This window comes from Hemiscyllium ocellatum, chromosome 3 (assembly GCF_020745735.1).
Source record: "Hemiscyllium ocellatum isolate sHemOce1 chromosome 3, sHemOce1.pat.X.cur, whole genome shotgun sequence".
Classification (NCBI taxonomy): Eukaryota; Metazoa; Chordata; class Chondrichthyes; order Orectolobiformes; family Hemiscylliidae; genus Hemiscyllium; species Hemiscyllium ocellatum.
This window is the reverse complement of record NC_083403.1, coordinates 89,380,259-89,524,437: the sequence shown is the minus strand read 5'-3', so window position 1 is coordinate 89,524,437 and position 144,179 is coordinate 89,380,259. Positions and strand designations below refer to the sequence as shown.

Genomic DNA, 144,179 nt, shown 5'->3' with positions numbered 1-144,179 from the left:
GAGGGGCGTTGGCAATGCAATTGTGGAATAATATTTTTGAAGCATCCTGTTCAAAGTTAAGATGCGACGAGAACGAGAATGGGATTGGAGACAACAGCTTGTAGGTAGAGGCCTGAGTCTAAGGTTAAATAGAGAGCACAAACATGGCTTAAACATATTGTGAGCAGGATTTGAATAGAGGGAATGAGGATTGAGACAGATGCAAACAGAAGTTAGAGTATGGGGAATTTAATAAATAAAAAGAACAGAGAGGTTAGAGAGAGAGAGTAGATTAGAGGTAGGAAAGGAGGGTCAGAGTTTGTAGACAGAGACCAGAGACTGGACAGGAAAAAAAAGGCTGAGGCTAACCAGAAAAACAGTTGAAGTTGATGAGGGAAAGAAAGCTTAGGTTAACAAGATAAAAAAGTTGAAGTTGACATGAGATTGTGGCTGAGGATGAAGAGAGGAAAAACCAAAATTTGAAAAGAACAAGAGCAATCCGTTGTAAAAACAGCATGTCTCTACTTTGCTGTATTTTTGATTGTGCACTGAAATGGGAAACGTTAGTTTTAAAACCAAGGACTGGGGACTGATTGCTACACATTTTAAAAACAAGTAACTATTGTTTTTGTTTACCTGTGGGACATGGGTGTTGCTGGCTGGCCAGCATTTATTGCCTGTGCCTAATTGGTCTTCAGAAGGTAGTGGTGAGCTGCCTTCTTGAATCTCTGCAGTCCATGTGCTGGGGGAAGAGCTATAATGTTCTTTAGGATGGAATTCCAGATTTTGACCCATCAACAGTGAGGGAACTGTGAGATATTTCCAAGTCAGGATGGTGAACAGCTTGGATGGGAACCTGCAGGTATCTGAAGCCCTTGTTCTTTGAGGTGAATGTGGTTGTGGACTTGGAAGGGGGTGTCTAAGGATCTTTGGTGAATTTCTGCAGAGAACTTGCAGATACTACGCATTGCTGCCATTCAGCATCTCATAGAATCATAGAATCTGTGGTTGATATTGTAGGTGCCTTTGATGTGCTGCCAATCAATCAGGCTGCTTTTTCCTGGATGATGTCAAGCTTTTTGAATATTTTTGGAACTGCACTCATCCAGTGACGTGGGGAGTACTCCAGAGGAGAAAGTGAGGACTGCAGATGCTGGAGATCAGAGCTGAAAATGTGTTGCTGGAAAAGCGCAGCAGGTCAGGCAGCATCCAAGGAGCAGGAGAATTGACGTTTCTGGCATGAGCTGATTTTTTTTTTAAAATTCATTTGTGAGATGATGTCACTGACTAGACCAGCATTTATTGCCCATCCCTCACTACCTTCTTTTTCAACTCTGGTCTCTTGGCTCAGAGCATGGACACTACCACCACACCACAAAGGCTCTCTAACAGATGCCCTTTATTTTCAACCTATTTTTCTAATCAACCTGTTTAGACATACCTGTGGAGCAGATGGGACTTGAACCCAGGCGTTCCTGTCCAAGGGTAGAAACACTATCACTGTGCCACAAGAGCCCTCCAAAACTATTTAATTTCTTTTAATTAAACCTATTTTTCCAAACAATCTATTCAGAGATGTTATTACAATCTCTAGAGCAGGTTGGATTTCAACCCCAGTGTCTTGGCTCAGAAATGGGGAGACAACCACTACACCACAAAATCCATCTAACAGATGCCTTATTTATTATTAAATCCAGAGCCCAAATGGAGTTTAGTCTGCTTTTCATTAATTTTTGAATAAACTGTTCAGAGATGTTATACATCCAAATGTGGTTGAAGGGGGAAATAAAGCACTGCATCCCCCACATGCCCACTTATCTCAAGTCATCAAGAGCATTGACACCCGGGCTCGAATGTAACTGTCGAGGGGTGGGGGTGGAGGGGGTGCGGAGGTAGTTGGCAGAGACAACCCCCAGCCACAGCCTGCTGCCTTGACCAGTTTACAGCCAACATGGCTAGGCCCAGGAACAGACCCATGAGGAGGTCCTCCGATCTGCCCACACTCCTCCACAGTGGGTGCCTAAAAATCAGGGGTGTGGCGCTGAAGTGCAACCAACGACACAACGAAAGATTTCTCAAGTAACTGAAAAGTACAGAATGTCATGTTGCAGCTGCATAGGACATTGGTTAGGCCACTCTTTGAGTACTGCATTCAACTCTGGTCTCCCTGCTACAGGAAATATTCAACTGAAAAGGATTCAGAAGGGATTTACAAGGACGTTGCTGGTCTTGGAGGATTTGAGCTATAGGGAGAGGCTGGGGCTATTTTCCCTGGAGCATTGACAGTAAGCGGTGACCTTTTAGAAGTTTAGGCAGAGGAATGTAGTTTAGACAGGAGCCAGGGATGTAATGAATGGTAACCAATTCCTGAAGAAGGGCTTATGCCTTTATGCCCAAAACGTCAATTCTCCTGTTCCTTGGATGCTGCCTGACCTGCTGTGCTTTTCCAGCAACACATTTTCAGTTCTGATCTCCAGCATCTGCAGTCCTCACTTTCTCCTAACCAATATCTGCATAGTCCACAGATTCCACAGCACCACAATATGCACCTCGTAACCTTATAGTTTCCTTTGATGAAGTTACTGTAATATGTAAGTGTTGACCCTTCCCTTCAAAACAATATTTTTTAAAAAATGTTTGATGCATCTCTGGCTGATTGATTTGACAGGTGTTCCATCCACCGAGGGAAAAATTTAGAAGTATCAAATTATGCTGGTCTTGGAGGATTTGAGCTATAGGGAGAGGCTATTTTCCCTGGAGCATTGTGGTAAAGGGTCACATTATAGAAGTTTAAGCAGAGGAATGTACTGGAACTGGGGATGTAATGAATGGTAGTTTAAAAACCACAGCAATTCATATGGGGCATGGATAGGGTGAGTACTTTTTTCCCAAGGTAGGGGAGTTCAAAATTAAAGTACGAGGGAAAAGATTTAACAGGACCCATCAGGCAACTTTTTTTTCACAGAGAATGCAACATGTTTGGACTGAGCTGCCAGAGAAAGAGGAGGTGGAGGCTGATGTAATTAAACATTTGAAAGGCATCTGGATGGTACATGAATAGGTTTAGAGGGATATGAGCCAAATACCGGAAAAAGAGACTCGTTTTAGTTAGGATATCTGTTTCGGAGTGAAGGGTCTGTTTTCATGCTGTACAACTATGACTTTAAATGTGTAACTTTTTAAGGCTAGAATGGATGATTCTTCTACCTACCTTCCATTATGGTTTAAGTTACCTGAGGGTCTGCAAATGAGAAACAACGATTTGGTGATAGTATGGAGCCACGATAATTTGGAGAAAGAGTTTATTCTAATTATATTTATTTTTAGATTAAAATTCGCGACCTATGCAGCTAGAAATTTTGTGGTGAGTAATGTTCCTGTCTCTTAACCACCACCTCTAATTGGTATGTGACAAATTAGATGTGACCAACTTGATGGTCAAAGGAATTTGCATTTATAATGCAGTTGAACAGATTAATTATCAACCTGCAAATCCATCCAAAACACACAGATGGCAGGCAGTAAAAGCAGAAGAGATTCCTGATCAGCCATGTTACAGAAAAAGGTTAAGAGCCTCTACCACCAGTACCCCTTACTTCAGACAGCAGCATGCATGCAAATGTGCATGTTGCAACAAAGACTCCGAGTGTCTGGGTGAACTGTAATACACTGTCACAAATGCACCTAATTTGATCACGTGTGTTTACTTGTTCAACCTATCCAGCAACTTCAAGAAACTGAAAGTACTGTGTCTAATAAGTTACAAACAAACACATTGAAGTGTGATGTAATTTGGTGGGCTATAATTATGAATGAAGAATACACAAAAATTGTTTATGAATATTGAAGTTTGTGATAGTGCATGTTATCACGTGCAAATTTTAATAATGTACAGGCAGCCACTTTTTGGTGTTGCATACAGGAAACTCTGGTCACTTGTTATGTTGAGATCAGCAAGTGTTATGGATTAAGGAGAAAAAAATCTAGTCCTCACCTGGGAGAAGTGGAAGGGGAGATGTATGTAGGATGGGAGGAGGGAGAGAAGGATGATTGGAAAATGTAAATTAGAATCGTCAGAGTGAGAACTTCAGCTCTTCAGATGGGGGAAAGAACAAAAGGGAAGTGAGCAAGGAAAGAGACAATGAGGTGAACAGGGACAGGACTCTGAGTTGAACTTTGTCCAGCGAGAAGAGGAAGAAAGTTAATATGGCATTCTTGCTGTTCAATAATTGCCATTATTCAATAATTGCCATGATATTCAAGAGGATAGTCTAGCAAGAGGAACTTTCAGAAATAAGGAGAATCAATGTCATGGGGTTTTGAAAACTAAGAAGAGAATTTTAAAATGAAGGTATTGCTTAACTAGGTATAAGTAGGTGAATTTATTACAGAGTGAATGTAATTGCTCCACAGAAAACAAGCATAAATGAATGAATAGCCTTCTGTGTTGTAAATTATTCTGACTTTAGTTCTTGCTATGGATCAAATTTGCTTGTTCTATATAGTGAAGAAGTGTTTTAATTGCACTCAGTTATTTCATAAAACGAATAGTGTGAAGTGATGGACAATCATTTTGCACAGTCAGGAAGGAGAGATCCTATCCAGAGTGAGTTGCAGTGAGCGTACAGTTCCGAGAATTTGGAGGCAGCGTGAGCATTTGGTGCAGAGACACAGAGGTGCTTTTCTCTTGCTTTTTTTTTGTCTCGTAGTTTGTAAGGATTTTTTTGTTAAACAGGATAAATTGAAGCCTATGTTCAGTGGCCCAGCAAAAAACAGGAAAATCATAGGTAAACCCTAAGTTCATTGGTTAGTGATAACTGTTAATTTGACTCTTTATTACAGGTATCTTTCAGATTGAAGGTAAATATTGAAAATATGTACAGGCTGCAAACTAAAATACCAGTACAAAATTATTAAAAGTCAGATTAAGAGCTATGTAATTAAAATAGAAATATTTGGCCAGCCGATGTGTTGTACCTGCATGATGTGGGAGTACTTTGTGGTTCATTCTGCTCAAACGTGTAGCAAGTGTTGGTTGCTTGAGGAATTCCAACTCCGAGCTCTTCCCTGGAATCTGAGCTTCGAACACAGCAACACATAAGGAAAAGGGAGAGTTATCTAGATGCTGTGTTTCAGGAAACAGTCGCACCCCTTAGATTGACTACTTTGAATTTGGTTAGTGGTCAGGAACGGGAGGTGTGACTGTAAGAGGCTGGTAGAGGGACCCAGGAGGTAGTGCTGAAAGACCCTCAGCTCTTGAACTTATCTAACAGATTTGAGATTCTTGCACCTGTATGAATGAGAGTGGAGGCTGTAGGAAAGATGAGCAAATTGATCGTAGCACCATGGTACAGTGGGGAAAGAGAAATTGAGAGATGGAGATAGTACTGCCATTGTTCTCTGTGACCAGGTTTGAGAGTGCTGAGGCTGAGTTGTTTGTCTAGTGCCAGGTCCAGGGTATCTCATTTGGTCTGCAGAGAAACTTGGAGTGCAAGGAGAAAGATCCAATGAGATAGGTAGAAAGAGGAAAGATGCTGTACTGGGGGAATATGAGCAGCTAGAGTCTAAATTGAAAGGGTGGAACCAAAAGGTAATTATCTCCAGATTGCTACCTGAGTCACAAGCAAGTTGGTGCAAGGTTAATAATATTAAAGAGTGAAATGGGAGAAATGGGTATTGAATTCATGGTGCATTGGCTCCAGACTAGGAAGCGTGGGAGTTGTTCCAATGGGACAGGCTGAACCTGAATTATGCTGGGAGTCCTGGCAAAATGCATAACTCGGTATGTGGATAGGGCTTTAAACTAAACAGTAGCTGGGAGGCTGGTTTCAGTTAAATGGAAAATTATGGGAAAAGTTTGGAGGTGAGGGCTCAGAGTTTATAAAAGTTTCCTGAACAAATAATAGGACATAGAGTATGGAAGATGTCAGGAATCTAACATCACACACAGTAGGTGAGGGGATAGCCATGAGTAGGGGGAGACAGTCAATACAGAGCTGAGGGTGTTGTGCTTAAATGCACATAATATACAAAATAAGATTAATGAGCATGAACAGGAGGAAATTGGCAGGTATGATTCTGTGGACATTACAGAGACGTGGCTGCAAGGGCATCAGTGTTGCGAACTAAATGTTTAAGAATGCACCTCTTACCAAAAGGACTGGCAGATAGGCAGTGGGGCAGGGTTGCCTTGTTAGGAAAGAATGAAATTGAACTGATAGCAAGAAGCGAAATGGGATTGGAAGGTGTGGTTTCTGTGTGGGTAGACTTGAGGAACTGCAAAGGAAGAAAATGCCATGATGAGTGTTATCTACAAGACTCTTAGTAATAATTCAGGGGTGGGGAAGGAGATATAAAAGATATATATGAAGACATATAATCTCTATTCCAATAATCAAATGCAAATGGAATGGGAAAATCAGGTTGGTAGTGAATCTCAAGAAAATAAATTTGTGGAATATCAAAATAGTTTTTGGAAAATCGTGTGCTGAAGAGTAGAGCCCGTGAGGGGTCAATTCTCAATGTGTTTATGGGTAATGCAGCAGTCTTGATTAGGAAGCTTAAGGTGAAGGAAACCCAAAGGGCAGTGACCATATTATGATAGATATCAACCTTCAGTTTGAGAGGGCGAATTGAATCAGATGTAACAGTATTACAATTGAGTAAAAGTAAATACAAAGACATGAGGGAGGAGCTGCTCAGAGTTGATTTGCAGGGGGCAACAGGGAAGGTGATGGTGCATCAATAGCCAGAGTCTCTGGTGTAATTCGGGGGATATAACAGAAATTCACCCTAAGAAAGATGAAGCGTGCTCAGGGGAAGACAAGATAACCATGACTGACTGGGGAAGTCAGGGACAGCATAAAAACAAAAGGAAAAGCAGACAATATGGCAACAATTAGTGGGAAGCATTAAAAAAAACAGCAGAGGGTAACTAAAAAAGCAATAAAGAGTGAGAAGATGAAATATGAGAGTAAGCTAACCAGTAATGTAAGATTGCAAGAGTTTTTAGATATCTATAAGGTAAGACATAGGCAAGAAATAAATTAATTGATATTACGAAGATACATAAATTACCTCTGAGAATTTTATTTAGAGAAGAAACCAGAAGGACATGGGCAACTTGGGACATATGTGAATACCACCATGCACAAATAGCTCCCAAAACCACCAGACCTTGGAGATAATTGTACTGTTATATACATGCAGTCCTTGTCTTTCTGAGTTGTGAGAATTTGGATTGTGGGATGTTGAAAAAGTTGTTGTGGTGCTTCCTATAGTTTGCACGCACTTTGTAAAACTTTCCTCATCCTGTCAGATATCACATTTTTTTCTTCATCAAAGTGTTGCTTTATCAAATGATATCAAATTGCCATTTGTTACAGCAGAGCAAGATCTATTCCTCTTTCAAGCATGGTTAAGTTTCTTGAAGTAATGACAAAGAAGATTGAAGGCATATTGTCTATATGGACTTCGGTAGGCTCATTCAGAAATTTAGGAGGTATGGGATATGGGGAAATTTGACTGGATACAGAATTAGCTAGCTGAAAGAAGATCACGAATGGTAGTGGATGGAAAATATTCTGGCTAGGATTTGGTGACCAGTGGTGTCCCACAGGGATCTGTTATTGGGCCTCTGCTCCATGTAGTTTTTACAAATGACTTGGATAAGGAAGTGGAAGGGTGGGTTAATGAGTTTGCTGATGACACAAAGGTCGGTGGTGTTGTAGATAGTATTGGGGACTGTTGCAGGCTACAAGACATAACAGGATGTAGACCTGGGCTGAGTAGTGGCAGATGAAGTTCAACCTGGATAAATGTGAATGATTCATTTTGTAAGATCGAATTTGAATGCTGGCTATTCGGTTAAAGACAGGATTCTTGGCAGTGTGAAGGAACAATGGCATCTTGGTTTCCACATATATAGATCCCTCAAAGTTGTCACCCAAGTTGATAGATTTGTTAGGAAGGTGTATGGTGTTTTGGCTATTATTAACAGGGGGATTAAGTTTAAGAGCTACAATGTTTTGCTGCAGCTCTATAAAGCCCTAGTTACATTGCATTTGGAATATTGTGTCCAGTTCTGGTCACCTCATTATAGGAAGGATGTAAATGCTTTAGAGAGGATGCAGAGGAGATTTACCAGGATGCTGTCTGGATTGGAGAGTTTGTCTTATGAAGAGAAGTTGAGTGAGCTAAGGCTTTTCACACTGGAGAGAAGAAGGGAGAGAAGTGACTTGATAGAGGTGTACAAGGTAATGAGAGGCATAGATAGAGTAGATAGACAGAGGTTTTTCCCCAGGGCAGAAGTGGCTGTCATGAGGGGTCGTCATTTTAAGGTGATTGGAGGAAGGTTTAGGAGAGATGTCAGAGGTAGGTTCTTTATGCAGAGAGTGGTAGGTGCAAGGAATGTATGGTCAATGGTGGTAATAGAGTCAGAGACATTAGGGACATTTGAGCAACTGCTGGACAAGCACAGGGACAGCAGTAAATTGAGGGGTATGTAGGTTAGGTTGATTAGATTAAGATAAATGCTCGGCACAACATTGTGGGCCGAAGGGCCTGTACTCTGCTGTAATGTTCTGTTCTAATTCTGGTCACCCTTCTCTAGGGGGGATGCTGTTAAACTTCAGAGTACAGAAAAGATTTACAAGGTTGTTCCTGGAACTAGAGGGTTTGTTTTATAGAGAGAGGCTGAAAGGCTGTGGCTTTTTTCCCCTGAGGTTTTCTAGGCGAAGGTGAAAAGAGTGAATAGCCAAGATCTTTCCCCTTGGATAGGGTAGTCCTAAACTAGAAAGGTTTATGTGAGAGGGGAAAGACTTAAAAAGGACCTGAGGGTTAGCTTTTTCATGTACAAGATGGTGCATGCATGGAATGCCGGAGGAAGTGGTGGAAATTGGTAAAATTATGGCATTTAAAAAGCATACGGGTATATGAATAAGAAGGTTTTACTCTGATATGGACCAAATGCTGGCAAATGGTACTAGGTCAGATTGGGATGTCTGCTTGGCACAGAAGAGTTGGATGGAAGGTTCTGTTTCTATGCTGGAGGAGAAAGTGAGGTCTGCAGATGCTGGAGATCAGAGCTGAAAATGTGTTGCTGGAAAAGCGCAGCAGGTCAATGAAGGGCTTATGCCCGAAACGTTGAATTTCCCGTTCCTTGGATGCTGCCTGACCTACTGCGCTTTTCCAGCAACACATTTTCAGCTCTGTTTCTATGCTATATGTCTCAATTACTCTAAGGCACTAGTGGGCATTGCACCAGTAGAAAATGAAGCTGTTGTAGAAGTAGTAATGGGAAACAATGAAATTGCAAAGGAACTGAATAGGTTCTTTGCATCAGTTTTTACTGTAGAGGACATATCAGAACATCAAAAGAGTCAAGGGTTAGTAGTGAGTGTAGTAGCCATCACTAGGGAGAATATGCTGGGGATTGAAAGGCCTGAAGGTGTACTACACCTAAGAGTTTAGAAGGAGACAGCTGAGGAGATTGTAGAGGCATTGATGGTGATCTTTCTGGAATCATGAGTCAGGAAATATTCTAGATGACTGGAAAACAGGTAACATAGCACCCCTGTTCAAAAAGAAGGGGAGCAAAAGACTGGAAACGATAGGTCGGTTGGGCCTGACCTCCGTGATTGATAAGATTTTAGAGTCCATTTCTAATGATGGGATTGCAGAGCACTTGGATGTGCATGGTAAAGTAGGGCTGAGTCAGCATGGCTTTGTTAAGGGGAGGTCTTGCCTAACAAATTTGTTAGAATTGTTTGTTAGAGCGTTATAAATCAGTGCAATCAAGTTAAACAAAGGAGAGCCAATGGATATGATTTCTTTGGATTTCCATGTGGCCTTTGAGAAAGTGAAACACAGGAGGCTGCTAAATAAGAGGAGTCCATGATTTTAGGGGTAAGATGCTGGCATGGAATAGAGGATTGGCTGACTGACAGAAGGCAGAGAGGAGGGATCGGAATGGGACTATTTGGCGCCGATCATTTGGTCCCGCCGATTTGGCTCTAAAGTGTTTTGGCGCTCATTACTTTGGCGCTGAGCTGTTTTGGCGCCAATTCAGAATTTGAAAAAAGCCTTTTAGACCCCGTAAGAAATTTGTTTTTATTGCATTGTAAGAAATAAATCTAATTCATTTTTATTCATTATTTTTAACCTATTCATTATAAAATGAATTTCTACATTTTGCTACATTTATCAAGCACCTATAGATAACCATAATGTGAAAAGTTTGGTTTGTCTCTCTTGCTTAGAATGTTTTCAGCCATTTCTGGTATGGGCTCTACAAGAAAATACAAAGAAAATTGTATTACAGCTTTCCAATGTGAAGATAGAAGGTCTTAAGTTTCATCAAGATAGTAGATGACTATTAACAATTGTTAAATGAGAAGATGATTACAAAACAAGATTTGAATCTATGGTGGGTCATTACAGCTTTGACTGTCAACTCTTGCTAGTTGAGAAAATTGCATCGGGTCATTAGTCATCCTCTGTTCTTTAACCAAACAAGACTTTTTTAAAATTTTGAATTGGCGCTAAAACAGCTCAGCGCCAAAGTAATGAGCGTCAAAACAGTTTAGAGCGAAAATGGCAGGGCCAAATGATTGGCGGAAAAAGGGCAGTGCCAAAATGTACCCGACCTATAGGGATAATGTGGTCTTTCTCGGGAATGGCAACCATTGACTAGTGGAGTTCTGCAAGTGTCAGTGTTGGGACTATAACTATTCACGTTATGCATTAACCGTCTGACCAAATAATCTGAGGGAATCACTGAAAATGAATAGCTAAAGATACCACATCTCTTGCTACAACCATGGAGAGGTTCAGCTGATTGGGCTGGAAACCACAAAGAGAACTGAGGACAACTTTGTTTGCATCATTTGGCTACTTGTCAAGCTTTCCCAACCAGAGTTCAACTAGAGTCTGCTTCAGAGAAAAAAAACGATGTTGCATTGAAACACCAAGAAGTGTAACTCTAATTCACATTTGTGCATTCAGTATGAATTGTTGATCATAATATTATACATTATAAAAAGGTGAGTTATTTATAAATAACGCTCTTTAAATCAGTGCAATCAAGTTTCTGGCTTGTTAATTTTTCATAGATGTTCTTCAGAGGACAAATGTGTCATCTCTGCTTGCATTATATAGTTTAATATCCTGTTTCAGTTGGAGCTGACAGACTATCACTGTTCTATGTAACGTCTCAACCAATTTACAAGCACAGCTACTGACGTCAGCCCATTCTACTGGATGTTATATAAACCCTTTGGGATTCTCTGGAGTTAAAGTACCAGCAATCAGCTGCTGCCAATGATCCATTCTCTCCAACTAAAGAAGCCTTTACTCTTCCCTATCTTCAGGTAAGTGAGAAAGCATCTACTCTTCTTGTGTTCTTTATGTCTCAACAACTGCAAGCAAACTTGTATCAGAGTTTCACAAGTTTTGAGATTATTATTCAACATGTCTTTTAAGAAGGAGGGGCAATATGGTGGCTCAATGGTTAGCACAGCTGCCTCACAGCACCAGGGTCCCAGGTTCGATTCCAATCTCAGACGACTGTCTATATGGAATTTGCACATTCTCCCCATGTCTACGTGGGTTTCTTCCCACAGTCCAGTGATGTGCAGGTTAGGTGAATTGGCCATGCTAAATTACCCCATAGTGTTAGGCGCATTAATCGGAGGAAAATGGGTCTGGGTGGGTTGCTCTTCGGAGGATCGGTGTGGATTGGTTGGGCCGAAGGGCCTGTTTCCACACTCTAGGAACCTAATCAAATCTAAAAAATGGTATTTTAAACTTAGCTGATAATCGCTTTGAATTTCTGTTATTTTACATTTAAAAGTGCATTTACTCTTATCAAACCAGAGTTTAATTTAATGATGGCTATGCTGAAATTAGTCAGCAACCAGCAACAGGTGTCTGAACAACTCCCTGGGCATGTTACACAATCCTGCCATTAGTACTTCTTATTCCATTAACTGAATATCAACCTAACACCCTGTAACATTCTTTTCATGAAAAGTCCAAAGCAATTTCTGATCTTCAGCAACCCAAACATTTTGCCTTTTAGGGTAAACTCACAAGATGTTTCTTGATTTTGACAACTTGTCCAGTTTCTTCATTGAGGGGCAGCAATCCCGAATAAATTTGAAATATTAACAGAAATAAGGCAAAATTGCCAACCTCATTTTCAGATTCCTGTTCTCAATGACAGATACCAACTCATTGGGCACAGCAAACGTGCATCACTTCACATTTGAAGGTTCGTCCAGACTGACCCAGTAGACACCTTGGTTTCAAATCTGATTTTAATGGACTTTATTGATAGATCAGCAAAGGTTTGCTAGTCCAGTACATCATTGTTCAAAGTGATATGCATTAGTAGTTATTCCACAAGTTGGGGACAAAGGAAGCCAAATTAAATCCAGACTGCTGTGAGAGAGAACTTCAGTTCTCCTGGCGATCTCATTCCACAATACTGTATGACAATGGAGCTTTTTTGTAAAATATTTTCATCTAAATGGGCAGTAAACTTTGTAACCATATTGTATGGCAATGATGAAGTATCTGAGTGTGTTGCCTATTCCAGAGAGAGAAAGTGGTGGATGCAGGTACCGTTAGAATATTTAAAAGACATTTGAATAGAAAAAGTTTAGATGGATGTGGACCAAACACAGACAGGTGGAACTAATTTAGTTTGGGAACATGGTCGGCATGGACTGGTTGAACTGAACGGTCTGCTTTCATGCTGTATGACTCTATGACTGGGTTGGATATTGTTTGTAATTTTCTATGAATTGGTGAGTTCCCACAGATTTGTAGAAAATTATGCTCCCAAATGTGTCCATTAAATCTGTACCAGCTCTTTCAAAGATGAAGCCAGTTAATTCCACTCTTACTCTCTCCACATTGCTGCATTCTTTTCTCCTCCTAATTCCTCTTTGATGGCTATTATTGAATCTATCTATTCACGTTGTCTGGCAGTGCACTGCGTTCCAAATCCTATCCACTGGTTCTTGGAGTGTGTTTCCTCATGATGCTTCTGGTTCTTTTCCTGATCAACTTCAATCTGTGCCTGCTGGATTTCAACACTTAAAGATGTAGTTTCTCCTCAATTTAGATTAGATTACTTACAGTGTGGAAACAGGCCCTTCGGCCCAACAAGTCCACACCAACTCACCGAAGCGCAACCCACCCAGACACTGGGAGAATGTGCAAACTCCACACAGTCAGTCGCCTGAGGCGGGAATTGAACCTGGGTTTCTGGCGCTGGTTGAGGCAGCAGTGCTAACCACTGTGCCACCATGCCCCAGTTACCTGAACCCTTCATCATGGATCCAGATAATTGGTTAATAGCAGCAACTCAACTTACTTTGAAGATGGTTTCTTTTTTTCTCTCATTGTCCCAAATTTAAAGTAAACTTGTATTTTCTAATCAAGTAGCTTTAAGGGCATATTTTACAATGATGAAGCAAAACTGCAAAGAGCATGATATATAATTATGTGAGTAGTACATTTCTAAAAGATTGAATTTAGTTTCTGGACTGACTAAATCTCTTTGTTATAGAAATAGAAAGTGGGTCATTAACGCCAGTGCTTCACCAGACGCTCACTGGTGATGAAACATCTGAAAACGGACTTTCCAGCTCAGTGAACAAACTTACATCCAGAGAAGTTAGTGTTTGGATCGAAGGTTGTAAATATCCGAATATATTTTCAGCTTGTATTTCTTTATCACTCACTATCAAAAATGAAAGGGTTACAATTGTCTGGTTTAAAGTCACTAACTCATTATAGTACCCTGTTCCCCCATTTTAAAGAAAATGAAAATACCAATTGGTAGAATATATTTTACACCATGTACTATTTATCCTTTTTGGTATTGACTAAATAAGTAGCAGTATGCACATACTCAGCAATTCACTCTCTTTTTTTGAGCCTCTGGTATCTGAGAACAGAAACGAAAGAGATCAGAATACTTTTATTATGATAACAAAACTGATGTCTTAGGAAATGAGACAGTTTGCTAAAGGTTCATATAAATAACTCTATTTTATTACAAACACATGTTGTTAGCAAATGGTAAGTGACTGGACACTAATTCACATTAATCATAGTGATATATTGCAATATTAAAGCTAGACTATCCATTTACATTGCTGCAATGTGCTTTTCATGTTAAATTCGATTAAGATGGACAGCTGAGCTGTCATAAACCTCCATCAATTTCTACAATCAGCAAGACATCAAAATAGTAATGTGTATAGAGAGGTGGTCATACTGCAGACTTAAACTCTGCAGGCAGGAAGGGAATAGGTGACCACCAGGCAGAGCACGAAGGCTAAGTAGGCAGTGCAGGAATCTCCTGTGACTATTCCCTTGCAAAACAGATATACTGTTTTGGATTCTGTTGAGGGGATTTACCTCTCATGGCACCATGATTGGCTCTGCTGCAGAGGGAGGGAGAAATAGGCATAGAAATAGCCATAGTTATAGAGGATTCAATTGTAAAGGGAATAGATAGGCATTTCTGTGACCACAAATGAGAATCCAGGATAACGTGTTGCCTCCCTGGTACTACGATCCTGCATGCAATTTCAGGGCATTCTGGTGGGTGAGGGCGAACAATCTGTGGTCGTGGTACACGTTGGTACTAACAACATAGGGGAAAAAAAAAGTTGAGTGCCTAAAAGCAGAATATAAAGAACCAGGAAGAAAGTGGAAAGAGGACCTCAAAAGTAGTTATCTCAGGATTATTACCAGTGCTGTGAGCTAGTCAAAATAGGGACAGCAGGATATATTGAATGAACATATGGCTGAAAAGATGGTGTGAGGAGGAGGGTTTCAGATTTGTGGGGTACTGGGACTTGTTCTGGGAGAGGTAGGAGCTGTACAAACTGGATGGGTTACACCTGGGAAGGAATGATGTCCTTCAGGGGGCTACTTGGTACAGTGGTTGGGGAGGGTCTAAACTAGTATGGCAGGAGGATGGAGACCAGAAGAGTAGGCCAGTGGATGCAGAAATTGCGGGATAGGTAGAAAACAAGGCAAACATGACTAAGAACAAGGGAACTCAGGCAGGGAAACACTGCTGAAAACAGCGGGAGAGGTGGTCTGAAATCCAAGTTGTGTAATAGGCAAGGTGGATGAACTTAGAGCTTTGGTACGGAGACTTGGCTGAAAGAGGGACAGGACTGGCAGCTAAATGTCCCAGGATTTAGACAATAGACAATAGGTGCAGGAGTAGGCCATTCGACCCTATGAGCCAGTATCACCATTCATTATGATCGTGGATGATCATCCACAATCAGTATCTTGTTCCTGCCTTATCCCCATAAGGAGAAAGTGAGGACTGCAGATGCTGGAGACCAGAGTTGAAAAATGTGATGCTGGAAAAACACAGCAGGCCAGGCAGCATCTGAGGAGCAGGAGAATCGACGTTTTGGGCATAAGCCCTTCTTCAGGATTATCCCCATACCCCTTGATTCCACTATCTCGAAGAGATCTATCCATTTCTTTCTTGAAAGTATCCAGAGACTTGGCCTCCACTGCCTTCTTGAGGAAGAGCATGCCATACCTCCACCACACTCTGGGTGAAGAGGTTTCTCCTCAACTCTGTTCTAAGTGATGTAAAAAGAGTGTTGCATTACTAATAAAGGAGTATCTCTCAGCTATACTGAGGAAGGAATAATCAGATGACTCGTGCAGGGAGGCAATATTGGTAGAACCTAGGAATAGGAAAGGTGAAATTACAATGCTGGCAGTACACCACAGGAGCCTCAACAGCCAATGGAAGATAGTGGAGAGAATGTGTAAATAGATTTTGGAAAGATGTAAAAACAGCAGGGTTGTTGTTGTGGGTGATTTTAACATCCCCTATGTTGACTGGGATTCACTTCAGTCTACGGCTTGAATGGGGCAGAATTTGTAAGGACCATTCAGGAGGATTTCTTGACACAATATGTAAACAGTCCAACCAGCGAAGTGGTTATACTGGACCTGGTTTTGGGAAATGAGCCTGGCCAGGTGAGTGAAGTTTCAGTGGGAGAGCATTTCAGGAGTAGTGACCATAATAATGTGAGATTTAAGATACTCATGGATAGGGATAACTGCAGTCCTCGGACGAAGGTATTAAACTGGGGAAGACAAACTACAACAATATTAGGCAGGAACTGGAGACTTTTGATTGGAGGTGGTTGTTTGAGAGTAAATCCACATTGGACACGGTGTATTTCAAATGGCAATTGATACTTGTTCAGGAGCGGCATGTTCCTGCAAGAATGAAGGATAAATATGGCAAGTTTCTTGAACCTTGGATGATCTTGGATGATCACCTTAGTCAAAAAGGAAAAGAAAACATAGGAGAATGATCCCAGGGAAGGGAGTGTTGAATTTCTAAGCCAAGTTTCTATTGAAAAGGAAGAAGTCTTATGCATTTTAAGAAATATTAAGATAGCTAAGTCTTCAGGTCCTGATGAGGTCTTTCCCAGAATATTGAGGGAGGCAAGAGAACAAATTGCTGGAGCATTGAGAGACATCTTTGTATCCTATTTGGCTACAGGTGAGGTCTCAGAGGACTGGAGAATATCCAATGTTGTCCCATTGTTTAAGAAGGGTAGCAGGGATAATCCAGGAAATTACAGGTCTATGACCCTGGCATCAGTGGTTGGGAAAGTATTGGAAAAAATTCTCAGGGACAAGATATATACAAATAAATGGACTTATTAGCAATCAACAGTATGGTTTTGTGTGTCACTAACTTGATCATGTTTTCAGGAGGTGATGAAGATGATTGAGGAAAAAGCAGTTTATTTGACAAGATCCCTCATTGCAAACTGGTACAAAAGGTGAAGTAGCATGGTATCAGAAGTGAGCTGGCAAAATGGATACAGAAGTGGCATAGTCATAGGAGACGAGGTAGGATGCTTTTTGGAATGAACAATTGAGAGTAATGGGACTGGAACCTTTGCTGTTCGTGGTCTACATAAATGATTGGTAGTTGGTCTAATTAGTAAGTTTGCAGACAATACAAAGATTGGTGGAGTTGTGCATAGTGAGAAGGATTGTCAGAGGATATAGATCAGTTGGAGGCATAGGAAGAAAAATGGCAGTTGGAGCTTAATCCAGACAAGTGTGAGGTAATGCATTTTGGAAGGTCAAATACAGTAGAAATTATACAGTGAATGGCAGAACTCTTAGTATTCATTTGCAGAGAAATGCAGGTCCACAGGTCACTGAAGGCAGCAGCGCAGATAGACAAGGTAGTGCTTGCCTTCATTAAAATGGCATTGACTATAAGGATACATAAGTTATGCTGCAGCTTTATAGAATTTTGGTTAGACCACTTGGAATATTGTACACAGTTCTGGTCACCACACAACCAGAAGGATGTGGATGGTTTGGGTTAGTACAGAAAAGGTTTACCAAGGTGTTGCCTGGTATGGGTGATTTTAGCTACGAAGAAAAATTAGATAGACTGGGTTTATTTTCACTGGAACACAGGAGGTTGAGGGACGACCTGATAGAAGTTTGTGAATGCCATGGGTAGAGTAGAAAATAGGAGGCTTTTTCCCAGGGTGGAGGGGTCAGTTACTAGGGGACATGGGTTCAGACTGTAAGGGAGTGAAGTTTAAAAGAGTTATGAGTGGCAAGGTTTTCACACAACAGGTGGTGGTAAGTGCCTGAAGTGAGCTGTCAGAGAAGGTAGCAAAAGCAGACACAATAGCAGCATTCAAGAAATGCCTGGACAAATACATGAATAGGAAGGAATAGAGGTATATGAATCTATAAGTGAGGACAGTTCTAATATGGAAGGGCAAAATGTTTCGGCGCAGGCTTGGAGGACCAAAAGGCCTGCTCCCGTCCTGTATTGTTCTTTGTTCTTATGGTGATAGATGTCCAAATATTCTTTTTCCCAGTCCCAACTGTTCACCTTTTATCTATCTGTACATCAATTAATCAATCAACTACCATCATCTATTGTCTTTCTAATCTTTTTTTTACTTCTTGGCACGGTGGCTCAGTGGTTAGCACTGTTGCCTCACAATGCCAGGGACCCAGGTTTGATTCCAGCCTTGGACGACTGTCTATGTGGAGTTTGCACATTCTCCCCGTGTCTGCATGGGTTTCCTTCGGGTGCTCCGGTTTCATCCCATTGTCAGGTCAGGTGAGTTGGCCATTCTAAATTGTCCATAGTGTTAGGTGTATTAATTAGGGGTAAATATGGGGAATGGGTCTGGGTGGGTTACTCTTCGGAGGGTCACTGTGGATTGTTGGACTGAATGACCTGTTTTCACATTGTAGGGAATCTAGTCTAATCTAAAAAAAATTTAATACTAAAATCTAAACATGTTTTTTTGACAACAGCTGAATAACCTTCACAAATTTAATAATGAACAAGAATTGAAATGTCAATTCATAGAATCACAGAATGTTTACAGCACAGAAGGTCATTCAGCCCATTGTGTGCATCTAGCATCTCAGGAACATAGTCCCACTCCCCATCCTCTCATTGTAGCTATGCAATTTCTTTTCTCTGCAGTGTTTATGCAATCTGGATTAAGACCACAAGGTCATAAGATATAGGAGCAAACTTAGCCCTTTCAGCCCATTAATTCAACTCTCCTATCTGCTATAATGTTTCAGATTTGATTTTGATTTGATTTAAGCTTTTTGTCATGTACAGAAGGACAGGAGTACAGTGAAAATTGTACAATATCACCACACAGCGCCATCTTAGGTACAAAGGTACTTAGGTACAAAGTAGTAACATAGAGCAACAAAGTTAACAGTGAAACATGACAGTCCTTCCTATTATTAAGTAGAAAAATAAAGAAATAAAGGTAAAACTTCAACAGTCTTTCTTAAATGCACTCCCTAAAAGGACTCAGTCTCCACCGTTTTGGCCCACTCTACTCAACTCCATTCTCCTGCCTTCTCCCCATAACCTTTCTAACCAAGAACCTGCCTAGCTCTGTTTTAAATACACTCAATGGATTGGCCTCCAAAGCCTTTGATGCAATGAGTTCCGCAGATTAACTACCCTCTGGCTGAAGAAATTCCTCCTCAACTCAGTTCTAAAGAGTCATACCTTCACTCTGAAGCTGTGCACCCAGGCCCTACTCTATCCTACAAATGGAAACATCTCCACATTCATTGTATCCAGGCCTCTCAGTACTTTAGGTTTTAATGAGATGCCCAATCACCTTTCCAAACTCCATCAAGCACAGAGATAGAGCCATCAAACCAGTTCTTATTCAAGCCCTTCATCCTCAAGATCATTCTTGTAAACCTTCTCTGGCTCGTTTCTAATGCCAACAATCCCTTCCTTAGATAGAGAACTCAACATTGCTCACAATTGCAGCCTGATCAAAGGCTTATTTGGCTCTGCAGTACATCTCTGCTCTTGTATTCTAACCCTCTCAAAATGAATGCTAACATTACATTTGTGTTCCTAATTGAACATTCATGTTAAATTTGGAAATCCAACTAGGTCATGTCCAATGACTCGCCTTTATCTAACTTGCTCGTTACCTCCTCAAAGAATTCTGATAGACTTGTCTGGCATTATCTCTGAAGCCATGCTGACTCAGACCTATTTTACCATGCACATCCAAGTACACCGCAATCTCATCATTAATAATAGATTCTAAAATCATACCAAAGGTCACAATCAGGCAAACCAGCCTATAATTTCCCATTTCTGTCTCCCAACTTCTTAAACAGAGATATTACATTAGCCACTTTTCAAATCTCCAGAACTCTCCCTGACTTCAGTGATACCTAGAATATATGCCAATGACTGTAAAATTTCAGCAACTATCTCCTTCAGAACTCTAGGGTATATGCTGTCTGGTCTGCATGATTTATCCACCTTCAGATCTTTCAATTTCTCCAGTACCTTCTCATCAGTGATGGCCACTGCACTCACTTCTGCCTCTAACTCTCTTGAAATTCTGGTATGCAACTGGTGACCTCCACCATGAAGATTGAATCAAAGTACTTATTCAGTTCCTCCATCGATTTTTCATTCCCAATTACGATAGATCCAACCTCATTTTCCAGTAGTCCTATGTTCACTCTTGCTTCTCCCTTATCTTTTAGTTATAGAAAATAGAACATTACAGTGCAGTACAGGCCCTTCTGCCATTGATATTGCACTGACCTGTGAAATCAATCTGAAGTTCATCTACCCTACACTATTCCATTTTCATCAATATGACTATCCAATTACCATTTAAAAGCCCTTAAAGTTGGCAAGTCTACTACTGTTGCAGGCAGTGCGTTCCATGCCCCAACTGCTCCTCTGAGTAAAGAAACTACCTCTGACATCTGTCCTATATCTATCACCCCTCAATTTAAAGCTATGCCCCCTCATGTTAGCCATCACCATTCAAGGAAAAAGGATTTCACTGTTCACGCTATCTGACCCTCTGATTATCTTGTATATCTCAATTAAGTCACCTCTCAACCTTCTTCTCTCCAACGAAAACAGCCTCAGTTCCCTCAGCCTTTCCTCATACAACCTTCCCACCATATCAGGCAACATCCTAGTAAATCTCTTCTGAACCCCCTCCAAAGTTTCCACATCCTTCCTATAATGAACTGTACGCAATACGACAAGTGTAGCCGCAGCAGAGTTTTGTACAGCTGCAGCATGACCTCATGATTCCAAAACACAATTCCTCTACTAATAAAAGCTAACACACCGTATGCCTTTTTAGCAACCCTTGGGTGGCAACTTTCAGGGATCTATGCACATGAACATCAAAATCTCTCTGTTCATCTACACTACCAAGAATCTTACCATGAGCCAGTACTCTGCATTGCTGTTGCTTCCTCCAAAGTAAATCACCCCACACTTTGCTGCATTAAATTCCATGTGCCACCTCTCAGCCCAGCTCTGCAGCTTTTCTCTATCCTTCTGTGATTTACAACATCCTTCTGTACTATCCATAACTCTACCGACCTTAGTGTCATCCACAAATTTAATAACTCATTCTTCTACGCCCTCATCCAGGTCGTTTAAAAAATGGCAAACAACAGTGGACCCAAAACAGATCCTGACAGTACCCCACAAGTAACAGAATTCCAGGATGAATATTTCCCGTCAACCAACACACACTGTCTTCTTTCAGCTATCCAATGTCTGATCCAAACCACTAAATCTCCCTCAATCCCATGCTTCCCTATTTTGTGCAATAGCCTTCTGTGGGGATCCTTATCAAATGCCTTACTGAAATCCCTATATGCCACATCAACCACTTCACCCTCATCCACCTGTTTAGTCACCTTGTCAAAAAACTCAACAAGGTTTGTAAGGCATGACCTAACCTTCACAAACCATGTTGACTATAATTTATCTAAAATAAAATTTACATTTTTTATATTACTAACTAGATGATACTCATATATTAGGTTCATTTATTGATTTTCTTTTTTCCCCCTGCTGATTTTTAAAGACTTCCAAATCCTTTGACTTCCCACTAATCTTAATCACTTTGTATGTTTTTTTTTGCTTTTATGCTTTTCCTGACTTCCCTTGTCAATCATGGTTGCCATGTCCTCCAGTTAGCATGTTTCTTTTTTCCTTGGTATGAATTTCTGCTGTATGTCCTCAAATTACCCCAGAACCTCCTTCCAATCTCCTTCACCATCTTTTCTATCAGGCCCCCATTCCAATCAACTCTGGCCAACTCGGCCCTCGTGCCTTTGTAGCTACCTTTACTCAATTGTAATGCCATTACATCACACAGGCTCTCCCTGTCAAACTGCAGAGTGAATTCTATCACGTTATGGTCCCTGACACCTTGGGGTTCCTTCACCTTAAACTCCCTAATCAAGTCTGTCTCGTTACACACCACCAAATCCAGAATTGCCTGTTTCCTAGTGGACTCTACTGCAAGCCACTCCAAAAAAAAAATCTCTCGGACATTCCACGAGCTCCTTTCTTGGAGACCCAGTACCAACCTGATTTTTCCAGTTCACCTCGGAAGTTCCTCATAATTATTATAATAGTGTTTTTCTTGCATAGAACATAGAAACAGTGCAGAACAGGAATGGATGCTTCAGGCCACTGTCACTGTGTCAATCATGATGCTGTTCTAAACTAATCCCATCTGCCTGCACATGATTCCTATTCCACTATTCCCTGCCTATTCATGTGTCAAATAAATGGTTCTTGAACATGACTTTTCTATCTCATGACTTATTTTCTGCCCCACATCCTGACTACTGCAAGGAAACTTGTACATAACTCCCATCAGGGTCTTTTTCACTTTAGGGTTCCTCAACTCTACCTACACTGATTCTATACCTTCTGATCCTGTGTAGCTGGTTGGTATCAATTTAATTTCAATTCTTACTAACTGGGCAACCCTGCCTCCTCTGCCCAACTGCTTGTCCTTTCTATAAGGTATATATCCTTGGTTGTTTAGTTCTCAATCCTGATCACCTTGTAGCCATGTCTCTGTGATGCCCACAACAGGCTAGATCCACCAATTTTGATTTGTGGTACAAGCTCATTACTTTGATTTGTGTGCTGCGCGCACCTTGTCTTTGATTCTCATAATTGTTCTGTATTTGCTCTGCCTGAAGTTAGATTCCTTTCCCTTTCCATACTCATGTTCTATCATAGCTACTCACTGAATAACAAAGGTTTACCTTACATCAGATTTAGTTCTTTTCTTTAATTCGTTTTTAATTGCTTCTTAACAAATCCATCAGTAGAAACAGTTCCTTCCTATTTTCTCTGTATAGATCTCTCAGGACACTATTATCAAGTATTATCTAAACATTCTCTTCTCTAAGGAGAATAACTCCACAGTCTTTAATCTATCTGCATAACTAACTTTATGTTTTATTTTAAATCACAGACAGTTGAAGCCTGGGATAATGAATTATATTTAGATAGAGATGTGTGCATCTGTACAAGAGCATTCCATTCATTTCATATGTTGAAAATCTCACAATTATTCCACTTCAGTAAAGTTGGTACATAATTTAATTTACAATGATAATAAGGCTGCAGATAAATCATTTTACATGTCAGTTTTAACTTCATACATCTACACTTCTGAAGTCCAAACTAAAACAATTCAAGATAAGAATATCTACTAGTACCTTTTCAATACAAGATGGTGCTCCAAATTTACCTGGGTGATGCAGAACCATACAGAATGGGAGGTTGAATCCCTGGTCAATATTAAGTTTAAGTATCTCTTCTGAGTATCGATACTATTGTAAGTTGGCATTTTTTAGTGAAAACTAAATGGTTCTATATTTGAAATTAGAGGATGGTGTGATATTTAACATCTTCATAGATCTGAGTACAATAGACAGACCTGAGGTACATTTAGAAAAAAAATGCTTTAAATAGATGGATGGATACATTTTGGAAGACTTTGTAATTTGAGTTGAGCACCATGAGGCTTTGTAATAAGACAATTTTAGATGCTGGTAAACAATGAGAGAACTGAATGTACGCAAGCCAACTGATTCTGACATTGAATATATTACAAAAATTATTTCATTATTGATGGAAAGCAATAGATGTTTGAGAAAGTATTGTGTTATATTGATAACTGAACGTCTTTCCTCAAACTGGCTCTTCAATGCAGCTTGTTCTGTTTTATGCAACCATTTTTAAATGTGTATCAAAAACAGAAATTGCTGACAGCAAGTCTGGCAGAATCTGTGGAGAGAAATCAAAGTTCATGTTTTGGGTGATCCATCAGAACTAGGTCAGTGAAAGGATCGCTGGAACAGAGGCTTGAATAGCAATTTTTGTTCTGTTTCTGATTTCCAACATCCACTGTTCTTTCAGTTTTTATTTTTAAATGTGTTATACTTAAATGGGACAAGCTTCAAGCTGGTACTAACATTTAAATTAAAAGTGAATATAAGGAAATGAAGATGTTATCATTAATATTAACTTGAATCCAGGTTTATGGGGAAAACGCATCATAGTGATTGTCAATTTCATTTCTTAATTGTATAAGTTTCATTTGAGCTAGCAAAGTTCCAAGGCAACAATGATGTACTCAGCGGATTGTTTCTACTTGTAAGTAGACCTCCATAGTTGTCATTAAGTTGTCCATTACATGTATTGTGTTTTTGATGCCTGCATCAACTGGTTTTCAAGCAGCATCAGAGCTTGTAAGAATCTAAAAATGTAATTCTCTTAAGCTATGTTTCATATAAATATTTGATTTAAAATATATAAATTCTTTACATAAATATCAATTACAAATGTGGAAACATATATTTTCATTCAAAATCTAAGAAAAATATATGAAGCAACCACAAAAGTATTATGGAAATATACAACAATATCATGATGTACATCAGCAACACAATTTTGTTCGTTAATCACTGATGCTATAGGATGAGTTTTACAGGGAGGCATATTCTTCTCTACTTCATACACCCACATTCTTTGCCCACCCTACTCCCCACTTTCCCTGCCAGCCCCTGTCAAAAAGTCAGTCAACACCTCATCAACTTTGAAATGGATAGCTCTGCAGTGAGAATAGGCTAGGTGCAGCTTTACTGAAAAGTGAAAATAATATTTCCATTCCTCAAGCACAAGAAGTATTGCCCTCAAGACTTGGAAAAAATCTGATTAGCTGGCTGCTAATTAATTCCAACAATGCCAGAATCATAATCTTTTTCTGATGCCTGGATATACCTAGAAGACCCAGTTTTGTTTTCCGTTTTCTGTCACGCAGCCAATCTCTTATTCGTGCAAAAAGCTAAAAGAAACTGCGGATGCTTGTAAAGCAGAAACGAGGATAAACGATAGGTGGGTAGAGCCCACAGAGAGAGAAAAACAGTTAGTCAGACAATGGAGTAGATAACGATCTGGCTAGGAAGGTGATTAGCTGTTAATGGAGACTGGTAGTGGCTAACAATGGATCGTGTGTGATTACTGTGATCACAAGACCTGGTGTGTGGGAGTGGGGGCTAGGACATAGGGAGAGTTCAAGCCCTAAAGTAGTTGAAATCAATATTATGTCCAGAAGGCTGTAGGGTCCCCAAGTGGAAAATCAGGTATTGTTCTTTCACTGGTGTGTTGAAGTGGCAGGTGATTAGAAGTTCAGGGTCATTTTTTTGTGGGCAGAATTTGGCTGTTCTATGAGGCTGTCACTCAGGCTACACTTCATTTCCCCAGTGTAGAGGAGACCACATTGTGAGTAACGAATGTAGTAGACTAGCTGTATGAAGTACTGCTTTACATGGAAGTTATGTTTGAGTTCTGTGATACTGAGGAGGAAGGCGGTAAACGGGCGAGTGTTACACCTTCAGCAATTGTAAGGTAAGGTGCCATGGGGCTGTTGGGAGTGAAGGAAGACTGGACCAGGAGGGAATGGTCCCTGTGGAAGGCTCATAAGGGATGGGAGGGGAATATGTGTTCGGTGGTGGCATCTCACTGGAGGTGGTGGAAATAATGTTGAATGATTTTCTGGATGTGGATGCTGGTGGGATGACAGATAAGGACAAGGGGAGCCCTATCATTATTGTGGGAGAGAAGAGAGGAGGTGAGGGCCAAAACGCAGGAGAACAGTTGGACTCAGTTGAGGGCACTGTCGATGATGGGGCTGGGGAAACTTCAGTTGAGGAAAATAGACATTTCGGAGGCTTCCTTGTCAAAGTTGGCATCATCGGAACATATGCAATAGAGACAGAGGAACTGGGAGAATGGAATAGAGTCTTTACGGGAAGCAGGGTGCAAGGATGTATAGTCAAAGTAACTGCAGGAGTCATTTGGTTTATAGTGGATATTAGTGGCCAGTCTATCCCCAGCATTTGAAGCAGAGATGTCTAGAAAGGAAAGGGTGACATCAGAGATGGACTATGTAAAAGTGAGGGCTGGGTGGAAAATGGAAGTGAAATCAATAAACTTTCCAATTCCAGATAATGGAGGGAAGCAGCACCCATGATATCATCAATATATTGGAGAAAGAGTTGTCAGTGGGGTCCACAAACCCCAGAAGGAGCCAGGCATAAGTGGGGACCATGCGGGTACCCATGACCACCCCACTGTCCTGAAGAAAATGAGAGGAGTTAAAAGAGAAGTCGTTGAGGGTGAGAGGAGGATGGTGGCGACGGTTCAGGCCTTTGTTCCGGAAGAAACGGAGAGCCCTGAGACCATCCTGTAGGGGATAGGCATGTAGAGGAATTGCACATCCATGGTAAAGAGGAGGCAGCTGGACCCTGCAAACTGGAAATTCTAAAACTGGCATAAAACGTCAGAGGAATCATGGATGCAAGTGGGTAGGGACTGAACCAGGGGAGAGGAGACGATGTCAGGGCTGGAAAAGGTGAATTCTATGGGCAGTAGCAGGCAGAAACAATAAGTCTGCCCAGGCAGTCCTGCTAATGAATTTTTGAAAGGAGATAAACGAGCTGTGCAGAGTTGGAATGCTATCAGTTTGGAGGTAGTTGGAGGGGAAGTCACCAGGTGAAGTGATGTTAGTGACCGTAGTTGATACAATGGCCTGCTATTCCGTGGTTGGGTCATGGTCCGGGAGGATAGGAAGAGGTATTTGAGAGATGGCACTCAGCCTCTGCAATGTAAAGTTCAGCACACCACACTAGACCACCACTACCCTTATCAGCAGGCTTAATAACAAAGTCGGGGTTGGTCTAAATGTACGAAGTGCAGTCAGTTGTGGGGTAGATAGATAAGTTAGATTGGGTTAGGCCAGCCCAAACATTGAGGTGACTAATATCACATCAACAGTACCCAATGAACAGGTTGAGTATAAGTAGAAGGCCAGAGGAAGAGGTCCAGGTGGCAGGGGGTGGGGGTGGGGGTGAGGGGAAAGAGTGTTTGGAGGTGGGTATGGGGATCTGTGGGATGTGGAGAGAAGTCTTGTCCAAAAATAGGCACAGAGACAAAGACAACAGAAGTAGAGTTCGATGTCATGCGGTGCACAAAATTCATTAAGGTGGGGTTGCAGAGGGATAAAACTGAGACCTTTGCTGAGCGCAGAGTGTTCAGCATCGGAAAGCGGAAGGTTACGAGGCCTGGTGAATACACGACAAGAGTGGGGTTGGGAGAGAGGACAGAGTCAGAGAGAAGGGGAGGACACAGAGGACCAAAGGTTTCTCTGAGTTGTTGCATCTTGTGTGCCCTGATACCTAAAAGGAAAAGGAAAAGTTTCTTGTTAGCATTTTGGATGAGCCAGAGGATGACTTGGAGAGAGGTGGACAGTATGCATATGTCGCTACATGGCACTGAGTGTGGATGTGACAAGGGCAGCTGTGTGGAACGTTGAACATAACAGAGATACCAATGATCCTGAGTGGATACAAAACGTGAAAAATGAAACTTGAGTTGGAATCCACATAGAGTCATAGAGATGTACAGCATAGAAACACACCCTTTGGTCCAACCCGTCCATGCCGACCAGATATCCCAACCCAATCTAGTCCCACCTGCCAGCACCCGGCCCATATCCCTCCAAATCCTTCCTATTCATATACGCATCCAATTGCTTCTTAAATGTTGCAATTGTACCAGCCTCCACTACTTCCTTTGGCACCTCATTCCATACCCGTACCACCCTCTGTGTGAAAAAGTTGCCTCTTAGGTCTCTTTTATGTCTTTCCCCTCTCACCCGAAACCTATGCACTCTAGTTCTGGACTCCCTGACCCCAGGGAAAAGACATTGCCTATTTACCCTATCGTGCCCCTCAATTTTGTAAACCTCTATAAGATCACCCCTCAGTCTCCGACGCTCCAGGGAAAACAGCCCCAGCCTGTTCAGCCTCTCCCTATAGCTCAAATCCTCAAGCCCTGGCAACATCGTTGTAAATCTTTTCTGAACCATTTCAAGTTTCATAACACCTTTCTGGTAGGAAGGAGACCAGAATTGCACGCAATATTTCAACAGTGGCCTGTACAGTCGCAACATGACCTCCCAAGTCCTGTACTCAATACTCTGACCAATAAAGGAAATCATACCCAACGCCTTCTTCACTATCCTATCTACCTGCGACTCCACTTTCAAGGAGCTATGAACCTGCACTCCAAGGTCTCTTTGTTCCGAAACACTCCCTAGGACCTTACCATTAAGTGTATAAGTCCTGCTAAGATTTGCTTTCCCAAAATGCAGCACCTTGCATTAATCTGAATTAAATTCTATCTGCCACTTCTCAGCCCATTGGCCATTTGGTCATGGTTGATCCTGTTGTAATCTGAGGTAACCCTCTCCGCAGTCCACTACACCTCCAATTTTGGTGTCATCTGCAAACTTACTAACTGTACCTCTTATGCTCGCACCCAAATCATTTATATAAATGACAAAAAGTAGAAGATGCAGCACCGATCCTTGTGGCACTCCACTGGTCACAGGCCTCCAGTCTGAAAAACAACCCTCCACCACCACCATCACCCTCTGTCTTCTACCTTTGAGCCAATTCTGTATCCAAATAGCTAGTTCTCCCTGTAATCCATGAGATCTAACCTTGCTAAATGCCTCACCAAAGTCCATATAGATCACATCTACCACTCTGCCCTCATCAATCCTCTTTGCTACTTCTTCAAAAAAAACTCAATCAAGTTTGTGAGACATGATTGTCCACGCACAAAACCATGCGGACTATCCCTAATCAGTCCTTACCTTTCCAAATACATGTACATCCTCTCCCTCAGGATTCCCTCTAACAACTTGCCCCCCACTGAGGTCAGGCTCACTGGTCTATAGTTCCCTGGCTTGTCCTTACCACCCTTCTTAAACAGTGGCACCACATTTGCCAACCTCCAGTCTTCCATCACCTCACCTGTGGCTATCGATGATACAAATATCTGAGCAAGAGGCCCAACAATCACTTCTCTAGTTTCCCACAGAATTCTCGGGTACACCTGATCAGGTCCTGGGGAATTATCCACCTTTACCAGTTTCAAGACATCCAGCACTTCCTCCTCTGTAATCTGGACATTTTGCAAGATGTCACCATCTATTTCCCTACAGTCTGTATCTTCCATATCCTTTTCCACAGTAAATGCAAAATACTCATTTAGTATCTCCCCCATTTTCTGTGGCTCCACACAAAGGCCACCTTGCTGATCTTTGAGGGGCCCTATTTTCTCCCTAGTTACCCTTTTGTCCTTAACATATTTGTAAAAACCATTTTGATTCTCCTTAATTCTATTTGCCAAAGCTATCTCATGTCCCCTTTCTGCTCTCCTGATTTCCCTCTTAAGTGTACTCCTACTTACTTTATACTCTTCTAAGGAATCACACGATCTATCTTGTCTATACCTTACATATGCTTCCTTCTTTTTCTTAACCAAACTCTCAATTTCTTTAGTCATCCAGCATTCCCTATACCGACCAGCCTTTCCTTTCACCCCGACAGGAATATACTTTCTCTGGATTCTCATTATCTCATTTCTGAAGGCTTCCCATTTTCCAGCCATCCCTTTATCTCCGAACATCTGCCTCCAATCAGCTTTCGAACGTTCTTGCCTAATACCGTCAAAATTGGCCTTCCTCCAATTTCGAACTTCAACTTTTAGATCTGGTCTATCCTTTTCTATCACTATTTTAAATCTAATAGAATTATGATCGCTGGCCCCAAAGTGCTCCCCCCATTGACACCTCAATCACCTGCCCAGCTTTATTTCCCAAGAGTAGGTCAAATTTTGCACCTTCTCTAGTAAGTACATCCACATATTGAATCAGAAAATTGTCTTGTACGCACTTAACAAATCCCTCTCCATCTAAACCTTTAACACTGTGGCAGTCCCAGTCTATGTTTGGAAAGTTAAAATTCCATACCATAACCACCCTATTATTCCTGGAGATAGCTGAGATCTCCTTACAAGTTTGTTTCTCAATTTCCCTTTCACTATTAGGGGGTCTATAATACAACCCCAATAAGGTGATCATCCCTTTCTTTTTTCTCAGTTCCACACAAATAACTTCCCTGGATGTATTTCTGGGAATATCTTCCCTCAGCACAGCTGTAATGCTATCCCTTATCAAAAATGCAACTCCCCTCCTCTCTTGCCTCCCTTTCTATCCTTCCTGTAGCATTTGTATCCTGGAATATTAAGCTGCCAGTCCTGCCCATCCCTGAGTCATGTTTCTGTAACTGCTATGATATCCCAGTCCCATGTTCCTAACAATGTCCTGAGTTCATCTGCCTTCCTTGTTAGGCCCCTTGCGTTGAAATAAATGCAGTTTAATTTATTAGTCCTACCTTGTCCCTGCTTGCCCTGACTATTTGACTTGCTTCTGTTCTCAACTGTACCAGTCTCAGATTTGGGGTGGGTCTGAGCCAGAGGCTGTCATTGATAAATGTTATGTGGCTGTGGAAACAGGTTTTAGCAAATACCTGGTCAAAAACCAAGAGTGACAGTAAAATTAACGTCAGAAGACAAGAAGAAAGATTGGAATGGAAATCCTGTCAGACAGAGGACCAGAACCTCTTCAAGGTGGGCATGTCAAGAAGAGAAGTGGCAGTGAGTTAAATACTAAATAAAAACTGAAAGAACTAAAGATGCTGTAAAACAAAAACTAAAACAAAATTGCTGGAGGGGGAAATCCTGAGGGACAGGATGTACATGTACTTGGAAAGGAAAGAACTGATTAGAGATGGTCAACATGGCTTTGTGCATGGAAAATCATGTCTCACAAACTTGATTGAGTTTTTTGAAAAACTAACAAAGAGGATTGATGAGGGCAGAGCAGTGGATGTGACCAATATGGATTCGGTAAGGTGTTCAACAAGGTTCCCCATGGGAGACTGGTTAGCAAGGTTAGATCTCATTGAATACAGGGAGAACTAACCATTTGGATACGGAACTGGCTGAAAGGTAGAAGATAGAGAGTGGAGGGTTGTTTTTTCAACTGGAGGCCTGTGACCAGTGGAGTGACCATGAGGATCAGTGCTGGGTCCACTACTTTTCATCATTTATATAAATGACTTGGATGTGACCATAAGAGGTACAGTTACTAAGTTTGAAGATGACACCAAAATTGGAGGTGCAGTGGACAACTAAGAAGATTACCTCAGATTACAATGGGATCTTGATGAGATGGGCCAATGGTCTGAGGAGTGGCAGCTGGAGTTTAATTTAGATAAATGTGAGGTGCCGTATTTTGGGAAACCAGATCTTAGCAGGACTTATACACTTAATGGTAAGGTCCTAAGGAGTGTTACTGCACAGAGTGCATGTTCATAGCTCCTTGAAAGTGAAGTTGCAGGTAGATAGGATCATGAAGAAGGCATTTGGTATGCTTTCCTTTCTTGAGTACAGGAATTAGGAGGTCATGTTGCAGCTGGACAGGACATTGGTTAGGCCAGTTTTTGAATATTGCGTGCAATTCTGATCCCCTTCCTATCAGAAACCTTGTGAAACTTGAAAGGGTTCAGAAAGAATTTACAAGAATGTTGCCAGTGTTGGAGGATTTGAGCTATGGGGAGAGGCTAAATAGGCTGGGGCTGTTTTCCCCACAGCATCAGGGACTGAGGTTTATAAACCTTAGAGGTTATAAAATCATGAGGGGCATGGATAGGATAAATAGACAAAATCTTTTCCCTGGAGTGGGGGGAGTCCAAAACTAGAGGGCCTAGATGGGAAAGGTATAAAAGGACCTTAAGGGGCAACATTTTCATGCAGAGGGTGGTATGTGTATGGAATGAGCTGCCAGAGGAAATAATGGAGGCTGATAAATGGCAACATTTAAAAAGCACGTGGATGGGTATATGAATAGGAAGAGTTTGGAGGGAAATGGGCCAAGTGCTGGCAGGTGGGACTAGTTTGGGTTGGACCGAAGGATCCATTTCCATGCTGTACATCTCTATGATTCTATAACTAAGTTTGGCAGCATCTGAGAAGAGAAATCAGAGTTACTGTTTTGGGTCCGGTGACATTTCGTCAGATCTGGTTGTAGCTCAGAAAATGTGTGTTTTTATGCAGAATATTGGTTGTGGAGAGGGGGTAACGAGTAACAATGGGTGGGGATAAGCCCAAAGAGAGAAAAAAGCAGTTGGACAGACAAAGGAGTAGATAATAATCTGGTTAGGAGAGTGAATAGCTGCTAATGGAGACTGTGATTAGCTAACAATGGATTGTGTGTAATAGCAAACTATATGATTACAAGTCGAGATGTGTGGTGCTGAAAAAGCACAGAGGGTCAGGCAGAGGAGGAGAACTTTTTCAAGGTAGGCATCCTTGGAAGAGGCTTCGCAGTGTGGTGCTTTTCCAGCACTACACTCCCGATTCTGATCTCCAGAATCTGCAGTCCTCACTTTCTCCTAGTTGATTACAAGGCCTGGTGAAGGACAGTTAAGACATTAAAGTAATTGAACTCGATATTAAGTCCAGAAGGCTGCAGGTCCCCAAGTGGAAAATGAGATATTGTTCTCCTAGCTTACACTGACCTTCGTTGGAGCACTGCAGCAAGCCTGAGACAAAGCTATTGGCCAGGGAGCAAGTTGGTGTATTGAAGTGGCAGGTGACTGAAAGTGCAGGCAGAATATAGGTGTTCTGTGAAGCGGTCACCCAGTCTACATTTCATTTCTCCAATGTAGAGGAGATAGCATTGTGAGCAATGAATGCAGTAGACTAGATTTTGTGAAGTACATGCTCATGTTTTACTACCTACAGCACATACTTCTGCTTTGTACAATAACCACGGGCGGCTCGGTGGCACACAGACCCGGGTTCAATTCCCGCCTCAGGCGACACTCTGTGTGGAGTTTGCACATTCTCCCCATGTCTGCGTGGGTTTTCTCCGGATGCTCCAGTTTCCTCCCACAATCCAAAATGTGCAGGTTAGGTGAATTGGTGAGGCTAAATTGCCCGTAGTGTTAGATGAAAGGGTAAATGTAAGGGAATGGGTCTGGGTGATTTGCGCTTTGGCGGGTCAGTGTGGACTTGTAAGTAATCTAAACTTTGTATATGCAACCTTGTCAAATACCTTCTGGAAATCAGATGCAGTATATCAACAAGCTTCCTCTTATTCATGGTTCATGTTGCTTCAAAGAAACCTATTTTCTGCCTTCCTCCCTTTTTGAATAGAAAAGTCTGAATGTCATGGTGGCTTAGTGGTTAGCAGCGATGCTTTGCAGTACCAGGGACCTGGATTTAATTCCCCATCCCGTATGAGTCTGTAGAATTTTGTACATTCTCCTTGTGTCTGCATAGATTTCTGCTGGGTGGTCCCACAGTCAAAAGATGTGTAGGTCAGGTGGATTGTCCATGCTAAATTGCTCCTTAGTGTCCAAAGTTGTGCAGGCTAGGTGGGTTAGCCATGTCTGCCACTGCAACTCCAACAATTTATCTTCTAGCCAAGTATCCCAGTTCCTTTCAGCTGGCTCAACTTTCATGCCAATATGGTTGTTCTTATTAGTGTTCAAAATGCTAGTCTTAGACCTACTCTTCTCCCTTTCAAACTGGGAGTTAAATTCAATAATATCGTTGCCTTTGTTGTCTAGAGGTGGTTTTACCAGTTTATTAATTGTTAATTAAATCTGTCTCATTGTACAATACCAAGTCTAATGTAATCTGCTGTCTGCTTGGATCCACAGCATACTCTTCCAAGAAACTATCTCGAAGGCAGTCTATGAACTTTTCATTGACAATCTGAATTTACTCGCTATATGTTAATTAAGTATGTTGATTAAATATTTTGATTAAAATCACCAGTGATCATTGCTGTTCCTTTATCACAAGCGCCCAATATGCCTCCTTGTATACTTCATCCTGCATTGTGGTTAGAGGGCTGGAAGCACATTCCTACTGGTGATTCCTTTCCTTACTATTCTTCATCTCCACCCAAACCGTCTGCAACCTGATCTCCTAAACCAAAGTCAACTCTAACTATTGCATCTTTGATTAAGAATGCTCCTACCTTTATCTAGCTTCCTATTTAATTGAATATCATATACCCCTCAATATCCATGAGCAATCCTTGTCATCCTGCAACCACATCTCTGTAATGGTTACAGGTGTGAGCTATTAAATTCATTACTTCGTATGATTGCTGGTTGCAGTCAGACAGAGTCTTTAGTTTTGTCTTTTTATTATCCTTGTAGCATCACAAGAGTAAAAAGTAAAACTAAAACTGAACCCTTGTGCAGGTTCATAGCTCCTTGAAAGTGGAGTTGCGGGTAGATAGGATAGTGAAGAAGGCATTTGGTATGCTTTCATTTATTGGTCAGAGTACTGAGTACAGGAGTTGGGAGGTCATGTTGCGGCTGTACAGGACATTGGTTAGGCCACTGTTGGAATATTGCGTGCAATTCTGGTCTCCTTCCTATAGGAAAAATGTTGTGAAACTTGAAAGGGTTCAGACTTACAAGGATGTTGCCAGGGTTGGAGGATTTGAGCTATAGGGAGAGGCTGAACAGGCTGGAGCCTTGGAAGCTGTGGGGTGACATTATAGAAAATATAAAATTATGAGAGGCATGGATAAGATAAATAGACAAAGTCTTTTCCCTGGGGTGAGCAAGTCCAGAACTAGAGGGGAAAGGTGTAGGGTGAGAGGGGAAAGATATAAAAGAGACATAAGGGGCAATTTTTTCACACAAAGGGTGGTACGTGTATGGAATGAACTGCCAGAGGAAGTGATGGAGACGAGTACAATTACAACATTTAAAAGGCATTTGGATGGGTATATGAAAAGGAAGGGTTTGGAGGGATATGGGCCGGGTGCTGGCAGGTGGGACTAGATTGGGTTGGGATACCTAGTTGGCATGGACGGGTTGGACTGAAGGGTCTGTTTCCGTGCTGTACATCTCTATGACTCAGTGACTATTTGCAAAATGCAAAGTTTATTGCAAATAGACACAGTGAGAGTTCCTGCTTCGTTAAGCTAGACCTGTTAAACTTGTTTATTTTGTAAAGGAAAGGAGATGCTTTCTTGAGACCCAAATCTCAAGTAAACGGAAGGACTGCAAGTTTTACTGACAGGAAACACTGCCGCTGCTTCTTGTGAATATTGAAGAAAGAGAAATGCAAAAGCACTGTTGGGTAGACAAACAGACAGAAAACAAGAGCTCTGTCATCTGAAGCCCAGAACAAGTCACAATCTGAAGATCAAGTAAGAATTGATAAATACTATCACTGATAAGAATAGAGTGGCATCACTTAATTATTTTTGAGTTCAGGCAATGCCATTTTTAGTAAATCAAATAAATAATGAACATCAGCTGGATTTTGCAATCAGTGGTGAAGTATTAAAATACTGGGAAAGAGAAAATCTCATTACGAAAGAGATAGTAAACAAACATTTTGTGTAGAAAAATATAGATGATATAGTCTTGCGTCAACTTTGAACAAATATCTGAAGTACATTTTTCAAGATAAAACTCATGAGCTTTTAAAAATCTATACATTTATCAAGAAGATTTGTTAAAGGCAGGTTTTCTATGTACAGGAATAATAGTAGATAGGCTTTCAAAAGGTGATTTATAAAAAGCTTATTATTCAAGTAAAATTCAGGACGTGAAAAGGAAATGTATACAAAGAGCAAGGATAGAAAGTTGGTGAAAAAATATGGTTAGGATTAATAGGAATTGTTCAGAATAGAAGGGATTAGGAATGGAGTTCTTTGGACGTCATTAAATTCTAATTAATCACTAATTGATATGCTTTAGCCATAATATTGACCTATCGTTTTGTAGAATTCAGTACTCGGGGCATAGCATTCTTTAGCAAAGCAAAAAAGTACATTTTCTAAAAACAATAAAGATAAAGTCAGCAGGTGAGATGAAGAGATTAAGGAGGAGAGTCCTTCATGGTAACTTCAATCCATTGGACGTTAGATGTCACTGATTGTAAACCAGCCACCCAGCCAACTAAGCAAACAGATCACCCATTAGGTAGGAAGCTTTTGGTGCTCCATTTTCGGAAAGTCCTTAGGTTATAAATGACACAGGCGCACCCATAATGATAACAACAACAATCTGAAATTTCATGTCAGCAGCAAAGTAAGGGTGCTTATGGCGAGCCACAAAGTAAGTCTTTCAGAAATCTAGCAATCTCTCTGGTGAAAATTCCACCAACATGAATGGAGAGTGGAACAACAACTTGCTGCATTCTTCTTAACTGGGCATTTCCAGCATGGAGGAGCAGTGATGTCATCAGGCTGCCAAACAACCAATCTCAATTGAGGAATTTTCACAAAAACCCTCAAACACCCAAGCAGTAAACAAAAAGCAGTAAAATAAAAACATTTTTTTAACATAGAAGAGGATCTATATTTTCTTGTCTACACTTAGAATTTCTGGAGCTAAACAGTTCTGAGGCTGACATTCCTGTCTTCTGAAAGAAATGTTTTACAAAATGACTGAACTATTCACAAATATATGACAGGCCTATATGACAACTGTGTAAAATGCAAAATTATAAACAGAAGTGAAGAAGCAGTTAATTACCATACCTGTGGTGGACTTTTGAAGCAGCAGGTGAACTATCAAATTCCTATAAATATTTAAAAAGTTTAAGAACCCAGCTGTAGAATGGAATAATAGTGTAAGATTGCTCAGAACTAAAAATGCAAGTTGCATTACTGCATCATATAGCACACCCTATAATAACATTGAATATGGGAATATAATTTGATTGAGAGTGGGTGGCCCATTGATAAAAGCAGCACCCGATAGAGTAAACCTCAGTATTGTATGTATTGGCAACCTTGTCGATTATTTAAAACCATAAACTTTCTGATCCAAAGGAAGCAATGCAACCAGCTGAGTCAAACTGATGCATGGAACAGCATGTTATTAAGTTCATGCTAACCAAATACAATGATGATGACTGAACGATTTGTAAAAAGCAGCTTTAATGGGCTTGTCTTCGATACACATTGCTCTTACATTAGACTTTTCTTTGTTTAAATGTAAGGCAGTCATCCTATTATTAGCATAGATTTATTCAACAGTAGCATATCACAAGAAGTTTGGTTTGTATCATTTTAATCGGACAGGCCATAACCTGAACAATATATTTACGTGAAAATAATTCAGTTTGTTAATGCGTGATCAAATAGAATACCCATAAGAAATGGATATTCCCTTTGTGTGGTAATGATGAAATACAGATAATGGGAGTTAGTTGTCCCAACCTAGCTGATCCATCCAGAATAAAGAAAATAATCACTATTTGTGCTTGCATCTTGATGTTGACCACAAATAATGGCTTAATTTTCATATCATCTTCAAATTCCTCCATGCCCTCATAATTACAAAAACCTACAGTAAAAAAAAGTTAGGGCAACATGGTGGCTCAGTGGTAAGCACTGCTGCTCTCAGCACCAGGGTCCCAGGTGTGGAGTTTGCACGTTCTCCCCTTGTCTGCGTCAGTTTCCTCCCACAGTTCAAAGATGTGTGGGTCAGGTGAATTTGGCCGTGTTAAATTGCCCAGTGTTAGGTGCATTAGTCGGAAGGAAATGGGTCAGGATCAGTTACTCTTCGGAGGGTCAGTGTGGGCTGGTTGGGCTGAAGGGCCTGTTTCCATACTCTAGGGAATCTAATCTTAACTAAATTTTTCATCATCTTCCCTAATAATTTCTTCTTTGGCTGCAGTTGAATTGGAATTAAGGCTTAATCATGTAAGTCCAATAAAATGCAGTTGCTGCCAATGGACTGGGCTCAGAGATGTTGGTATGGGGTATCCAAGATTGAGATCTGGAAAAGCGAACTGTAAACTGGTGTTGACATACACCTTTTCTTTCAAGTCAAGACTTCTACATATAGTTTTTAATTTGTGAATGGGAGAATAGGAGATTACATAGGAGGTGAGATTAATTAATAATAATGAGTGATAACGAGTAATATTCCATGTGAATAGGCATCTCACAACTCACAAGCGAGAAACTCATTTCAATGTCCAGGAATCTGATTTCAATAGCCAGGACCTTGTTGGAAAATATAACATTTTGGTTTTGATGTTGAGAATGGCCTTCCATAGAATCCATACAGTATGATTTGGCCCAAAAAGTTCATCCTGACCCTCTGAAGAACATCGCACCCAGACCCATCCCTCTACCCTTTTCCCTGTAAGCCTACATTTCCCATGGCTAATGTACCTAACCTACGCATCCATGAACACAATAGGCAATTTAGCATAGCCAATCCACCGAACTTGCACATCTTTGGATGATGTGAGGAAATCGGAGCAATGGGCAAAACCCATGCAGAGACAGGGAGAGCGTGCAAACTCCACACAGACAGTTACTCTAGGGTGGAACTGAACCCAGGTCCCTGGTGCTGTGAGGTAACAGTGCAAACCACTGAGCCACCATGCCACATTGCTTGATATCTCACCCAAATTTCCCAAATTTCTCACCCACGTCATTCAGGGGCTGGGGTGATTCCACGCAAAGTATGCCCATGTTAATATAGTGTATGACTTGAGAGACAAACCTGAAGCACAACACATGCTTGAGGAGCAACATCTCATTTTAGGCAATTTACAGACTCCAAGACTACATCTGTATTTGTGGAATTCAATATTATGATATTACAATCTCTGCCCCTGCACCCTCTCCCTCCCCACCATGACCCTGTATTATTTTGGTCTTGTTTACTCTTCTCTCAGAAGAGAATAACCATTTTGTCCCTTTTCATGCCTTCATTTGTGCCAATTTTACATCTTTAGTTCTCTTTCACCTCAATTAAAAACCATATTGTCTTTTGCACTGAAACTCCATAGAATCATAGAATCCCTAGTGTGGAAGCAGGCCATTTGGCCCAACTAGTCCACACCGACCCTCTGAAAGAGTATTCCACCAAGATCCATCCCCTAACCCTATTGCCATCTGTTCCCCTCTGTCTTCCTCTGCCTCTGTCAAAAAATGTACAAAATACTATTTTACAAACCCTTTCAGTTCTGAGGAAGAGTCGGAGTGGCCTCCAAACACTAACTCTATTTCTTTCTCTATAGATGCTGCCACCCTGCCCCATAATTTTCTGTTTGTTTCAGATTTCCAGTATTCACAATATTTTGCTTTTATACAAACCTGGAATTGGTGATGTTCCATCAATTTTATAGAGTTGACTGGTTATGCTTGTCAGCTCCCTGGCCTAAAGTGTATATATTTTTGAATGTACTGGTGATTATTTTCATGACATGGCTTTATAACCAACAGATTGTTTACAATTTACAATGTGATCTTAAATTGGAATTACAGGTTGGTGATACATTCTATGCATAGCATTATTGCATTACCTTGTCCTGCCTTTCCTTAGCAACAATTTAATTGTTCTTTAAACAAAATGTTCATGAATCTTTTTTCTGGTATAAGCCCACTTATTGCTATGTGAATGGCTTCAAGTACCTCTGGTTTGACAATTCAGTACCATAACCACTAGACCTCTCTAATCCATCCTAGTTTTTCTTTTAAATAGCTTTGACTAGTTTCTTGACCCTCCATGGGTTTACATGTTTTCCCACTTCATTGTGTCAAAATATGAAAAGGTACAAAACCTTTTACTATAATTATGCTGGGTTTTTTTTACTGCTGTAATTTGTTGCATCAATTGCAAACTCTTCTAATACTCAAAATTGTTTTTTAGTTCAACTGTTAATCATTTTCATCCTATTAATACTAAACATTTTGGCATCCTTTTTATCTTTATCAATGTTGTACAGTGCATTTATATAAACTCAATTTGTTTGTGTTTTTCAAATTTCCAGCTGTCATCTAATTTCTTGTAGATTCTTGGTATTTTCCCCAACTTGACTTGCTTTTTAAATACTCTTCAAGTTTAACTGTGAAGTTAAGTAGTTTGCATTGCCAAAATTAAATGTAGGATTCTGAAAGTTTGTACACAGTTTTATACTTTCTTAGATGAATAAGCTTAATGAGGAGCTATTCTTCTCAGTGACATTGTTGGATAAGAATAGGCCCAGCTCTGCCACTGATCCATATGATGGCTTTGCAGTCACTCACCAATGATATTCTTTCAATCAGCAATGTCTGGAATCTATACAAAGACACCTATGTCCCATACATAAGTGGCTAACATAAAGTTATAATGATCATATGAGAAAAACTACAATGCATAAATTGATAACATATCTGTTAACATAGTTTGTAGTCTGTCATGCTTTATTGTGTGGGAAAGCTTGCCCACTCAAAGAGCAGTTTAGGATATTTAAACTTTGAAATAAAGAGAATCAGGATCTCTGTAATTTGACAAAATTTGACCTTTATGAATCAACATTCCAACTTTCATTACTAACTTGCTACTGGATTTAGTGAGGTGTGTGGGATTACAAGACATATGTTATCTCTTAATAGAGCTGCAAAAGATAAAGAAATAGTTCCCGAGAGGTGTTTGGAAGGTTCATTTATCCTAACAATGCTTGTAGTACTTTGCAAAAATTCCCTATGTGTGTTATTGGATCAAACAAACAACCCTAAAGAATGACAGCCGTTGCCCAGGTAGATAGATTTGATTGACCCATGACTACAGTGAGTCAAGGTCTTTCTTATCACTCCACCATCGCTATCTCACGATTATGTAACTGTAGTATTAAATAATGCAGCCCACTGCTCTCAAACTTTTATCATACTTGCAGTGATGATTAATGCAAATATTACAGCCTGTCCTTCTTACAGATGTTAGCATCTGCAGAATATATGTAAATTTTTCCAACATTGCACAATTTGGTTCCTTCATAACCTTCTGACAAGTTTGTCCAATACAGGTAGTTCTTCTGTGACACAATGCTTGCATTCTTGTGCAAAGCCACATTATAGAAAAATGGCACTTTAGACATAGCGTTTAAGTGTTGGTGATGTAATTGTGTGACAGCCAATACACATTTTAAAAATTTGCCCTTTAGAAACAGCGTCCCCAAATCGTCGATTGTATTACATAGAGTTTTCTTTGTGACTTTCCCTTGATGTTGCTATTAAAACCTCTGGATATTTCCCCGAATATTCTGTGAATTTACTTCAGGATATTGTTTGTGTGTTTTGACTTAACGTTTTAGTGCAAAATGTGCACAAGGAGACTTTTACAAGACAAATTCAATACTTTACATTGATTTATAAAATAGTTATGTATTTAAATATACAATTGCCTTTTACAGGTTTTTGCAATAGCATTCAATTCATTTGAAAGAATTTCTACTGAGATAATATATTTTATCCGAGTCACCTCTTTTTTTTCCGCTCTTTTATGGTGATGGCCATTTTATGTATTATTGAAGGATGGAAAGACAGTGAATCAAAAATAAGCGACATGAAGAATAGTCTAAAACCATGTTACTCGATATCTGAAAGAAAATTATGATTTGTGTTAGGTGAATCCCCTTCATCGAACCTGGCACTAATGAAGGGTCCTATTCAAAACCTATTGTTTCTTTAAAGTGTATTTAAAGTCCTGCCATGCCTCAGTAAAATATGCACAAATCTGTACAACTCCCGTGAGTGTTAAAAAATCTGTCATGTCAGCATGTACTTAAGACAATGGGTATACATTGAAAATCAATGCTATCTAAAGTGGATTGCAAAAAATGAATGCAGTGAACGTGATCTTTTTAAATTCCATACTCTTAAATCAACAGTTAAATCAACATAGTCAAAATTACATTTATTGGCAAACCGATGAGTATAGTTTGCAAATTTTATTTCGCCAAAGGACAAAAAGTTGATTCTAAAACATCTCACTTAATTTATAGGCAGTGAATTTTCTCCTTCTTACAAATTTGCCAAGACGTAATTGTAATCACAAACAGAAAATGCTGATAGGATAAAAATTCCTTACAAACATACATACAAATCAGTAACTGAAGTATTGCATTCCTGCCTCTTCTGCCTTCTTCACTGTTCAGTAAAATCATTGCTGATCTGATTAATGCACTTCTAGGCTTAACTAGAATCTATCTACTCTCTTCCTGAAGAAATTGTGGAATCAGAGCTCCAAAGAGTCGCAATCCTCTGATTAGATTAGATTCCCTACAGTGTGGAAACAGGCCCTTTGGCGAAAACCAGTCCACACCAACCCTCCGAAGAGTAACCCACCCAGACCCATTTCCCCTCTGGCTAATGCACCTAACACTGTGGGCAATTTACCATGGCCAATTCATCTGACTTGCACATCTTTGGACTGTGGTAGGAAACCGGAGCACCCGGAGGAAACCCACGCAGACACAGGAAGAATGTGCAAACTCCACACGGACAGTCGCCCGAGGCTGGAATCGAACCTGGATGCTGTAAGGCAGCAGTGCTAACCACTGAGCCACCGTGCCCACCATGTGGGGTGAATTTTGTATTTACTCTGTGATTAAATAATTTCTCCACGCATACACTCTTACCGACACACACATACATTCATCCTCTCACACACTTAAGACACTCTACACTCACATACACACACATATACACTCTCTCACACTCACAACCCCCCACCTAGACAGACTGACAGACACACACATACACACACAAGACCCACATGCACCCCATGTTTGTGGAGTGAATTTGTACTTGCAGAGTTACATTGTACTTTGCTCAAAAACTGCATGAATTCATGTAAGACTCTGTTATCTCACTTTTTAGATTAGAATCAGTCTAAACATTATGGCACAGACAGAGAACACAGGGGGCTAACACCTTCAATATAATATCTGGCTAACACCAATTGTTATAGTTAACCTACTAATGTAACTTTTTTTTAAAAAAAAGGTTTTGTGATTTACACATGAAAGAAGTGAAACTATCATGGTACTCGAACAGATGAAAGACTCAACAAACAATCAATGTATAATTTCAGTTACATCACACTGTAAACTTTTGTTATAAATTGTGTCCTCCAGCGGCGCTCTGAAAGCTAGTACTTCCAATTAAACCGGTTGGACTATAACCTGGTGTTGTGATTTTTAACTTTGTATACCCAGTCCAACACCGGCATCTCCAAATCATAATTTCTCCTTATTCATCTTAAAGGATTACCCCTGCTTTTCAAATGGTGCCCCAGTTCTCCCAGAAGTGAAAACATCCTCTTCATATCCGCCCAATCAAGACCCTCAAGAACTTATATGTTTCATTCAAGTGGTCTCATTCTTCTAAACTCCAGCAGACACAAGCCTAACTTTTCCAATTTTTTCCTCATAGAACAATCCAACCATTCTAGGTATTAGTTGTCTTTGAACTGTTTAGTGCAGTCAGAATGCATGGATTAGCTCTCTAGTACAAAACATACCTTATGGCATAGTAGTAGTGTGTATTAGAATAAAAGATCATTCCTCATTTCAGCTTGGCTCGTGAAGTCCATAATAAATTATATAACCAGTCAAAAGTAACAAAGTACTAATAAGGTATGAGTTAGCAGCAGGAAACAACCCAAGCAAGTCGATCATTTCTTTCCATTAGCCGTAAACTAACCAGGAAGCATCCGAAATCAACAACGTTTTCATATATTTATAATATTACTATTAGCTATCGTTGTACTTCTTAGTCTAAGGTATTACTCTATTTTTTATTCCACATGCTTTACAGTGGAATATTAAAATAAGTTACAAGTTGCAATAAAATGCAATTAAATGTGTGATATTCTTGACCATTAAAACAAGATGTTGCTATACTCAAGATTTTTTTGTCGCATCAGGTTGTGTTTAATTTAAATTCTTATGCCTTTATTTGCAGATCACCATTCAACATGACACCAACTCCCCTGATTTTCCTTTCAGCTTGTTTACTACTTGGCACTCGCACCCTTCCAGCTGTTTGTCGTGCTGTAGATCTGAGTGTCTTTGACAAAATTTATGATCCTAATATCAACACAGCTACTAATGAAGAGAATGACCAATCCCTTTCCTACATCCTGAAGGAAAAGTTACTCCAATCTTTTGGGAAAAATCCCAAGTACGTGCTGATGTACTCCCACCTACCTCCAGGTTACCTGCAGATGTTGAAAGATATCTTTGCTAAAGAAGCCAGTCGTTTCCTTCGTGAACATTCCTTAAATGCAAAAAGCCTCATGTCCACCCAAGAAACTGACCAAGATATGGTAGCAGCCTTCGCAGGACGCTCCAAGAGGCCCGTTGACCCACCCAATTCCTTAGATCTCACATTTCATATCTTGAGGGAAATGATTGAAATTGCCAAGAATGAAAATCAATGGATGCAGGCAGATAACAATCGTAAAATTATGGAGACAGTTGGGAAGTGATGAATTTAGAATCTGTAATAAGCTCATTCCGTCATCAAATTAAGAGTTTATGCTTTGATATTCATCACATGGATTCCCTCAAAGTCATTAAAAAATGCACTAACCAAATCTGTCTTATGAAACTCCTGTAAATCTGAAAGTAATGTTCAATTCAAACTTACCAAATAAATAGAATATTCATGAAATAATTGCTCATCATGAAATAATTTTGTCATTTATATTTTGTAATAAAAATGATTTTAAAATATTATTTTGATTCAACACTTTGTTTCGTCTGAAAAAGCTGTATAATGGTTGTAAAGGCACTGAGGTCATTGAGCTGCATTTCTGGATTCTGTTACATGATTATGTTTAAACATTAAACTGAAAACTAGATGTTTTACAAATAGCTGATAGTTTGATTACTATCTGAATTTAGGATTGGAACAGAATTAATAAAGTACAAATTAGAAATTGTCTTGTGGATAATACCTTCTAAGTTCACTTTGTACACACAAATATGGAAAATAGATTCTTTTAGATTTGGGGAGGTTAAATTGATATTAATTCATTCATTGGCCTTTTTTCTAACATATATTCTAGTTCTAACATGAACAATATTAAATATGCTTTACTTATGCAAAGAAGAATCCTCCAAAAATTATTCTTAATATTCATTCGATAAATACAGTGTGTATTTTATGATGGCTACTACCAGATATATTTCAAAAGGCCTGCATCAAAATACATTGAGATGCAAAGACTTTATTTAATCTATTTTCTAATCAACCTGTTTAGCGATGTTATTACACACCTCTAGAAGAGGTGGAACTTGAACTTAGGCCTTCTGTTCCAAGAGTACAAGAGGGCCCCATGATGTTGAATCTGTCACAAATGTGCTTTTCATCCTTTCACATCCATCTGTATCATTTCCAATTTTATTAAATGTGCTGCCAACTTATGTATTGTAACACTATCGATATTTTAACAGAATCTCTACAGTGTGGAAGCAGGCCATTCAGCCCATTGAGTCTAGATTGTCTCTCCAAAGGGCATCTCACTCAGATTCTTTCCTCCCCCCTCCTCCCCCCATTCTTGTAACACTGAATTTCCCAAAGTTAATCCGCCTATCCTGCCATTCTTGGACACTATGGGCAATTTAGTATGGCCGATTCCCCCCAATCTGCACATTTTTGTGACCATGGGAGGAAACTGGAGCACTCTGAGTAAACATCCAGACAGCTTTAAGTGGAAGTGGAATAACATTTAATTTATGATGCAGCATACCCTGTAAAATAATGGATCTAAACCTTAACTGTTTGTTCACGTTGTATTTGATCAATATCTTCCTCTAGCACATGGCATTCAGTTTACCCTTCAGAATTATAATCATTATACATAATCTATGGAAAATGATTAAAGAAAGCAGGTTATGTAAAATTTCATAAATGATGGGGATGTTATATGTGTGTGTGTATATATTTTATATATATTGGAGAGAGAGAGAGAGAGAAAGAAAACAGTTGCAAAATAGGTATAATAATACCTTGTGCGTCACACATGAAACATTCAGTAGAATGCTAACCTATGTTTTAGAAAATAAATTCATATATATTTTAGAAACTGCACTTAAAACTGCAATTACTAATTAATCAATGATGATATAAATAAAACAAAGTAAAACTTGTATTCAGAATGCAAGAATTTTAATTACTAGTTCATCATTAAATGACATAGCTGCTTCTTGATTCTATGGCTTCCATTCCAAGATCAATTCACTCAAGTGTAGAATCCCTACATTCTGGAAACAGGCCCTTCAGCTCAACAAGTCCACACCAACCCTCCCAAGAGTATCCCACCCTATTACTCTACATTTACCCCTGACTAATGCACCTATCCTACATGTCCTTGAACACGATGGGTGATTTAGCATAGCCAATGCACATCTTTGGATTGTGGGAGGAAACTGGAGCACCTGGAGGAAACCCATGTAAACACGAGGAGAATGTGCAAACACCACACAGACAATCACCCGAGGCTGGAATCAAACCAGAGTCCGTAGTGCTGAGGCAGCAGTTCTAACCACTGAGCCACTGTGCCATCCCTGTGTATAAAATTTTAAAATGAAATATTATCATCAATCAATATTGAGGAAGTGTTATATTGTCAGATATATGCAAACAGTAAAATGAAAATTGACTTAATTTGCAGTCAATGACAAACTAAAGCGACAAAAACTGTACTACATGAGCTATGACCAATTTAATAACTGAAATCAATAATCCATAATGTTTTGAAGGTTCCAGTTATTGCTTTGCCAATCATTATGTCTGTATTTACAAGGAATTCTGTAATTTAAAATAATTTCAGCGAAGGACCAACATAGTAATATCATTCAGAACTATCACATTTGCTCCTGTCCATCTGCTCCTGTCCATTTTCATCCCATAAACAACATAATGGCAAGGTCAGTGAAGCAGTATTTAAAAGTATCCTTCTTTCTGCAGAATCATCTTCTGTTTTACTTTTCTTTATGAGTTTCATATCTTGCTACTTTTCTATAATGCCATGTCAAGAATCATTTGTAGTTTGTTTGCCTCTTGATCAAAGGGGGATGAAACTCAATAATTTTACTATACATTTGTACTTTATTTTACACGTCACATCTGCAATAAAATGGCAACAAATTAGTTTAACAAATTATAATGAAGGAAATAACAACATTCAACTTTAAAATAAAACAAATACTTGTGGATATTGAAAATCCGAAACTAAAACAGAAATTGCTGGAGAAACTCAGCAGATCTGATGGCATCTGTGGAGAGAAACAGATTTGTTTTACATTTTGGATCCAGTGATTCTTCATCAGAACTTCTAATGAAGCTTTACTTGACCTGAAATGTTGACTCTATTATCTTCACAGATGCTGCCAGAACTAGTGAGTTTCTCCAGCAATTTCTGTTTTTGCATTCAGCCATAATGTAGCTATTTAAAAATTCTAAGCTAGCTGAATTGTGCACAGGCTTTTACAAGTATAGTAGCCAAATCTTTTTTCAAAGGCCCAACATTGTAATAGTATTACTTTAATATTTTTCTAACGTATAAAGCGATATCTAAACTTTATTACACGATTAAAAAAAACAGCAGTATTTGTCTAATTGCGAAGCTGCAAAACTGTTAATTTCTTCACATAGTTATGATCAGCAAACAAAACTGTGAATAAATAACTTCATTGCTAACTGGCAAATATCAATCTTCATTCAGAACCTAAATAATAAATTATTTTTGAATAAATGATTTCCTAGCATCCATCTGTAAGTCATTTCATGAGTTTTGTCCTCTTTTTCTTCATTTAATTTCAATGTTGATCTGTGGGTAAGAAGAATAAAATATTAATATCTGTACTTGTTGTTAGAAGGCCAGTGAATCTCAAAACTTTTGTCTTGATGAAATAATTTAGAGTCTGATAAGGAGACAGTTAGGGTGTATGCTGTTAGCTTATAAACTAAGAAAGAAATAAAGCTGTGATTTAAATTCTTGTGAAAAGATTAATTGTAATGTAGATAGAGATATTAACATTATGGAGTGAAGAGAGAATTGATAATTTTTAATTAACCTGTTCAGAGATATTATTACACACCTCTGGTTCAGGTGGGAATGTAACTTGGCCTCCTGGCTCAAAGGTACGGAGACTATCATTGAACCACAAGAACCCCTAATAAAGACAGAATAGATATATTCCTGATGAAGAGCTTTTGCCCGAAACATCGATTTTCCTGCTCTTCGGATGCTGCCTGACCTGTTGTGCTTTTCCAGCACCACTCTAATCTAGACTCTGATTTCCAGCTCCTGCCTATTTGCCTATTTTTCTTAATCAGCCTGTGCAGAGATGTTACTATACACCTCTGCAGCAGGTATGAATTGAACCTGGGACTCTTGGCTCAGATCAAAAAATCACATAATACCAGGTTATAATCCAACAGGTTTATTTGAAAACAAAATCTAGTTCAACACCGGCACCTCCATATGTTGGCTTAGAGATAGGAACGTGACCATTGTACCACGAGACCCCAATAGAGAGTAATAGCTGATATAATTGTTCACAGGACTGTATTGAAGATACAAACAAGCAAACAATAAAACTTTTGAAAACTTAATTATTTATTGAATGACTCAAAAAAGATGTCATTTTGAACCTTAACTTAGGAGGTACACTTTCTTACTTTAATGTCTGGGCCCTATAAGGCCCTAAAATAGACCTCTGGATCAGGATTTGGATCAGAAAACACTTTACAGTTGAGAAGCTACTGATTCAAAAAGAGTTTCAAAGAGGTCTATTGTTTTTGAACCTTGATGATCATCAACATCAATCAGAAAACAGATAGCCTATGTATGAGGTAAAAAGAAGTAGATAGCTAAAGAGTTAGATTGCAAAAATGGAGATCCATGTTTTACTTTCAAACTTAAGGTTTTGAAGAGTAAGAATATGAGGGAAGAATGAAAATTGCAATAATATACTATCTAAGATTCTCTAATCATCAAAAGCACTTTAAACAAACTACTAGGAAGTGCAGATTTGGCCATACTGTGAATCACAATGAGGCAAATTACAGTCTTTCTGTGACCAGATTCAGTCAGTTGATGTGGGAAACACTAAAGAGTTGTATTCTGAACAGCAGGACAAAACCTTGCTGAATGTGCAGTAAGAGTTCTTAGCAAATTAACTGCACCCAGTTCATTCCAGCATATTATACAAGTGAGACATATAAATGCACATGTTATTGTCCTAGACAACATATGATATTGTAAAGGCAACGTATTCTCCCTCAGAATCTCAGAGATTGAGTAAGGGGGTATAAAAAGCTAACATCTTTTTTTTAAACAGGTATTTTGCCTTGTCAGGAAGCATGTGTAGTAATTCTAGTTAAACCTTGGGGGAGGATATTGTAATTGAGGTCAAGCACTTCTCTCACTTGTTTGCAGACTGCAGAATTGATTATATATGTCAGAATACAGGTCAGTGACGCTTCTTCATCAGTAATTATCTTATACCTGATGCTGATCATTGCCATTCAAAATGTTAGGCCTGTTCCAGCAGAATGCAATGGAGTGGGTAATTCACCTACAAAGACAAAAGAGAGACAACTGCAAGTGGAACTAGAGCTGGTCAGTTGCAAATAGAGTTTTAGATGTGATTTTAAAAAAGAGATAACATGCAATTTGGACTATTGGTCAAAGGATTTTCAGTTTGCAATTTTTTTTAATGGACCTGTTATGTTTAAGAATTGTTTGTTCCCACCACATCTATTATGCTGAAAGATTGTGCAAAAGGATAAACTACAATGTACACTTATCAGATATTTAGGATTCAAAGATAAACACTCTGTCTCTTCGAATGATTTTCCTGCAAGTTACATATGTGTCCCTCCACCAAATTAGACTTTAGTTGATGGTATAGTATCTTAATGAAGATTTTTCAAGTTTCTTTGTCTGTTTATGAGACTGTCAGATCTTTCAAAGCAATTTTTTGGTGGTTGATTTCATTTAGCCATTACTTTGGGGATGCAGATATTGGAAAAATAATGACTTTTTCAAACTGTTTTGATAAGAAGAAATAACTTTGACAGGGTGAATGTCACAGCATTCTTCTGGACTCCAGTTTGCTGATAATGGAGGCAATGTATGAGAATATACACATTTAAGCTGGTAAAATTAGTTTTTATTCATATTTATAAAATAGAAAATAACCCTAATTGGATATCAAAAAGTAACAATTGTAGCTACTGAATGTGCCAAATCACTAGAATGGCAAGTTCCACACATGACCTGTTTGTGGAATTCATCAACGATATCATTGAAGTGTTTTAACTTTACACAAAATGTTATGTTGGGTAATCTCTCACTCAATCTATGTTTTTAAAACAACTTCACTTTGGGGGAAGAGATCTCAGTTTAATCAATGGTGTAGTACCTTAATGATGGTCCTTCAATTGTTAGACATTGAACTTCAAGTTTCTGGTTTTGCAAGGCTTTCAATATCCAGCACATTATTTCACAGAGAGACAGGAATTAATTTCAAAATAATTTATATTCTCTACCAGTTTTAAAAAAACCTCTTGTGCGTTACTTGTGATGAAGTGACAACTTGAAAGTATAAGGAGCCCTTATTACATGCATAGATCAGTTTAAAGGAGCTAATCACTTGTAAAACTGAAGTATCTCTATAGGAATTCTATGATTATATCTTAATAACACTATCAAGTGTTGAGATATCTGAAAACCCACCCCAATAAGCGAGCTTCAATAATTTCATCTCTGAGTGGTCATAATTGTAATATTCTTCTTTTCTGGCAGTTTGTTTGCATCAACAAATATCAAGTTTGGTGATTTTAAATAAAATTCATCTGTGTGGTCCTTCCAATTCCAAAAAGTCAACAAATAAGTATTGATATTCAGCTAACTTACATAATTTGATGTAACTATTACATAATCATATTACATTGATTTTTGTCAAAAGCCCTGATTCTTATAGTCTGAGGTCTAATGATTGGAAATAAGATGAAAATAATGAAGAAGAAGCTGGAGACTCAATTGTTACCACTTCTAATTGCTCACCATCAGTTGTCTCTCCATCTTCTTCTGCTCCTCCACCCTCCTCTATCTCTTCTTCCTCTACTTCTTCCTCTTCTTCTCCCTGGTAATCTGTACAATAAACATAAAAGGAATTCATTAAAAAGCTCAGACTTGATGCATTCAGATCATTAACGCCAACTTCTGAGGGGAGTTCACATGAGTCACAAGCATTACCAGCTACTTTGGTGTCTTAAGTTGTAATGTATTTACAACCAAAGTCAAGCAAATCTGTTTCAAAATTAAGAAGCTCGAGACTACCATTCTAAAAAATTTCACTCAAAAGTATATCTGCTTGAGATGTTTCTTGCATTAACCCAAACCATGTTATAACCACAGAAATTTCAGCAGCTAGGAATAGGCATAAAAATAGGATATAATAGGAATAGGACCAGCCAGCAACATCCATATCTGGGAGTTATAGCACAAAAATTGACCCTTTGGTCCAACTTGTCCATGCTGGCCAAATATCCTAAATTAATCTAGTCCCATTTGCCAGCACTTGGCCCATACCCCTCTAAATCCTTCTTAATCATGTATTCATTCAGATGCATTTTAAATGTTGTAATTGTACCAGCTTCCACCACTTCCTCTGATAGTTCATTCAGCACACAGAAAACAGTGCTGAGATGTGACACAATGGCTCTGTGGTTAGCACTGCTGCCTCACAGCACAAGGGATCCAGGTTCAATTCCAGCCTCAGATGATTGGCTGTCTTAAGTTTCCATGTTCTTCAAGTGTCTGCATGGGTTTCCTTCTGATGCTGCAGTTTCTTTCCACAGTCGAAAGATACACAGAATAGGTGGATGAGCCATGGTAAATGCTGGGTTACGGGGATAGGGTAAGTGGCTGTGCTTGTGTGGGATGCTGTCTGGAGGATGGGTGCATACTTGATGGGCTGAAAAGCCTTTTTCTTAAGGGGCCCTGTGCCGTCAATCTCTACAGATAATATTTGTTTTGGTTTTCTGTCTCCAGGTCAAATCTTTTTTTGGGATAGTTGCACCAAGTTAACTTTGTGGCTTGATTTTGTGCTTAGGTATATTATCTTCAAGAACATGATGATCTGGATGATTGACCAGCATATGGCATCCCTAAGGCAGTTTTGGAGCTCCTTGAGGTCTCTCTGTTGTACAATAATGTTGTCCAAATGTGACAATCTTTAGGTGCACTCATTTTCTTTTCAGTTTATCAGCTTATGGAATATTGTGATTGTGCTGGTGAATCAAACTCACCATACACATAGAAATAAATGGTCATTGGAGTTCAGCAGTGCCACAGGCTTGGAAATTATTAAAGATTATAAATTTGCCCTGATGTGGTATTCCTCTGGTGATCCTGCTTAAAATATCGTTCTTTAACCTCATCTGTCTGTGTCATTGCTTATGCATGGAATGGTTAAGTGTTAAAAGCTAATTTCTAGCAAGCAGTGTTCAAATTGAGTCAGTTTATGATTCTTTTGGAATTGACTTCAACTTAGGATGAAAACACTTTACCATTGTTTGAAACTTCCGAGATACCAAAGACCAAATTATATCACGGGACTGGTAAATCTGAGGACTGGTATAAGAATTCGGAAAAATGAGATCCAACGTATCAACTGAGAAGTTTAAATTCAGTTATTTAGATAAATTTAAAACTTGCATCACTAATGGTGGCCATGTACTTACCAGACTGTTGTAAAACCTAACTAGTTCACCAACAGCATTTAGGAAAATAAACGTGCCACATTAACTCAGTTTTGGAGACTTTAGACTGGCAGCATGTGATTGTGTCTTATTATCTTCTGAAGTAAGCTATTCCATTATCAAGGTAGCTCTTGACAATATTCTCAAGGATAATTAAGGAAGGGCAATTCACTTTGCCAGTGATGCCCACATCCCTAATAACAAATAAAAGTGGGTTGTCTGGACAGCTGGTTTGTGCTGTAGAGTGAAACCAATAGCATGGGTTCAATTCTCACACAGTCTAAGGTCATCACAAAAGGTCCCACTTTCTTGATCTCACCCCTCTTTTGAGAAATGCTGACCCACAGGTTGAACTTTCCACCAGCCATCTCTCCCTAACAAGTCCGCAGCCCTCTGAGACCATGGTGACGTTATGTTTTGAGTAATGAGAATTTTTAAGTAGTAGTAGAGTCAGAGTCCTTAGGGCATGGAGAAAGGTCCTTGGGCCCAAACTGGTCCATACCAATCAAGACGTCCATCCATACAAACTCAACTTTCCCTGCACTTGGCCCATATCCTTCTAAACTTTTCTCAACTATGTATTTGTCCAAATGCCTTTAAAATATTTTAATGTACCCACCTAGCAGTTCATTACATATGCATATCACCCTGTGAAAAAAGTTGCCCCTCAGGTTCCCTTTTATTCTTTCCCCTCTAATCGTAAACCAATGCTCTCTAGTCCTCAATTTCTCAACCCTGGGAAAAAGATTGAGTGAATTCACCCTATCCATGCCTCTCATGATCTTACACACTTCCATACAATGCTTCCTCAGTCTCCTATACTCTAGAGAAAGAAGTCCTACCTTGTCCAACCTCTCCCTGTAACTGAGTCCCAATATTCTTGTAAATTTCTTCTGCACTCTTTCCAGTTTAATAACATTCTTCCTTTATCAAGGTAACCAAAACTGAACACAATACTCCAAGTGCAGACACACCAACGTCCTGTACAACTACAACAGAACTTCCCAACTTCTATACTTGGTGCTTTGTCTGATGAAGACCAGTGTGCCAAAAGCCTTCTTCACTGCCCTGTCTACCTGTGATTCCACTTTCAGAGAAACGTGCACCTGAACTTTAAGATCCCTCTATTCCACTACACACCTTCAGGCCTGAGCCATTCACCATGAAACTCCTACCTTGATTTGACTTTCCAAAATGCAAGATGTCACACTTCCCTATATTAAACTCCATTTGCCATTTTTCAACCCACTTCCCCAGCTTATCAAGATCCTGCTTCAATTTCAGATAATCTTCCTCACTGTCCATGATACCATCTGTTTTAGTGTCACCTGCAAACTTACCAATCATGCCTTGTACATTCTCATCCAAATCACTGATATAGATAACAACAGTAATGGTCCCAGCACCATCCCTTGAGGTACACTGCTAGTCACACTGCTCCAGTCAAGCATCCTTCCAACATTACCCTCTGCTTCCTACCATCAAGCCAATTTTGTATGCAATTTGCCAACTCCCCCTGGATTCCATGCAATCTAACCTTCCAGAGTAGCCAAGCATGTGGAACCTAATCAAAGGTCTTACTGAAATTCATATAGACTATGTCTACAGCCCTGCCCTCATCAACCTTCCTGGTCACTTCATCAAAGAAATCAACAAATGATCTCCCACGCACAAAGCCACATTGACTTCTCCTAATCAAACCCTGTCTTTCCAAATGCATGTACATCTTATCCCTCAGAATCTTCTCAACTACCTTACCTGTTAAGCTTACTGGTCTGTAGTTCCCAGGTTTTTCTTTGTAGCCCTTCTGGATTAAGGGCAAAACTTTCACTACTCTCCAGTCTTCCGGGACTGACTAACGATGATGTAAATATATCAGCCAGGGTCCCCACAATTTCTTCTCGAGCCTTTTGCAGGACTCTTGGATGTATCTGGTCAGGACCTGGAGATTTATCTACCTTCATACATTCCAACACTTGTGATATGGACTGCCCCCAAGATATCAACACTAACTTCACAAGTTCCCAAGTCTTCATCTCCTTCTCCACAGTAAACACGAAGGATAAATATCCATTGAGGACCTCGTCCAACTCCTACAGTTCCACACATACATGTACATTTTGGTCCTTGAGGGGTCATATTCTCTCTCTAGTTACTCTTTTTCCTTTAATATACTTAAAGAACCTCTTTGGATTCATCCTAATCTTCCCAGCCAAGGCTATTTCGAGTCCCCTTCACGCCCTCCTAATTTCCTTCTTCAGTAAACTCCTGTATCTCCTATATGCCTCCAGAGATTCCCTCAATTCCACCTGCCTGTAGCTGAGCCATGCCTCCTCCTTTTTTCTGATCAGCGCCTCAATATCTCTTGTCATCCGAGATTTCCTATTTCTGCCAACCTTGCCTTCACCCCCACTGGAATATATAGACCTTGAACTCTAGCTATTTCACTTTTAAAGATCTCCCACTTGCCGGAAATTCCTGTGGTGCAAACAAACTACAGAGGAATCTAGATTCTCCGATCGAGATGGGCGGGCACTATATCGTTCAGATAATTGATTATTCAGTTAATTGATTTCCTCTGGGGCTCGGAGTTTTCTGTGAGGTCTGCTCCCCATTCAGGAGACTAGGCAGCAGCACACCGCGCGCAATCTCCAGGCTCCTGCGCCGTTCAACATCACTCCCCCCACCAGCCCCCACCCTACCCCCAACCCCCGCCCACCCTCTAACCTGACCCCCAACCCCCACCTGCCCCCTACCTGACTCCAAATCCCGCCTGCCCCCTCAACCCTGTCCACCCCCAGCCCATCCGCCTCAATCCCACACCCCCATCCACCCCCACCCACCGTCCGACCCCCTCCCTGTGTAGAACTTCAGGGAAAGTGCTGGGGGAGAGAGAGAGGGAGAGCAGACAGAAGTTGTGGTACACATCAGTAATAATGACATAGGTAGGAAAAGTGAGGTCAGTCATTTGTAGGCAGTGCCTAGACTGTCCAGGACTTTTCTTGGCAGCATTTCAGTGAGCCGAGTTTGTTTTTAATCATTGTGCCTGAAAACAAAACATACAATCAGGGTTGCAACAGCTCTTTGATGTAATGTTTCTATCGAGACCTTGAGATCTCCTTCGGATAATCCGAAATTTGGAGAATTGATATTTGGATAATCGAGGTTCCTCTGTATTCCAATCAATCCCTACAAAGAAATAAGCAGACAGTGCAGGGACCCCCCGTGGCCGTTACCCTCAACAATTCATATACCATTTTGGATACCTACCAGGGGAAACCCACAGCAGCCTGGTACTGAACCTGGCTCTATGGCTCAGAAGGAAAGAGAATAGGAGAGTAATAGTGATACAAGATTCAATCATAAGAAGGATAGACAGGAGAATCTGTGGTCATGAGCAAGACTCCCGGCTGATGTGTTGCCTCCTGGATGCCAGGGTCAGGGTTGTCTCTCATCGAGTCTACAGGATTCTTAAGGGGGAGGGTGAGCAGACAGAAGTTGTCGTACACATCAGTAATTATGACATAGGTAGGGAAAGTGAGGTGGACCTGAAAACAAAAGGGAGTTAGGTTGGGAGCTGGAAGGCAGGACGAGCAGAGTAGTAATCTTAGGATTGCTACTGTGGGAGATTAGAAATATTGTTTTTGTAGGTGGGGGAGGGGTTGTCGTGGGGGGGAAGGGAAGGGGAACATTATACAAACGGTCATGGAATTCTTGTAGCATGTAGCATACTTAAGGCTTTAATGAATATAAAGGGTCTTTTAAAGGAAATAGTTTTAAGCTAGGAAATAACTATGAAGGGTGTAGCTAACCACAAAAAGAAGCAGCAGGAACATTTCACAGTAAAGCTTATAGTATGATAAGAGAAACTGGATAAAAGAACAAGCTGTAACAAACAAGGAACAAAGAATGCAGACAAGGACAGCAGGATGGCCAGATAAGAAAATAACTAACAAGCGAGGTAATCGGCTTATGATAAGATGGGAAAAGGGAGTTGTGGTTCCACAACTTGTAAACTGAATAAAAATGCTAACAGGCTCTGTTTGCGTGCGCATTTCTGCATGATTGCAGAAGCATCCTTCCCTGGAACAAATAAAGGCTGTTTCCAAGGCTTTGTCTCAGGCTGATTGATTTGTGACTGAGTTCTGTTTTTCACACTACCAGTGCCATGTGCAAGTGAGGCTAGGAATAGAGCGCGAGTGCAGATGAACACATGGCTGCAGGGCTGGAATAGGAGGGAGGGCTTCAGATATGTGGATCATTGGGATACCCTTTGGGGAAGGTGGGACCTATACAAGTTGCACCTGAACTGGAGGTGCACCTATATCGTGGGTGGGAGGTTTGCTAGAGCTCTTTGGGAGGGTTTAAACTAGATTAGCAAGGGTTTGGAAACCTGAGTTACGGATCATATGATGGCGTAGTTAGTGAACAACCAGATACAGTGTGCGGAGAGTCTGTGAGGTGGGGTCAGCAATGGATAGGGCAAAATTGCAGTCAGTGTATATTTATTTTAATGCAAGTAGTATCAGGAATAAGGGTGACAACTCAAAGCATGGATCAGTACTTGGAACTATGATGTTGTGGCTATTACGGAGACTTGGATATCACAGGGGTGGTTGTTGGATGCTCCAGGGTTAAGATGTTTCAAAAGGAATGGGGGGAGGTAAAAGAGATTAGATTAGACTTACAGTGTGGAAACAGGCCCTTCGGCCCAACAAGTCCACACCGACCCGCTGAAGCGAAACCCACCCATACCCTTACATTTACCCCTTACCTAACACTACGGGCAATTTAGCATGGCCAATTCACCTGACCCGCACATCTTTGGACTGTGGGAGGAAACCGGAGCACCCGGAGGAAACCCACGCAGACACGGGGAGAACGTGCAAACTCCACACAGTCAGTCGCCTGAGTCGGGAATTGAACCCAGGTCTCTGTTGCTGTGAGGCAGCAGTGCTAACCACTGTGCCACCGTGCCGCCCAGATGGAGGAGTGGCATTGTTAATCAGGGATAGTATCACAGCTGCAGAAAGGGAGATTGTAGAGGAAGGTTTGTCTACAGAGTCAGTATGGGTGGAAGTCAGAAACAGGAAAGGAGGAGTCACTTTATTGGGAGTTTTCTACAGCCCCCCAGTAGCAGCAGAGACACTGAGGAGTAGATAGGGAGGCAGAGTTTGGAAATGTGCAGAAGTAACAGGGTGACTTTAACTTCCCTAATATTGATTGGAACCTACAAAATAATTTGGATGGAGAGTTTTTGTCAGGTGTGTTCAGGAAGGTTTCCTGATGCAATATGTAGATAGGCCGCCTGGAGGAGAGGCCATATTAGATTTGGTGCTTCGCAACAAACTATGCCAGGTGTCAGATCTCTCGGTGATAGTCATCACAACTCCATGACCTTTACAGTGCTCATGGAGAGGGATAGGAGCATACAGTATGGGAAAGTATTTAATTGGGGGAGGGGGAATTACAATGCTATTAGGCAGGAACTAGGACACCTAAATTGGGAACAGATGTTCTCAGGGAAATGCACAACAGAATTGTGGAGATTGTTTAACAAGCAACTGCTGATAGTGCTGGACAGGTTTGTCTCACTGAGGCAAGGAAAGGATGGCACATTGAAAGAACCTTGGGTGACAAGGGATGTTGAAGGAACCTTACTTAAGGGGCAGAAGGAACCTTACTTAAGGTTAAGGAGGCAAGGATCAGACAGGGCTTTACAGGGTTACAAGGTAGCCAGGAAGGAACTAAAGAATGGACTTAGGAAGGCTAGAAGGTGGCATGAAAAATTTTAGCGGGTAGGATTAAGGAAATTCCTAAGGCGTTCTACACTTTTATGAGGAACAAAGAAGATGGCCAGGGTGAGAGTAGGGCTGATCAGGGATAGTGGAGGGAACTTGCGCCTGCAGTCAGAGGAAGTACAGGAGGTCCTTAATGAATACCTTGCTTCAGTATTCACTACTAAGAGGGACCTTGACATTTCTGAGGACAGTGTGAAACAGACTGATATGCTAGAATAGGTTGATGTTAAGGAGAATCTGCTGAAAGTTTTGGAAAACATGAGGATAGATCATTTCCCTGGTCCAGATGGGATATGCCCTAGGTTACTACAGAAAGCGAGGGAAGACATTTTTGCACCTTTGGTGATGAGCCTTGAGTCCTCACTGTTCACTGGAGTAGTGCCAGATGATTGGAAGATGGCAAATGTTATTCCGTTATTCAAGAAAGGGAATAGGGATAATCCTGGCAATTACAGATCAGTCAGTCTTACATCAGTGGTGGGCAAAATATTAGAGAGGATTCTGAGAGACAGGATTTATGATTACTTGAAAAACCATTGATTGTAGTTAATCAGCAAGGTTTTGTGAGGAGCAAGTCATGCTTCACAAACCTTATTGAATTCTTTGAGGGTATGACATGACATGTTGCAGGTGGCATGGTGGCTCAGTGGTTAGCACTGCTGCACCAGGGACCCTGGTTCGATTCCAGCCTTGGGCAACTGTCTGCGTGGAGTTTGCACGTTCTCCCCGTAGCTGTATGGTTTTCCTCCAGGTGCTCCGGTTTCCTCCCACAGTCCAAAAAATGTGCAGGTTAGGTGATTTGGCCATGCTAAATTACCCGTAGTGTTCAGGATGTGTAGGTTAGGTGCATTAGTCAGGGGTAAATATAGGGTAAGGGAATGGGCCTGGGTGGGTTACTCTTCAGATGGTACGCTGTGGACTTGTTGCACCGAAGGGCCTGTTACCACACTATAGGGATTCTAATTCTAATATATAGAGCAGTGGATATGGCATACATGGATTTTAGCAAGGTTTGATAAGGTTCCCCACAAGAGCCTCATTCAGAAAGTAAGGAGATACAGGGAAACCTGTCTGTTTGGATACAGATTTGGCTGCCCATGGGTGGTGGTCACATTTTCCCTTTTGTTGATGTCAGTGCTGAGGTAAATGTCACAATTTGACATGAATAACCTCATAAGTGCCTTTAAAAACAATAAGGAAATTGACTTGTTAAACCCACATGTCATTAATTCTCATTCATCCATTTGTAGAGAATTCAGATCAGCACAGGGATAGCAAGTAGCCTATTTAGCATTTCTAAACCTGTCACAACATTTATTCACTCTACATTTTCAAAACAATTAAGGGATAAAATGAGCCCTGGTCCCTAATAGCTCTAATTATCAATACTAAAACCTCTTACTAAAAACAAAACTTCTCTTTGTACCTGTCTGGAAATTTATCTTTTGTAATACTTGTTCAGCTCTTCCAAGATTAACCACAAAATGATCCATGTTTTCGTATCCAGGTTCCGTTCTCTCCAACTGAGCTGCTTTTGAAGTATCAATAACTCTAAGAGAATCAGACAATAAAAATTCACATCAAGTCACATATGTGATTTAACTGAAGATTAAGTAGAAGATTTCTCAATTTTGTTTTTTGCAAATTCCACCTAGGAATATTTGCACTGAGTTTGGAATCATAGCTGTAATCAAAAGGTTACATGCACAAGTGTTGTGTTATGATTAATAATTCAATTCTTTTCATTTTCATATGATGTTAAGGTTTTAGAAAAAAATAAGAAAACCCATCTGTGACCAGTGGTGCTCTGCAAGGATCTGTACTGGGACCCCTGGTGTATATGTACAAATAAATGATTTTGAGATAGTGAGGACGATTGTCAAAGGATACAGCAGGGTATAGAGTCTTGAGTGGAGAAATGGCAGATGCGGTTTGATCTGGACAAATTGAACATGATGCAGTTTGGAAGGTCTAATACAGGAGGGAAGTATAAAGTAAATGGCAGAATGTTTAGTAGCTTCAATATACAGAGGGATCTGGGGTGTACAGATCCACAGCTCCCAAAAGTGGCAACACAAGTGGATAAAGTGATCAAGAAGGCATGTAGCATGCTTGGCTTCAGGGCAGACAGTATAAACTCTGCTCTCCAGCACCTGCAGTCCTCACTTCCTCCAAAAAATTTGGCAATACATGTATGAAATTTTAGTTGAGCTACATTTGCAGTATTGTGTACAGTTCTGGTCACCACACTATCAGAAGGATGTGGAGGCTTTGAAGAGACTATAGAAAGTGTTTATTAGCAAGTTACCTGGTTTGGACGGTATTAGCTACGAGGAGAGATTGGATAAACTTGGATTGTTCTCACTTGAACTTCAAAGGATAATGGTGGCCTGAAAGAAGTTTACAAAATTTATGTGAGGCAGGGGTAGAATGAATAGTCAGAGTCTTTTTCCTCAGGGTAGTAATGTCAATTCATAAGAGACATAGGTTTAAGATAAAAAGAGGTAACATTAAAGGCAAATGTGAGAGGCAAATTTGTTTTTTCCCCACACAGAGGTGGTAAGTGCCTGGAATGAACTGCCAGAGGAGGCAATGGAGGTGGATAGAATAGTAACATTTAAAAGGCATCCTGACAGATGTATGAATAGGCATGGAATAGAGGGATATAGACTGCGTGGAGGCAAAAAGTTTTTGGTTTAGAAAGGCTTCATATGTCTGAGCAGGCTTGTTGGGTCAAAAGGCCTGTTGTGCTGTATTGTTCTTTGTTTACTTTAAACTAATTTTTGAACATATGAATTCTCATCTCATCTTTTCAGGAATAATGGGGCTTTTGCCCGAAACGTCAATTTTCCTGCTCCTCAGATGCTGCCTGAACTGCTGTGCTTTTCCAGCATCTGCAGTCATTGTTTTTACCTACATTTGGATTGTAGGAAAATACTGATTATGCGTGTGTGTTCTCAATGCTTATTGCAATATCCTAAGGGGCAAAGCATTGTATTTCTTTCATTTATGAGAACTTGCCAATGTCACTCTTCCTTTAACAACATCCATACAAATTAGGTATTGATTCAGGGAAATATTCTAATTTGGCACAGTTGTATCAGCAAAGACTGTGAAGGGTATTCTAAGATTCCATTCATTAATTTGTCTCTTCCATCTCCAAGAGCAACTAGTTGCAGCACTGAAACCTTTCTAAATGCTTGTTTAAAAATGGTCTACCACTATATTGTGCTTAATCTATAAGTTAACGTGGTTAGTGTAAGTATATACTCCCATGATGTATTTAAGGACATTTGGAGAAGGAACACTTATTTCTGAATGACAAGGATCAATGCATACTTCTTGTGTGGGAGAAATGCACACTTTCCATCACAGAGACGAAGCAACAGAGACAAAATTCCCCTTGTCATTAGTATTGTTTTAAAACTGCACTCATTAGTTCACATGCCTGTGAATTGAAAGAGAAACGATGCAAGTAAAGATATGCAAGACTGTGTTACGAAACAGCGACAAGGCACTGTGTGAAAGTGAACAAGTAAGAGGATGTGAGGTGCCTCATTAATAAAAGATCAGAGTTTTCACTAAAACAATCCTTGTTGGACCACCATTATAGCAGAAACAATTTTTAATTAAAATTACATACCTCTTTAAATTGACTTACTTTTTAATTAGCTGCTTTGTATTCTGTGAACAGAAGAAATGTATAAAATGACCAGAATTGTAAATAAAAGCAGGAACAACCACCATATTACAACACTTAAAGAGATATAGACAAGTGATACATAAACCTGCAGGAACACTGCCATCTGAGGTTCCTCTGTAAACTGCAGAGCTGTTTCCACAAGTTTGCTGGCTCCCTCCAAGTGATCCCCATGTTGTCTCATCAGAGATCGCACATATTGCACTTTTTCCTCCTGTTCACGCGTAATGCATTGAAGCATTTCTTTTTTCCTCTCTTCTAGAATGGCGTACAGAGAATCAAATTTTTCACAAAGGAGTTGTTTTTGTCTTCTGCTGTTATCCTGCAAACATATGTCACAAACATGACTTTCATACTGATGGAGCCAAATAACAGACAATACAAATACAGCAATGGACAAAACTGACCTTTAAAACAAAAGCTAGGTAAGTTATTCAAAATTGTCTCACATCAGGAAGCATTCCTTGTCCAAAAGGGAGTTATCCAAATTTTATCACTTCACAAATGATACTATGTGAGCAATATCTGAGAAAAGGTCTTCTAGAATAGTCACACGTTGAATGCCATGTCTCAAATCGTATTGTACAGAACACAGTGATACTTTATGCACTTTGACAAAATTCTTCTAAACGAATTGGGGTCATTACAAACAAAGATCACAAACGTATGGGCAAGTTCTTCTGTACTCCCATCATGGCTTTGGTGAGAGACTGAATTATATCTCAGGAAAATAGTTTGGTTGTTGCCACCTTTCTGCAGCCTCTGCTAATCTTCTGCAAAACTTACGTTGGAAAACCAAATACCACCTATGGAATTTAAGGCCAAAATATTTGATTATGAATATACAGGAAATACATCAATTAATATTTACTCAAACATTTGGTGCCATTTACAATATAGAGATAGCATAGCCTCCTATATTGCATCAGTGTATATGGAGCCATTTTACAAATAAACTTTGACATCTAATCTCTCATAGAGTCATAGAGATGTACAACATGGAAACAGACCCTTCGGTTCAATCCGTCCATGCCAACCAGATATCCCAACCCAATCTAGTCCCACCTGCCAGCACCCAGCCTATATCCCTCCAAACCCATCCATATGCATCTTAAATGTTGCAATTGTACCAGCCTCCACCACATCCTCTGGCAGCTCATTCCATACACGTACCACCCTCTGCATGGAAAAGTTGCCCCTTAGGTCTCTTTTATAACTTTCCCGCGGTGGTGGAGGGTTGTTTTTCTGACTGGAGGCCTGTGACCAGTGGAGTGCCACAAGGATCGGTGCTGGGCCCTTTACTTTTTGTCATTTACAGAAATGATTTGGATGTGAGCATAAGAGGTACAGTTAGTAAGTTTGCAGATGACACCAAAATTGGAGGTGTGGTGGACAGCGAAGAGGGTTACCTCAGATTATAACAGGATCTGGACCAGATGGGCCAATGGCCTGAGAAGTGGCAGATAGAATTTAATATAGATAAATGCAAGGTGCTGCATTTTGGGAAAACAAATCTTAGCAGGACTTATACACTTAATGGTAAGGTCCTAGGGTGTATTGCTGAACAAAGAGACCTTGGAGTTCATAGCTCCTTGAAAGTGGAGTCACAGGTGGATAGGATAGTGAAGAAGGCGTTTGGTATGATTTTCTTTATTGATCAGAGTATTGAGTACAGGAGTTGGGAGGTTATGTTGCGGCTGTACAGGACATTAGTTAGGCCACTGTTGGAATATTGCGTGCAATTCTGGTCTCCTTCCTATCAGAAAGATGTTGTGAAACTTGAAAGACTTACAAGGATGTTGCCAGGTTTGGAGGATCTGAGCTACAGGGAGAGGCTGAACAGGCTGGGGCTGTTTTCCCTGGAGTGTCGGAGGCTGAGTGGTGACCTTATAGAGATTTACAAAATTAAAGGTAAAACAAAAAGGATACCAGAAATACTGTGTTCTATATACTTATATTGTTCTTTAAAATTGGTTGTATAAAAATACTAAAAACAGGTTTTAAGACAATTGGAATGTTTGAGCAAACAGAAGACAAAAAAGGTTGAAAAGACATTTTAAAACTGAAATTGTAGGAGATTTTGGGATTTCCTTAAAACATGGAAAATTGTGACGTAATGTCATTTTGTGACTTGGGCCCCCACTTCCCTTCTGAAATTAGTAGAGACTAGATTAGATTACTTACAGTGTGGAAACAGGCCCTTCAGCCCAACAAGTCCACACCGACCCACTGAAGCACAACCCACCCAGACTCATTCCCCTACACCTAACACTATGGGCAATATAGCAAGGCCAATCCACCTAACCTGCACATTTTTGGATTGTGGGAGGAAACCGGAGCACCTGGAGGAAACCCACGCAGACACGGGGAGAATGTGCAACCTCCACACAGTCAGTCGCCTGAGTCGGGAATTGAACCCGGGTCTAATTAAATAACTAGAGAAAATACTGAAGAACTATTTGGATACAGAACTGGCTCAAAATAAGAAGGCAGAGGGTGGTGTTGGAGGGTTGCGTTTCAGACTGGAGGCCTGTGACCAGACGTGTGCCACAAGGATTGGTGTAGGATCCACTGCTCTTTGTCGTTTTAAAAATGTTTTGGATGTGAATATAAGAGGTCTGGCTAGTAAGTTTGCAGATGACACTAAAATTGGAGGTGTAGTGAAGAGCAAGGAAGGTTACCCCAGAGTACAACGGGTTCTTGACAGATGGGCCAATGGGTCAAGAGGTGGCAGATGGAGTTTAATTTAGATAAATGTGAGATGCTGCATTTTGGAAAGGCAAATCAGGGCAGGACTTATACATTTCCTGGTGAGTGTTGCTAAACAAAGAGGGCAGGATCATAGATCCCTGAAAGTGGAGTCACAGGTAGATCGGATAGCGAAGGCGGCATTTGACTTTATTGGTCAGAGTATTGAGTACAAAGACTTGGGGGATCATGTTGCAGCTGTATCAGAGATTGGTTCAGTCACTTTTGGAATATTGCATATAATTCTGGTCCTCCTATAGGAAGGATGTTGTGAAACTTGAAAGGGATTAGAAAAGATTTATGAGAATGTTGCCAGGGTTGGAGGTTTGAGCTATAGGAAGAGACTGAATAGGCTGGGGCTGTTTTGCCCAGAGCGTCAGAGGCAGAGGGGTGACCTGAGAGAAGTTTATAAAATCATAAGGGACATGGATAGGGTAAATAGGTAAGGTCTTTTTCCGGGATGAGGGGAGTCTAAAACTAGAGAACATAGGTTAAAGGTGAGAGGGGAAAGATATAAAAAGGACTTAAGGGGCAACTTCACCACACAGAGGTTGGTGTGTATGGAATGAGCTGCCTGAGGAAGTGGTGGAGGTTGGTACGATTACAACATTTAAAAGGAATTTGGAAGGGTTTATGAATAGGAAGGGTTTAGAAGGATATGGGCCAAATGCTGGCAAATGGGATTAGATTTATTTATGATATCTGGTTGGCATGGACAAATTGAACCAAAGGAACTGTCTCTGTTCTGCATATCTTTAGGACTTTATGAATTATCCATAAGTTGGGTACAAGTAATAGGAGTAGTATAGGATCTTTTAAGTTAAGGCATTTACATTTAAGTACAAGTAAGTAAGAACAAACAATAATTTCTCCAAGAAAATACTACTGAGGGAAATAATCTGTCAGTGGACAATATCATTATAGGTAGATAGTGTCTACGCATCTTTAGGCAGATTAAAGAGGAGAAAATAGAACCTTGAAAACAGATTGAAATGTTGGTTGCACATTATCACACACATTATGCTCTGTATTCAACGGGCTAACATTAGAATCCCTACAGCTTGGAAGCAAACCATTCAGCCCATTGTGTCTACACTAACCTTCCAAAGAGCAGCCACTCACTTCTGATGGCTGACCGACCTGGCCTGCACATCTTTGGACCATGAGAGGAAACCAGAACGCCCAGAGAAAACCCACACAGACACAGGCAAAACATGCAATCTCCACATTGCTAACCAGTGAGCCACCCTGCCTCCCCTATATTAATCTCAGCTATACTTTGAGATAGCACATAATTTTGTGGTAGCATGGAGTTGTTGGGGATATGTTACAAGGGGAGGAGGAAAGGTACAACATGAAGTGGTAGTCGAGAAAGTAGTGGAAGCTGCTATTAGAGGCAGTGGTAATAAAGGGTAAAACAAAATCAGAAGGAAACAAACCCATTCAATATGATTTGGACAATCAGCTGATGAAGGAGCGTCACTCCGCAAGCTAGTGTGCTTCTAATTAAACCTGTTGGACTATAACCTGGTGTTGTGTGATTTTTAACTTCATTCAATATGCTAACCAATGGGCAACTGAGGCAGCCAAGAAAATTGCTGCAACAGGCTCTGATACCAGTGGCATTAGTAGTAATTGGGTTGAAAATAGTAAATGTGATAGGTTTGCACAGTAATATGGAAGAAAATGAAGAAAAGACGACAATGAGATTATCAGGGAATGTTGTGATTGGTAGAGAGTGTTGGAGCTGCCCCTATTTTTAAGAGGCATAAAATGGCCAGAATTTAAAGAAAAGCCTGCTTGGATTACCTATTTTTAAGAGACACAAAGCCTACTTCAAAAAGTTAGCTTCTTTTCAAAAGTCTACTTCAGCATTTTAGTTAAAAAAAAGTGCATTTGAGAAGGCAGTAATTCCGAGGCAAAAGAAAGCATTATCTGAATGGCAAAGTTCCAAAGATTGCAAGGGATATTCAGGAAGAACATTTGAAAGACTTGTAACAAACATAGAAGAAATAATAGAACTGTAACTCATAAAAACGATTTGATCACTAAATTACAAATAATCAATTCCAATCTAATTAAGGAAAGGCTGTATTCAGCCATAAAAACAGCAGCTAAAATTATCTTGCAGAAATTAGCTGTTTTGTTAAAATTATTTATAATATTAGCAGCTAAAGATTATCTAAATAATCTCAGAGATAGACCTCAATGTAATCGTAAAACTTTGTAATGAAAGCACTATGGAAAAGCATTAAAGATATACCTGGCATATCTTGTCTCATTAGCTAATTAACAGTTGGAGAAATTACAAAATTTTAATATTATGAACTTTATAACAGAATCATCTGTCGTTTATATAAAAAGCAGTAATGAAATTTTATCAAGACAGCAAGAATTCGAGCAGTCCTCAGAGATAAGCAAACCAGGAACATGACGGAAGAAGAACAGCAGTAATTTTGGAATGCAACATAGAAAGATCTAAAGGCCTAGAGATTACAATAATTGTTAAAAGATTTAGATAACCTAGTATAGGAATGCCCATCATTGATCAGGTATTGGTCCCATAGAGGGGAAGGGGATAGCGCACTAACCACATTGTGTATGATTATCATAATACAAAATGAATAAATACTGTTTTTGGCTGTAAAACCCAGAGTGTGTCATCGATCTCTTTTCTGATCTGAGCTGAAGATTAAGAGAACAATTGTGTTCTCATGTCAAAGCCAGAGTCAGGGAAGATCCTTTGGCCCTCTCCCTGCATTAACTGGCTTTTGCTTGAATAAAAGTCCATCATGTGCCTGAATCCAGGCTGCCTCCTGAGTCTTCGTCCCCTGTTGGGGAGTCTCGCTCCTACAGTGAGGAAGTAGAACCCGCAAGTGAACAAGCTAAACAATTTGTGGGAGAGCTGTGCAAGTAGCTGCATGAGCTGAAACAGGAGATTTGCAGCTCTTACATGATATAGAGGCAGAGGAAGAGCATCCATTGTGTTAATGTTAATATGGGATGAAGTTAATGGTTAGGGTTGAACCAGACAGGCCAAGAATCACGCATAGGTGTGTGTGGTCATATGTGGTAATTATAACTATTGGTATGCGCACTGTGAGATGATTAGGGGAAAGAGGCAGGGAGACATTAGGCACAACTGAAGCATTTTATTACTAACTTTTTAAGCTAGTCTTGTAGAACTAACTTTAACCAACCAGTGATGACTGCAGAAGTTATTTGTTTGATTTACAGAATGTTGATTCTCACACAGTACTCAGGATTTGTTTTCTTAGCAAAGGGAACAAGGAATAGGACCCAACAAATGCCCACACTTTGGATTAGAGTATGTTATACCACATGTAATGTGGATTGCAACACCCAACATGGAACACTAAACGTAACAGTAGGAGAGCAATCAACAGTGTTTTGCTGTATAGGTCTACTTCTGGATAGACATGGAAACAATAATGATTTGACATACATGGATACTTGATGGAGAGATTAGATCATTTTTGGAGAGATTAGATCACTTTTTGGAGAGATTGGATCATTTAAGTTCACAAATTTAACTCGATTAATGCAAGTTTTAGATATAAGGAATATGATTTTGATTACTGGTAATGGACTTGTGCTAATTAATATGATAAGATCTTGTATATAATATTCACCAGTAATCACTTGTTTACTGAGTCTTAAACATTTCTTACATTACCCTACACTGATGATCCTCATCTTATACTCAAGTGCTGTATACAATCTTAGTGGAGAAGATGTTTCCACTAGTAGGAGAGAATAGGAAATGAGAGCACAGTCACTGAATGAAGGGACGATTCTTCAGAACTGAGATGTGGAGGGATTTCTTTAACGAGAGAGTAGTTAATCTGTGGAACTAATTGCTACAGAGGGCTGTGGAGGCTAACTCATTGAGTGCATTTAAGACAGAGATAGTTAGATTCTTGATTGGTACGAAGAGCAAAGGTTATGGGAAGAAGGCAGGCAAATGGGCTTGAGAAACATATTAGCCATGATCGAGTGGTAGAGTGGACTTGATGGGCTGAATGGCCTACTTCTAGTCCTATGTCCTATGGTCTGAGAATTTAGGGGTCCAGCAACAATGTGGAGGACTCCCTCCTAACTGTATACCACTGTGCCACCATACCTTTGTGTCATCTGCAAACTTAGCAACAATATTCTCAGTTCCTTCATCCAAAGTAAAACATGAATAGTGGTGGTCCTAACACTGACTCTGTGGAACTCAATCAGTCACCGTCTTCCATCCCTAATCTCTGCTTCTGCCAGACAGCCAATGCTCAAACCATGCCACTACTATTGCCCCTAACATTTTCTTATCAAGCAACTTCATGTGTGGTACCTTGTCAAAAGCTTTCTAGAAATCCAAATTGATCACATCCACTGGCTCTCCTTTGTCCAATATGCTTATTCCTCTCAACGAATTCTAAACAGATTTGTCAGGCATGATCTGCTTTCGATGAAGCTGTGCTGGCTCAGACTATTTTACCATTTACTTCCAAGTACTCTGCAATTTCATTCTCAATAATAGACACTAAAGTCTTAGCAACAACTGAGGTTATGCTGATCGGCCTATAGGTTCCGGTCTTCTGCTTCTCTCACTTCTTAAATAGGAGTGTTACCTTAACCATTTTCCAGACCTCTGGGACCCTTCCTGATTCCAGTAACTCCTGAAAGATCACCACCAAACCTTCAGACCTTTCAACTTCCCTCGCATCTTCATCTTAGTGATAGCCTCTACAGTCACCTCTGTCCTCCCTCCTCACCTCAGACTATCTGGAAGTGTATGCTGCTAGTGTCTTTCATGGTGAAAACTGATGCAAGGTACCTCTTCAGTTCCTCTGCCATTTCTTTGTTGTCTAATACTACTTCTCCAGCCTCATCTTCCAGTGGTCCAATGTCTACTGTTGCTCTTACCTTTTAGATATCTAAAAACAAACTTTTACAATCTTTTATAACACAAATTTCATCTTCTAGCCACTTTTTGCTTTTTTAGTTATCCTCTGCTGGTTTTTAAAGGTCCTCCAATCCTCTGGCTTCCCACAGGTCTGCCCCACATTGTATGTATTTTCTATTGTTTTTATGGTGTCCCTGACTTCTCTTATCAACCGTAGTTGCCTCATCATGCTTTTAGCATGTTTCTTCTTCCTTGGGATGAATGTCTGCTGTGCGTCCCAAATTACCCCCAGAACTTCCTTCCAACTAACTCCACTGTCTTCCTAACTAGGCTCCCTTTTCAATCAACTCTGGCAAGCTCCTCCTTCATGTCTTTATATTTACCTTTATTCAATAATAATACTGTTACATCTAATTCAAGCTTCTCCCTCCCAAATTGTAGGGTGAATTTTTATAATGTTATATATATTATATTATGGTCACTGACCTCTAGGGGATCCTTCACCATAAGCTCCCTCTCCAAGTCTGCCACATTACACATTACCAAATCCAGAATATCCTGGACCGTGGTGGGCTCTACCACAAGTTGTTCCAAAACTCAATCTTATAGGCATTCTACAAATTCCCTTCCTGAGATTTGCTACCAACCTGATATTCCCCGTCCACAAGCACATTAAAGTGTCCCATGATTATTGTAATAGTGCCTCTTTTACATTCCTTTTTTACTTTGACTTATTTTCTTCCCCACATCCTGACTACTGCTAGGAGGCCTTTACAGAAGCCTTATCAGCATATTTTTGCCTTTGCAATTCCTCAACTCTATCCACACAGATTCTATGCCATCTGATTCTATATCACTCTTTGTTATTGACTTAATTTCATTTCTTACTAACCACTGTGCCACCAGCACGGTGGCACAGTGGTTAGCACTGCTGCCTCACAGCGCCAGGGACCTGGGTTCAATTCCCGCCTCAGGTGACTGACTGTGTGGAGTTTGCACATTCTCCCCGTGTCTGCGTGGGTTTCCTCCGGGTGCTCCGGTTTCCTCCCACAGTCCAAAGATGTGCGGGTCAGGTGAATTGGCTATGCTAAATTGCCCGTAGTGTAAGGTAAGGGGTATGTGTAGGGGTATGGGTGGGTTGCGCTTCGGCGGGTCAGTGTGGACTTGTTGGGCCGAAGGGCCTGTTTCCATACTGTAAGTAATCTAATCTAATCTAATCAAAAAAAAAAGCAACATCAACCCCACTACCCATCTGACTGTCCTTTTGATACACATTCCTGATGAAGAACCTATGCTCGAAACATTGACTCTCCTGCTCCTCAGATGCTCCCTGACCGGCTGAGTTTTTCCAGCAACACACTTTTTGACTCTATCCTTTTGATAGGTCATGTATCCTTGGATAGTTAGCTCCCTGCTCTGATCACCCTGCAGCCACATTTCTGTGATAGCCACAACATTGTGCCTACCAGTTCCATTTGTATTACAACCTCATTTATCTTATTTTGTTTACTGCATGCATTTAAGTACAACACCTTCAGTTCTGTGTTGACTGATTCTCCCTCCATCCCCCCCTCCACCTCCACCCCCATCCCACATTAGTTGTTCCTTTATCTGCAGCTCAGATGAGATATCCTGAACTCAGACGCCAACCAGGAACACAGCCTTTGTGACTCTCAATCCTGGTCACAGAGAACAGTGTGTATGCCTCTGACTAAACTATCTGCAACTACAACTTACATTTATCAATTCTTCCCCTTCTTGAATGGCTCCCTGTACCATGGCTGCTTATCTTCCAGACAAGCCCCATTCTCATCCATACAGGAAGCAAGAATCTCAAATCTGTTAGACCAGCTCAAGAGTTGAACCTCCTTCAGCATTAACCTGTAGATCCCTCATCCTGCCTGAGTTGATAAAGTGTGGCATTGGAAAAAGCACAGTAGGTCAGGCAGTATCTGAGAAGCAAGAGGATAAGGGTTAAGCCCGAAGCCTCGATCCTCTTGCTCCTCAGATGCTGCCTGATCTGCTCTGCTTTTTCCAATGCCACACTTTATCAACTCTGACTTCTCCAGCATCTACAGTCCTCACTATCTCCCTCTACTTGTAGTCATACCCGCTGTTTCTGACCACTGACCAAATTCAAGGCAGTTAATGTAAGGTGCATGACTCCTTCCAGAAACACGGTTTCCAGATAACTCTCACTCTCCCAGATGTGTAGCAGCATTCAAAGTTAGATTCCATCTCATCAATTCTGAGCCAAAGTTCCACGACCAACCAACACTTGCGACAGATGTAGTCACTATGAAACAAAATAGGGTCCATCTACTCCCACGTCATGCAATTACAACTAATTGCCTGGCCCACCATCTCTATTTTGATTTCTTAGTTCTTAGTTTGATTTTAAGAAATGTTGTACTGGTATTTTAGTTGGGAGTCTGTAAATATTTCTCGTAGTTACCTTCAATGTGAAAGTATCCCTATAATAAAGAGTCAAATTAGTAGCTATCACCAACTGATAAATTTACATTTTACCTGGAATGTCACTCTGTTGTGCTGAGTCCTTGATCCTAGGGCTTCAATTTATCCTGTTTAAAAAAAACCTTTCCGGCCATGAGCTTAAAAAAAAGCAAAAAGCACCTCTTCCTGTCTGCACAGAATTCCCACATGGCTTCCAAATTCCCTGAATTATATACTAACTTGGGCTCTGTCCCACTCCAGATGAGATCTCTTCTTCCTGAAGGTATGAAGTTTATTTATCATGCTTTTCAACAGGCATTTCTTGAAGGCAGGACTTCATCTCTAAAGAGAACTATTTGTTTGCCAAACAACATAATCAGCAAGCGATAGAACGAGCTAAGCAAACCCACAAACCATGAATCAGATTTCCCCATATTCAACGTTGGTGGACAACTAAACAATACACTGGAGGAGGAAGGTCCACAAATATCCCCATCACCATTGACTGAAAAGCCCAACACATCAATGCAAAAGGAAAAGCTAAAATATTCACAGCAATCTTCAACTAGAAGTGCCAAGTGGATAATCTAATTCAGTCTCCTCTATTGGTCCCCAACCTAACAGGTATGAGTCTTCTGGTAATTCAATTCACTCCATAGGATATCAAGAAATAGTTGGAGTCATTGGATATTACAAAGGCTATGGACCCTGACAACATTCTGGCAATAGCACTGAAGACCTATGATCCAGAACTTGCAATTCCCCACCTAAGCACATCCAGTACGGTTATAACACTAGCATTTACCTGACAATGTCGAAAAGTTGTCAGGCATGTCCTGTACACAAAAAGCAGGGCAAATTTAACCCAGCCAATTACCATTCCATCAATCTACTCTCAATCATCATTAAAGTAATGGAAGGTGTCATCAACAGTCCTATCAAGCAACAGCTGTTCAGCAATAACCTGATCGTGGAGGCCAAGTTTGGGTTCCATCAAAGCCACTCAGCTCCTGATCTTATTATAGCCTTTGTTCAAACATGGACATGACAGCTGAATTCCAGAGGTGGGTTGAGAGTGACAGGCCTTGACATCAAGGCTGTATTCAACTGAGTGTGGTATCAAGGAACTTAAGCAAAACTGGAATCAATGAGATTTGGGGGCAAATTGCCGTTTGGAGTCATAATGAGCACATCAGAAAATGGTTGTGGTTGTTGGAGCTCAGTCATCTCAGCTCTAGGACATCTCCACAGGTGTTCCTCAAAGTACCCACAGCCCACCCATCTCCAGTTGTTTCATCGATGACTATCCTTTCAGAAGTGAGATGTTTGCTGACAATATTCAGAGCTTAAAGATGTGTTGCTGGAAAAGCGCAGCAGGTCAGGCAGCATAAAAGGAACAGGAAAATCGATGTTTCGGGCATAAACCCTTCTTCAGGAATATTCAGCACCATTGGTGACTCCTCAGATACCAGATTTTCTGTCATGTGTTTTGATTTATTGTAGTCAATGTGTATTCAGGTACATTGAAAAGCTTCATTTGTGAGCAATGCAAGCAGATCATAGTAAGCAAGGACACACAGATCAAAGGATGCTCAGACAGAGTGAGACACTCAGGTTATATTGCACAAGATGTGCATGAAACAAGAGCAACATGATTTGAAGTTAGAGAGACCATTTATCAGTCAAACAGTTTGGTGCTGGACGAGCATAGCAGGTCAGGCAGCATCTGAGGAGCAGGAGAGTTGAGATTTCAGGCATAAGCCCTGCATCAGAGTTGAAAAGTGTAGTGCTGGAAAAACACAGCAGGCCAGGCAGCATCCAAGGAGCTGGAGAATCAACGTTTCGGGCATAAGCCCTTCTTCAGAAATGAGGCTGGTGTGCCAAGCAGGCTGAGATAAAAGGTAGGGGGGAGGGAATTTGGGGGAGGAGCGCTGGGAATACAATAGGTGGAAGGAGGTGAGGGTGAGGGTGATAGGCCGGAGAGAGGGTGGGGGCAGAGAGGTCGAGAAGAAGATTACAGATCAAGAGGGCAGTGCTGAATCTGGGGGTTGGGACTGAGATAAGGTGGGGAAATGAGGAAGCTGGAGAAATCTATATTCATCCCGTGTGGTTGGAGGGCTCCTAGGCAGAAGATAAGGCGCTCTTCCTCCAGGTATCCTTTGGCAGGGTCTGGTGGTGCAGGAGACCAAGGACCTGCATGTCCTTGGTGGTGTGGGAGGGGGTGTTAAAGTGTTCAGCCATGGGGCGGTTGGGTTGGTTGGTGCAGATGTCCCTGAGGTGTTCCCAGAAACGTTCCGCAAGTAGGCGGCCTATCTCCCCAATGTAGAGGAGACCACATTGGGTGCAGGTGAATTTGCGATGGATGGAAGGATCCATTGGGGCTGTGGAGGGAGGTGAGGGGGGAGGTGTGGGCGCAAGTTTTGCACTTCTTGCGGTTGCAGGGGAAGGTGCCGGGAGTGGAGGTTGGGTTGGTGGGGGGTGTGGACCTGACAAGGGAGTCGCGGAGGGAGTGGTCTCTCCAGAACGCTGATAGGGGTGGGGAGGGAAATATACCCCTGGTGGTGGGGTCTGTTTGGAGGTGGCGGAAATGACGGAGGATGATACGATGTATATGGAGGTTGGTGGGGTGGAAGGTGAGGACCAGTGGAGTTCTGTTCTGGTGTCAATTGGAGAGGCGGGGTTCAAGGGCAGAGGTGCGCGAAGTGGAGGAGATGCGGTGGAGAGCATTGTCGATCACATCGGAGGGGAAATTGCAGTCTTTGAAGAAGGAGGCCATTTGGGTTGTTCGGTAGTGGAATTGGTCCTCCTGGGAGCAGATGCGAGGGAGGTAAAGGAATTGGGAATATGCCAATTCATCAGGAATGTTAGGGGTGAGGGCAGAAAGGCAACAGAACTGAGAGATAAATAGGAGGGGGTGAAGCTAGGGGAAAGAGGCTGGGCTTGGGTCACACAGTGGCTTAGTGGTTAGCACTGCTACCTCACAGTGCCAGGGAACCGGGTTTGACACCAGCCTCAGGCGACTCTCTTTGTGGAGTTTGCACATTCTCCCCATGTCTGCGTGGATTTCCTCTGGGTGCTCCGGTTTACTCCCACAATCCAAATATGTACATGTTAGGTGAATTGGCCATGCTAAATTGCACATACCATAGGTTAAACTGTCTCTGATCCTTCTGCAGCCTCCCCACCTCCTCAGTACTACCTGCCGGCCCACCTAACTTTGTATCATCAGCAAACTTCGCTAGAATGCCCCCAGTCCCTTCATCCAGATCATTAATATATAACGTGAACAGCTGCGGCCCCAACACTGAACCCTGCGGACACCGCTTGTCACCAGCTGCCATTCTGAAAAATAACCTTTTATCCCAACTCTCTGCCTTCTGTCAGACAGCCAATAATCAATCCATACCAGTAGCTCTTACTTTCTAAACGGTGAGAAAATTCGTAAAGCCAAAGTACAAGTGCTTTGGAGTGCTAGTCGAGGATTCTATAAAGGTAAACATGCAGGTTGAGTCCGTGATTAAGAAAGCGAATGTAATGTTGTCATTTATCTTAAGAGGGTTGGAATATAAAAGCACCGTTGTGCTACTGAGACTGTATAAAGCTCTGGTTAGGCCCCATTTGGAGTATTGTGTCCAGTTTTGGCCCCCACACCTCAGGAAGGACACACTGGCACTGAAGCGTGTCCAGCGGAGATTCACATGGATGATCCCTGGAATGGTAGGTCTAATATACGAGGAATGGCTGAGGATCCTGGGATTGTATTCATTGGGGTTTAGAAGATTAAGGGGAGATCTAATAGAAACTTACAAGATAATACATGGCTTGGAAAGGGTGGACGTGAGGAAATTGTTTCTGTTAGGCGAGGAGACTAGGACCTGTGGACACAGCCTGAGAATTAGAGGGGGTAAATTCAGAACAGAAATGTGGAGACATTTCTTCAGTCAGAGAGTGGTGGGCCTGTGGAATTCATTGCCACAGAGTGCAGTGGAGGCCGGGACGCTAAATGTCTTCAAGGCAGAGATTGATAAATTCTTGATGTCACAAGGAATTAAGCGCTACGGGGAAAATGTGGGTAAGTGGAGTTGAAATGCCCATCAGCCATGATTGAATGGCGGAGTGGACTCGATGGGCCGAATGGCCTTACTTCCACTCCTATGTCTTATGGTCTTATTAAGTCAGGGATCAATATAGGTTAGGGGAATGTGTCTGGATGGGTTGTGCTTTGAAGGGCTGCTGTGGACTTGCTAGGTCAAAGAGCCTGTTTCCATGCTGTGGGAATTCTAATTAAGATAGCTTAGAAGGTGATAGGTAGATGAAAGTGGGGGTGATGGTGATAGGTCAGAGTGGAGGGTGGAGCGGATAGATGGGAAGGAAGATGGACAGATGGGACAGTTCAAAAGGGATGTGCCAAGTTGGAAGATTTGATCTGGGATAAGGTGGGGAAAAGGGAGTTGAAAAAAAACTGGTGAAATCAACATTGATGCCATATGGTTGGATGTCCTAATGCAGTAGATGAAGAGTTCTTCCTCCAGGCGTCAGGTGGCTTGAATTTGGCGCTGGAGGAGGCCCAGAACTTACATATCCTTGGTGGAGTGGGAGGGGATGTTGAAGTGGTCAGCCACAGGACAGTGGAGTTGTTTGGAGCATGTGTCCCGGAGATTTTCTCTGAAAAGTTCTGCAAGTTGATGTCATGTCTCCCCAGTGTAGAGGAGACCACATCCAGAGCAAAGTGTTTGGATGTGCAGAAAGTTTCTACTGGCTGTGGAAGGATCCTTTGGGGCCTTGGATGGAGATTAGGGGGGAGATGTGGGCTCAGGTTTTACACGTCGTGCGGTGGCAAGGGAAGGGTGGGTCGGTGGGGGGTGTGAACCTAACGAGAGAGTCATAGAGCGAACGGTCTCTGTGGAATGCTGATAGGAATGGGGAGGGAAATAGATCTCTGGCGGTGGTTGCAACTATAGGTTGCAGAAATGGCAGAGGATGATAGAACATAGAACATAGAACATAGAAGGATACAGCGCAGTACAGGCCCTTCGGCCCTCGATGTTGCGCCGACCGAATCCTACCTAGCCTATACTAGCCCAATAACTTCCAAATGCCTATCCAATGCCCGCTTAAATGACCATAAAGAAGGAGAGTTCACCACTGATACGGGCAGGGCATTCCATGAACTCACAACCCGCTGTGTGAAGAATCTACCCCTAACATCTGTCCTATACCTACCACCCCTTAATTTAAAGCTATGTCCCCTAGTAACACCTGACCCCATTAGCGGTAAAAGGTTCTTAGTATCTACCCTATCTAAACCCCTAATCATCTTATACACTTCTATCAGATCTCCCCTAAACCTTCTCTTCTCCAATGAGAACAGCCCCAAGTGCCTCAGCCTTTCCTCATAAGATTTTCCTACCATTCCAGGCAACATCCTGGTAAACCTCCTCTGCACTCGTTCTAAAGCTTCCACATCCTTCCTATAGTATGGTGACCAAAACTGCACACAATACTCCAGATGAGGCCGCACCAGAGTCTTATACAACTGCAACATGACCTCAGGACTCCGGAACTCAATTCCTCTACCAATAAAGCCCAGTACACCATATGCCTTCCTCACAGCACTATTTACCTGGGTGGCAACTTTCAGAGATCTGTGTACATGGACACCAAGATCCCTCTGCTCATCCACACTACCAAGTAGCCTACCATTAGCCCAGTAATCCATCATCTTGTTATTCCTACCAAAGTGAACGACTTCGCACTTAGCTACATTGAATTCCATTTGCCACATTTCCGCCCAGCTCTGCAACTTATCTATATCCCGCTGTAACTTACCACTTCCTTCCTCACTATCCACAACTCCACCGACTTTTGTGTCATCCGCAAACTTGCTTACCCAGCTTTCAAGTCCTTCCTCTAGATCATTTATAAAGATAACAAAAAGCAATGGTCCCAAAACAGATCCTTGTGGTACACCGCTAGTAACTGCGCTCCAAGATGAACATAATCCATCAACTACTTCCCTCTGTCTCCTTCCAGCCAGCCAATTCCTAATCCAAACCTCTAATGTATCCTCAATGCCATACCTCCGAAGTTTTAGCATTAGCCTACCATGGGGAACCTTATCGAACGCCTTACTAAAATCCATATACACAACATCTACTGCTTTACCCTCATCCACTTCCTTGGTCACCTTCTCAAAGAACTCAATAAGGTTTGTGAGGCACGACCTGCCCTTCACAAAACCATGCTGGCTATCCCTGATCACGTTATTCCTACCCAGATGTTCATAAATCTTATCCCTTACCATTCTCTCTAAGACTTTGCCCACCACTGAAGTGTTGTATCTGGAGATTGGTGGGATGGAAGAAGGCCAGTGGAGTTCTATTCTTGTTGCGGTTGGAGGGATGGAGTTCAATAACAACAGGGAAGAAGCTGTTCTTGAACCTGTTGGTGCATGTGTTGGCCGTGGGAGAACATGGCCATACAGGGAGTACAGTAGCAGGATAAGAAGGCATCCTCGGTGGAGGATCTTCAGAGTAATCCATGTTTGAATGCAACAAGATCTGGACAACATCCAGGCTTGGGCAGACAAGTAGCAAGTAACATTCTTGCCACACAAGTGCTTGACAATGATCATCAATAAGAAACAATCTAACCAATGCCCTTTGATATTTAATGACCATCACCGGATGCCCAATATCAACATTCTTAGAGTTACCAGTGACCAGAAACTCAACTGGACTTGCCACATAGACATAATGGCCACAATAGCGGATCAGAGGCTCAGAATACTGCAAGTCATGCACCTAACACTCCAAGGCTTGTCCACCACCTACAAGGCACAAGTCATGAGTTTGATGGAATTCTCATTCCCATGGTGCCTGGATGGGTACAGCTCCAACAACACTCAAGCAGCTTGATACCACCCAGGACAAAAAAACCAGCTTGATTGGAAGCAAATCCACAAACAACCACTCTCTCCACCATCGACTCTCAATAGCAGCTGTGTGTACAACTGATAAGATGCACTGTAGAAATTCAACGATCCTTAGTGAGTACATTACAAATCCACGACAACTTCAATCTAGGACAGGTGCAGCAGATATATGCAAATGTTCTTCTAAGCCACTCACCATCCTGACTTGGAAATGTGGGGATTGGAGTTTAAGTTTAATTTATTGTTGTAACATGTAACTTGATACAGTGAAAATTGTTGTTTGCATGTTATATAGGCATATTGTAAAGTCCATCAGGGTAGCAGAACAGAGTGCAAAACGCAGTGTTACAGATGCAGAGAAGGAGCAGACAGAGAGATCAGAATTAATATTTGAGAGGTTTGTTCAAAAGTTTGATAAACGTGGGGAAGAAGGTGCTCTTGAATCTGTTCATTTATGTATTTGAAACTTTATATCTTCTGCTCAATGGAAGACAACTCTTTTCACAACTCTGTATAGTTTCTCGTGGTATTGAGAGGAGCAGATGCCATACCATGCTGTGATGCAGTGGGAGAAAGTGAGATGCTAGGGATCAGAGTCAAAAAGTGTGGTGCTGGAAAAGCACAGCCAGTCAGGCAGGCAGCATTGAGGAGCAGAAGTCTTGAAATGTCAGCTGTCCTGTTCCTCGGGTACTTCCTGACTGGTTGTGCTTTTCCAGCAGCACACTTTTTGATCCATGCTGTGATACATCCAGATAGGATGCTTTCTATGGTGGATTTTTAAATATTGATAAGACCCTTGTGGAAATGCTAAATTGCCCATAGTATTCAAGGATGTAGGTTTTCTTTAGCCTCCTGAGGAAGTAGATATGCTGTTGTGCTTCCTTGACCACTTCTTTGACATGAGTTGACCAGGACAGATTGTTGGTGATCATCACTCCAAGGAGCTCTTGGCCATCTCCACCTCAGCATCACTGATGCAGACAGAGGCATGCTCTCCACTCCACTTCCTGAAGTCCAGCTCCTTTTTGGATTAGATTTGAGTAGATTAGATTAGATTACTTACAGTGTGGAAACAGGCCCTTCGGCCCAACAAGTCCACACCGACCCGCCGAAATGCAACCCACCCATACCCCTACATATACCCCTTACCTAACACTATGGGCAATTTAGCATGGCCAATTCACCTGACCCGCACATCTTTGGACTGTGGGAGGAAACCGGACCACCCGCAGGAAACCCTGTGATTCCCTACAGTGCGGAAACAGGCCCTTCGGCCCAACAAGTCCACACCGATCCTCCGAAGAGCAACCCACACAGACCCATTTCACTCTGACTGATGCACTTAACACAATGGACAATGTACCATGCACATCTTTGGACTGTGGGAGGAAACCGGACCACCCACAGGAAACCCATGCAGACACGGGGAGAAGGTACAAACTCCACACAGACAGTCACCCAAGGCAGGAATTGAACTTGGGACCCTGGTGCTGTGAGGCAGCAGTGCTAACCACTGAGCCATCGTGCCAACCCAACAAATTCACACTGACCCTCCGTATAGCAACCCACCCAGACCCATCTCCCTCTGACTAATGCATCTAACAAAATGGACAATTTACTATGGCCAATCCACCCTACCTGCACATCTTTGAACTGTGGGTGGAAACTGGAGCACTCAGAGGAAACTGATGCAGACACTAGGAGAATGTGCAAACTCCACACTGACAATTGCCCAAGGCTGGAATCGAACCCAGACACTTGGCACCGTGAGGCTGCAGTGCTCAGCACTGAGCCAGCATTTTGCTGATGTTGATAGAGAGATTGTCTTTATACTGTGCTGGTAAGCACTTAATCTCTTTTCTGAATTTTGTCTCGCTGTTATTTGAGATCCAACCTACAGGATGGTGGCAGGTTTGGGGTAGAATTTGGCCACATAGTTGTAAGTATATAAGGAGTATAGTAAGGGGTTGTGTACGCAGCCTTGAGTGAGATGGAAGTGACTGACACAACTGTTAGTTGTGCAGGTGGATAAACATAGTGAGGTGCTGCAAGAAAGGAAGACGACCTTGCAGTGGGTATGTAGGGTCAGTGGTGTGGGAGATTGTGAGGGGTAAGAACGAGTGAGGGAGGATACTGCAGGCAATAGTGAGAATGGTACAGCATGAATCTTGGTACGAAGTGGTCCAGTAGCAAAGATAGAATGAGCACAAGGTTACAGAGACAGAGAGAGAGAGAGAGAGAGAGAGAGAGTGATAATTACCTGGCACAGAATAATTGACCTTATTTACAGCATAGTCAGTCATTTCTCCAGATTATTGAGACAGAACTGACCTGGGTGGCAATTTCAAACCAGACGACAAGCATTTGGTGGCATGGCCTCCCCTGCTGGTTCTCCAGGAAGACGAGTTTTTCCTTCACACCGTGCCACAACCAGGACCTCCAGATCTCTGTCAGAGATTTGCAGTGAGAATTCTCCTTCTCAGACATCATCAGAAAATGTTCTTGACAAAGCATGTCAGCTTTGGAATATCAATGCTTATCCAGGTGCACAGCAGACTTTATGGTGTAGATGAAAAGGATATCTATCGTTCGATAGATATACACGGAGTGGCAAGTTGTTCTGAAAACAGTAGATGGAACTAGTATTGGACATGACAGATGCCTTGGCAGAGGCACATTTGATAAAAAAATGAGAAATTTCAGGAGGCACCTTCACTGCAACAATCTCTCCAAAAATTTTGACACAATTTGCACTTAGTCAAAATATAAGCTAGGTTCAGCCCCATGTAACAGCTTCACCAAATATCCCAAAACCAATTGAATGAATGATTTGCACCAATAAAAGCACTTTGAGTCATACAGAGTTTGCTCACTGAGCTGCAAAGTTCATTTTCAGACATTTCATAAACATACTCGGTAACATCATCATTCAACAAACTGTGCTCAGAGAACAAACTTACATACAGAACCTCAGCCTGAGCTACAAATCTTCTCAAAACTCGTTAAGTCATACAGCTTGGTAACAGGCCCTTCAGTCCAACCTGTCCATGCCAACCAGGTTTCCTAAACTGACCCAGTCCCATTTGCCTGCGTTTGGCCCAAAACTCTCTAAACTTATTCTATTTATGTATCTGTCCAAATGTCTTTTAAATGTCATTGTACTCACCTCTACCACTGCCACTTTAAATCTTCCCCCACCTCCATCTTAAACTTATGCCATCTAGTTTTGGACTCCCATACCCTAGGGAAAAGACCTTGACAACTCACTTACCTCTTATGAGTTTATAAACCTCTATAAGATCTCCCCTCAGCCTCCTACATTCTAGGGAAAGTCGTCCAATTTATCAAGCATCTCCTTATAACTCAAACCCTCCAGTCTCGACAATATCCATGTAAATCTTTTCTGCATCCTTTCCAGTTTGATAACATCCTTCCTATAATAGGGTGACCAGAATTGTATGCAGAACTCCATAAGAGGCCTCACCAATGTATAGCCACAATATGACATTCTAACTCCTGTACTCAAAGCTCTGATCAATGAAGGCAAGCATGCTAAATGCCTTCTTCATCACCCTATGTACCTGTGAAGCCACTTTCAAGAAACTATGTACCTGCACCCCTAGGTCTCTCTGACAACACTTCCCAGGGTCCTTTGATTATCTGTGTAAAGTCCTGCACTGGTTTATATTACCAAAATGCAACACTTCACATTTATCTAAATTAAATTCCATCTGATACTCCTCAGTCCATTGACCCAACTAATCGTAGTTGATGATCAAGCTTTCATTGTATTCTTACATAAATTTCTTCATTGTCCACTATACCACCAATTTTGGTGACACTGGCAAACTTAGTAACCATGCCTCCCTATTCTTACCCAAATCGTTTATATAAATGACAAACAACAGTGGCAAGCACCAACCCTAGTGGCATACTGTTGGTCACAGGTCACTAGTCTGAACAACAACCTTCTACCATCATTCTCTGTCTCCTACTTTCAAGCCATTTTTGTATCCTCTCGCTAGCTCTCCCTGGATCCCTGTGACCTAACCTTACTGACCAATCCATCATGTGAAACTATGTTGAACCTTGCTAAAGTCCTTGTCAACAAAGTCTACTGCTCTGCCTATAATCTATCTTCTCAATCACCTCTTCAAAAAAAAATCAATCCAGTTTGTAAGTCACAATTTCCCGTGCACAAAGCCATGCTGGTTATCCTTATTTGGTCTTTGCCTTTCCAAACACATCTAAGTTCTCAGAATCTCCTTCAATAAGTTACCCAGCACTGTAGCAGGCTCACTAGTCTATAGTTCTCTAGTTTTTCCTTGCAGCATCTCTTTAACAATGACAAAACGTTAGACATTTTCCGATGTTCTGGTACCTCACCCGTGAACTCATAGCAACAAAAAAAAACAGGTCTTTTGCATTGGTATGTTACACAAAAAGCAAAGCCTTTAGACATAGGTTTAATGTCCTCAGAAGAGGATCACATTTAAAAGGCAAGTCAGGGCAACAACATAAATAAAAAAGAACGTGGTCCATCCATATTTCCAGAGATACACAACAAGCTGCTTGAAAAGTAAGGAAGAATGAAGATGGTATATGAAGTTATGCAGGTTTGGAACTACATAATTCATACAAAATGTCAGTCATACATCCTATACAAGGAGCATGGTTACCTGCAGAAATATCTAAAGTGTGCAGTGAGCCTAGATCCTCCTAAGTCGCAACATTGAATGCAACATTGTAGAGGAGATATAGAAGCCAAGAAACTGTTTGATATGCCAATTGTGCTCAAAACACATAAATAAGTTTGGATAATGTGGAAGAAATCTTAATCTCAAGGAGGCTCCCCCACAAGATCTGGAAAGATTATCTATGCCTCTATATGTTATACAGACTCTTAGATTTTTCAATTTCTATTTCTGTGCTAAATGCTTTTGCAACAACTAATCTATTTAGATTTTCACTCTTACTGTATGTAATATTATTTTAGAGAGAAAATTGGTTGCTGTATTACTGCTACTATAAGGCACTGACTAGGATATAAACCACATGATCAGTCCACTTACTCAGTTCAGTGCAAAGCTTCTTAGCAGGAGATTGCATACATATTTATCTGTAACTGCAAAGTGTAGTCTAAGCAGTTTGAAAACAAACTGGATACACGTTATTCAATCTGTGTGATTTACAAATAACAAGACGAAAACATGATAGCAGTGAATGGTTAATGTCTACAACACAATTCCTGAGAGTACAGTGGAGGCAGTTTCAACTGAGCCATCCAAAAGAGAATTAGATAGTTATTTGAAAAGGAACAATATACAGAGTAACAAGACAAAGCAGGAAAATAGCACTTATTTGGAGAGTTGACACACATATGATCGCGTGACTGGCCTCCTTCTGCATTATAACAATTCTGTGAAGTAGCAATTATGGCTTAAGATCACAGTTCTGAAGGAGTTAATTTTGCAGGCTCTTGTCAGTTTCACTCATATTGTACTAACTTGGGTGCGGAATTGAGAAGTTCAGCTAGAAACATTAAGGGAGCTCAAGTAACTCATGGGAATGAGGACAGCTCTAGAGTTTCTGATCAAAGTACTACCTGATCAATAATACCTCACACGGTTGTAGCAATGTTATTACTACAACAGTGCGACGATGTAGTTCAACACACAAGACTGTAAATGGCCAGATGTGCATCATTACACACAGAAGTACCTCAACATATCTTTTATGTTGTTCTTCACATATTGTCTCATAAATAAAAAAGAATGTAATGTATCCCAGTTTACTCACAAAGTTTAAGGCACAAGAAATGAATTGAAAGGTGCAATGTAATTCTGTTCAGTTAAATAGGCACATAAACTTAACAGTGTAGTGTTTCCAAAATAAACTATTGGACTGTACTGAAATTTAAAACAAACCCTTTTGACTTTTCAAAAATTTGACTATTTTTCTCTCCATACAGATTTATTGGAGCTCTTTACAAGTATAACAATAGTTATTGGATTTTGAATTCCATGACCTTGATCAAAACCTGTGATGAAAAACAAAGATTTGAAATTAGGTGCTTTTACAGCTGTTACCCAGGGACTTCACTGAAAGATTCAACTGCACACAAAGAGGTCAAGATTCTGTTCTGATGTATTACCTTTCTTGGTGGATTTACAGTCTATGCCTAGGTACACAATTTGACACATAGCTTTTACCCTCACAACCTAGTTAGAGTAAACAGTTCCCTAACTAGTAAATGATTTGGAAATTTTCTTAGTTCAAACTTTCTTCAATCACAGCTGAGACTAAAAGTTCACCATCAGAGGAATTATGAATGCAGGTCAATCATGTTGCTAGATTTTTGGATCTAAATACTTTATACCATGGAAAATTACAGTGGTTATAGATATTGGACATTCTAGATATTGAGACAAATGTACAAATGAATCATCATGCATTTGTCATACATTTACAAATATATGCAATTGGGATTGTTGTGTTCAGAAGGAGCTATGGAACCCAGAGCATCTGTTCCTTGATTTTTGAATATTGAACATAGTCAGCAACACATTGTGCTTCAGACTGAGTTGTCAGTCTTATGTTTACCGCCAAGTATGATAGAGAAATGAATCTCAACATTATAATGCAATTTCCCCCATTACAGCAATGACTACAAAATGCATTGGAAACTTCTGAGATTATGAGAGGGACTAAGTAAATACAACTAGTGGTGGATATAGGCATAGGCTAAGGAAGCAACAACTTAGGGCCTCAAATTGTGAAGAGTCTCCGAATATGAAAAGTAGACAGAATTTCAGGTTTCTTGGCTGACAATTGGTTGAGAATTTAAGGAGAAAGGAACTTCTTTGTTCTGATAAGATGAAAGTATGCTCATATGGTTACACAACTGTTACATTAAAATGTTCTGCATGTATATAAAGTACAATCAGAAAGCTTTAATTTACAGCCACCAATCAAGAAATGCAGCACTCAGGTTCCCAGGCACCTGGTTCTCATACCCTGAACTACAGCGTGACGGCCAAACTCAAAAACCTGAGACAGCCACATCTTAGAACCATAGAGATGATGCAGCACAGAAGGGGGCAATTCAACCCATTTTCGTACACCAACCCAAAGACACCCAGATACCCTTTCAAATTCCATCGTCCTGCACACAGCCCATTGTCCTGCAGCTTACAGCACTTTAAAGTGCAGATCCAGGTATGCTTTAAAAGAGGTTAGGATCTCTGCATCCACCACCAACTCAGGCAACAAATTACAGACACTCACCATACTGTGTGTAAAGAAATGTTTCACCTCACGACCCCTCTAATCCTTCTGCCATCTAGCTTGAATCTATGACTCCTGGTTTTTGAACTCTCTGCCAAGAGAAACAGGTTCCTCCTGTCTACTCTATCTCTTGTCGTTACAATTTTGCATATCTCAATTACATTACCTCTCAGCCTTCTCTGTTCTAGAAAAAACAATGCCAACCAATCCAATCTCCAATCCTGGCAACATTCTAGTAAATCTTCACTGCATTCTCTCCAGAGCAATCACATCCTTCCTGCAATGTGGTAACCAGAACTGCACATGATATTCCAGCGTGGCCTCACCAGTGTTTTATACAGTTTCATAAATATATTTCTACTTCTGTATTCCATACTTCAGCCAATGAAGGAGAACATTTCATGTGCCTTCTTTACAACTTTATCTACCTGTGCTGCTACCAGTAGGGATTAGATTAGATTCCCTACAACCCAACCAGTCCACACTGACCCGAGAGTAACCCACCTAGACCCATTTCCCTCTGACTAATGCACCGAACACAATGGGCAATTTAACATGGCCATTCACCTGACCTGCACATCTTTTGAATTGTGGGAGGAAACCTACGCAGACACAGAATGTATTTTATAATGTGCAAACTCCACACAGACAGTTGCCCGAGGCTGGAATTGAACCTGGGACCCTGGTGCTTTGAGGCAGCGGTGCTAATCACTTTGCCACCGTGCCGCCCCAAGATCCTGCATGCCAAGATCTTTCTTCATCTACTTTTCTCAGTATATTCCCATTTATTGTGTATTCCCTTTTGCCGTTTGACCTCACACTGATCAAAGTTGAACTCAACACCATTAAGAAATCATTATTTTTCATTTGAATGTATTTTATAATGCAAGTAAGATTAAATAGAGATAACCCGAGAGTCATGTGCCTCATTCAAAAAGTAGGGTCAAGAAGGTGGGCCTTTCACAGTGACCTCAGCCAGCATAGAATTGAATCCATACTATTAATGTCACTCCGCAGCATAAAACAGCTATCCAGCCAACTGAGCTAACTGACCCCCAAGACTTTAATGATCTTGTCAGCAATTTTCTTGGAATTCAAGTTCAAGAGAAATCAAAGGCTCATAGAAAGGCTGCACTTACATATGTGGGTTAACCTTGGAGTTACAGATGCAAAAGGATCATGAGAAAGGTAAGGTAAAGGTGTTGTAGTCTTACTGGACTATAGGGCTGCTGTCCCATTAGAAAGACACAACTGAAGATGATTTAATCTGAGGGTCACCACCCCTCAGGCGAGTGGACAGATTGAGAAAGAGAGTCTTTCATAGTAAAATCAGCCAGCGTGGGAATTGCGACTGCAGGGACATTTGTGTCTGGACAGCCCAGGCATATTGAGGACCTTCCTGACAAAGGGTTATTTTAAGTCTAACAGTAACAACTGCTCAGAAGTGTAGCTGAATGAAATTAGGAATGAACTGTGGACAACAATGCTGCCAGAAAATCTGCCTGCACTAAGCATTATGTGCATTGAAATGATAAACTTTGTAGTTTATAATTTGAGGAAATCACAGTCCAAAAATCATTAAAGAAACTTTTAAATTTTATGCAGGTTGTATTGCTGCTTCCATTTAGTAAATGCCATTTAATCTACAACCCTTGTGTTGCTGTAGATTAATATTTTTTATACATATTAATTAAGAAATAATTATTTTTCATTTGAATGTATTTTATAATGCAAATAGGGTTATTGCAAGAAAAATGTTTTTGTTAGATTCTTTTAGTTGCACATATATATGTGCAAATATAAAGCTTTTATATTTTGATTCTAATTATCTTATTGTTAGAATAATACATTGTTTTGGTAATGCCTCTTTAGCTTAATGTAGGTCAGGGCTGAGCCTGTTATAATGTGGATCTTAGGACAGCTGGCATTGTGTCATGTATGAGTGCACATTCTGTTTAGAAATAATTCAACAAATTTTCCAGTCAAAATGTGACTAACGAACTGGTCAGTTTGGTACATCATTATGGTGACATTTTTATTAGCGGCCATGGGTACAACTAATTTACTGTAAGAAAAAGAATATTCCTGCATAGGTTCTCTTCTGACTGCATTGATATCCATTGGTCCCCCAGGAGTTTGAACTGAAGTAAGGCATGCAGGGGAGTTGGGACATTGCTCATCATTCTAGTAAGTCTCTGGATTTGTGTTGCTATGACATTACGATTTCATCTTCCCTACCCATACAGTCAGCTGTCACAAATTTCAAGCGAAATTTTACATCAGGACGAGGCAAGCATTTGCTTAAAGCTTTTCTAAGAAAAGGTTTACCCAGGACAAGGTCTCCCTCTATTGGTTATGAATGTCTTATTTGTTAGCATACTGGGAGACTTTTAAATACACAGATTACAGCACTAAGATATCAACATTTTACACTCACTATTTATTGACACTTTTTTTTTAGATTACTTACAGTGTGGAAACAGGCCTTTCGGCCCAACAAGTCCACACTGACCCGCCGAAGCGCAACCCACACATACCCCTACATTTACCTCTTACCTAACACTACGGGCAATTTAGCATGGCCAATTCACCTGACCCGCACATCTTTGGACTGTGGGAGGAAACCGGAGCACCCGGAGGAAACCCACGCAGACACGGGGAGAACGTGCAAACTCCACACAGTCAATCGCCTGAGGCGGGAATTGAACCCAGGTCTCTGGCGCTGTGAGGCAGCAGTGCTAACCACTGTGCCACCGTGCCGCCCATAAGATATGCACTTAGATATGCTTCGGCAATGCATACTGCTCTGTGGTACAATATGGTATTAGCACTATTGCAGTCTAATTTATTGGTGTAAAGTTTAGTCATTTACATGACACTTTTTCAGCTTGAAGTCATCCAAGAAAATCAGTCTGAGACAGGTATAAGAAATGGATCACTTATAACAAGGCAAGTGAGGATCAGGAACTTAAGTAGGGTCATTAGCTGAAATTTTGGGAGTTATAAGCAAGCAATAAGTCTCCAATTGACTAACAACATACATGCTGCTGCTCTATTAGGCACCAGCACTCTCGGCAACCCCACAACTAATACTGGCACCCCTATCCTCACCAGATCTCTATCCTGGACCCCCCACCACCACCAATCCCAGCTTCACTCTTGCCAGTGGACCCCACTGTGAACACCACCCAACTCCCACAGACCTCACTTGAGAGGTCTTGAAAATTTTCAAGCCTTAACATGGCATCCCAGTAACAAAAATATCTGGAATATTCTATATAGAATATCAACTCATTTACATCCTCTTTGTTCCAGTATAGTTAGTTTGATACCACCTAATTCAATTATTCACTGTCGGCACTGCTTTCAGTTTCTCAGATTTAGCACTAATTCTGAAGAATGTAATATGTTAACACACCATATAATGAGTGAATACAGATATAACACAAAAAAATTGAAGAATATTAACTAGTTAATTGTATTGATAAACAGATTCATTCATATTAAAGTATGCGGTTGGCATAGATTGAATTTTTTATTTTTTATATATATACACACACACATACATACATACATACAGAGGTCACCTTAGAATACTGTTCTTACTCTACATCAATAAGAACATGCAGGTTGACAAAGAATAGTCTTAACTTCATTATAAAAAAGCAGTCCCTGTAGTAACGGAATTTACTGTATCTCTGTCTATTCATAAGATTAGGTTTGCAGAGAAATTGTTGGAATATGATACTCAATTGATCTGATCAACAGATATTGTACATGGAAGAAAACATAGAATAAAAGTTTGACTGACTGCCTCTATCCATTTCTGATCCAGTAATCACCAACTCACTTCTGCCTGATTTCTTAGTTTAATATTTTTGGCTGACCTTTGATGCTTGATGGGTAAACCCAAATTTATCATCGTAGACTCATTAGATGAAGTAAAAGCTGACTCATGGCTCAGTCAGTTTGATGCTGAAGTATTATAAACAATTCACTTCTGAAATTTCAATTTGTTCCCCAATCTCTTCGAGAGCACCAAAAACTGCCTTTTCTTTTGGTACCAACCTGGCTCTGACTGTCTTTACTGCTTTATGGCAAATTTTCTTTAATTCAATCCCAAAGATACATCCTCCAGTTGCATTAAGAACATTTCCATGCTGTTTAAATAATGTTAGGAAAGACCAACAACTGACTGATTTTTTTTGGGGTGTACAGTTTGGACCTTTTAGGGGTTGATAGAAAAGTGCACAATTTTGAAATTTCAGCACATAGGGCCAAATGCAATGGTGATAAGCGGTGGGCAATGGTTGAAATTAAAGTTAAAAAAGATAATTCAGACCATATGAAGAAGGCATTTTTTTTTATTATCTGTTCCAATATATTGAAGAAATTTCTTGATTATATGTCTTAAATTTGACCCAGCGGACTCAAGAGTTAAAAGTATGACCTAATGTGGGAAGACTGAAAGTCAATTATTTTTTGCATCTGTTGCAACATATTCCAGTAAAAATAACACAACAATCTGTCACAAATGTTGTGACCACATCGTGAAGCAAACAAACATATACATCTCCAAAAACTCCTTACTTACATGCCAGAAATGCTTGGGAGGATTTAAACTAGTAAGGTGGGGTGGTGGAACGCAAGGAGATAGTGAGGAAAGAGATCAATCAAAGGCAGTTGTTTGGTACAGTTGAGAACAGAAGTGAGTCAAACAGTCAGGGCAGGCAGGGATAAGGTAGGACTAATAAATTAAACTGCATTTATTTCAATGCAAGAGGGCTAACAGAGAAGGCAGCTGAACTCAGGGCATGGTTAGGAACATGGGACTGGGATACCATAGCAATTACAGAAACATGGCTCAGGGATGGGCAGGACTGACAGTTTAATGTTCCAGGATAAAAATGCTACAGGAAGGATAGAAAGGGAGGCAAGAGAGGACGGGGAGTCACATTTGATAAGGGATAGCATTTACATCTGTGCTGAGGGAGGATATTCCCGGAAATACATCTAGGGGTGTTATTTGTGTGGAACTAAGAAAGGACTGATCACCTTATTGGGACTGTATTATAGACACCCTAATAATCAGAGGGAAATTGAGATACAAACTTGTAAGTAGATCTCCATTATCTGTAAGAATAATACGGTGGTTATGGTAGGGGATTTTAACTTTCCAAACATCGACTGGGACTGTCATAGTGTAAAGGGTTTAGATGGAGAGGAATTTCTTAAGTGTGTATGAGACAATTTTCCGATTCAGTATGTGGATGTACCTACTAGAGAAGGTACAAAACCTGACCTACTCTTGGGAAATAAGGCAGGGCAGGTGACTGAGGTGTCAGTGGGGGAGCACTTTGGGGCCAGTGTCCATAATTCAGTTCGTTTTAAAATAGTGATGGAAAAGGACAGACCAGATCCAAAAGTTGAAGTTCTAAATTGGGGAAAGGCCAATTTTGACGGAATTAGGCAAGAACTTTCGAAAGCTGATTGGAGGCAGATGTTCGCAGGTAAAGGGACAGCTGGAAAATGGGAAGCCTTCAGAAATGAGATAACAAGAATCCAGAGAAAGTATATTCCTGTTAGGGTGAAAGGGAAGGCTGGTAGGTATAAGGAATGCTGGATGACTAAAGAAATTGAGGGGTTGGTTAAGAAAAAGAAGGGAGCATATGTCAGGTATAGACAGGATAGATTGAGTGGAACCTTAGGAGAGTATAAAGGAAGTAGGAGAATACTTAAGAGGGAAATCAGGAGGGCAAAAAGGGGACATGAGATAGCTTTGGCAAATAGAATTAAGGAGAATCAAAATGGTTTTTACAAATATATTAAGGACAAAGGGTAATTAGGGAGAGAATAGGGCCCCTCAAAGATCAGCAAGGCGGCCTTTGTGTGGAGCCACAGAAAATGGGGGAAATACTAAATGAATATTTGACATCCGTATTTACTGTGGAAAAGGATATGGAAGATATAGACTGTAGGGAAATAGATGGTGACATCTTGCAAAATGTCCAGATTACAGAGGGGGAAGTGGTGGATGTCTTGAAACTGGTAAAGGTGGATAATTCCCCAGGACCTGATCAAGTGTACCTGAGAACTCTGTGGGAAACTAGAGAAGTGATTGCTGGACCTCTTGCTGAGATATTTGTATCATCGATAGTCACAGGTGAGGTACCAGAAGACTGGAGGTTGGGAAACGTGGTGCCACTGTTTAAGAAGGGCGGTAAAGACAAGCCAGGGAACAATAGACTGGTGAGCCTGACCTCGGTGGTGGGCAAGTTGTTGGAAGGAATCCTGAGGGACAGGATGTACACGTATTTGGAAAGGCAAGGACTGATTAGGGATAGTCAACATTGACTTTGTGCATGGGATATCATGTCTCATAAACTTGATTGAGTTTTTTGAAGAAGTAACAAAGAAGATTGATGCGGGCAGACAAGTAGGTGTGATCTACATGGACTTCAGTAAGGCATTCAACAAGGTCCCCATGGGAGATTGGTTAGCAAGGTTAGATCTCATGGAATACAGGGAGAACTACCATTTGGATACAGAACTAGCTCAAAGTTAGAAGACAGAGGGTGGTGGCGGAGGGTTGTTTTTCAGACTGGAGGCCTGTGACCAGTGGAGTGCCACAAGGATCGGTGCTGGGTCCACGACTTTTTGTCATTTACATAAATGATTTGGATGAGAACATAAGAGGTACAGTTAGTAAATTTGCAGATGACACCAAAATTGGAGGTGAAAAGGTGTTGCTGGAAAAGCGCAGCAGGTCAGCCAGCATCCAAGGAGCAGGAGAATCGACATTTTGGGCATGAGCCCTTCTTCAGGAATGAGGAAGGTGTGTCAAGCAGGCTAGCATAAAAGGTAGGGAGGAGGGACTTGCGGGAGGGGCGTTGGAAATGCGATAGGTGGAAGGAGGTAAAGATGAGGGTGATAGGCCAGAGTAGGGGTTAGGACAGAGAGGTCAGGAAGAAGATTGCAGGTTAGGAAGGTGGTGCTGAGTTCAAGGGTTGGGACTGAGACAAGGTTGAGGTGGGGTAATGAGGAAACTGGAGAAATCGGAGTTCATCCCTTGTGGTTGGAGGGTTCCTAGACAGAAGATGAGGCGCTCTCCCTCCAGCCGTCGTGTTGCTATGGTCTGGCGATGGAGGAGTCCAAGGATCTGCATGTCCTTGGTGGAGTGGGAGGGAGTGTTGAAGTGTTGAGCCACGGGATGGTTGGTTTGGTTGGTCCAGGTGTCCCAGGGGTGTTCTCTGAAACGTTCCGCAAGTAGGTGGCCTGTCTCCCCAATATAGAGGAGGCCACATTGGGTGCAACAGATGCAGTAAATGATGTGTGTGGAGGTGCAGGTGAATTTGTGGCGGATATGGAAGGATCCCTTGGGGCCTTGGAGGGAAGTAAGGGGGGAGGTGTGGGTGCAAGGTTTGTATTTCTTGCAGTTGCAGGGGAAGGTGCCGGGAGTGGGTGTTGGGTTGGTGGGGGATGTGGACCTGACGAAGGAATCACGGAGGGAATGGTCTTTTCAGAACATTGATAGGAGAGGGGAGGGAAATATATCCCTGGTGGTGGGGTCCATTTGGAGGTGGCGAAAATGATGACGGATGATACGATGTATATGGAGATTGGTGGGGTGGTAGGTGAGGACCAGCGGGGTTCTGTCCTGATGGCGATTGGAGGGGCGGGGCTCAAGGGCAGAGGAGAGGGAAGTGGAGGAGATGTGGTGGAGAGCATCGTTGATCATGTCTGGGGGGAAATTGTGGACTTTGAAGAAGGAAGCCATCTGGGTAGTACTGTATAGGAACTGGTCCTCCTGGGATCAGATGCGGCGGAGACGAAGGAATTAGGAATATGGGATGGCGTTTTTACAGGGGGCAGGAGGTGTAGTCTAGGTAGCTGTGGGAGTTGGTCGGTTTATAGTAAATGTCTGTGTTGATTCGGTCGCCCAAGATAGAAATGGAGAGGTCTAGGATGGGGAGGGAGGAGTCTGAGATGGTCCAGGTAAATTTGAGGTCGGGGTGGAAAGTGTTGGTAAAGTGGATGAACTGTTCAACCTCCTCGTGGGAGCACAAGGCAGCGCCGATACAGTCATTGATGTAACGGAGGAAAAGTTTGGGGGTGGTGTCAGTGTAGCTGCGGAAGATGGACTGTTCCACATATCCTACAAAGAGGCAGGCATAGCTGGGGCCCATGTGGGTGCCCATGGCTACTCCTTTGGTTTGGAGGAAGTGGGAGGATTGGAAAGAGAAGTTGTTCAGAGTGAGGACCAGTTCAGTCAGTCAAAGGAGGGTGTCAGTGGAAAGGTACTGGTTGGTACGGTGGGAAAGGAAGAAGCGGAGGGCTTTGAGTTCTTTGTGATGGGGGATGGAGGTGTACAGGGACTGGATATCCATGGTGAAGATAAGGCGTTGGGGACCGGGAAAGCGAAAATCATGGAGGAGGTGAAGGGCCTGGGTGGTGTCCCAAACGTAGGTGGGGAGTTCTTGGACTAAAGGGGACAGGACCGTGTCGAGGTATGCAGAGATGAATTCAGTGGGGCAGGAACAGGCAATGGGTCAGCTGGGGCAGTCAGGTTTGTGGATTTTGGGCAGGAGGTAGAAATGGGCAGTGTGGGGTTGTGGGACGATGAGGTTGGAAACAGTGGATGGGAGATCCCCTGAGGTGATGAGGTAATGGATGGTCTGGGAGATAATGGTTTGGTGGTGGGAGGTGGGGTCATGGTCAAAGGGGCAGCAGGAGGAGGTGTCCGCGAGCTGGCGTTTAGCCTCAGCGGTGTAAAGGTTGGTACGCCAAACTACTACCACGCCTCCCTTGTCTGCTGGTTTGATAGTGAGGTTGGGGTTGGAACGGAGGGAGTGGAAGGCTGCACGTTCCAAGAGTGAGAGTTTGGAGTGGGTGAGAGGGGTGGAGAGGTTGAGGTGGTTAATGTCGCAGCGTCAGTTGGCTATGAACAGATCGAGGACAGGTAAGAGGCCAGCATAGGGTGTCCAGGTAGATGGGGTGTATTGGAGGTGGGAGAAGGGGTCGTCAGAGGGTGGGCGAGAATCCTGGTTGAAGAAATAGGCGCAGAGGCAAAGGCAGCGGAAGAATTATTCGATGTCTCACCTCATGTTGAACTCGTTCACCCGAGAGCGTAGGGGATTGAAGGTGAGGCCTCTGCCGAGGACTGATCTTTCATCCTCAGAGAGGGGGAGGTCTGGAGGGATGGTGAAAACACGGCAGGGCTGGGAGCTAGGACCTGGTGTGGGGCTGGAGCTGGGAGTGGGGCAGGGTTCGGCACAGGGGCGGGAACGGAGATCGGGGCGGGGATGGGGTTAGGTGTGAACAGAGATCGGCGTGGGGGCAGGGTTAGTAGAGGGTTACCTCAGATTACAACAGGATCTGGACCAGATGGGCCAATGGGCTGAGAAGTGGCAGATGGAGTTTAATTCAGATTAATGCTGCTTCTTGGGAAAGCAAATCTTAGCAGGACTTATACACTTCATGGTAAGGTCCTAGGGAGTACTGCTGAACAAAGAGACCTTGGAGTGCAGGTTCATAACTCCTTGAAAGTGGAGTTGCAGTTAGATAGGATAGTGAAGAAGGTGTTTAGTATGGATTCATTTATTGGTCAGAGTATTGAGAACAGTAGTTGGGAGGTCATGTTGCGGCTGTACAGGACATTGGTTTAGGCCACTGTTGGAATATTGCGTGCAATTCTGGTCTCCTTCCTATTGGAAAGATGTTGTGAAACTTGAAAGGGTTCTGAAAAGATTTACAAGATGTTGCCAGGGTTGGAGGATTTGAGGTATAGGGAGAGGTTGAACAGGCTGGGGCTGTTTTCCCTGGAGCGTCGGAGGCTGAGGGGTGACTTTATAAAGGTTTACAAAATTATGAGGGGCATGGATAGGATAAATAGACAAAGTCTTTTCCCTGGAGTCGGGGAGTCCAGAACTAGAGGGCATAGGTTTAGGGTGAGAGGGGAAAGATATAAAAGAGACCTAAGGGGCAACTTTTTCACACAGAGGGTGGTACGTGTATGGAATGAGCTGCCAGAGGATGTGGTGGAAGCTGGTACAATTGCAACATTTCAGAGGCATCTGGATGGGTATATGAATTGGAAGGGTTTGGAGGGATATGGGCCGGGTGCTGGCCGGTGGGACTAGATTGGGTTGGGATATCTGGTCGGCATGGACAGGTTGGACCAAAGGGTCTGCTTCCATGCTGTGCATCTCTATGACTCTATGACTCTATGTCACTTCTGATAGTTCAACTATTGTGTGAGGTGTAAGTCACACACTGTATCCGAAAACATGGTAGATTGGTGACCATTGCTCTCTTTCAATGTCCTTAACATTTGGGAAAATGAAGTCAATGCATTGCAAATCCCAACAACCTACTTGTTGGAAACAGTCATATAATGTGATTAGTTACCGTATATAAAGAAATTACCTAGTGAAAAAAATTGCAAATTTTCTAGGAATCCCTAAGAGAAAACAAGACAAATACACTATAAACATGGAAACACAGAAAATAGGAGAGTGGTGAGCCCACTCCACCATCAACATGATCATGGCTGATCCTCAATCTCAGTTATATGCTCCATTCTCTTTCCATGCCCTGTGACACCTTCAGTGCTTAGAAATCTAATTCTTTCTTAAATATATTCAGCGACTTGCCCTCCAGTGCCTTCTGTGCTGGAGAATTCCACAAGTTCATGACACCTTTAAGTTAATAAATAGCTCCTTATCTCTCCTAAGTGGCCTATCCGACATCCTGAGACTGTGACACCTTGTTCTGAAGTTCAAGCCAGGGGAAGCTTCAGTCCTGCATTGACATCTTCCAGTATTATGGGAATTTAGCATGGAATACTTGTGCTCCAGAATTTGCTGCACCCCTAATCAAGTTGTTTCAGTATAGTTACAACACTGGCATCTATCTGACCATGTGGAAATTTGCTCAGGTACATCCAGTACAAAAAACAAGACAAATCCAACCAGGTCAATTACCACCACACCAGTCTGCTCTAAACCATCGGTAAAATCGTGGAAGGTGTCATCAACAGTGCTATCAAGCAGCACTTAGTCAGCAGTGTTCTGTTAACCAATACTCATCTTGGATTGTACAGGGACACTCAGCTCCTGATCAACCTTGGTTCAAACATGGACAAAAGAGCTGAATTACAAAGGTGACATGAGTCACTGCCCTTTGTAATAAGACTGCTCTTGACCAAATGAGGCATCAAGGAGCTTTGACAAAACTGGAGTCATTGGTAATGAGAGGAAAATTCTCCATTGTTTGGAGTCATACCTGGCACAGGTGTGGTGCTTAGAAGTCAGTCATCTCAGATTCAGGTTGTCTCAGATTCAGGACATCTCTGCAGGAGTTTCACATGGTAGAGTCCTAGGCTCAACGATCTTCATCTGCTTCATCAATAACCTTCCTTCCATCATAAGGTCAGAAGTGGACTTGTTTGTTAATGATTGCACAAGGTTCAGGACCACTTGCAATTCCTCAGGTAGTAAAGCAGCCCATTGCCAAAAGCAAATTGATGTAGACAATATCCAGGTTTGGCCTCACAAGTGAATGTATCAATCACACACATATGCTACACAATGACATCTCCAGAAAGAGAGAAAATAACCATAAGCCCTTGAATTCAATGGCATTACCATCATTGAATTCCCCATTAACAATATCCTGAATGTTACCATTGTCCAGAAACTGATCTGGACTAGCCATATAAATACCGTGGCTACAAGGACAGGACAGAGGCTAGGAGTCCTGCAGTGAGCAACTCACATCCCCACCCCCCACTCTCCAAACCTGGCCCAACATCTACAAGGCACACATCAGGAGTGTAATAGAAAACTTCCAATTTGCCTGGATGACAGCAGATTCAACAACACAACAAGCTTGATACCATCTAGGGTAAGGCAATCTGTTTGATGGGTACCACATCCACAAGCGTTCACTCCATCCACCACTGAAACTCAGGAGCAGCAGTGTGTACTATCTCTAAAATACTCCTCAGAAATTCACCAAAATTTTTTACACAGCACCTTCCACACCCACAACCACTAGAAGGAAAAGAGTAGTAGATACATGGGAACACCAACAATTGCAAATGTCTCTCCAAGCCACTAACCATTCAGACTTGGAAATATATCATATTTCCTTCATTGTCATTAAGTAAAGTGCTAGAACTCCATCCCTAACGGTATTGTGGATGTACCTATAGCAATGGTTCAAGAAGACTGCACACCACCACCTTCCCAAGGGCAATTATGGATAGACAATAAATGCTGGCCCAGCCACAACATCCACATCCCATGAATATATTTTTATTTATGTATATATATTTTATTACAACGAAATCCTCTCATTTTTATAACGTCAAATGACAACCCAATCTCTCCTTGTCCATAAATCTTCACTGAGCTCCATCTACAGCAAGTAACTTTTTTCTTAGGTAATTGGTCTTAGCAAGGCCTTGTACAGTTACGGCTGAATCTCTCTGTTCCTTTACTCAAATCTTCTTGGAATAAAGGCAAACATATAATTTGCCTTCCTAACTGCTTGTTGCAAGTTGGAATGGTTGAAATCACCACCTTAGAGTCACTGAATCTGTCGGCAAGTACAGCTAACAGTGACACAGTAACACTAAACTTTGTGGAACATTTTTTAAAAATTCCACCACCAGAATACAATTCCAATGAAACAGTTATTATCCAATGGGGAAAAATAAATAAATATTAGGAAGGTTATAATACTTGATTCCTCTGCAGTTTCTTTGCAGAGTAACTACATTGCATTGCCTCTAGCTGTAACTGAGGAAAGAAGGAGCTTCTAATTATTTAAAACTCCAGCAGCTTCTGCTGAACCTAATACCTAAATAAAAACCTTGGCTGTCTGGCAGAAAGCAGAGAGTGGGGGTAAAAGGATCCTTCACAGTATGGCAGATGGTGACAAGTGGTATTTCGCAATGTTCAGTTTTGGGACCACAATATTTCACTTCATACACTAATGATCTAGGGGAAGGAATTGAGGGCATCCTGGCTAAATTTGCAGATGAGAAAAAGATAGGTAGAGGGACAGGGAGAATTGAGGAGGTGGGAAGACTGCAGAACGTCTTAGTTTTGGAGAGTGTGCAAAGAAGTGACAGATGGAAAATGTGATGTCATACACTTTGGTAGGAAGAATAAAGACATGGACTATTTTCTAAATGGGGAGAAAGTTCAGAAGTCTGAAGTGCAAAGAAACTTGAGAGTTCTAGTCTAGGATTTTCTCAAGGTAAACTTGTAGGTTGAGTCAGTGGTTGGAAGGCAAATGCAATAATGGCATTTGTTTTGCGAGGACTTGAATATAAAAGCAGGGATGTACTTCTGATGTTCTATAAGACTCTGGTCAGACCACATTTGGAGTATTGTCTGCAGTGTTGAGCTCCATATTTCAGGCAGGGTGTACTGGCTCTGGAGTGTGTTCAGAGGAAGTTCATGAGAATGGTGCCAGGAATGAAAAGCTTAACATATGAGGAACATTTGAGGACTCTTGATCTATACTCGATTGAGTTTAGAAGGAAGCGGGGGGATCTAATTGAAACATACATAAAACTGAATCATCTGGACAGAGTAGATGCTGGGAAGATGTCTCCATTGGTAGGAGAGATTAGGACCTGAGGGCACAGCTTTGAATAAAGGGAAGATCTTTTAGAATGGAGGGAAGGAGAAACAGCTTCAGCTAGAGAGTGGTGAATCTACGAAATTCATTGCCACAGAAGGCTCTGAAGCTAGGTCATCGAATAAATTTAAGACTGAGATAGATAGGTTCTTGAGTATCAAGGGGATCAAGTGTTACAGGGAGAAAGCAGGAGAAGGGATTGAGGAACTTATCAGGCATGAATGAATGTCAGAGCAGACTTAATGGGCTGAATAGCCTAATTTCTGCTGCTATGTCTTATGGTCTTAAATCCTGGTCTAAGAGAGCTGGGCACACCCAACCAGGCTACAAATATTGTTCCTGCTTTTAAAAAAACCCATGGCCTTACAAGTTCTTTACCTTACTGGTTTATCAACTAGACAGCTCACCACCTCTGCCTTAAAACCTCTATTTTAAAGCAAAAGGAGAAATTACCCTCTTGGCCACAGCATCATCACACTTAAACAATAATAAATTGTACTGTACAACATTTGACTTATAATACAACCTACAATTCATATTCAACTTACAGTCATTTATATAAATTATTTGGATGTGAACATAAGAGGCATAGTTAGTAAGTTTGCAGATGACACCAAAATTGGAGGTGTAGTGGACAGCGAAGAGGGTTACCTTAGATTACAACAGGAGCTGGACCAGATGGGTAATGGGCTGAGAAGTGGCAGATGGAGTTTAATTTAGATAAATGCGAAGTGCTACATTTTGGGAAACCTATTCTTAGCAGGACTTATATACTTAATGGTAAGGTCCTAGGGAGTGCTGATAAATAAAGAGATCTTGGAGTGCAGGTTCATAGCTCCTTGAAAGTGGAGTCGCAGGTAGCTAGGATAGTGAAGAAGGTGTTTGGTGTGCTTTCCTTTATTGGTCAGAGTATTGTGTACAGGAGTTGGGAGGTCATGTTACGGCTGTACAGGACATTAGTTAGGCCACTACTGGAATATTGTGTGCAATTCTGGTCTCCTTCCTATGGAAAGGGTGTTGTGAAACCTGAAATAGTTCAGAAAAGATTTACAAGGATATCGCCAGGGTTGGAGGATTTGAGCTAAAGGGAGAGGCTGAACAGGCTGGGGCTGTTTTCCCTGGAGCGTTGGAGACTGAGGGGTGACCTTATAGAGGTTTATAAAGTTATGAGGAGCATGGATAGGATAAATAGTCAAAGTCTCTTCCCTGGGGTCGGGGAGTCCAGAACTAGAGGACATAGGTTCAGGGTGAGAGGGAAAAGATATAAAAGAAACCTAAAGGGCAACTTGCTCACACAAAGGGTGATACGTGTATGGAATGAGCTGCCAGAGGAAGTGGTGTAAGCTAGTACAATTACAACATTTAGAACATAGAACATTACAGTGCAGTACAGGTCCTTCAGCCCTTGATGTTGCACTGACCTGTCATTTCAATCTGAAGCCCATCTAACCTACACTATTCCATGTATGTCCATATGCTTGTCCAATCACAACTTAAATTTACTTAAAGTAGGCGAATCTACTACTGTTGCAGGCAAAGCATTCCATACCCTTACTACTCTCTGAATAAAGAAACTACCTCTGACATCTGTCCTATATCTATCACCCCTCAATTTAAAGCTATGCCCCCTCGTGCTTGCTGTCACCATATTTGGAAAAAAGCTCTCCCTGTCCACCCTATCTAACCCTCTGATTATCTTATATGTCTCTATTAAATCACCTCTCACTCTTCTTCTCTCCAACGAAAACAGCCTCAAGTCCCTCAGCCTTTCCTCGGAAGACCTTCCCTCCATACCAGGCAACATCCTAGCAAATCTCCTCTGCACCCTTTCCAAAGCTTCCACATCCTTCTTATAATACAGTGACCGAACTGTACACAATACTCCAAGTGTGGCCGCACCAGAATTTTGTACAGCTGTAGCATAACCTCATGTTTCCGGAACTCGATCCCTCTATTAATAAAAGCTAAAACACTGTATGCCTTCTTAACAACCCTGTCAACCTGAGTGGCAACTTTCAACGATCTGTGTACCTGAACACTGAGTTCTCTCTGCTCATCTACACTACCAAGAGTCTTACCATTAGCCCAATACTTTGCATTCCGGTTACTCTGACCAAAGTGAATCACTTGTCCGCATTAAACTCCATTTGCCACCTCTGAGCCCGGCTCTGCAGCTTATCTATGTCTCACTGTAACCTACAACATCCTTCGTCACTATCCACAACTCCACCGACCTTAGTGTCATCTTCAAATTTACTATCCTACCCTTCTACACCCTCATCCAGGTAGTTAATAAATATGACGAACAGCAGTGGACCCAACGCCAACCCTTGCGGTACACCACTAGTAATTGGACTCCAGGATGAACATTTCCCATCAACCACCACCCTCTGTCTTTTTTCAGCAAGCCAATTACTGATCCAAACTGCTATACCTCCCACAGTCCCATTCCTCCCCATTTTGTACAATAGCCTACTGTGGGGAACCTTATCAGCCGCCTTGTTGAAATCCATATACACCACATCAACCGGTTTACTCTCATCTACCTGCATCTAGATGGGTATATGAATAGGAAGGGTTTGGAGAGACATGGGCCGGATGCTGACAAGTGGCACTAGATTGGGTTGGGATATCTGGTCAGCATGGACGAGTTGGAACAAAGGATCTGTTTCCGTGTTGTAAATCTCTATGACTGTATAAACAAGGAGTAAACATAGGACAAACTCTGAGGGGATACTCTACATTGCACACACAAAAAAAAAGATTAATTCAGCTTCAATAGATTTCCTACCAACTGACCATCAGACATTAATGACACAGTGGGTCATCTCATCTCATTAAATTTATAAGGGATCATAATTTCGGGCAGCAGAGTGGCTCATTGGTCAGTTGTGCTACCTCAAAGCACCAGGGACCCAGGTTCAATTCCAGCGTCAGGTGACTGTGTGGAGTTTGCACATTCTGTGTCTGTATGGGTTTCCTCCGGGTGTTCCAGTTTCCTCCCACAGGGCTAGGTGGATTAGCAAAGCAAAATGCAGGATTACAGGGATAAAGTAGGGGGTGGATCTGGGTGGGATACTGTTCGAAGGCTCAGTGTGGACTCAATGGAACAAATACCCTGCTTCCACACCAAAGGTATCTTGAAAATTCCTCTCAAGAGCCATTCCAACACAACCTCTTCAATGACAGCTCCTGTGCTATTCGATCAGCCTCCTTTTTTGAGTTCAATCTACCTTGGACTTTGAAATGTACTTCACTCCTCAGTCACAAACATAATTACAACTCTTCACTGACAGCTACCCGCAATAAGCCAGTCCTGCCTCTGGATATTTTTAATTGGATGTCATTCTCACTTAGCTGCATCAAGCAAATACTGCTTTTGAGCATTTCAACATCCACTCTCTCAATTGGTCTGAAATATTAACGGTCACAGGCTTCTTCTAAATCTCTCACCCAGCGCAAAGCTGGCAAACTTACCACCCACTTTTCTCCCCAGGACGACTTCTGCAGCCCTGTTGGATTAAGATTCAAAGAAAAATCTGGGAACGAAAGACCAGTAAACCTAAAATCTATGGTAGGTAAGTTACTTGAGAAGTTACTTGAGGGATAAGATATACATGCATTTGGAAAGACAGAGTTTGATTTGCAACAGTCAGCATAGCTTTGTGCGTGGGAGATCATACCTCACAATTTGTTAAGAGTTCTTTGATGAAGTGACCAGGAAGGCTGACGAGGGCAGAGCAGCAGCTATGTATGAATTTCAGTAAGGCCTTCGATAAGATTCCACATGGTAGGCTTCTCTGGAAGGTTAGATTGCATAGAATCCAGGGACAACTGGCATATTGGATACACAATTGTTTTGATGGTAGGAAGCAGAAGGTAATAGTGTGAGGATGCTTGTCAGACCAGAGGCCTGTGGAGTGCCTCAGGAGTTTGTGCTGGGAACAATACTGTTTGTTAAATATATCAATGATTTGGATGAGAATGCCCAAGGTATGGTCTGTAGATGATAATAAAATAGGAGGTACCGTGGATAATGAAGAAAGTTATCAGAAATTGCTGTGGGACTTTGATCAGCTGGAGAAGTGGGTCAAGAAATGACAAATGGAGTTTAATATAGATGTGTGTGAGGTCTTGCATTTTGGCAAGTCAAATCAAGATAAGTGTTTCATGATGAATGGTAGGGCCTTAAGAAGTGCAGTGGAACAGAGGGATCTTGGTGTTCAGGTTCACAGTTCTCTGAAAGTGGAGTCACAGTTAAGGCGGTGAAGAAGGCTTTTGGCACGTTGGCCTTCATCAGTCAGAGCATTGAGTATTGAGTTGGGAAGTTATGTTGCAGTTATACAAAACATTGGTGAGGCCATACTTGGAACATAGTGTTCAGTTTGTCACCTAGCTACAGAAAGGATGTTATTAAATTGGAAAAAGTGCAGGAGAAATTTACAAGGATCTTGCCAGGACCCACAAGTCTGAGTTATAGAGAGAGGTTGAACAAGCCAGGTCTTTTTTCTTTAGAGCCTAGAAGACTAAGAAGTCTCCTTATAGAAGTGCATAAGATCATGAGAAACATGGATAGGGTGAATGCACTCAGTCTTTTTCCCAGGGTTGAGGAATTGAGGACGAATGGGCATCAGTTTAAGGTCAGAGGAGAAGGAATAAAAGGCTGTTCAGAAGGGCAGGAAAATGAAGGGCTGTAGTCATCGGGGGTTCAATCATAAGGGGAGTAGATAGGTGGTTCTGTGGATAAAAACAAGACTCTCGAATGGCATGTTTCTTCCCAGCTGCACTGGTCAGGGATGTCTCAGATCAGTTGCATAACAGTCTGAAGGAGGGGGAAGGTGAACAGCCAGTTGTCATGGTGCATATAGGCACCAATGATATAAGTAAAAACCAGAATAAGGCCCTACAAGCAGAATTTACAGAGTTAAGAGCCAAGTTAAAAAGTAAGACCTCAGAGGTAGTAATCTCAGGACTGTTACCAATGGCACATGCTGGTCAGAGAAGAAACAAAAGAATTAGCAGGATGAATGCGTGGCTTAAGAGATGGTGCAGGTGCGAGGGGGTTCAGATTGTTGGGACATTGTGACCAGTTCTGGGGGAAAATGGGACTATTACCAATTGGATGGTCTACACCTGGACCGGACTGGAATGAATGTACTTGGGGGTGCTTTTGCTAGCTCTGTTGAGGAGGGTTTGAACTAATGTGGCAGGGGAATGGGAACCAAAAGAGGTGGTGAGTGGACAGTAAGGAGGTAGTAACTAAAGCTGGTAAGGAACTAGATAATGAAGTCAGCGTGACTAAGGGGAAGAGTAGGCAGGGAGCAGATGATGAATGCAAAGGGACTGGTGGTCTGGGGTGCATTTGTTTTAATGCAAGAAATGTAGCAGGTAATGCAGATGAACTTAGGGCTTGGATTAGTACCAGGGAGTAGAATGTTCTTGCTGTTTCAGCAGCAGGAAGAGCAGAAGAATCAACCAGGGGTCTGAGTGGGACTAAGGTGAGGCACTGTTTAAAAACTTTCCTCGTGAACAGGCGGAGCACATGCTGAGCAGGAATGGACACGGGACTGCTGAGTAAGTGAAGTAATATATTTGGGCAGTTGCATTAACCAAAACACTACTTAAGTAGTGTCTCCCACCCATCTTCCACCTCAATGTAAAAAAATAGGCTCTGTGTGCCGGATTGATAAGGCAACTAGTTTTTTTCAATTCTTTACTTTTCTACAGTCTCTTTGGGAATTTAGAATAGTGGGAATGGCAGTTAAGGCAGTTGAATGTTTCTTCTGCAGAACATGGGAGGTAAGGGTCACGACTAGTGTCCCTGTTGACATCATCTGTGAGAAGTGCACCCAACTCCAGCTCCTCAAAAACCAGGTTAGGGAACTGGAGCTGGATGAACTTTGGATCATTTGGGAGGCGGAGGGGTTTATTGAGAGGAGTTACAGGGAGATAGTCACACCTCAGGTAAAAGAAAGAGGCAGATGGGTTATTGCCAGGGGACAGAAAGGAAACCGGCAGGCAGTGCAGGGAGTCCCTGTGGCCATTCCCTTCAATAACAAAATACTGTTTTGGATACTGTTGGGGAGGACAACTTACCAGGGGTAAGCCATGGGGTACAGGGGTCTAGCGCACTGTTTGTCCCTATTGCTCAGAAGGGAAGGGGGGAGATGAGTAGAACATTACTCATTGTGGACTCCATAGTTATGAGGACAGATAGGAGGTTCTGTGGGAACAAGAGAGACTCACAATTGATGAGTTGCCTCCCAAGTGCCAGGGTTTGAGATGTCTCAGATCATGTTTTCAGGATGCTTGAGGGCGAGTTGGAGCAGCCTCAAGTCGTGGTCCACACAGGCACAAATGACACATAGGTAGGAAAAGGGATGGGAATTTCAGGCAGAAGTTCAGGGAGCAAGTGTGGAAGTTTAGTGCTCGAACAAGCAGAGTTATCATCTCTGATTTGTTGCACATGCCACTTGCGAGTGACGTGAGGAATAGGGAGAGAGAGGAGTTGAACATATGGCTACAGGAATGTTGCAGGAGGGACAGTTTCAGATACCTTGATAATTGAGACACAGTCTGTGGCAGATGGGACCACTACAAATAGGATGGTCTCCACCTGAACCAGAGGGGTACCAATATCCTGGTGGGGTGAAATTTGCTAATGCTCTTCAGGAGGGATTAAACTAATTCAGCAGTGGGATGGTAACCTAAATTATAGTTCCAGCATCCAAGAGGTTGAGAGTAGTGAGGTCAGAAATAAGGTTTCAAGGTTGCAAAAGTTCACCGGAAAGCAGGAAGGTGGTTTGAACTGTGCCTACTTCAACGCCAGGGGCATCCAGAATAAAGTGGATTAACTTGCAGCATGGGACTTCAACGTTGAGGCCATTTCAGAGACATAGATCAGGGACAGGAATGGTTGTTGCAGGTTCTGGGATTTAGATGTTTCAGTAAGAACACAGAAGATGGTAAAAGAGGGAGAGCACTGGCATTGTTAGTCAAGTACAGTATTACGGGGGTAGGATGGACATTTGAGGATTTTTCTACTGAAGTAGTATGGGCTGAGATTAGAAACAGGAAAGGAGAGGTCAACCTGTTGGGAGTTTTCTATAGATTTCCAAATAGTTCCAGAGAGGTAGGGGAAAGGATAGCAAAGACAATATTTTGGTAGGCACGAGAGTAACAGTGTAGTTGTTATGGGATCTTTAACTTTCCAAATGTTGACAGGAAATACTATAGTTCAAGTACTTTAGATGGGTCAGTTTTTGTCCAATGTGTGCAGGATGGTTTCCTAACACAGTATATAGACAAGCCAATAAGGGGCAACGCCACATTGGATTTGGTACTGGGTAATGAACCCGGCCAGCTGTTAGATTTGGAGGTAGGTGAGCACTTTGGTGATAGTGACCACAATTTGGTTATGTTCACTTTAGCAATGGAAAAAGATAGGGCAAGAGTTATTGCTGGGGGAATGGCAATTATGATGCCATTTACAAGATTTAGGATGCATAGGATGGGGAAGGAAACTGCAGGTAAAGGACTCAATTGAAATGTGGAGGTTATTCAAGGAACAGCTATTGCATATCCTTGATTAGTATGTACCTGTCAGGCAGGGAGGAAGTCATCAAGCGAGGGGGCCATGGCTTACTAATGAAGTTGAATCTCTTGTCAAGAGGAAGAAGGAGGCTTATGTTAGGATGAAATATGAAGAATCAGTTAGGGCACTTGAGAGTTACAAGTTAGCCAGGAAAAATCTAAAGAGAGAGCTAAAAGGAACCAGGAGGGAACATGAGATATTGTTGGTGGATAGGATCAAGGAAAACCCTCAAGCTTTTGATAGGTATATCAGGAATTAAAAAATGACAAGAGAAAGATTAGGGCCAATCAAGGATAGTAGCGGGAAGTTGTATGTGGAGTTCAAAGAGCGCTAAATGAAGATTTTAAGTCAGTATTCACACTGGAAAAAGACAATGTTATCAAGGAGAATATTGACATATAGGCTACTAGACTAGACGGGATTGAGGTTCACAAGGAGGAGGTGTTAGCAATTCTGGTGTGAAAGTGTGAAAATAGATAAGTCCCCTGGGTCAGATGCGATTTATCCCCAGATTCTCTGGAAAGCCAAACAGTATATTGCAGAGTCTTTGGCTTTGATCTTTACATTGTCATTGTCTACAGGAATAGTGCCCGAAGATTGGAGGATAGCAAATGTTCAAGAAGGAGAGTAGAGACAACTCTGGTAATTATAGACCAGCGAGCCTTACTTCAGCTGTGTGTTAAGTGTTGGAAAAGGTTATAAGAGATAGGATTAATAATCATCTAGAGAGGAATAAGTTGATTAGGAATAGTCAACACGGTTTTGTGAAGGGTAGGTCGTGCCTTATAAACTTTATTGAGTTCTTTGAGAGGGTGACCAGACAGGTGGATAAGGGTAAAGCAGTTGAGGTATTGTGTATTGATTTCAATAAGGCATTTGATAAGGTTCTCCATGGTAAACTATTGTACAAAAAATGGACGCATGGGATTGAGGGTGGTTTATCAGTTTGGATCAAAAATTGGATGGCTGAAAGAAGACAGAGGGTGGTGGTTAATGGGAAATGTTCATTCTGGAGTTCAGTTACTAGTGGTGCACCACAAGGATCTGTTTTTTAAGTTCACTGCTGTTTGTCATTTTTATACATGACCTAGATGAGGGTGTAGAAGGATGGGTTACTAAATTTGAGGATGACACTAAGGTTGGTGGATAGTGCTGAAGGATGTTGCAGGTTACAGAGGGACATAAATAAGCTGCAGAGCTGGGCTGAGGGGTAGCAAATGGAGTTTAATATGGAAAAGTGTGAGGTGATTCACACTGGAAGGAGCAACAGGAATAAAGAGTACTGGGCTAATGGTAAGGTCCTTGGTAGTGTAGATGAGTAGAGGAATCTCAGTGTTCATGTACCTAGATCCCTGAAAGTTGCCACCCAGGTTGATAGGGTTGTTATGAAGGCATACAATGTGTTAACTTTTATTGATAGAGGGATTGAGTTTCGAAGCCTAAATATCATGCTGCAGCTGTACAAAACACTGGATCAGCTGCACTTGGAGTATTGCATACAGTTCTGGTCACCGTGTTATAGGTGCAGAGGAGATTTACTAGGATGTTGCCTGGTACGGAGGGAAGGTCTTACAAGGAAAGGCTAAGGTTGTTTTGGTTAGAGAAAAGGTTGAGAGGTGACTTAATTGACATGTATAAGATAATCAGAGGGTTAGATAGGATGGACAGTGAGAGTCTTTTTCCTCAGATGGGGATTGCTATCTTTAAATTGAGAGGTGATAGATATAGGATTGATGTCAGAGGTAGCAGGGGCATGGAATGCACTGCCTGTAACAGTATTAGACCTGCCAACTTTCAGGACATTTTAAATGGTCATTGAATAAATATATGGATGTAAATGGAATAGTGAAGGATAGGTAGGCTTCAGATTGGTTCCACAGGTCAACACAACATTGAATGGCCTGTACTACACTGTAATGTTCTATGTTCTAAGTATCCCAGGATACTGATGCTTCAGACAAGATAGAGAGGGAGGTAAAAGGGGTGGAGGAGTTGTATTACTGGTCAGAGAGGACCTCACAGCCGTGTCGAAGGAGGGCACTTTGGAGGTCTCGAGCAATGAGGCAATATAGGCAGAGTTCAGAAATTGGAAGGGTGTGGTAACAATGTTGGGGATGTACTACAGGCCTCCTAACGGTATGTGTGAGACAGAGGTACAAATATATAAACAGATTATGGAAAGATGTAGGAGCAATAGGGTGGTTGTGACAGGAGATTTTAATTTTCCCAACATTGACTGGGATTCATTTAGTGTTAGAGGCCTAGATGGGGCAGAATTTGTAAGAAGCATCCAGGTGGGTTTTCTAGAGCAGTATGTAAATATTCCAACTCAGAAAGGGGACATATTGGACCTGGTGTTGGGGAATGAGCCTGGCCAGATGGTTGAAGTTTCAGTTGGGGATTACTTTGGGAATAATGATCACAATTCACTAAGTTTTAGAATACCCATGGCCAAAGACAAGCGTGGACCTAAAGGTAGCGCACTAAATTGGGGGTAGGCCAACTCTACTAAAATTTGGCAGGAGCTGGGGAATGTAGATTGGGAGTAGCTGTTTGAAGGGAAATCCACATTTGATATGTGGGAGGCTTTTAAAGAGAGGTTGATTAGAGTGCAGGACAGACATGTTCCTGTGAAAATGAGGGATAGAAATGGCAAGATTAGGGAACCATGGATATCAGGTGAAATTATGAGACTAGCTAAGAGGAAGAAGGAAGCATTCATAACGTCTAGGTGACTGAAGACAGACAAAGCCTTGGAAGAAAATCGAGAATATAGGTCCAATCTGAATTGAGGAATTAAGAGGGTTAAAAGGGATCATGAGATATCTTGAGCAAACAGGGTTAAGGAAAATCCGAAAGCCTTTCATTCGTAAATAAGGAGCTAGAGGGTAACTAGAGAAAGGGTTGGACCACTTAAGGACAAAAGAAGAAAGTTATGCATGGAGCCAGAGAAAATGGGCGCGATTATAACGAATACTTTGTATCGGTATTCATCAAGGAGACAGACATGACTATGTTGAGGTTAGGGATGGATGTTTGATTACTCTAGGTTAATCAACATAAGGAGGGAGGAAGTGTTGGGTATTCTAAAAGGCATTAAGGTGGACAAGTCCCCAGGTCCGGATGGGATATATCCCAGGTTACTGAGGGAAGGGAGAGAGGAAATAGTTGAGGCTTTCCAGATATCTTTGCAGCATCCTTGAACTCGGGTGAGGTCACAGAGGACTGGAGAATTGCTAATGTTGTTAAAGGAGGGTAGCAAGGATAATCCAGGTAATTATAGATTCTGAGTCTGACATCAGTGGTAGGAAAGCTGTTGGAGAAGATACTGAGAGATAGGATCTATTCCCATTTGGAAGAAAATGGGCTTTTCAGTGATATGCAATATGGTTTTGTGCAGGGAAGGCCATGTCTTATCAGCTTAATAGAATTCTTTGAGGAAGTGACAAAGTTGATTGGTGAAGGAAGGGCTGTAGATGTCATATACATGCACTTAAGTAAGGCATTTGATCAGGTTCCTCATGGTAGGTTGATCAGGTTCCTCATGGTAGGTGAAGTCACATGGGGTCCAGAGTTTACTAGCTAAATGGATGAAGAACTGGCTGGGCAACCAGAGACAGAGAGTTGTAGGGAAATGAAGTTTCTCAAAGTGGAGAACTGTGACCAGTGATGTTCCACAGGGATCCGTGCTGGGATCTCTTACATATGTCGCAAACAATAATGGTTTGGAGGAAGGTCTAGGTGGTCTGATTAGCAAGTTTGCAGATGATACTAAGATTGGTGGAGTAGCAGATAGTGAAGGGGACTGTCAGCAAATACAGCAGAATATAGATAGATTAGAGAGTTGGGCAGAGAAACGGCTACTGCAGTTCAATCTGAGCAAATGCAAGTTGATGCATTTTGGAAGATCCAATTCAAAAGCAAACTATCCAGTAAATGGAAAAGTCCTGGGGAAAATTGATGTACACAGAGATGTGGGTGTTGTTCTCTGAAGGTGTCAACACAGGTCAATAGAGTGGTCACATGGCATGCTTTCCTTTATCGGACAGGATATTCAGTACATGAGTTGGCAGGTCATGTTACAGTTGTATAAGACTTTTGTTCGGCCATATTTGAAATACTGCATACATTGCTGGTCACCACATAACTAAAAGAATGTGCATGCTTTGGAGAGGGTGCAGAGGAGGTTCACCACGATATTGCCTAGTACAGAGGGCGCTAGCTATGAAAAGAGGTTGATTAGATTAGGATTATTTTCAATAGAAAGATGGAGTTTCAGGGGGTATCCTGATTGAGCTCTACAAAATCATGAGAGGCATAGACAGGGAAGATCGCAAGAAATTTTTTTTCCAAGAGTGGGGAACTCAATTCCTAGGCGCACGAGTTCAAAGTGAGAGGAGAAAACTTTAAGGGAGATATGTGTGGAAAGTTCTTTACACAGAGGTGCCTGGAATGCATTGTCTGCGGAGGTGGTAGAGGCGGGCACAATAGAATCATTTAAGATGTATCTAGACAGATACATGAACAGGCTGGGAGCACAGGGATACAGATCCTTGGAAAATAGGCAACTGGGTTAGATAGAGGATCTGGATCGGCGCAGGCTTGGAAGGCTGAAGGGCCTGTTCCTGTGCTGTAATTTTCTTTGTTCTTTGGAACCTGAGGGGTAACATTTTTTAAAACACAGAGGGTGGAACGGATATGGAATGAGCTGCCAGCAGAAGTGGTTGAGGCAGGTACATTAATAACATTTAAAAGGCATTTGCCAAATACTTGGATAGGAAAGGGTTAGAATGGTATGGGCCAAGTACAGTGAAATGGGGTTAGAGTGGATGGACATTTTGGTCAGCATGGAGCAGTTCAGTCCAAAGGGCCTGTCTCCGTGCTGTAGGACTCTATGTCTCTATTTATCTGTTTACTAATTCATAGAATGCACATCTTGAGTTCCAAAAAGCACAAAGCAATCTATTTAGTCCTCACTGAGTCCAAAACACAGAATCTGCCTTCCCAGCGGACGACTCACTGTGACATGCCAACCATGGAGTCTACATCCCTTTCCTTCTCAATTAATTGTTTCCTTTAAACTCCTCTTCAGTGATCCTAAACTGTCCTGTGTGGTCTATTGAAAATTTTGAAATAAACCCATCTTCTATTGCTGGCACAATTGAATGGTACTAATATTTAGAACCAATCAAATGTTCATTTTGGAACCTGACTGTATTCTGAACAATAAATTTTCATAGAATAATGGAAATGGATTTCATCATACCATGGAAAAGGACAAAGAGTGAGGAAAATTAATTAGTAAAAACCAACCTCAGTGGGGTAGGGATTGGATTTGGTAGGAAAATCTGAATGAAGTGCAATCATCAATGAAGAGGTGTTTCTGACTTAATCAAGAGATATTCCTCAAAAGGGAAGGAAAGACATAGAACACCAGAGCTCCCTGCTCACAAAAAGCAATAAAAGTTAAGACAAAGAAGAAAAGAAAATGGACTTATGACAATTGAGAATCAAGCTGAAAATAAAAAGATCCAAAGGAGAGATGAAGAAATAAATAAGAAAAGCTGCAGTATCATGAAAAGCGACAGGGAGGTTTATTAAAAGTCTTCAATAGACAGACCAATATAAAGGATAATAAAAGGAGGAACATGGTCAACTTGGAAGTAAAACATGGATTACACATGGAAGCAGAGGCCATGGCTGAGATATTAAAGGAATACTTTGCACCTGTCTTTACTCAAGGAGAAAGATGCTACCCAACTCTGATGAAAGATGTGATCATTTTGGCAGACAAAAGATTGAAAATTGTGATGAATGTGGTATTAGTTAGGATTTCTGTGTTTAAAGTGCATAAGGCACTAAAACCAATGATATACATTCAAAAATACTGAGGGAAGTAATAGCTGAAATTGCAGAAGTAGCAGTCACAGCTATTAAGACCTCTTCAGGCACAGTGCCAATGCTTGAGGGCTGGACAGTTGCAAGCATTATGGTCTTGTGCAAAAACAGGTATAAGGAAAAACCCAGAAAGTATAGGCCAGTCATTTCAGTGGTGGGGAAAGCTTCAAGAAATAATAAAATTATCATTAATTAATTATCTAATTAATGGTCATATGAATAAATGAAGATTACTTCGAGAAAGTCAGCATGAATTTCTTAAGAGAAAATCATGTTTAATTAACTTGTTGGAGTTTTTGTGAAGAGGTAACAGAAAATCATAAGGCTAATGCAGTCAATGTGGTTTAATAGATTTCCAAAAAAAATGTGATTCAATGCTATACAATAGACTTATGAGCAGAGTTGTAATTCATGGATTAAAAGGGACAAAAGCAAGATGGATTCTAAACTGGCTGAGTGACAGAAAACAAAGAGTATTGGATAATGGATGATTTTCAGGTTGGAGAAACATTTATTGCAGAATTCATCAGGGTGAATGCTAAGATTGTTGCGTTTCCTTGGTGTATAGGGTTTGCAAAGTTTGCAGGTTGATACAATATTAAAAAACATCGTAAACCATGGCATGGATATTGTAGTACTTCAAAATGGCACAGGCAAGTTAGTGGAATGGTAGATAGGTGGTAGCTGAAGATCAATGCAGAGTTATTTTTTATTTATTGATTGGATGAACTCATCACTAGCAAGGCCGGTATTTATTGTCCACCCCTAAATTGCTCAGAGGGCAGTTCAGAACCAACCATATTGGAATGGATGTGGAGTCACATAGAGGCTAGACCAGGTAAGGATGTAGATTTCATTCCTTAAAGATCATTAGTGAACTCAATGGGTTTTCACAACTGTTGACAGTGGTTATTACCTGGTTGACATGAGACTTTTTCTATTCCAGATTTTGATTTCCACTTGTAAATTGAAATTTCTACAGCTGGTATGATGGGATTCAAACTCATGCCCCAAAACAGTAGCCTGGGACTCAGAATTACTAGTTCAGTGAGGTTACCATTATGCCATACCTCCCTTGTAAAATGCGAACTGATTGACTTTGTTAGGAAGAATGTAGAGAGACAATATAAAGGGCATAATTTCAAAGCTGGGGTACAGGAAAAGAAAGCTGAAATTGGAAAATGAGGAGGAAGTAACTTAAGGAGAAATTAAATTTAGAGAGGTAGAACTCCAAAAAGAGAGAGAACTGAGGCAACATCATATTGAGAAAGGAAAGCTTAGATTAACTGAAGAAAGGAAACAGCTCAGAGGGTAATCCTGTTTTCAAAGAGGCATTTGATTTAACTACAAGTCCACACTTTGTGCTTACGTTTATAGACTTCACAGGATAAAGGTGCTTGTGATTTCAAATAAACCTGTTGTCATGTGACTTCTGACCTTCAGTATTACTCTGGAGTATGAATCTTGATTTTTGTGCTCAAGGCTTAGAGTGAGACGTGAACCTGGATTCAAGGTCAGTGCTTCCAACCGACATGTGCTGAGCTACAACTCAGAAACAGTGAATTAATTTTGTTCCTATTGTTCAGAGAAGAGAATTTGCTACTTTTACAATTTCTGGCATATGTGCAATTCTGCTTTAATCTAAGTTGCTGAATGTGAATATCGTTTGAAATAGCCATTCAACTATACAAGTAAATGGTGTAAAGTATTCATTTAATTTTGAAATTCAGGTGCATATTTAAAATTATCAAAATATAATTGTACAATTATTGGTTATTGGTTTAAATAAGCTAGTTCCAGTGAGTTGTCTCTAAGACAGACTTCACAGCTTTTGTGTTGTGAATGTCATGTACACATTTGGAATATATTTTCTGTTAACTTTTCCAGGTAAGTGAATAAGAAACATATCATTTTACTTCCATCTTAAGAAAATACTCAAATAAACTTAAGTAGTTGGTCATTCTTAACAGATTCTTGGGTGAGAGTCTGAATGAAGTTGTACCATCAAGTTTTGTTTTGAAGATAATTATTTTGGTGATATTTTCCTTGAATAAATGAACACGAACTGAAGTAACCTTCTTCTAAATATTCATGTGTTTTTAAAATCAATGTTTTTAAATATATTCTCTACTCTCCATCAATACTGTTACTACTTATTATAGGTTCATTTAGCTAACACAAAATCAAACAGTAATGACTACAACATTATAGGTCCATGTACAAACCCAGGTTCTAAACTCATATGCCTTATCTGTTACATATCTGTTATAAGGAATGGGTCCTCAAGGTTCATAATTTCTGGATTACTGTCCAAGCCACATGCAAATTGGCTTAGGGATAAGAAAATTAGGGAAGTAAACGTGTGGCTAAGGAAGTGGTATAGGAAAGAGGTGTTCCATTTCATGGGACATTGGCATCAGATTTGGAACCGGGGAGGGAGATCTGTACCGATGGGACTGGTCTCCACCTGAACCACTCAAATTCTAGAGAAAGGATAAATAGGGTGGTCACTAGGACTTTAAACTAGTGAGTCGGGGGAAGGGAAAGGGAAAATGACAGGAAGTATGATGGCAAATAAAAAAGTAAGCAGCAGGTTAGCATGTGTGCATGAAGGTTTAAGTACAAGGCAGACTATGAAAGAAGCAAAAAGAAGGATAACTCAGGAGATATTATTAGAGATGTTGGAAATCATGAGGGTAAGAAAGCTAGCATAAAGGTAACATTCGCAGCAAGGTTAATGAGATAACGACGCATGGTTACAGGATGGTCATGACTGGGAGTTAAATAAACAGGGGTACCAAACTATTCAGAAGAACAGACAGGAAGGTAAAGGCAGGGGGAAGGGATGCGGTGTAGCTCTGATATTTAAGGATGACGTCAGGGTGGTGATGGGAGATAATATAGGTTCTATGGAGATTGAGGTTGAATCCATTTGGGTGGAAATTAGAAATTCTACGAGGAAAAAGTCACTGATAGGCATGGTCTATAGGCCACCAAATAATAACATCACTTTGGGTGGGCAATAAACAAAGAAAGAATTAATGTCTGTCAAAATGGTCCAGCAATTATCATAGGGTAATTTTAATCTACATGTAGATTGGTCAAACTAGCTCAGTCAGGTAGCCTTGAGGAGGAGTTCATTGAGTGTATCTGTGATAGCTTTCTTGAACAGTATGTAATATAATTGATGAGGGAGCAAGCTATCCTAGGTCTGGTCCTGTGTAATGAGACAGAAATAATATGACCTCATAGTTCGGGACCCTCTTGGAAGGAGTGATTACAGTATTGCTGAATTTAGAATACAGATGGAAAGTGTGGAGATAATATCCAATATTAGGGTCCTGTGCTTGAACAAGAGGGACTACAATAGAATGTGGGACAACTTGACTCTTCCTTTAGAGGATGACAGAAGAATTTAGTTATGGGATATGATGAAATGGTCGAGGCATTGAACAGGTATTTTGTATCGGTCTTCACAGTGGATGATACTAATAACGTGCCAGTAATTGGCAAGGAGACAAAGGTTGGTGAGGACCTGGAAACAATCATAATTACAGAATTGCCTTAGAATTGTGTCCTCCACTATCACCTGATGAAGGAGCGGCACTCCGAAAGCTAGTGTGCTTCTAATTAAACCTGTTGGACTATAACCTGGTGTTGTGTGATTTTTAACTTTGTACACCCCAGTCCGACACTGGCATCTCCAAATTATTGCAGAAGAGGTAGTGTTGGGCAAGCTAATGGAGCTAAGGATTGATAAGTCTCCTGGCCCTGATGGAATGCATCCCAGGGTACTAAAAAAGATGGCGGGAGAAATAGCAGGTGCACTGACGGTAATTTTCCAAAATTCATTGGACTCTTGCGCAGTCACAACAGATTGGAAAACAGCAAATGTGACGCCACTATTTAAAAAGGGAGATAGACAAAAGATGGGGAATAATATACCGATTAGCCTAACCTCTGTAGTGGGAAATATGCTTGAGTCTATTGAATAGCAAGGCATTTCAATAAAAATTGTCCCGTTGGGCAGATGCACCATGGGTTCATAAAGGGCCAGTCATGTTTAACAAACTTTTTGGAATTCTATGAAGACATTTCGAGCAAGGTGGACAGTGGGGACCCAGAGGACATGGTGTACCTAGATTTCCAAAAGGCCTTCAACAAGGTGCCGCTCAAGATGCTACTGCATAAGGCTGTATGGCATTAGGGGTAAAGTATTAGCGTGATTGAGGATTGGTTGACTAACAGGAAGGAAATGAGTGTTATTCTGGTTGGCAATCAATGACTAATGGTGTGCCTCAGGGATCAGTGTTGGGACTGCAGTTATTTACAATTTATACAGATGATTTGGAGTTGGGAACAATGTGTAGGGTATCAAAGTTTATGGATGATACTAAGATGAGTGGCAGAGCAAAGTGTTCAAAGGACTGCGGAACTTTGCAGAGGAACATAGTCATGGTGAGTCAGTGGGCAAAGGTCTGGCAGATGGAATATCATGTCAATCAATTTGAAGTCATCCATTTTGGTAGAAGTAATAGTAAAAAGGATTATTAATTGAATGGTAAAAAGTTGTAGCATGCTGCTTTGCAGAGGGACCTGAGTGGCCTTGTTAATGAATCATAGAGGGTTGGTCTGCAGTTACAGCAAATAATAAGGAAGGCAAATGGAATTTTGTCCTTCATTGCTAAAGGGATTGAGTTTAAAAGCAGGGAGGTTACATTGCAGCTGTACAAGGTGCCGGTGAGGCCACACCTGCAGTACTGTATACAGTTTTGGTTTCCTAACATGACGAAGGACATACTGGCACTGGAGGTGGTACAGAGGAGGTTTATTAGGTTGATTCCGGAGTTGAGGGGGTTCGCTGATGAGCAGAGACTGAGTAGGCTGGGATTATATTCATTGGAATTCAGAAGATGAGGTGAGATCTTATAGAAACACATAAAACGATGAAGGGAATAGATAAGATAGAAATAGAGAGGATGTTTCCACTGACAGGTGAAGCTAGGTCAAGAGGGCATAGCCTCAAGGTTAGAGAGCGAAGATTTCAGACTGAATTGAGAAGGAACTTCTGCACCCAGAGGGTTGTTAATCTATGGAATTCATTGCCCAGTGAAGTGGTTGAAACTTTAGGAAACATTTTTAAAGCTAATGTAGATTTTATCTGAACAATAATTTGAATCAAGGGATACAGTGAGTCCATGAAAAGATGTCATGATCTTATTGAATGATGGAGAAGGTTCGAAGGGCTGGATGGCCTACTCCTGCTCTTTATGTTCTGACCCTCTGAAGAACATACCACCCAGATGCAGTCCCTATAACCCTGCATTAATCATAGCTAATTCACCAAGCTTACACATCCCTGGAAACTACAGGCAATTTAGCATGGACAATCCACCCAAACTGCACATCTTTGGATTGTGGAGGGGACACACAGACATGGGGAGAACATGCAAACTCCACTTAGATAGTCACTTAAGACTGGGATTGAACCTAGATTAGTGGTGCTGTAAGGCAGCAGTGCCAACCACTGTGCCACCATGCCACCCTTTACTTTTCATTTGTCCTGTTTCCAAAGGTTTGCAAGGAAATGGTTGTAATTCAAACAGTATCATTCTTTATTTATTGACACTATACAGCAACTTGCATTTGTTTAGTGGCTTTAGCATCACCTTCTCAAAGACAACTAGGGATGGGTAATAAATGCTGGCCAAGCCAGCGACATCCAATGATGGATTTTTAAAAAATTATTAAGCATTTCCATGAGTGTTATCAAAATTTTACACTAAGCTAAATAAAGAGATATGAGGACAGATTATCAAAATTTGGTTGAAAACGTGGGCTTTACAGAGAATTTTAAAGAAATATGACTGATAGGAGTAATGAGAGGGAATTCCAAAGGTTTGGACCCAGGCAAGTAAAAATATGGCAAACAATAGCCAAGTGAACATAATTTGGCATATGTAAAAATTGGAAAACTAAAGTCATGAAAAACTGTGGGACTATAGGAGGTTACAGAGACAGAAAGGATCAAGCCATATTGAGATTTTGAGAAATATGAAATAGTTTCCTGGAAAGGAAGCCATTATACTCGGAAACACAGGTGTGATGGAAGGACCAGAGTGAACAACTATTGTAAACTTGGAAGCTTTATTAATTGACAGCACTTCTTCAGTATTAATTAGATGATAACTTAAAGGATCATTATTTCACATCTTTAGTTGTGACATATTGCTGGCCGTCAACTTACCTCAATGGTTTTACAAATCTCTTCCAGCTGAGTTATGATTGCCTGGATTCTGTCATTTCCTGCCACCAGCATTGCAATACCATCACTGAGCTCAGTCTGCAAAAGAATGGGAAGAGGCTAGAGTATAGGCCATTCCAGTCAACAAAACTAACAGAATTGAATAATCTTACAGATAAAGTAAGAGCAGAGATTTTTCCTAATGCTCTAATGGTCTAATGCTACACCAAAAGTTCGAATCAAAAATAACTGCACTAGCACTGAATTTACACCAGGCCGAGGATCAAACAACCAAGTGCATTGCAACAGGTGTTTCCAACCCGCCAATCAACTATGCCAAGTGTTCACCCGTTCTGTCGATGCTTTTCTCACTCAACAACGTTTTAATCCTTGTTGGTTCCCTGTTCCTAATTGTCTTGTTCAACCTGCTTTTTTAATTAATTAGTTTAATCTGATTTTTGCTTCTCTTTCTCTTTCCCTTTACTGAAGCCATGTGCAATTGCATCTGTCAATCAGCCAAGAGATGAAGGGAGCAGTCTGGAGAGTTAAGAAGTATTTGTTTCAGTAATGAAATCAGACATAGGAAGGATCAGGAATTGGACATTGAGTCCCTCAAGTCTGATTTGCCATTCAAATAGATCATGGCTAATTATATTCTTACCTATGTAGCCAAGGGCGGAGGTGGAGGGTTGTTTTTCAGACTGGAGGCCTGCGGTCAGTGGAGTGCCACAAGGATCAGTGCTGGGCCCTCTACTTTTTGTTATTTACATAAATGATTTGGATGTGAGCATAAGAGGTACAGTTAGTAAGTTTGCAGATGACACCAAAAGGGGGAGGGGGGAGGAAGGAGGGTGGAGGGAGGAGGGTGGAAGGGAGGAGGGAGGAGGATGGCTGGAGGTGGGGGGAAAGGGGGAGGAGGGAGGGAGGGACAGAGGGAGGAGGGTGCGGGGATGGAGGCAGGTGGATGGGGAGGGAAGGATGGAGGGAGATGGGGAGGGACGAAGGGGGAGGGAGAGGGAGGAAAAGGGGCATGTGGGGTGGGGGGGAACGGAGGGGGAAAGGGGAAATGAGGAAACTGGTGAAATCCACATTGAACCCATATGGTTAGAGGGTCCTAACATGGAAGATGAGACGTTCTTCCTCCTGGCATCAGGTGGCTAGAGTTTGACAGTGAAGAAGGCCAAGGATTTGCATGTCCTTGGCAGAGTGGGAGGGAGAGTTGAAGTGTTCAGCCACAGGGTGGTAGGGTTGTTTAATGCACGTATCCCAGAGAATTCTCTGAAATGTTCCGCAAGTTGGCATCCTGTCTCTCCAATGTAGAGGACACTACATCAAGAGCAATGGACACAGTAGGTGACGTGTGTGAAAGTACAGGTTCAACGGTTCATCAACTTCACAAACATCTTCAACTCTGACCTCAAGTTCACTTGGGCGACACAGTGGCACAGTGGTTAGCAGTGCTGCCTCACAGCACCAGAGACCGGGGTTCAAATCCCGCCTCAAGTGACTGTCTGTGTGGAGTTTGCATGTTAAGACCATAAGACATAGGAATGGAAGTAAGGCCATCGGGTCCACTCCGCCATTCGCTGATGGGCATTTCAACTCCACTTACCCGCATTCTCCTCGTAGCCCTTAATTGCTCGAGACATCAAGAATCTATCAATCTCCGCCTTGAAGACAGTTAGCATCCCGGCCTCCACTACACGGCACGGTGGCACAGTGGGTCGGCACGGTGGCACAGTGGTTAGCACTGCTGCCTCACAGCGCCAGGGACCTGGGTTCGATTCCCGCCTCAGGCGACTGACTGTGTGGAGTTTGCATGTTCTCCCCGTGTCTGCGTGGGTTTCCTCCGGGTGCTCCGGTTTCCTCCCACAGTCCAAAGATGTGCGGGTCAGGTGAATTGGCCATGCTAAATTGCCTGTAGTGTTAGGTAAGGGGTATATGTAGGGGTAGGGGTATGGGTGGGTTGCGCTTCGGCGGGTCGGTGTGGACTTGTTGGGCCGAAGGGCCTGTTTCCACACTGTAAGTAATCTAATCTACACTCTGTGGCAAATAATTCCACTCTCTGGCTAAAGAAATGTCTCCGCATTTCTGTTCTGAATTGACCCCCTCTAATTTTAAGGCTGTGTTCACGGATCCTAGTCTCCTCGCCTAACGGAAAACATTTCCTAGCGTCCACCCTTTCCAAGCCATGTATTATCTTGTAAGTTTCTATTAAGTCTCCCCTTAATCTTCTAAACTCCAATGAATACAATCCCATGATCCTCAGCCATTCCTCGTATGTTAGACTAACCATTCCAGGGATCATCCGTGTGAATCTCCGCTGGACACGTTCCAGTGCCAGTATGTCCTTCCTGAGGTGTGGGGACCAAAACTGGACACAGTACTCCAAATGGGGCCTAACAGAGCTTTATAAAGTCTCAGTAGCACAATGGTGCTTTTACATTCCAACCCTCTTGAGATAAGTGACAACATTGCATTCGCTTTCTTAATCACAGACTCAACCTGCCTGTTTACCTTTAGAGAATCCTCGACTAGCACTCTCAGATCCCTTTGTACTTTGGCTTTACGAATTTTCTCACTGTTTAGAAAGTAGTCTATGCTTTTATTCTTTTTTCCAAAGTGCAAGACCTCGCATTTGCTCACGTTGAATTCCATCAGCCATTTCCTGGACCACTCTCCCAACTGTCTAGATCCTTCTGCAGCCTCCCCAACTCCTCAATACTACCTGCCTGTCCACCTAACTGCGGCAAACTTCGCTAGTATGCCCCCAGTCCCTTCATCCAGATCATTAATATAATGTGAACAGCTGTGGCCCCAACACTGAACCCTGCGGGACACCGCTTGTCACCGGCTGCCATTCCGAAAAAGAACCTTTTATCCCAACTCTCTGCCTTCTGTCAGACAGCCAATCCTCAATCCATACCAGTAGCTCACCTTGAACACCATGGGCCCTCACCTTGCTCAGCAGCCTCCCGTGTGGCACCTTATCAAAGGCCTTTTGGAAGTCTAGATAGACCACATCCACTGGGTTTCCCTGGTCTAACCTACTTGTCACCTCTTCAAAGAATTCCAACAGGTTTGGCAGGCCTGACCTCCCCTTACTAAATCCATGTTGACTTCTTCTAATCAGACTCTGCTCTTCCAAGAATTTAAAAACCTCATCCTTAATGATGGATTCTAGAATTTTACCAAAAACCGAGGTTAGGCTAATTGGCCTATAATTTTCCATCTTTTGTCTTGATCCTTTCTTGAACAAGGGGGTTACAACAGCAATCTTCCAATCATCTGGGACTTTCCCTGACTCCAGTGACTCTTGAAAGATCTCAACCAATGCCTCCGTTATTTCCTCAGCCACCTCTCTCAGAACTCTAGGATGTATCCCATTGGGACCGGGAGATTTATCAATTTTAAGATATTTTAGTTTTGTAACAGCAACCATACTCAACTCAGCCCCCTGACTCCCTTTAATTGTTGGGATATTACTCATGTCTTCCACTGTGAAAACTGACGCAAAGTAGTTGTTAAGTTCTCCTGCTATTTCCTTATCTCCCATCACTAGGCTTCCAGCATCAGTTTGAAGTGGCCCAATGTCTACTTTTGCCTGTTGTTTGTTTCTTATGTATTGAAAGAAACTTTTACTATCATTTCTAATATTACTGGCTAAAAATGTGTTGCTGGTTAAAGCACAGCAGGTTAGGCAGCATCCAAGGAACAGGAAATTCGACGTTTCAGGCCAGAGCCCTTCATCATTTCCTGATGAAGGGCTCTGGCCTGAAACGTCGAATTTCCTGTTCCTTGGATGCTGCCTAACCTGCTGTGCTTTAACCAGCAACACATTTTCAGCTGTGATCTCCAGCATCTGCAGACCTCACTTTTTACTCTAATATTACTGGCTAGCCTACCTTCATATTTGATCCTCTCCTTCCTTATTTCTCTCTTTGTTATCCTCTGTTTGTTTTTGTAGCCTTCCCAATCTTCTGATTTCCCACTGCTCTTGGCCACTTTATAGGATCTCTCTTTTTCTTTAATACACTTCCTGACTTCCTTTGTCAGCCATGGCTATCTAATCCCACCCCGGATAATCTTTCTTTTCATGGGGATGAACCTCTGTACAGTGTCCTCAATTATACCCACAAACTCCTGCCATTTTTGCTTTACTGTCTTCCCCGCTAGGCTCTGCTTCCAGTCTATTTTTGTCAGTTCCTCTCTCAAGACCTCATAATTACCTTTATTTAACTGTAACACCATTACATCCAATTTTGCCTTCTTTCTTTCAAACTGCAGACTGAACTCTACCATATTATGATCGCTGCTTCCTAAGGGTTCCCTTACTTTAAGATCTTTAATAAGATCTATATATTCTCTTTTGCTGTTACAAAAGAGAAAGTCTGTGTGGGTTTCCTCCCGGTGCTCCGGTTTCCTCCCACAGTCCAAAAAATGTGCAGGTTAGGTAAGTTGGCCATGCTAAATTGCCCGTAGTGTTAGGTGAAGGGATAAATGTAGGGGAATGAGTCTGGGTGGGTTGTGCTTCGGCAGGTTGGTGTGGACTTGTTTGGCCGAAGGGTCTGTTTCTAAGTAATCTAAGATCCCATACTCTCCTGAATCCTTTTCCTGCCATTCACCTGGATCATCTTGGACTCCTCCTTCCCCGTTCTGGACCTCCTCCATCTCCATTTCTGGTAACCAACTCAACATGGACATCTACTTCAAACCCACCAACTCCCACAGTTACCTGGACTACACCTCCTCTCACCCTGCCTCCTGTAAAAACGCTATCCCTTACTCCCAATTCCTCCACCTCATTTGCTCCCAGGAAGACCAATTCTACCATAGAACATCCCAGATGGCCTCCTTCTTCAGGGACTGCAATTTATCCCCCCATATGGTTAACAATTCCCTCCAAAGCATCTCCTCCACTGCCTGCACCACTGACCTTGTAACCTACCCCTCCAATCACAATAAACACAGACCTCCCAGTCCTCACCTTCCACCCCCATCAACCTATGAGAACAACGCATCATCCTCTGCCATTTCCACTACCTACAAGCAGACCCCACCTCCAGGGATATATTTCTTATCCCACCCCATCTGCATTCTGTAGAGACCATTCCCTCCGCAACTTTCTTGTAAGGTCCACAGTCCCCACCAACCTACCGTCCACTCTCGGCACCTTCCCTTGCGACTGCACGTAATGCAAACCTGCACCCACACCTCCCCCCTCACTTCCCTCCAAGGCTCCACATCCAACAGGGATTTACCTCTATCTCCACACACCTCCGTTGCTTTCGATGTGGTCTCCTCTATGTTGAGGAGACAGGACGCCAACTTGCAGAACATTTCAGAGAACATCTCTGGGACACACGCATTAAACAACCCCATCGCCCTGTGGCCAATCACTTCAACTTCTCCCTCCCATTCCATCAAGGACATGCAAGTCCATTGCCAAACTCTAGCCACCCACGCCTAGAAGAAGAATACCTCATCTTCTGCTTTGGGACTCTCCAACCACACAGGGTCAATATTAATTTCACCAGTTGCCTCATTTCACCTGTCTCTACCTTATCCCAGATCCAACAGTCCAACTCGGCATTGGCCTCTTGAACTGTCCTACCTGTCCATCTCCCTTCCCACCTATCTGCTCTACCCTCCTCTCTGACCTATCACCCATCACCCCCACTTTCATCAACCTATCACATTCCCAGCTACCTTCTCCCCAGTCCCACACTGCCTCCCAATTATTTATCAGACCCCTTGCCCTCTCCAACCCCATTCTAGAAAAAGAGCTCATGCTGGAAGCGTCAACTCTCCTGCTCCTCAGATGCTGCCTGACCGGCTGTGCTTTTCCAGCAACATACTTTTCAAGTCTGCTCTCCAGCATTTGCAGTCCTCACGTTCTTCTCATAGTTTGATAAGAGCCTTATAGAGCCTCAGCAATACATTTCTTTTCCTGTGCTCGAGCCCTCTTGAAACCTTTGCCTTCCTAACTGCCAACTGAATCTGCATGTTATTATTAAGAGAATCCTAAACTGAGACTTCCAAGTCCCTTTGTGTTTCAGATTTCCAAAGTCATTCCTCACTTAGAAAACAGTCTATACCTCTATTTTTCACACCAAAGTGCATTACCTCACATTTTCCCACATTGCATTTTATCTGTCACTTCTTTGCCCATTCCCCTTTCCCAAAAAGTCTTTCTGCAGGTTCCCCACTCCTCAACACTACCCGTCCCTATATTTGTGTCTTCTGCAAACTTAGCAACAACATCCTCAGTTTCTTTGTCCAAATCATTCAACTAAAATGTGAATAATTATGGTCTCAACACTGACCCCTGTAGAATTTTAATAGTTACCATTGCCATCCTGAAAAAGACCCCTTTATCCCCGTTCTCTCCCTTCTGCCAGTCAATTCTCTATCCTTGCCAATACGATGCCCTAAACACCATGGGCTCTTATCATATTGAACAGCCTCCTCTGGCTCACCTTTTCAAAATTCAAGCAAATCACTTCCACAGGCTCTCCTTTCAGTAGGTAATGAGCAAGTTAGGCAAAGAATTCTAACATTTTTAGGCCCCTTGATGAACTATGCTGACTCAGCTTTATTTTACTATGTAATTCCAAGTACACTGCAATCTCATCCTTAATAGGGAACTCTAAAATCTTACCAATGACCAAGGTCAAACTAACCAACCTATAGTTTTCTGTCTTCTGCTTCCCTCTTTTCTTAAACAGGGGTGTAACATTAGACATTTTTCAATCCTACGGGATTTTCCTGACTCCAGTGATTCCTGAAAGATCTTGACAAATGCCTCTACAATCTCCTCAGCTATCTCCTACAGAATTCAGGGTCTGGTCCAGGTGATTTATTCACTGTCAGATATTTCAGCTTCCCCAGCAATATGGTGGCACAGTGGTTGGGACTGCTGCTTTACAGCACCAGGGTCTTAAGTGATGGCTACCTCTACCCACCTGGATCTTTTGAAGTTCTGGTTTGCTGCTGGTGTCATCCACTGTGAAAGCTGATGCAAAGTACGTATTCAGTTCCTCTAACATTTCTTTGTTCCCCATGGCTCCTCCTTCAGCCTCGTTTTACAACAGTTCAATATCCATTCTTGCCTTTCTCTTACCTTTTAGATATCTAAAGAAAAACTTTTGAAATCTTCTTTTACACTATTAAATTGGTTACTCTCATGTTTCAAGTTCTCTCCCTTATTGCTTTTTTAATTATCCTTTGTTGGTATTTAAAGGGCTTCCCAATCCTTCGGCTTCCAACTAATCCTCACTACATTGTATGCCTTTTCTTTTGCTGTTATGGTGTCCCAGACTTCCCTTGTTAGCCATGGCTGCCTCAGCCTCCACTTAGTAAGTTTCTTCTTCCCTGGGACATATGTATTCTTTAAATACAAACAGAAAATTAATAAGATACCTTTTGTCGTTTGTAGACATTTTGAAGAGGTGCCACTTCACAATCTTTGTGAGCACCAAATACTTTGCACATTGAGCAAGTTGGAGCCTCACAAGTCAGGCAGTAGATATTAATCTTTTCCTCTTCATGCTCTTCACACATTAACTGCTGGTCAGATTTGGTATGCAGAGGCCTGAAAGAAATTAAAGTTACGCTATGGCTATAATTTTCAGAAGTAAGTTGTTTCTCCTGAAATGAATGCACCTCCTCCACCAACACTGACCCACATCCAAAATGCAGATGAAACACATGCCAAAACAAACACATCCTCTACTCCCAACTCAACAATTCCAGACCCAACACACATCCCAGACCCAACCTCCACAGCAGATCCAAATGCTCCCAGCACAACCTCCATCCTACCACACCCAACGTACCACTTTCCTCAGCTCCTTCAACACATATTGGAAGTGGGCGGCACAGTGGCTCAGTGGTTAGCATTGCTACCTCACAGCACCAGGGACCTGGGTTCGAGCCCCACCTTGGGGGGTGCTGTCTGTGTGGAATCTGCACATTTTCCCTGTGACTGCGTGGGTTTCCTCCAGGTGCTCTGGTTTTCTTCCACAGTGAATTGGTCATGCTAAATTCCAATGTGTTAAGTGCAAAGCCAGGAGTAAATACAGAGTACGGGAATGGGCCTGGGTGGGTAACTCTTCAGGGATCAGTGTGTACTTGTTGGACTGAAGGGCCTGTTTCCACATTGTAGGGAATCTTATAAAAAATCCATCTTCAATTTAACCACGACCTTTAATCCCAGCATGAACCTCAAAATCTCACTCCTGACACAAATACATCACATTCCCCATCCCCATTCTATAATTCCCCATCTCAATTTCTTCTTTCATCAACAGTCAGACCCAGCTTATTCCCATCTCCACAAACTTAACATAACTTACCCACTCATCCACCAATAGCTGCCCATACTTCCATTTCCCTCCTTTATTAATACATCCCTCACCACTTCCACCTCAAACAATACACTCTCAATGATCTCCAATGTCACTTGCTCCAATTTTACCAGAATTGTAACCGTTGCCATTGCATGTACTCATAAAGCACTTCCAATATACATGAAAACATCTCAAATCAATTTTGTGGAAGACAAAGTAAGTTTAGTAAATTAAGGGCAATATGGTGGCACAGTGGTTGGGACTGCTGCTTTACAGCACCAGGGTCTCAAGTTTGAATCCAGCCTGGGTAACTGTGTGGATTTTGCACATTCTCTCCGTTCCTGAGTAGGTTTCTTCCAGGTACTCTGGTTTCCTCCCACTATCCAAAGATATGCAGGTTAGATGGTTTAGCCATGGTAAAAACCCCAAGCGGGGTTACGGGAGGTGAGGTGGATCTGGGTGGGATGGTATTCAGAGGGTCAGTGCAGACTTGATGGGCTGATTGACCTCTTTCTGCACTGTGGATTCTATGAGATAACTTGGTTTAAATTCTGAACAGCATAATTGCAGAAATCCGCTACATCGATGACTGTATCGGCGCTGCCTCGTGCTCCCACGAGGAGGTTGAACAGTTCATCAACTTTACTAACACCTTCCATCCCGACCTGAAATTCACCTGGACTGTCTCAGACTCCTCCCTCCCCTTCCTAGACCTTTCCATTTCTATCTCGGGCGACCGACTCAACACAGACATCTATTATAAACCGACTGACTCCCACAGCTACCTGGACTACACCTCCTCCCACCCTGCCCCCTGTAAAAACGCCATCCCATATTCCCAATTCCTTCGTCTCCGCCGCATCTGCTCCCAGGAGGACCAATTCCAACACCGCACAGCCCAGATGGCCTCCTTCTTCAAGGACCGCAGATTCCCCCCAGACGTGATCGACGATGCCCTCCACCGCATCTCCTCCACTTCCCGCTCCTCCGCCCTTGAGCCCCGCTCCTCCAACCGCCACCAAGACAGAACCCCACTGGTTCTCACCTACCACCCCACCAACCTGCGCATACAACGTATTATCCGCTGCCATTTCCGCCACCTCCAAACGGACCCCACCACCAAGGATATATTTCCCTCCCCTCCCCTATCAGCGTTCCGCAAGGACCACTCCCTTCGTGACTCCCTTGTCAGATCCACACCCCCCACCAACCCCACCTCCACCCCCGGCACCTTCCCCTGCAACCGCAGGAAATGTAAAACTTGCGCCCACACCTCCACACTCACTTCCCTCCAAGGCCCCAAGGGATCCTTCCATATCCGCCACAAGTTCACCTGTACCTCCACACACATCATCTATTGCATCCGCTGCACCCGATGTGGCCTCCTCTATATTGGTGAGACAGGCCGCTTACTTGCGGAACACTTCAGAGAACACCTCTGGGCCGCCCGAACCAACCAACCCAATCACCCCGTGGCTCAACACTTTAACTCCCCCTCCCACTCCACCGAGGACATGCAGGTCCTTGGACTCCTCCACCGGCAGAACACAACTACACGACGGCTGGAGGAGGAGCGCCTCATCTTCCGCCTGGGAACCCTCCAACCACAAGGTATGAATTCAGATTTCTTCAGCTTCCTCATTTCCCCTCCCCCCACCTTGTCTCAGTCGGTTCCCTCAACTCAGCACCGCCCTCCTAACCTGCAATCCTCTTCCTGACCTCTCCGCCCCCACCCCACTCCGGCCTATCACCCTCACCTTGACCTCCTTCCACCTATCCCACCTCCATCGCCCCTCCCCCTAGTCCCTCCTCCCTACCTTTTATCTCAGCCTGCTTGGCTCTCTCTCTTATTCCTGATGAAGGGCTTATGCTCGAAACGTCGAATTCTCTATTCCTGAGATGCTGCCTGGCCTGCTGTGCTTTGACCAGCAACACATTTGCAGCTGTGATCTCCAGCATCTGCAGACCTCATTTTTTACTCGAAATTATATTTTGGACAGATTTGTAAAGCAAAGTGTCAGAAATTGTTCACTTTGACCAACTGATTTATAGTTAGTTTATTTTTAAACATGAAAACATTCTAATTCATCAGTATAGAAGTTGGGAGGTCATGCTGTGGCTGTACAGGATATTGGTGAGACCACTTTTGGAATACTGCTGTAATTCTAGTCCCTCTGCTAAAGGAAAGATATAGTGAAACCTGAAAGGGTTCAGGAAAGTCTTACAAGGATGTTGCCAGGTTTGGAGTTTCTGAGCTGTAGGTAGACACTGAAAGGCTGAGGCTATTTTTCCTGGAGCATTGGAAGCTGATCGGTGACCTTATAGATGTTTGTAAAATCATGAAGGACATGGATAAGGTGACTGGCTAAGGTTTTTTCCTCAGGGTAGGGAAGTCTAAAACTAGAGGGCAAATACATCAGCTCAGTGACACAATAACACACTAAGCCTTAAATTTGAATCCAATACAATAACGTAATCTGTTATCTGGGTTCTACCTGAAATCAAACTAGATGATCTCAATACAGTTCCTTATGAGTGCAAGTCAATATGCACCCTTAATTTAAAAATCACGCAACAGCAGGTTATAGTCCAACAGGTTTAATTGGAAGCACACTAGCTGTCAGAGTGTCGGTCCTTCATCACAACTGCCTGATGAAGGAGTGGCGTTCCGAAAGCTAGTGTGCTTCCAATTAAACCTGTTGGACTATAACCTGCTATTGTGTGATTTTTAACTTTGTACACCCCCGTCCAACACCAGCATCACCTAATCACCCTTAATTTAGAGTATTTCAGTTTTCACAGAAAGGAAGATAGTAGAGAAACAAAAAAACTGTGCAGCAGGATGTATTCTGATATGATTGGAATTAATGTTGAGTGGAGTGTGTTTAGCACTGAGCTGATGCCACACCCATTTTGGATTGCTTAATACCACTACTGAGCACAAAACGCCCATTGTACACGCTAGCATTCATAAAGAAATAAAGAATGGGTGTGTTACACTTAAAATTATTTATTTTGTTCATTGCACTTTCACATATAGTTTTTTGACTCTGATCTGTATAATATGGATCAAAAATATTGATAACACCTATGTTAAATGTTCAGTGAACAAAACAATAAGCTTATAAAATAATTCTGAACTTTTAGCTACTTGCACACTGAATTACTATACAAGTATACAGTTACTACAATTAGAACAAAGTGAATGTTGTGTAATTCATAAACTTTAGTTAATAAAACAGCTGCACATTAATCAAAAACTTAGATGAATATAATTGAGGGTTCATATAAAGATAAAATGTGAGTGACTAATAACTCACATTGGAGAGTTATCATTTGCCATACTTGACTCAATGATAAGTATCGGATTCAGTAAATCCTAGCTTTAAATTCTCTTGCTAAAATAAATTAACTTGCTAATATTCTCAGTTACTCATGGAACCTTAATGTACATACATTGGCTGATGTGTTTTCCCCAATTACAATAGTGACTGCACTATATGAACTGCAAAGCACTTGGAATGTCCTTGAGTGAAGGGCAAAGTTTGAATTCTCTTAACCGTCAACATTTAGACTATTTACCCATTACAGTTATTTGGAAAAAAATAATAACAACTGCAACCTAGATAGACTAATTGAGATGAGAAGTTTCTGAAGAGAAAAGTAAAATAACTTTATCACTGAGAATTCAACTTTATATTTAAAATTGCTTATGTTGGTGATTTGTTTGACTGTGTCTGACCATGCAATCGGAAGTCATAGCTTCATATTTTAAAAGTGATTTCATATGAATAGCACTGATGATGGGTTCTGTCAGACATCAGGGAACTTTTGGAGGAGATATGCTGGTAGCAAACAGCCTCATTTTTGAGGATTTCACAAATAGCATTTCTACTTAAACATACATGTCTGGTGTTAGATGTTCCTCCTTTCATCCATTAATCACAGGTCTCTTAAGTAGGCTTTGATTTAATGCTCCAAAGAAAATAAGACATTGGAACTAGAATTATTTGTTATTAAAAGCAGAGACCATAATATCTTATAAAGTAAAACTGAAAATTAATTTTGGAACAATATAGGGCCGTTAAAAGTAATTAAGCCAATAGGAGTAGTTTTGAAATGAACTAGTAAGAAGACCGCGGAAATCATCCATATATATCCTCTCGGTTGGAAACCTCTTTTTAAACAACTTTAAAAAAGACACAAAGATCATAGTGTAAATGCTCATTTCAATATATGTCATTTCATCGTTCCAAATAAATTGAACACAAAGATTTCCACCTTTTCATTCTGTAGTTTTATGGTTTCAGACTCAGTTCCCCATATTACCTGACTTACCACATTATTCCTTTTCCTCTAACCTTGTTAGTCTCTTAATTTAAAAATTGTGACCATTTCCTACAAAGTACTATTTGGATTCCCATTGTGGACCGTTCTACTGTATTCCCAAAGAGATTTGATATTGTTTGTTCACACTTTAATTCCAGAGTGTGGATGGTAGAAAACCTACTTTTATTTTACCTCAGCCAAAAGAACAATGCAGGAGAACATGATCATAAGAAAATGGTAAGGACCATAAACTGCATTTGAATAAAACAATAAAAATTTTCTTCCATGTTTGCAGACCATTCACTAAAGCACATCCATTCTCAGTTCAGCTTTCTCTATTAATAAAGCCCATTACGTAACCTGGATGATTCTTGCTTGTAGATGTCAATGATATTTTCCACCAGGAGATTTCTCTGCAGACCATAAACTCCATGGCGATCCAGTACTACTTCATGTCGGCAGGAAGGACAGCGAAAGCGACCCCCTGAAGGCACTGTTGTGGAGCCTCTTGACTGCCAGAATGGGTTAGAAGCCTGGGAATTACATTCCAAATGAAAAAGTGTTAAACAGCCCGAAAAGAGTATTCAGCTACAAAGTGTGTTACTCATAATCCTTTGACTTTTGTCAACTTTTCTCTTTTTGTAGATTTTCTTCTTTGTTAATTTTCACTTCAATAGAACCATGCAGTTGAATACCAGTGTCATCATCCACAGGTCAAGCAAGGAGAAAGATTTTTTTTCATTTAAAAAAAGGGATGTGCTGAACTTGAACATATTTTCTCCCCCTCACTATATTTGTGATCTGACATATTTTCTTTTCTCACTTCTCATTCCCTGTGTCCCTTAATGTGTAGTTCTGCCATACAAGCAATTTCAGGCAAAGCAAGCCTTAAATTATTAGAACTGTCTTATCAAGAATATGTTTTTAAAGATTAGTTTGCATGGACTTAAAATGTTCGTATGTTTACATGAAATATAAATACACTAAGCAGGTACTGAAATGCTCCAATTAATTAATAGTGCATGAATGTTAATAACTATACCATGGTCAAATTTTGGTAAGTTCTGAAACACCTACCTGGAAAACATCATTGGCACATTTTCGACACAAGTTGTGTTGACATGGTAAAATCACAACCGGTTTTGTGAACATTTCCAGACAAATAGGACAAATAAGTTGTTTCTCCAAACTGTCCATTGTCTGCGCGCCTCCAAGCATTGGTTTGAATCCTACTGCAAGGTTCATCCCCAAAATCAAGAGATTCACTCAGTTTGGTAGAATTTATTTTTCCTCTCTCTTCAGAGCTCTGGTTTTCCTACCCTGTGCTCTCAGCTGAAACATCAACTGTCAGGCAGCCAGTTAAATTTAGAAACATTTCACAGAGGATCATATTGCTTTTCTTTTAACCAACAAGTCACATGGACTAACAGTTGTGGGCCCTGCATTCCTCATTCCATATTTATCTCCTGAAATGTGAGACTGAGATTTTGAAGAGCCATTTGTTGGGTAGCTCTTTCTCTCGTCAAGTGATGTTTAGTCATGCAGTATACTACAGATTAGATTAAGTACCAAAACAAAATTGAATGCAACTCAAAAGTTTCTGAAATCAACTCCCTAAACTAAGCTTTAAATACAAAACCTGGATTTAAGTCCAATGCAACTTGTTATCCTATAAACAGCATTTTTTTCTGCTCAACAATATTGAATATATACACATTTATTGAATATATTGAAACTTGTTGAATATATACATGTTTGCTTCACTTTGCAACATTAACCTGATTTCATGAATAATTGATACACAAAACAGGTGAAAGGTTTGCAAATTAGTTAATTAGGAATTACAGTCCTTAGACTAATCAACTGAAATCACCAATTAACACAATGATGACATCACAATTAAGATGGGTATAAATATGTAATGAGAAAAAAAAACCTACCAAAGCAATGCCACATCTCTCAAGAGAATGTTATTAACTACTCATTTTTCTTGAGAGACTGCAATGCCAAATGATAGGAATGGTTGTCCCTAGCAAATGCTGAGAAGGATTTCGCTGAAAGTAGCATCGAAGGAGGAATGACATGCTGGTGTGATGCACATAAATTTCAACTATTTCCAAAACATATAAGTAAGCTATTTCTTGCGATGGGCAGTCTCCTTAGGGAACTGGATCTCTCCTAATTAAATCTAACTTCACCTCCTCTTCAAAATCATCCAACCTTTACTGTCCTTAGAATTAGAATATCCATTATTAACACATACTCAAGTATAGAAGTAAAGGAGTACAGTGAAAAGTTTTATAATGTCACCTCTTATGGTGCCATCTTAGGTACAAGTATCTAGGTACAAATCTTAGATATAAAAGAGGAATAAAAAACAAGTTAGAAATACGACATAGTTAAAAGATTTATATTACAGTCAAATTACAAATAAACATTGCATCACAGTAGCTCAACACAGGCTTCCGCACGTGGTCTGACCACCAGCACTAGATTCCAATCCAATAACCATCCTGCTCATTTCCAAACCTCTAGTTCACACCACACCAGCCCTCAGGTGCTCAAAGGTACGTTTCCTTTGAGACTGCTTCCCCACGCGGGCCTTCACCCGGAACTCACTCTGCACGTCAGTGCTTCATTATTTATATGCTATTCCTTCATGTCTTCATCTGTTGATAGGAAATTAGGTTCCACATAGGTTGATGGCATCTAGCTCTATCTCTCCACCACTTTTCTCTACATTGCCAATGACTATGCTGCTCTTATAAATTATCATTCCATATCCAAACATCTTTTCCTTCCACAATCCTTGAGCACACATTGCTGTTCAAATCTGTGCTCGTTTTCTCCAACCCTCCATGTTTGATCTTTCCTCTCTAGCAACAGCATGAAGCAGCCTTAACACAGTCACAATTGATATTCTCTGACTGTGGAGTGGCATAAGTACATAACCACCAAAACCCCCCCAACCCCCCCCCCCCCCCCCCCCCCCCCCCCCCCCCCCCCCCCCACATCCTGTGGCTTTACCATTCTGCTCCAATTTTTCACATTAATTATTAAGCAGGGATGGATTGCTCTTAGTCAGTTCCACTTTTATCTAATTATATACTGAACATCTTCAGCAATGGAGTCTCTTCTTGACCCCAATTCTTGACATACTTTATTATTTATATGCTGCTCCTTCACATCATCATCTATAGACATGACATTAGATTCCACATAGATACCATCTATCTCTATCTCTCCATCACTTATCTCTACACTATGCTGTCTAACTTTCTATCCCACATCCATATCTGAAAGAGCTGTATTTGCCTCAGGAACGCTGAAATCATCACATTTGACACTTGCCATAAATTCCATCTCCCTAATTGATGACTGCTTATGATTCAAAGCAACTGTGTGCAAACTTGGCCAGCTCACTTGACCTTGAATTGTGCTTCTGACTTCATATACTCTCCATTGCACAGATGATCTAATAACATCTCCATGACATAAACAACATTTACACTTGCCTCACCATACCTTTTGTTCATGCTTTCACCTCCAAACTCAATTATTTAAACATGCTTGACTATCTTCCCCATTTTCCGCCCACTTAAGATGTTATCTTATCCAAACACTGCTGTTTGTCTATCAGTTCACACTAAGCACTGTTTATCCCTGCTCTTTGTCCTTTATTTGCTCTCCTCTGTACAACTGGCCTATAATTTCCCATCTTCTGTCTCCCTTCCTTAAACAGGGGAGTCACATTAGCCAGTCCCCTGTCCTCTGAAACAATTCACCAACACGCTGTTCAACCCCCAACTTCAGTGATTCCTGAAAGATCACCACTAATGCATCCACAATCTCCTCAGCTATCTCCATCAAAATTCTGGGGTGTAATCCATCCGGTCCAGCTGATTTATTCACCTTCAGACCTTCCAATTTTCCTAATACCTTTTTCTTAGTGATGGCCATTTCACTCACCTCTGCTCCTAACTCTCTTGAAGTTCTGGCATGCTATTGGTTTCTTCCACTGTGAAGATTGATTCAAAATACCTATCAGATCCTGTTTCTCCCTTACTACTTGCCCAGCCAAATTTTCCAATGGTTCAGTATCCACTCTTGCCTCTCTTTTACCTTTCATATATGAGGAAAAAAAAATCTCCTCCAATCTTTCTTTTGTATTACTAGCTACCTTAGCCTCATAATTCATCTTCTCCCCACTTATTGCTTTTTTAGTTATCCTCTGCTGATTTTGAATAGCTTCCCAATCCTCTTGCTTCCACTAATCTTTGCCATATTGTGTGTTTTTTTCTTTTGCTTTTATGCTTTATCTAAATTCCCTTGTTATAGATGCCTCATCCTTAACTTAACATATCTATTCTTCCTTGGGATAGAACTTTTTTTTGGTGATTTTTAAACATGTGACAAAAGCAGCAAACACAGTGCATAAATAAGCCTCGGAAATAATTAATTTTATATGAAGAGTGCAGATGATGTTTAGATCAATTACCAAATTAATCATAAAAGCAGAATGTGCTGAAAATACTCAAAATGTCTGGCAGCATCTATGGAGAGCAACAGAGCTATAGAGCTAACACTTCAGGTGACTGACCTAAAACTAAATCTAAAACTTAGTTTGTATGTCTTTGGGCTTTTTTTTATCATTGCCAAAGTTGTAGGTAAGCACGTGGCACAAAATCAGCTAAAGAACTGGATGAGATGTATAAGTGAAATGGATTTCAGTCACGTTGGATGCATAAACAAAAAAATCTTGAAAAACACATTGGAAGCATGAATGATGAAAATTTGAATAAAATAGCTGAAGAATGGCAATGGAGAAAACAAACAACAATTGGAGAATATCAATATAATTTTAAAAGATACAAAGTGGATATTTGTTCAAATCCACACAAATTTCATAAGCCTCCATATACTTATTTTAAGAAAATTGTATTAAATTAAACTAGCTAAAGACAATGCAACTGTGGTAATGTTTTTATCTTTTCCAGGGATGAGAGGGCAAGAGCAAACTTTTTGCTCAACCTAAATTGCCTTAAAAATGTTATATTTTATATTTTAGGAACTAACTGCTATCTAAGTTAGAGGCACACAGTTATCACAGGCCTTCACTCTCACCACTGTCTAAAGCTGGTGATGAGCATGCTTTAAGGTTGAAGCCGAGTCTGTCTGTGTTGCCTGCCATTACTTGGAGCTTTTATCAGAAGGGAACGGTGCAGGCTAAGAAGCAGCACAAGGAATGGTTGAAGGTCACTGAAGAGTGGTGACTGCTGAGAGGTCACAGCTCTTCTGAAGGTAACGTCAGGGTGATTTCACCTGAACCAGAATGAGCTTGGGTAAGATCAGAGCGAGTGCCATTCTGCCACAGAACAAGGCATTAGTTGAAGGCTGTGTAACCATCATAGAATACACATTAATTCAGCTAATAAATCTGAAATTGGAATCTAGTCTTAGTTATGGTAAAACAAAACTATCATTGATTATTCTGACAACACATATTGTTCATTTATGCTCTTTGGGAAAGGAAATCCACCGTCCTTACATGTGATTCCAGATGTACTGGCAGGTGACAGTTCGGCCATATGATCCTCTGTTTGTTGCTGCATTTCTAATCAGTTTTGTGTCACCATAACCAAAGGTCCATCAGCATCCTCAGGCTCGCTCAGGGTCTTGCCTCCACAAGTTATGTCATTTAGCTGTCACAGCCCCTAACAACTGCTCTGGAGTGTCTAAGATGTGCTCACAGATTGTCACCCAAATTCCAAGCACAATCACACTAAGGTGACTATAACTCCACTGGTGGAAGGTGCAGAGGTAAACTGTAATATTATCCTTAGAGGCTTCAACACTCTCTTTCTTGAGGTGGATTACAGGGTTGCAGATGACAGAACAGACCCTCCCTTTGGAAAGTGAGACTTGAATTAAAGAACACAAAGAATTAGGTTCATGTTAGTCACAATTCCACTTTTCATCCATTTCTGACATCTGTTTTCTGCCCATTGGTTGGTACCAAGCTTGAAGCTATCTCACTTGCATACTTCAGCACTCTGGTCTCAGTGTTTGGGAATGTCCCAGGTGCTCTGTCTTCTGGATCATTTCACTATCACCGCCTTTGCTATCATCATTATGTTGAGTCATTCCTTCACCCATCTTTACATGTTCTTTGATATTACGGGCTATTTTTTCTATCAAACAGAAGGGGAGATGGGTGTCTGACCTATTTATCAGAGTGCATTCTTCAGTCAGATAGTTGGACCTTCCAGGTAACCTGTTTTCACTTCCACTCGCACCAGTTTAACCAGGATGCAAATAGGAAAGGCAAAGATTGGCTCACAGAGTTTGCCTTTTAGGAAGGGAATTCTAAAGACTCATTACCCTCCGTTGACAGGAACAGCATCTGATTTTTAAACTATGATCCCATTTCTAAATTCTCTCATAAGGGGAATTATCCCCTCCATATATACCCTGTCAAGACTCCTCAGGATCTTATATATTTCTAAGACACCCTCATGCAGTGCAGGTGCTAGGCTAGCTAAACCTTCTATGGACTGCATCCAACACATTTATATCCTTCCTTAAACAAGGAGAACAATTCTGTACACAATATTCCAAGTGTGATCACTCCAATACCCTGAATACCTTAAGTATAATCTCCTTACTTTTGTATTTAATTTCCCATTGCAATAAATGATTTCATTCTATCTGTTACTTGCCGTACTTATATATGTGATTGTATGATTCATGCACTATCGTACCCTTTGCATCGCAAACTGCTGTAATCTCTAATCATCCAGATAATGTTTCTTCTTAAATTTAATCCATTTTTCTAATCAACCTGTTCAGAAATGTTATGACGCACATCTGAAGCAGGTGGGACTTCAACCTGACCATCTAGTCCAGGAGTAGGGACTCTTAGCACTGCACCACAAGTAAACCTGCCAAAAATAACAATTTCACACCTTCCTACAGCATTCTCTATTTGCCATTCTCCTTATTTTCCCAACACACTTACTTTTCTACTTATCTTTGTGCCATCAGCAGACTTAGTAACCACACCTTCCAATGCATCATCTAAACCATTAATGTAAACTGTGAAAAGCTAAGGTCCTGCACTGATCCCTATGGCATACCCATTGTCACATTTTGCTAACCAGAAATTAATCCTTTATATCTACTTTGTTATCAGCTAACTATCAAATCTTCTACCCATACTAATATGTTACCCCCTACACAGTTTTTATTTTCTACAATAAATTTTGATGTGGCACCTTATGGAAATGTGAGTACAGTATATTCACCAGCTCCACTTTATCTGCAACATGCTACATCCTAAAAGAACAGTAATAAATTTGTCAAACACGATTTCCCTTTAACAAAACTATGTTCTCTCTGCCTAATTACCTCAAATTATTCCAGATGTCCACTTTTCCTACTATTTTCCCTATGATAGATATTAAAATAGTTGGCTTCTAATTCCATCACTTGTCAGCTCACAATTCTAACAATTTACTCAGCACTACTTCCCTTTTGATTATTATTTTCTTCAATTCCTCCCTCTCTTCCATTTCTTGATTCACAGCTATTTCTGGGATTTAACTTGTATCCTCCATGGTGAATCCTGACACAAAATATGAATTTAATTCTTCTATCATTTCTTATCTCTGTCTAAACCACTTTTGTACCCCAGTTTCCTACACCTAAGTCTTCCTTCTCTATTATACTAATAGTATCATTGCATAAGAGAGCTATTCCTCGAATTTTTCCAAGTCACCCTCCCCTTCTACAGGTCATACACCCTTCAGTATTCAGGTACCAATCTTTGTCAACTTGTACCCATAGTAATTCCATTGAATAGCATGGGGAGATAACCAAAATCTCTCATTTGTTGTGATTTTCATAATACCAATTAGATTCAGATTGGAAATTAGTGAATGTAACTCATTTCTTCTAAAAAAGGGTGGACAGAAATGAGGAAACTACAGGCCATCTAGATTAGTATCTGTCATAGGGACAATGTTAGAAGCTAATGTTAACAATGCTATGTCAGGGTACTTTGAACAGTTCAAGAAAATCAAGCAAAATCAACATGATCTTGTGAACGGGCTAAGCAATCCCATAATCAATGGATAAAATTTGAGTTCTGCCATCCAACTTCACCTAGTCATAAATGACGGCAGATAAGTAGACAACTAACAGGAGGAAGAGACTATGCAAATATTAGTATCCTTAATGATGAGTGAACCCAGCATATTATTGCACTGCAGCTTCCTTCTAAAATCCCTGGTACCACATCTACAAACATTCACCCCCTTCACTACCAACAAACAGTAGCAGCAATGTGTACTATCTGATGCACTTCAGACATTTACCAAGGTTTCTTAGACAGCATTTTGAAAATGCACAAAAATTCCACTTAGAAAGACAAGGGCAGCAGATACTTGAAGAGCAGCACCACTTGCAAGGTCTCCTTTAAGACCCACATATATTTTCTGACTTGGAAATATATCACTTTTCTATAAGTACTCTGAGTCAATATTATGGTACTCTTGGATGTAGATTTGCTCGCTGAGCTAGAAGGTTCATTTCCAGACATTTCGTTACCCTACTAGATAACATCTTCAGTGGGTCTCAGAGGAAGCAACGCTGAAAATTCCTGCTTTCTATTTATATATTTGGGTTTCTTTGGGTTGGTGACGTCATTTCCTGTGGTTATGTTATTTCCTGTGGTGAGGTCACTTCCTGTTCCTTTTCTCAGCCTGTGTTCTTTGGGTACCCATTCTTTTTGAATACACAGTATAGGTGATTTTCCTCTGCTCTGTGTAGTTCCTCTGTGCTACAGCTTGCGTTGGCTCAATGAAATTACATTCTGATGCATTATTTGGGTACCCAAAGAACACAGTCTGCTGATTTCTCAGCAACAAACCCAAACAAGAAGACAAAACGCATCCAGAAACCCTAGCCACTGTCCCCTACATCAAAGATATCTTGGAAATGACTGCCAGACTACTCAGACCCTTTGGCATCATGGTAGCCCACAAACCCACCAACACACTAAAAAAGCAGCTAATGAACTTGAAAGACAACAAGCAAAACTAATGTCATTTGCAAAATACTGTGCAAGAACTGTAACAAACACTACATTGGACAAACAGGCAGAAAATTAGCCACCAGGATACATGAACACAAACTAGCCACAAAAAGACATGACCCTCTCACACTAGTATCCTCACATATGGATAATGAATGACTGGGATAACACATCCATCCTAGGACAAGCCAAGCAAAGACATGCATGAGAATTCCTCGAAGCATGGCATTCCAACCGGAACTCTATCAACAAACACATCGGGTTAGACCTCCATCTACCACCCCCTCAGAAAAGGAACAGGAAGTGACTTCATCACAGGAAATAACATCACCAACCCAAAGAAACCCAAACATATAAATAGAAAGCCGGAATTTTCAGCATTGCTTCGCCTGAGGTCTACTGAATATGTTATCTAGTATGAAACATCTGGAAATGAACCTTCCAGCTCAGCGAGCAAATCTACACCCAAAACCTCAACCTAAGCTACAAATCTTCTCAAAACTCGCTTATGGTACTCTCTTCCAAACACCACAATATACATGCCCCTAGAACTAGGGACTGTTATGGTTCAAGGCAGCTCATCACCACCTTCTCCAGCAAGTATTGGCCAATTAGTAATGGCCAATAAATACGGATCTTGGCAGGAACACTCACATCCCTTCAATGAATTAAAAAAAGTTGATGATGCAAATTTGGTAAGTTTGATCAGATAAAGAAAGCAAGTTTTGAATTCTGTAGCCCTCTATAATAGTTACAGATATTTTCTTTAATATAATTGACTCCAAGCTTTGTGACCAGAATAAAGAAAAGTGAAAGGATTTTTGAGAGTTATGTTAAGCTGTGATTGACATATATAAAAGTATCATTGAGGAATTGAGTATTCATATAGTTGAATCTGTATTTGTAAAAGTGCAAAGTTACATTGGAAATTAACTGAGAGAATTTACACAGGAAAGCTTTTGGAGATTAAATTAAACATCGTTCAAATTCCTTTTGTGACTACACGAATGGTACACATGGGATTCAAGTGCTCAGTATTAAATAATGTAAATTGCATTCTTGTACAAATAGTATTTGTTTTAACTAATAGTTTTACACAGTTACTATTAGGAGTCAAGAGAAGGTTCACAATTTTGAAAAGCAGTACTTGCAATTATTCAACTTCTACAGATTATGTAAATTGGGCATAGTTTATGAACAAACACATATGTCTTCAAAAAGACTTGCTTGCTTGAATTATTTGTTCTTGATACTTTCCCCTCATATTAACATATTAAAGCTAGAGGGTTCTGACTCTATTTGAAAAGTGTAAGTATCAATTTCATTACTTTAAGTAATGGCAAAGTAGACAATTGTTCACATAACTGAGAGGAATAGGTGAGACTGCAGGTAAGATTTATTCTCCTTTAACAACTGCTTCCAAGATAAGATCCTGAGCCGAAATGTAGGATTATATCTGCATGCCAAAAGAAAATTTGCAAATGTTACTTGCCACCTGTCAGCCTGGACATTGGACAAATATTGTTGCATTTGAACATGGATTGCCTATATATCTGAGTCGTCACAAAATGGTGCTGAACATTGAGCATTTATCGGCGAACATCCCAGCTCTGACCTTATGATAGGAGGAAAGTCATTGATAAAGCAGCTGAAGATGTTGGGCCTAGGACAGTCTCCTGAGCACTTTCTACATAGATGTCATGGAGCTAAGATGAGGTATCTCCAATAACCACAACTATCCTTTTATGTGATAGGTATGACCTCAACCAGCAAAAACTTTGTTTCCTGCTTCTCAATGATTACAGTTTGGGTATGGTTCTTTGATGCCACACCTTGATTTCAAGGTTGTCACTGTCACCACACCTCTGGAATTCAGCTCATTTGTCATGTTTAGCCAAGGCTATAATAAGGTCAGAAGCTGAGTGGCCTGGCAGAACCCAAACGGGGCATCAGTGAGCAGATTATTACTGAGCAGGTGCTGTTTGATAGTACTGTTGATGTCACATAGAATTTAGAAGAGCACAGGAATAGGTCCTTTGGTCCACAGTGTTGTGATGAACATGATGCCAAATAAACTAATCTCTTCTGCCTGCTCTTGGTCCATATCCCTCCATTCCTTGCATACTCACTTGCTTATCTAAAAGCGCCTTAAACACCCCTACCATATCTGCCTCTACCACCACCCTTGGCACTGCATTCCAGATAGCTACCACTCACTGTGTAAAAAAACTTGCCCCTCACATATGATACAGTCATACAGGATGGAAACAGACACGTCAGTCCAACTAATCCATACCAAACAGAATCGCAAACCAAACTAGTTCCACTTGCCTACATTTGGCCCATATCCCTCTAAATATTTCTTATTCACATACTTATCTAAAAGTCTTTTGAATGCTGTAAATGTACCCAGATCCACCACTTCATCAGGAAGTTCATTCTACACACGAACCACTATGTATAAAAAATGCCGATCACGGCTTATCATTCTTTTTTCTCTAAATTTAAAAAAAATGTCTTATTCTCGAAATGTTCCACACCAGGAAAAAGACACTTGGCATTCACCTTATCTATACCCGACGTGATTCTGTGAACCTCTAAGATCACTCCTTAACTTCCTATACTTCAGCAAAAAACATCACAGCCTCTCCAGCCTCTTGATATAACTCAAATCTTCCATTTCTGGCAACATCCTGGTAAATCTCTTCTGAATCCTCTCCAGCTTAATAATATCCTTCCTATAATTGGGCATC

At 41.3% G+C, this 144,179-nt stretch overlaps 3 protein-coding genes across 4 annotated transcripts in view; 2 read left to right on the top strand and 1 right to left on the bottom strand.

The window, feature by feature from the left end:
* Nucleotides 1-13,653, top strand: part of mpv17 (mitochondrial inner membrane protein MPV17) — a 121,137-nt gene extending 107,484 nt beyond the window's left edge. Inside the window, exons 9-10 of the transcript XR_009647080.1 lie at nucleotides 11,155-11,348; nucleotides 13,556-13,653. The gene's annotated coding sequence lies outside the window, so the exon portion shown is untranslated. The remainder of the gene's footprint in view (nucleotides 1-11,154; nucleotides 11,349-13,555) is intronic.
* A 5-nt stretch (nucleotides 13,654-13,658) lies between these two features.
* uts1 (urotensin 1) lies at nucleotides 13,659-44,160 on the top strand. Its single transcript, XM_060851736.1, has 2 exons — nucleotides 13,659-13,681; nucleotides 43,608-44,160. The coding sequence occupies exon 2, from the start codon at nucleotides 43,621-43,623 to the stop codon at nucleotides 44,131-44,133; it is 513 nt and encodes a 170-aa protein (XP_060707719.1). The 5' UTR covers nucleotides 13,659-13,681; nucleotides 43,608-43,620; the 3' UTR covers nucleotides 44,134-44,160.
* Nucleotides 44,161-47,264: 3,104 nt separating this feature from the next.
* trim54 (tripartite motif containing 54) lies at nucleotides 47,265-133,652 on the bottom strand. 2 transcript variants are annotated; one of them, XM_060821273.1, is made up of 10 exons: nucleotides 133,410-133,652; nucleotides 132,693-132,865; nucleotides 127,075-127,246; nucleotides 119,656-119,751; nucleotides 62,017-62,250; nucleotides 61,890-61,912; nucleotides 59,655-59,779; nucleotides 50,728-50,814; nucleotides 49,165-49,234; nucleotides 47,265-47,481 (listed from the first exon to the last, which is right to left on the bottom strand). In XM_060821273.1, the coding sequence occupies exons 1-9, from the start codon at nucleotides 133,575-133,577 to the stop codon at nucleotides 49,185-49,187; spliced, it is 1,128 nt and encodes a 375-aa protein (XP_060677256.1). In that variant the 5' UTR covers nucleotides 133,578-133,652; the 3' UTR covers nucleotides 47,265-47,481; nucleotides 49,165-49,184. The 2 variants fall into 2 exon arrangements, with proteins under 2 accessions (XP_060677256.1, XP_060677258.1); XM_060821275.1 differs by lacking the exon at nucleotides 49,165-49,234.
* Between the last annotated feature and the right edge of the window lie 10,527 nt (nucleotides 133,653-144,179).

Bases quoted from the DNA above. Each gene is read 5' to 3' on its own strand.
- uts1 (XM_060851736.1), top strand. From the start codon at position 43,621: ATGACACCAACTCCCCTGATTTTCCTTTCAGCTTGTTTACTACTTGGC.
- trim54 (XM_060821273.1), bottom strand. From the start codon at position 133,577: ATGAACCTTGCAGTAGGATTCAAACCAATGCTTGGAGGCGCGCAGACA. The intron at 132,866-133,409 runs GTAGGTGTTTCA...TGTAATTCCCAG, and splicing joins GTGCCAATGATGTTTTCCAG to GCTTCTAACCCATTCTGGCA. The intron at 59,780-61,889 runs GTAAGTCAATTT...TGATTCTCTTAG, and splicing joins ACAAAGCAGCTAATTAAAAA to AGTTATTGATACTTCAAAAG.